This window comes from Diceros bicornis, chromosome 7 (assembly GCF_020826845.1).
Source record: "Diceros bicornis minor isolate mBicDic1 chromosome 7, mDicBic1.mat.cur, whole genome shotgun sequence".
Lineage (NCBI taxonomy): Eukaryota > Metazoa > Chordata > Mammalia > Perissodactyla > Rhinocerotidae > Diceros > Diceros bicornis.
Window position 1 is genome coordinate 55,818,339 of NC_080746.1, and position 125,256 is coordinate 55,943,594.

The following is a 125,256-nucleotide window of genomic DNA, read 5'->3' on the forward strand; positions in this document are numbered from 1 at the left end:
TAGCATAATGTTTTTGAAGATCATCCACGTCATAACATGTATCAATATTTAGTTTCTTTTAATTGCTGCATAGTAGCCCTTTATATGGATATACCTCATTTTGTCTATCCAAACAATGTAAAACCAGATTTAGATTGTTTCCAATTGTTGGCTATTGGGTCTATTTTATTTCACCTTTAATCTTGGGCCAAAATCCTTACTCTTGGAACACAGTCTTTATTGTTAAAGTATGGCACTTCTGAGGTTTCATTGGAAAACCCAAGGTGTTTGCTAAGTTGCTGTAACTTGGGGAGACTCAAACCTATCTCCCCTGTGTTAAACATCTGAAATGGAAACGTCCATGTGGTGGGAAACATCTGAAATCTCTGCTCAGTTCTTTCGGCTTTCTAACTACTGCTTTCCCCTGGGAGTCAGCCCTGTGTATATACAGTTAGGAGTCAGCCAAGGACCCGAGGACAGTCTATATGCAGATTTAGAATCTTAACCCCTCTATGGCTCCCTCCTTCCCAGGATCCCCGCCTTCAATTTCTAGCCATTCTAGCAGCCCCCAAATTCCTTCCTCTAATACCTCAAGCAGCTTTCTGCTCCCTCCAGTTTTCTTCTTGAGTTCTTGAGTTCTAGCTTCCCTACACTGCCCAGACTGAGGAGTGCCCTCAGGGGAAAGCATATAAAAGTAGATTTCACCCAGTGTGGTTCCCATCTTTCAAGAGTGAAGTCCCCTCCAGTTTTGGACTCTTTTTGTTTGCTCTCCAGTGCCTTCAAATCCTTGTTTTTATATTTCATCCAAAGTTTATATTGTTATCTGCGGGAGGGTTAGTCTGATACAAAATACTTGACCATTACTAGAATCAGAACCACTGTATCTCTTTTCTAGAAAGCTAACAATACTAAGACAACCTGGCAAAGGCCTCTCTGTTAGCAAGGGCATCTGTCATCTCCTGGCTCTGAGCTGTTATTGTAACTCACTTAGCTGCATTTCACAGTGAAGTGGATATTTGTATTTTGTGGCTACACAACCTCTAAACTCCCTACTTATGTCTGGGGAATCCTCCACCCTATGAATCTTGGAGTAAGTTAAAGCCTGCCTCCCAATATGGAAATCACAAATGCCAACAACACAGTTCCTCAGTGTCCTTGCAGCAAGGGCAAGATCATGTGACTAGGGCAAGGGCACATGACTAGGCTCAGCCAGTCAGATGCAGGGGGGCCTTTGACTCAAAGATGTTGGGTCAGCGAAGAATCCATTCTGGTGACAGAAGTGGCAGTGGCCATATCTATTTTCTGGGGCCTCAAAAGGGCTAGGTTTGGTGCTATCAACAGTGGGGATATGAGTTGTGATGTTTGCTGTTCAGCAGTTGCAGCTACCTGAATATGCTGCCAATAAATTCTTTGTATGTTTAAGTCAGCCAGAATTGGTTTTGTTGATTACAAATGAGACCCTCGAATTGTCCATCTAGTGATAGTTAAATACGAATAATCCCACCATGACGAAATTTTATTAGGCAAACTGGAGATCTTGTTAGACAAACCTAAAACAGCCCCTGCCATAAAGGGGGGCTGACCTGTCTGTGAGCCTGCTTCCTCAGGATATGGCCTCCATCCTACTTTCCAGCCCTGCCCTGCCCTCTCTGTGCTTTGGCCACAGATCCATCTGAATTCTTCCAAAGTGTCGTGCCCTTTCCTTCCTCCCTGGCTTTGCAGCTGTTGAATGTCCTCTCCCTGGAATGCAATTATCATCTCTTGCCTTAACTGCGACACCACCTCCTAACTGGCCTCCCCCTCTGCATCCCCTCTGGCCCATGTCCAGTCCATTCTTCAAACAACAGCCAGAGCCATTCTCAAAACGCATGTCTGAGCATGTCACCGCTCTGCTTAAAATCTTTTAAAGCTTCTTCATTGATCTTTGGATAAAGACCAAATTCCTTAACACGGCCCTCCAGGCCCAGCGTGGTCTGGCTCCTACCTACCTCTCCAGCTTTACTTGGAGACACTTAGGAAGTAGATGTCCTGGACTGGCTTGATTTGGATTGAGTGGGGCAAAGGAGGAGTCAAGGATGACACCCAGATTTCTGGTTGGGGCCGAGGTAGGGAAGCTGCTTAGTTTATTACCCTTTAACATCTCAAAGGCATGCATCAGTCAGCCTCACATCCTTTGTTGAACGGGGAGCTGAAGACTCATACCCCCGCCACCCAGCCACCCGCGCACTCGCACTGCAGTCTGACATTCAGCTACCCCACCAGCTGGGCAGAGACTTCAGGTTTGAGCCACAGCTCTACATTTTATTTGCTCTGTCCTTGGCTTCGCCACTTTCCCTCTAGAGCCTTTGTTTTCTTATCTATAAAGCAAGAAAAATACTTCCTTTCTCTCTCTCTCTTTTTTGGTACGGAATTATTATTGTGAGTGGTAAATTTCAGGCATGGAACTGGCCCAAGTTGGGACATAGTTGAGGATGACCATCTCCTATGAGCCTCAGTAGTAGAATCTATTTGCCTTTTAGAAAAATCATTCTGATTTTCAGGTGGCGGATGTATTACAAATGAGTTGAGACAGGAAGGAAGGCGCCTCCAGTTCTCCCAACCATCAGTGCCCTTGGAGAAATGTGTGGGGAGGTGACCTGCGTGGAGGGTGGAACAAAAAGACCTGTCCCAAACCTCAGAGTAATCCTGGATCCTCCAGTGTCCACAGTTGCGAGCACCGCGTTGGCTCTACCTCCAAATATACATGAACCCCTTTACTTCTCATTTCTGCTGCCACCACCCTAGTCCAAACCACCATCTGCTCTCTCTTGTCTACTGCAATAATGGGATGCCCTGTCTCTGCTTTTGTCTCGCTCCAAGACATCTCCATCCAACAGCCAGCGTGACCTTTAAAAATGGAAAGCAGGTACTGTTACTCATCTCCTAAACCCTCCACTGGCTCCCCAAACTCCTCAGCCCCGACCACAAGCCCTGCACGATCTGCACCACTCCTTCCCTGTTCACCCAAACCCAGGCGCCCTGTCCTTGTTCCCGGCTTCAGAAAGGCCCCGCTTCTGTACTTGCTGCTCCTTCACAGGGTCAGCTCCTCCCCTGGCTCTCCCCGCACACCACGTATCACTGGGTCCTCACCTGCAGGTCTCAGCCAGAGGTCATCTCCTGGAAGAGCCTTTGTCTAAGTACTTGTGCCCCCCATCACTCTTTGCTTCATCACTGTTTTATTTCCCTCATAACAATTATTACTGCCTGAAATTAGATTGTTTATATTTATAGAGGTCTCCTCAGCATGACTACTTTTACATTTTTATTAATTTTAATTATACTGGGAATACATAACTACGTTGTCTGAAGAGCCTGACAAGTAAAGCAAAAATATTAACTCCTCTTCCCCCATCCTAGATCCCTCACTGGAATGACAGTTCTGTTTGTCCTATTGATCACTGATTTGTAAGTTCCTGGAACCATGCATGGCACATTCAACAAACAGTTATTGAATGAAGTGAATCAATGGCCAAGTTCTGCCTCTACTATGTATTAGCTTCCCTTTGGGGAGGACCCGAGGAAGGGAGGTCAGAGTCAAGGTCCAGAGGAGGCTACAGATTTGGGCAAACTACTTACCTTCTCTTACTATCAGTTTGCTCATTTATAAAAAAGGGAAAAGAGCATTTATCTCATAGAATTGTGAGCCTCAAGTAGTGCCAGGCACACCATACACCCCCTCATGAAGTTTATAGGCTAGTGGGGATGTACTTGAAATCTCGCATGTTGACTCCACAGCCTACCATCTGCTCAGTGTCCCTAGAATGTTAGAGCCGTGCTTTCCAAACTGGGCTGGGAAGAGCTGTGTGGGGCAGGGGTTACCTGAAACCATCTGATGCATCTTCCTAGACTGTTTGTGTTACTTGAAAGTAATTTACAACATTATGTTTTATAGTAAACTAAACACAAGTATTTATTGAGCCAAATGAAGAATTTGCTGAATTTTTAAATCCAGGTGCTTTGGGCATCATCACAAGGAAAGCCGCTGGAGATCATGTGGTTGGGTTGAACCTGTGTTTTCTAGGTGGGGAAATTGATGCAGAGAGTGGTGGGACCTGGCCTCTCCATCCTGGTTAGGGTCCTCTCTGGTTCACACAGTGAGCCTCCTGTCATGGTGCAGGACTCTGGTGTGCTCCTCTCAAGACCCCTGACCTCAGCAGAAACAGCAGGTGGCTTCTTCTCCTTCCCCTATGGGAGTGAGGGTGAAGCGGAGAGGCCAAGACCAGGAGGAAGGTTCTGGGCCCTAATCCACACTCTCCTAATTCCTAACATTGCTCAGAGCCTGGACCACCCTGCTTGCCCGTTGGCACCTCCCCTCCTCCACCACCCGCCCATCTGGACATAATTATGTAATTATACTGAGATATTGTTACCCAACTATATATAACCAGCATAGGTAACTGCTTCTGAGCATAATTACAGGAGATGTTTACAGACCCACAATCACATCAGAGTAAATGATAGCTTCCTTTCCTCCCATTAATATGCCAATATTAGGGACCTATCAGGGCCAATTAGCCAAATCCCAGCAGTGAGGGAGTAGGAAAGACCTCACGCTCTCCCACTATCTGCAAGACAGGAAGGGATCTCAGACAAAGCAGAGTTCCAGGATTTTGAGGACACCAAGAGGGTTGCGGAGGAATGGGCTAACATCTACTGGGTCCCTACTGTGTGTCAGGCACTCAGGGGAGGCCAGCAAACACCTAAGAACAATTCTGCAAGCCGGTGTTAGCATCCCACTTTACTCGTTCGGAGATTGGTTCTGAGAGGGCTGGCGTCCAGGGTCATTTACAGCAGGCGGTGGAGCTGGGCCCTGACACTTCCCCTTTTATGCTACCCGGCCAGGCCAAGACTCCCAGACCGCAGCAGGCCGGCTCTATGCCCCCTTCCTTATCTCTTCTCACTGCTTCCTCTTCCCGGCAGCCACCGCTGCCCCTGCTGGCCTCCGGTCCCCCTCCCACCCTCTCCAGTTCCCCAGCTTTGGCGCTGCCTTCTCCTGCCCCCTCCGCCCCTTCTTCCTGTCCCTGTTGGGTTGTTGGGTGTTTTCTCTCCAGAAGGGCGAGCAGTTGGGGCGGGGGAGGGCGACGCACAGGGCGAAGGCCACGCCAGACACCCGGACGGACCCCCACCCCCACCCCACCCCACCCCACCAAGGGCGCCACCAGGAGCTCGGCCTTGGGCGGGCAGACCGTGAGCTTCCACCCTCCCTCACACACAAAGGCTGCCTGCCCCCAGCGTGCGTGGGGGAGCAGGCTTGCACACACGCACAACTGCATAAAGACGTGCACACGGCTCATCCACACAAATACACTCCCACCGCACACAAGCCGTGCACACACACCCGCACCGGCACACTCGTGTGCACACACGCGCACGTATGTGTACCCCAGCGTGGCCCTCACGTACACCACACACACACACACACACACACACACACACAGCTGGGCACGCGCGCGCGTGGACCCCCAAATGCCGACCTCCGGGCCCTGACGCGCCCCTCCGCCCTGCCCTCGCGGCTCGCTGGGCGGCGCGCGCACAGACACGCGCGCACACTCCCCGCCCGGCTCCACGCCCCTGGCCCAGCCTGGGCGCTGTGCGGCGCGGCGGGCGGCGGGCGGGGACGGGGCGGGGGCGGCGGCGGCGGCGGCCGGAGCTCGGAGGAGGCGGAGCAGGGAGCCGGGAGCCGGCTGGCCCGCGCTCCTCCTGCCGCCCGGGGATTTTCCAGCCCGGGAGCTGACGCCGCGCACCTCCGTGCGGCCGCCGCGGACCATGGGCGACAAAGGGACACGGTGAGTGCGAGCGGCGGCCCGGCCCGGTGCGCGTGGGGGCGACCTGGGCGAGGGCACGGGCGGGGGTTCGAGTCTGCGTCCTGGCTCTGCGTTCACGGTCCCCCCAGGACCGCCGACGCCTGGCTCCGCGGCGCTCAGCTCTCCCGCCCGAGGTCTCCAGGGCGGTCGCTGGCAGGGCCGTGGCGGGAGTACCGAGGGGAGAGGACAGGACCACATCTGGCTTGCGGCTCGTCGCCGCCGCCGCAGAGACCCACTCACACACAGTCGCTCGCTGACACCCAGCACTGGCCAGCAGAAGCAGAGACACACGGGGGCAGGTTGACAGACAATGATACACTTGCTCATGTGGACACACGGGCACACTCATTCATGGAAACGCTCATGCTGGCACATACACTGTTATACAGTGCCACACATTCATCACATACAGTGACACACTGTCGCACACTTACTGGCACACACTCATCAACACATTCTTGCTGACAGTCTTTTTGGCATATATATACACAGGTCACACTCCAACACACACCAGCTCTAACACACCTTCATGCCAGCACACACATGTTGGCCTATGCTGATACACACATACGCTGTCACTTGCACTCACTGTAACAAACACTGTTCCTGGCACACACACATTGTCACCCTTCTGTCGTGAACGCTTGTGCTGGCACATATCTCACCAACACAGTGTCCACAAGACCACAGCAACACGGACCCCCGCAAACACACATCAAACTAATGCTGGTGCAGCCTGGAACCTCATGGTCACAAGCCAACAGACCCTGGGGCTGTTGACACACTGACTCCAGTCCCCACATGGCGAGAAGTGGAAACACACACACATCGTGCAGGGTGGGGGGGTCCCCCCTGGAGCCTGGGAAAAATGCATCGCATCCACTCTGTTTCCTTTCCCTCTGACCTCAAGGCCTGGGGGGCTGGCCAGGATCTGTTTGGAGCTAGGGGTGGGGAGAGGGGGTCCTGTCTTCTTAGGAGTCTGCTCTGCCTCAGAGAGGGAGAGGCGATGCCTCTGAAATGGGAACTGGGACAAAAGGGGGAGGCGGTTGGGGCCCAAGACAAGCTCTGGCCAGGCGCTCAGCTCGGTCTCCCTGCTTCTGCCCCTTCTCTCTGCCTACTTCCTAAGTTCTGATAGAAGCTTCTCCCTCATCTCCTCCCTGCACTCCTTCTGCAACTCCTCTTTTTCATTTTTTTCTTTCTTGACCCTCGTCTATCATTGCTTCCTCCTCTCTTCCCTCTCTCTCCATTCTTCCTCTCTCTCTCCTTGCTTCCAATAACTATTTATTGAACACCTGCTGTGTACTAGGCATAGTGTGAGGATCAAAAATGTGCAATACCCGTTCCCTCCCTGGAGGAGCTAACAGACTAGGGAGAAACAGCCCAGTGGTCATCACGTTTCGGGACCACTGACAAAGCAATTTCACACCCATTGCCATCTGACACTCTCTCAACAGCAGAAGAAAGGTCCTCCAGAGATTATTTCCATTTTCCAGAAGAAGAAATTGAGGCTCAGAGATAACTTGAGCTTCTGAGGTTTACAAACTGCTTCCCAGCCATCCTCCTGACAGTTCTTCAAGGAGGTGAATTTTCCTCTTCTTGTTTTCCAGAAGAGGAACCAGAACTCAGAGAGGTTATCTGACTTGCTGAAGGTCAAGAGGGGTCAGAGGCAGGGGAGAGGCTGGAGCCCACCTGGTCCGTTTCTCTGCGGCTCGCCCTCAGGCACTGCCAGCCCTGCTCTGTGTGTGCGTGGAGGCCCAGGCTGGTGGGGAAGGCTGCAGAAAATCGGGAGGCGTCTGCCTTCACCTCGATGGCTAGTCCCCATTGAGGCTGGCTGGCCAGCACCGTGACCCAGGTCTGTGTCTTCAGCAGGAGGATGTGTGAGTTTCTCCTCCAACACGTACAGCCGTGTCCCCCAAAGCCAAGATCCTCCTGACTAGTGGGGTTAGACTTTTCTCCCTGCAGAGAGTCAAGAGTCTGTTCCTCTCCTTCGTTCTCCTGTGCTGCTTCGCCATCAGGGTGACTCAGCTCCTCTTGGGCTTTGGTTTGCTTCTGTGTTTTGGGGAGGAGTGTCACTGCTCCCCTGCTGGAATAGGGTGTCAGCAGGATAGGGACACCACGAGCAGCCAGGCAGCTGTTGGGGACCCTATCTTTGGGGCCAGGGCCTTTTCTGTGACTCCCCCTGCTTTGCCTCTAACTCACTGGGGGAACTTCGGGACCTTGGGCATTGTCTTCACCTTTCTGGACCCTAGTTTTCCCACCTCTAAATTGGAGCTATCAATACTAATGAAAATTTGGGGCTGTCTTCGCGTTTACTGAACTCACTGGGCAAGGCAGGAGGTGCTGGCTGAAGCCTGGAGCCCAGGTCTGGCTAAACTCCATTCGATGGTGGCCCTGCTCTCCCTCTCGGTCTCTCCTGTAGCCCCAAAAGGCCTCCCTCTCCCTTCCAGACAGGTTTCCTGAATAATTTGGAAGAGAAGAACAAAATCAATATTGGGCCGTACCTTGCCTTGTTCCGTAAGCCGTGGGGTTTCACTTTATCTCTGACTTAGAAGAGGAAACTGCAGATATCCAGTACTCTGAGGATTGGGAGTCATCGCAAATGTCCCGGTGCCTGAATTTGCACCCGCCATATGAAAGTGACAGTGAGAATTACTCAGAAACTGCCACTGCCCTCTAGGAACTCCCAGAATCAAGGGGGAGAGAGGGGAGGAGATAGAGACCTGGATGGGCCTAGTTACATGGCGGGTAGATGATGAACTCTCCAACAAGGCGCTCTGGGAGCCATCACACATCCAGTCAACAAATGCAGCCTGAGTGCCAGGGGCTGGGGCTTCAGAGGGGAAGAGCTTTCCTGTGTCCCCAGAGGATTTGGAACAGAACAGGTGACTATAATGCAGGGTGACATGTGCTGTGGGAGGCTTAAGGAGGAGTCCCCAACCCAGTCCCAGTGGGGGCCATGGTGAGGGAAGCTTTCTGGGAAGGAGGTGGCATTGGAGCTACTGAGCTTCATCTAGAAGGATGAAGAGGCCAAGGGGATGGGATTGGGGTCGTCATTCCCAGCCGAGGGTACAGAATGTGCGAAGGTTGGAGGCATGAAGCAACACGTGCGGCCTGCGGGTTGGGCTGGGGCGGAGAGGTGAGACTAAGAGGGTAAATCCCGGCCAGTCATCCACAGCCTGGCATGTCAAGCTAAGGAGAGGATTTTCTCCTGAAGTCGATGGTGATTCAGAGAGGAGTGCGAGGAGGGGAGAATGGGAGCAGGTTTTCATTTCAGAGGGGTGGCTTTGGCAGTGGCGAGGAGGGTGGATGGGAGCAGCAGGCCTGGAAGCAGGGAGACCGATGAGGAGGCTGAGGAGGAGCCTGAGAGAAGGTGAGATCTGAACCAAGGCTGTGGAGAGGATGGAACTGAGAAATAGGAATACGGAGGTAGAGTCCAGCAGTCTTACTGGTTGGGTGTCTGGAATGTGTCAGGAGATTTACATGCATGATCTCACTTGGTTTTCCCAATGATCCTATTAATGGAGAGATTGTTGTTCCCATTTTACAGATGAGAAGACAGAGTAGGAGAGATTAAGTAATTTGTCCATTGCCATTCAGCCTATGAGCTTCTGGACCCAGGCCTGTCTGCCCACAAAGCCCCTCTGCTGCTCCGTGCATTCCCCCAGAGGGAGGGGGCTTCTCTGGCTCATACTTGGCCTCTTTGACCTCCCTGGTGGCCCCATCCTCAAACTGTGCATCCCTTCTGGTTCTTGCTGTTTCCGTTAACTTAATTGGTAACAGGAAGGATCAGAGTTACATGACAGGAGGGACTTCCTGAGAGGCAGTGGGATGGAATGGACTTTCCTTTCCTACAGATGTTTATGAACTCTTCTTTTTTGACAGGGGAGGCGGGGGGTGTGATGGGGACACGTAATCACCAGCTCTCTGTGAACCTTGGCTGTCGTCTTTCTTGGTGGTTAAGCTCTGTGTGACCCATCTTGGCTGGAACATGGGGAAGTCCTGTGGCTTTGGCCAGGGCCGCTTGTGGGGCTTCTGGGAGCAGAAGTGTTGAACCTGACCCACCGTCTCTGATCCTTGATTCGAGGACAGCCTCTGGGCTTCAGACTTCTCCGCAGCTCTCTTCTTCCAACCTCTTGCTTGAGGTTGAAGCCTCCTATTGACATGAGTTCAGGGGTTCTGAGTTGTGGGCTTGACACACCTCGGGGCTGCGGCAATGGAAGAACAATAGGCTGGGTGTCAGCATGCCCTGAGTGGCCTCCTGGCCTCTGTCAGGCCATCCTCCACTGCTACCAGACCATGCTGACCGTCTCACTGAGGCCTGCAGTGGGGAGCAGCTTAGCAGGGAGCATACTAGAAGTTAAGGAAGATGTAGTGAGACTTCTGCATAGATGGGTCAGGATCTCGGGGTAGAGATGGAGGTGATGAGTCTGCATCTCAGGCTAGGGATGGAGGTGATCGGTGTAGATCTCAGGGTCGGGATGGAGGTGATGGGTGTGGATCTCAGGATAGGGATGGAGGTGGTGGGTGTGGATCTCAGGGTAGGGATGGAGGTGATGGGTGTGGATCTCAGGGTAGGGATGGAGGTGGTGGGTGTGGATCTCAGGGTAGGGATGAAGGTGATGTTTGTGGATCTCAGGGTAGGGATGAAGGTGATGGTTGTGGATCTCAGGGTAGGGATGGAGGTGATGGGTGTGGATCTCAGAGTAGGGATGAAGGTGATGTTTGTGGATCTCAGGGTAGGGATGAAGGTGATGGTTGTGGATCTCAGGGTAGGGATGGAGGTGGTGGGTGTGGATCTCAGGGTAGGGATGAAGGTGATGGTTGTGGATCTCAGGGTAGGGATGGAGGTGGTGGGTGTGGATCTCAGGGTAGGGATGAAGGTGATGGTTGTGGATCTCAGGGTAGGGATGGAGGTGATGGGTGTGGATCTCAGAGTAGGGATGAAGGTGATGTTTGTGGATCTCAGGGTAGGGATGGAGGTGGTGGGTGTGGATCTCAGGGTAGGGATGAAGGTGATGTTTGTGGATCTCAGGGTAGGGATGAAGGTGATGGTTGTGGATCTCAGGGTAGGGATGGAGGTGGTGGGTGTGGATCTCAGGGTAGGGATGAAGGTGATGGTTGTGGATCTCGGGGTAGGGATGGAGGCGGTGGGTGTGGATCTCAGGGGGGATGGAAGTGGTGGGTGTGGATCTTGGGTTAGGGATGGAGGCGGTGGGTGTGGATCTCGGGGTAGGGATGGAGGCGGTGGGTGTGGATCTCAGGGTAGGGATGGAGGCGGTGGGTGTGGATCTCAGGGTAGGGATGGAGGTGGTGGGTGTGGATCTTGGGTTAGGGATGGAGGTGGTGGGACTGGATCTCAGGGTAGAGATGGACGTGGGAGGCGGGATTTGAAAGTCTTCAGTTTAGAGATGGTAGTTGACTTGGGGAGTGTGGGTAACATGGTTCAGGGAGAAGGCATGGCATATGAAGAGAGGATGGTTAGGGACAGCTGGGGCCTTGGAAAGCACCAGTGCCTGGGAGTAGAGACAGGAGGGAGGAAACAGGGGTGGCTGTGTCCTGGGAGCCAAAGAAGCAGGGAAGGACCAGAGGGTGAGCTTGGGGAAGATCCCTGGAATTTAGCCAGAAGGCAGTGGCTGGTAACCTGGTGAGAGGAATTTTAGTGGATTGATGAGGGCAAAGCTGGGCTACAGCAGGCAGAGGAGAGAGGAGGAGGGACTGCTTTTCTCTGTGCCTGGAGCTAGGGTGAGCCTCTGGAGGAAGGGTATAAGGCCCTGGGCTGGGGGTGGTGGGGGCTGTGGGTTTGGGAACCTGGGGGGTCAGGCTCAGCTTGGGGGTGGAAGGGACATTGTGGAAATATGAGCTGGTTACAGGGGAGCCACGTCTGTGTTGGCTTCTGGAAGAGGGGCATCTGACTCAGTCTGGGTTTTGGGGAAGGCTTCCTGGAGGAGGTGCCCTCTGAGCTGGGTCCTGGGGCTTGAGGAAGGCTTAGGTGTTCTAGACAGAAGGAAGAGCCTGTGCCAAGGTGCAGATGGTGGGTGCAGGTACGGGAGAGTGAAGAGTTGAGGCTGTAGAGGAAGATGGCAGCCCTGGCGAGCAGGCCTTCGATGCTGGGGTGGGTGGGTTTCATGGCACCGTCTCACTCATTTACTCATACCCCAGGTGGCTTTTTTCCCCAGTTGGTGAGCCCAATTGGTTTGGGGTTATTTCTGTTTCCTGTTTGCTGGTCCATTCTCCACCTCTGGGTCTGTTTATAGGAGTTGCCTGGCAGGGATTTGTCGACTGCGCTGAGCTGTCTCCTCCCTTCTTGCCTCTGCTCTCAGCTCAGGGGCTCCCTAAGTGCTGAAATTAGGTCTTTCCCATCAGGGAATTCTGAGGGTGGAAGCCATGTTTCCCACATTAGACTTCGTGCTGCGGTCTCCTCCATCAGATTGGGAAGTCCTGAAGGAGGGGGTTGGGCCACCCCTATCAGAAGGGCGTCCTGCGAGTGGAGCCTGTTTCTCCCCCAGCAGACAGGCTTCTGCAGGTGAGGGCCATGTCTCCTACATCAGACTGGAGGCTTCTGAGGAGAGAATGGCTCCCCCGTTCTCCTGTCTACCCCCTGACTATAGGGCATGTCTCTAGTGTGAGCCCCAGGACTAGAGTAGGTATCATCTCTGATGGCTCCTGGGCACCCTCACTCCCTCTTATGTGCAGGATGGATCCTGCCCCAGGGATGGCTTGAGTCCTAGTAGGGGGGTGTAGAACAGGGGGGTGGGCAGGATGGAGTGGCAGCTTTTGAGAGGGGAACAAAGGACTCTGTTGTCCCAGCCCCCTCCCGCCCTCCCCAAGGGGCCCTGGCAGGGTCGTCTCTTCGGAGACGCGCCTCCTCCTTCCTGGGACTGGCCCCATCTTTAGTCCCACTTTAGAAGAACTGCTTGTTCCTTCCCAGGAGACCTCGTGCCAGACGAGGTCCCCAGGAGGCCGGGCCCCAGGGACTGGACCAGAGAGTTCCTTGAGTTCTGTGTGACTGAAGTCACCACAGCCACTGCGCAGCTTTCCCTCTGCCTAGGGCTGGGCTGGCCTGGGTGAGACCACAGCTGGCCCTGTGGGTCCTCCTGTACCTGGAGAGAGATCTGTCCATTGGTCTGAAGAGCCTGGAGCAAGGCTGGGTGCTGGCTGATGTCAGGCCAGCGGGAGGCAGGACTCCTCACTCAAGGTCTGAGCTGTTCAGTGGCTGTGCAGGGTGCAGCCTGTCTCTCCAGGGTGCACCCAGAGCCCCGAAACTGAACGGGTGTGCGCCAGGATTAGGCAGGAGCTGCCTCCAACACTGGCCCTACAACTCATCCTCTTGGTCATTTTGCAGCTTCATCCCCTTCCCCAAGCCCATGCAGTCAATGGGCATGGATGCATTTTGGCAAAGGGCCAGGGGAGGGGGTAGGGAGTGGACTGCTGGGATGTGCCATCTCAGGAGGGTCCCAGAGGTATGCTGTACTTACTCATTGCTGTATGACCTTGGGCCTGACAGTCACCCTCTCTGGTCTTAGTGTCCCTATGGGAGTCAAATCAGCCAGCATGTGAAAAGCCTTTCTCCCTGAGTCATCTCTTTCCTATGTTCTGCTAGCAGGTTTGGGGATGACCTTTATTCTGGGGGGCCAGAAGTGGGGGATTGGACAGCTCAGGCCTCTGCCACAGGCCAGTGGGACTGAGACTGCTGGGGAGCTGGGCCTGGTGGGTGTGGGTTGTGCCCGTGGGCTCAAGTGCTCGCCCCAGCAGCCCCCTGCCTCTCAAAGCACCTGTGGTCCCCGGCAGCTCCTGGACGGTTGCTTTCTCTCCACCTGGGCTGTTCCCTCCTCATGGACATGCTCCTCTGGGTGCCCACACCCCCTCCGTGGTCTGATCAGCCTGGACTAGAGGCTGATTAGCATCGTGGGAGGGCTCTAGGAAGAACCAGATTTCCTAGTTTCAAATGCCAGCTCTGCCACTTGCCAGCTAGGTGACCTCCCCGCGATTCTTTAGCCCTTTCTCTGCTGCAGCTCCCTCATCTGTGAAATGGGGCAGTAACAGTGCCTGCACTGTAGGTTGTCGCGAGGATTAAATGAGTTAAGATAGATAAAGCTCAGAGACTGGCATAGGGCAGTGCTATGTGAGGTTAGCTCCTAGAGGATCTCTCACTGGGTCTGCCTCCCTCCCCAGGCTGTGAGCTCCCCCAGGGAGAGACCCTGTTTGATTCACTTTTGAGGCCCCAAAAGGTTCAGCACAAGCCTGCTTTATAGTTGGCCCTCAGTACACAGGTGGTGGCCTGACCCCACACAATGCCCTTCCTGTTCTTCAAGGACTGGATCACATGTGGCCTCCTCTTCCAGGAAGCCCTCACTGACCTCCAAATGCCTGGTGCCCTTTTTTTGCCATCTTCTCTCTCTGCACTCGTCCCTCGCCCTCTGCATAGGTCCTGGTTATTTGCGCACTTGTGATATCTTGTGTGAGGCTGAGGGCACCTGGCCTGAGTCTGTTGTCCTTAGCACCTGTGCAGGCCGGGCACGGCACTGAGCTCCATAAATATTTGTTCAACGAAAGAGGCTGAATATAGGTGTTTCACTGGGAAAAGATATACTTGGAGAGTGGACAGTGTGGTTAGTGAGGACAATGGGACATCATTGCTGATTTTGAAGTATCTAAAGGTGGCCCAGAGCCACAGGCCTAAGATTTTTCTTTGTGACCCAAAGGGCGGAGGTCACTGGATGATCGGCTTTACCTTGCTGTAAACCAGAGCCACCTGGCAAGGGGTCGGGTGGCTCATTCTAGCGTCCATGCCTTTACTTCTGCTCCTCCTCCGTCTAGAATGCCATCCTTGCTTCCCTCTGCTTGTCCAAATCCTGCTTTGTAAATAAGCGTCCCAGCCATGGAGCCATCCCTTCCTGGCCCCTAGAAGGTGGCTTCCATTCACCACCCGCATCCTCAGACGTTTACTGAGCCTTTCCTGCATCTGGGCAGTGGCCTGGGAGAGTAGGGAGTCCCCCTTTGGGATGGACGTCTGCATCTGGCTACAGCATATCCAGTGTGGTTTGACCTGGCCTGAGGTGGGGACCATGGCTTCCAATGACCCACCGGTGATCAACGAGCTCTTTATGCAGCTGGAGAGCCCTCCCTCAGCCGGCTGGCGGAGCACAGAACTCCCCATCAGCTTCCCACTGGGCTAGTACTCAGAACCCATCTAATTACTGAGGACAGGGTTCTGGGTGCTGGATCCAGCAGGATGCGGTCATAAGCAGCTAATTAAACCTCCCAAGAATTGCTCCTTGGCCCAGAGGAGTGGAGGGAAGGGGGTAGTGAGGCTCAGAAGAGATGTGAGAAGGAGAGGGATGCTCTGCAGGGAGGGTTCAGATACTGGGCCTGCTGAGCCGAGCTGGGAAAGGGAAGCAGGAAGCGGGGAGAGAGGGTGGGGGAGCAGGGAGAGAGACAGGCAGACAGACAGATGAGAGAGGGTGCTATCTGGGGACAGCACCCACATGAGATGAATCAAGGGCAGGGGCTCTGGTCTGGGAGACAGGGACCCCACTTGTTCACTGTCCCTGTGATAGCATGGATGAGTGTTTTCCTCTTTGGGCCTCAGTTTCTCCATGTGTCAAGCAGGAAGTAGCAGAGGCATTGGCCTGGAAGGTCTCTAGGACCCCTTCCTTCCCAGTTCTACAGCTGGAAGGGGAGAGGACGGACACAGCAGGCTGTGTTCTCTGCTGGATAGTGTGGCCTCACAGCCCTGTCTTCTGGCAGGGGTGGGTGTGTGCGGGTCTGATCCAGCCGAAGATTGAGTGGCTGGAAGTTAATCAGAATGGAAGGCTGTTGGTGGCAGCAGGCAAGCCCTTGGCCCCTCTCCTGCCTTATCCGTGCCCTGTCCTCATGACTGTCCTAAGGGCCGCTAACTAGTGTCCTCAGTGAGTGACCATTTAAGGCTGAGCAATGTCTTTTCCATCAGTCTAGGAATTTCCCAGGTGGCACTCCCAGGTAGGGCTCCCTGAAAGTAGAGCCACGAAGTTTGGAGTGTGGATTTCAGAGTCAGACAGACGAAGCTTTTCTGTCCAGCAGTGTTGCTCACCCTCTCCATGACCTTGGGTGAGGGTCTTAAACGCTCTGGGTGTCAATTTTCTCGTTTGTGACGTAGGTGGAATAGTGTCACTCCTGCATGAGGCTGCTGTGGGCAGAGAGGGTAAGGACTTGATGAAAAGTCACTGTTATTATTCAGGACCCAGAGTGGATCTCAGCTTTTCTGTCTCTGCCCGCCCCACTCCCGCGTACCCTCTCTCCTCCTGGCCTGTCCAGGGATGTGCGCACAGCTGGGTCTGCGGGGGCGGGGGCTGCCCTGGGCCCCAGGAGAAGCTCAGATGATGGCAGGAAAGGGAAGTGAGATTGCCCAGGACAGGGAGGGGCAGCCTGGGCCCCTTCCCTTTTGGCCCCTCACCCATGGTGGATTCTCTAGGAGGAAGTGGGGAGAATTTGGGGGACAGGAAGCCGGGGGTGGGGTTGGGCTTTGTGGAGGGCCCCAGGCCTCTCTCCCTTAGCCCCGCCCACAGGTGCTGGTGCAGAGCCCAGAGCCTGGTTTTCTGCCAGGGAAGCCAGCAGGCCAGTGTTTCACACACTCAGACAGCAACAGCCCTTCCTGGTTCCCAACCCCTAGCGGGAGGTGCCTGCTTGGAGCTGGGGCACTCGGAGAGCAGCGCCCGCCACAGAGGTCTGCCAGGTCTGGAGGAGAGGCAGCAAAGGAGGGGAAGAGAGCCGCCTCCCCTCCCCAGTCCCTCCCCACAGTGTTGGGCTGTGACTTGCCAGGGACTCTGACTCCAAGGAAGCTGGTTACATAACTCAGTACAACTCCCTGCTTCTTTCTTGCATTCCTCCCCAGAGGGGCTGCGGAGGAGGAGACGCTGCTTGGCTCAGGATTCCTGGGCCGAGAGGTCACTGTGACCATTCCCTGCGTGGCGCGGTGGTACGCGCTGCTCACAAACATCTCAGGAGGAGAGCTGTGTGTGCTGCCTTACTGCAGGCCGCTGGGGTCGGCTGTGTCCACTGCCCCTTCCCACACTCGTGGGGGCAGCGCTGCAAAGAGGAGAAGCCTCGTTAGAGGAAACAGGCAGTGTCCTGAGATAATTTGCCTGCAAATTGCCCTGAGAGGGGAGATGGCCTCTCTGCAGCCAGAGGAACAAACAGCCAGCATTTTTCAGCTTGTTCCACTCAATTTCACAAACATTTTTCCGGCACTTGCTGGGTGCCAGGCCCAGACCTCCATTCAAGGGATGTCCCCCGAAGCCGCCTGGCCCACCCCAGTGGCCTGTCTCTCAGCTAGTGGGAAGCTGCTTTTAGGAGCAGCTCTACTCCTGTGTCCCACCTGCGACCATGAGCTTTCCGGGGCCTGGCCCTGCTGGGTTCTGGGTGGCAGGAACATCACGATGAGGCTAGGCGCTCTGGGCTAGGCGTTCCCAGGGTTGGCTTATACCCTTTCTGTTCGGCCACCCCTGCCATCCCGAGGAGGTTCCCGTGAACAAATACGTCTGTGAGTATCTGCCACATTGCAGGCCCTGTGCCGGTCACCTGAGGATGAAGAGGAAACAGACAAGTCTCCTCCCTTGTGCTGCCTATATCTTTTGGGGGAGAGGAAATAGATCATCACACCACGCTCTAAGATGGGGTAATGGGGATTAATTTACACTGTGGGCAGAGCAAGCCCAGCGGTTAAGGGTCAGAGAAGACACTGGAGCAGGCTCTGGAGGGTGAGTCTGAGGTGAGCCGGGGGTGACGCTCATCTTGGCAGTCTCTGTGACAGGTGTTTTCAGCTGAGACTGTCTTCCTTCATCAGAGACTTGAGAACTCCCCATGTGCCAGGCATGGGATCACACATCTGCTGTCAGTAAGGGCTGTCCTGGGACTGCAGACTGCTCGAGGACAAAAAAATCTAGGGTGAAAAGTGAAAGTTCTGCCGCGTGGTGTCACAGTGAGTGTTTGGGCCCGGGGAAAAGGAAATGGGCAGGCATATGAGGAGACACGGGGCTCAGCAAACCTGCCAATGGAAACTAGGGTCTGCCCAGGGTCTCCTCGGGTGGAGTGCACGGGCGGCAAAGGCTTCCCTCAGGCCCAGGAGACCCTGTGGAGGTCTGACAACTGTTCCCTTCTAAGGGACATGAAATAGTTGGGAGACAGAGAAATGCTTCTTTTTTTTTTTTTTGTGAGGAAGATCATCCCTGAGCTAACATCCATGCTAATCCTCTACTTTTTGCTGAGGAAGACCGGCTCTGAGCTAACATCTATTGCCAATCCTCCTCCTTTTTTTTCCCCAAAGCCCCAGTAGATAGTTGTACGTCATAATTGCACATCCTTCCAGTTGCCGTACGTGGGACGCGGCCTCAGCGTGGCCGAAGAAGCAGTGTGTCGGTGTGCGCCCGGGATCCGAATCCGGGCCGCCAGTAGTGGAGCGCGCGCACTTAACCACTAAGCCACAGCCGGCCAGGAGAAATGCTTCTTATGAGAAATGCTGTAGGCTTCGGGGCTGGGGGCGGTGGGTAGCTGGGGGCCACGTGGGCACGTGGGCTGTCCCTGCAGCTCTGAGGGCCGGTGGCGGTGGCGTGGAGGAGAGCGACAACCGGATGGGTCTCTCACCTCCCCTCTACCAGTAGCTTTGTGTCTATGGACAACTTTTTCAGCCCCTGGGCATAACATTTCCGTCCTTTCTGTTATATCTGTGCTAATGAAAACAACCAGTGCGTTAGCAGGTCTCACCGAATGGGTGATTTTATTATGGGTCTGCATAGCCCCAGTGCAGTGGGAGAAACCTGGAAGCATTTTTAAACTCAGTATGGAGAACGTTTTTTTTTGCAACAGATTTTTTTTTTAATATTCTAAAAATGACAAAGATGATCACTTGGCATAATCGAGTGGTTAATATGCACATATTCATTTCTCATATTATTTAGAGTGCTGACTTCAGCAGCAGCGACTCAGTATGCATACTTGAAACGATCCAGCCATCTCTGATGTTCACCATTTTGCAGAGTCAACTTTGCAAAAAGAAAAGAGTAGAGTTTTTCAGTTGGAAGAACTTTCAAACAAAGAACCATGACCCAGTCCCAGACTGAGCCCTGATCCAGGCCACAGCCCAGCCTGGCTGGTTGGAGTGTAGAGCCGGGGTGGGGCGGGGGCCAATGTGCAGCAAGCTCTGTGGAGAAAAGAAACCCTACCCCTCTGGCACCCAACCTCATGGTGGTGGATACCTGTCCCCATCACCGAAGTGCCTTTCTTCTCCTGCTTCCACTGCCACCAGCTTAGTCCAAGCCCCACTTCTGGCCTGGACTGGTGCCATAGTCTTTTGGCTGCTGTCCCTCTGCTCAGTCTAACCCCCCCAAACCCTCCTCTTATTCTGAAATTCACATCTGGCCCTGTCCTTCCGCAGCTTAAAACTGATCAGTGGCTCCCCATTTCCTAAAGGACTGTCCACATTCTTCACTGGAGGCCCTTTGTGGTCTGTGCCAAACTTTCTTCCCACACTTCTTTCCCAGCTCTCCCCACCACACAGCCAATACTCTGGCTACGATGACTTTTTTGGATATTCTTCCACAGTCTTTGTACTTCCACACCTCTGTGCCTTTCTTCAAGCTGATCTCTTTGTCTGGAATGCCGTCCTGCTCTGACTGGTGAAAGCTCCCTTATATTTTAAGGTTGAAACTAACCTTAACGCAGTTCAGTTGAATACGTTGCGCTGGGCCCCTGCTGCGTGCTTGGGCATGAAGCCTTCCCTTGCCTCCGTGCTCTCCGCCCAGGCAATCAGTGCCCTCCTTCGTCCTCCCTTAGCGCCTTACAGGCTTCCGTGACAGCATGTTCTGTCGTGGTTGGCTGCTGATAAGTCAGTTTCCTGTGCTAGAGGGCAAACGTGTGTCTGATAGCTCTTGGACCTCCAGTTCCTGAAAGGGGCTGGCACAGCCGGGCAAGGTCCGGGTTTGCAGAAGTGCAAGCGCCACATGCACACACACGCACACACAGAGACACACACAGCTCAGACAAGTGGGGGCCAGAACTGGGTGGGGGAATGAGTCAGGGAAGACTCCCTGGAGGAAGTGAACCCTGAGCAGCTGATCCAAAGGAGAAGTACTCTTTCCCTCTTCTCACTTCCTGCCTGGCCCTGGTGCTGAAAGAAAACAGCTGAAACTGATTTTGAAAAGGGAAATGTATGTATTTTAAATTAGGAGTTGGGCTGTTCTAGCCTGGAGATGATTAAGCACAGCCCTCCTTCCTGCCTTCCTCCCTCCCTTCCTTCCACACACATTTTCTGAACCTCTGGGACATGGCTACAAAAATGAATTAAATAAAACATGTCTTTATGTTTTTGTATCTTCTTAATGTTCATGCTGGAACCTGCTGTTTCCTTTATGTGTCTCATTGGATCTGAGTCTTGGCGTGTCACTTATAGCTCTGTGACTCTGGGCATTCCTGTCACCTTTCTGAGCCTTAGTTTTCTTATGTGCACCATGGAGGTGATAATACCCTCCTCGTAGGTTGCAGCTGATAATGTGTGTGAGGTGCTGAGCAGGTGCCTCGACAGTGGTTCCTCATTAAGTGGGAGCCACCCTCAGACTGGAAGCTTCCTGAGGGCAGTGACCATGTCCAGTGTGTCCTCGGTGCCCAGTGCAGGACCAGGCACACAGTATGTTAGGGTGATCAGTCATCCCAGTTTTCCTGGGACTATCTCAGTGTTGCACCTTGGGAAACCCCTCAGTCCTGAGCGAATGGGGACACTTGGTCACCGTAGGCTACATTCTCCGTAAGGGTTTGTAGAATGGATACATGAACGAATGAATCATGAGGAAGGACAGAGGTGGTTCTCGGACAAGCAAGAGCAAGTGCTGGGCGGCTGGCTTGTGGGGTGAGAAGTGGTATTATGAAGGGTCTGGAAGGCCCAGCAAGTGCAGGTGGGAGGTGTAGGAGGATACAAGGCCCTGAGTCTGTAAGGCTATTGCTTTCAAGCAGATTTCAGACTTCCAGGGTCCATGCATTCTTCCTCTGATGCATCCAGAGAGAATGAAATTGATTTCCACTTTTCCGGAAGGGCCTATAATGAGCCCCCAGCTGCTCCTCTGCCTCAGAAGCTGGAGAGAGGACTATTGCTCCTCGACCCACTGTGTTCTGGCGTGTCTGCCCACTGCCTTCTGACCTGTCCACTCCAGACTGAGACAAGGCTGGGCGGAGGCCTGGGCTGGGAGGTGGGAGAGCAGGGCTGCAGCCCTATTCTCAGGCCTGTGCCCAGAGACTGAATGAGGCCTCAGTTTCCCTACCTGCTCCAAGGGGATACAGCCCTTCCTGCCAGGGCGTCTGTCACTTGTGGAAGGCCCCTTGGCGTGTGTAGCACATAGTGGGTGCACAATAAGTATCATTTGTTGTCCCCTTCTGTAAATGAGGACAATAAAACTTGCTCTGCATACCTCCCAGGGCTGTTGTGTGGGCCAAATGGGATGTGGGATGTGGGAGCACTTGTAAACCGTGTCATACCCTTCAAATATTTGGAGGTGGGGTCCTCAGTAGGGCTGCTTCTGCGGGCCCAGGGTTCCAGGCGCAGGTGGGGGCTGACCCTGCAGGCCCAGACATGGCAGGATCCTCCTGGGGATGTGCTCCAAGATCACAGGGAAATCCAGCGGTGCCGTCCGTGTGAGCACACACACTTTAGGCAGGTCTAGCGCTCCGATGAGCTCTGCTCCTTCTGAAACTGTGGCCAGAGAGACGGACAGCCTTGGACCAACTGCAGGGGAGGGTTTGGGAGCAGCGTGACAAGAAGAAGGAATGTCGTCCGGAGCCCCGGAGCCTCGTCTGTCTGTTGGGCTGGAGGCAGGGCCTTTGTGAAGGCGAGTTGCGCTAGGGTCGCCTCTGGGCCCTTCCTCCAGCCCAGAGGCAGCTTCACCATGAGGCTGGTCAGCTTCAGTGTCAGGCCCTTCACGCTTCAGGGCCCTTTCCAAGGCCTAGCAACGTGTCCACGTGCTCAGGGATTTTGTCAGACGTGCACAAGGAAGATATTTTTGTGTTCTCTTTTTTTTTTTATTATTTTTTTTTTTTTGAAGAGGGCTTCCAAACTCTGTGAGCTTCAGGTCTGTTCAAGCCTGGGTCTGCCCTGCTCTGGCCGGGTGGTCCTTAATGCTGGGGTGTTAGTGCCACATTGGCTGCGTGTCCTCAGGGAGGTCTCATCCCACCATGTGGACCTGGTCGCTAGTTAGAGCCCTCCCTGCTGACGCAGGACCTGAAGGCATCTAGGGGAGGTAGCTTTGGGCCAGGCTGACCGTAAATAAGAGACTGGAAAGGCCTCTCTGCTCTCAGTCTTACTCATCTGCAAAATGGACATAACACCTACCTGAAAAGGCTGTGGAAAGGTTTAAATTATGTACCACAGATGAAACTGCCTGGTATAGTCCCAGGCTTGTGGTGGGAGCTCAGTACATGTTGGTGGAAGCTGGATGGAGAGGGCTCCGGGAAGCCCTCTCCTTCCATTGAGATAGAGCCAGTTCTGCTGTCTGTCAGAGTCACCTGCGCTGTGCTGGGCCTGGTGCTGGGCGCTGGGGATGCTGGGGTGGGGTGTGGTGGTCAGATGAGCTAAGAGGGTGAAAGTGTTGATAAGCTGTGGAGTACAGCTCCCTGGGAAGGGCCTGTTGTCAACTGAGTGGACCTTTTGTGGGGGAGGGGCAGGTTGGAAGTCTGGACTGGCCTTTCTTGCTCCCGGGGTGGGGGGTGGAGTAAGGAGTGTGACCGGTTTTGTGTCAGAGAGAAGTTCCCCGAGCAGGCTGTGCTGACCTTTCCTGCTCAGAAAGGAAGCCAGGCCAGCGGGGTGTGCTGCTTCCCCCTGCAATATTGGGGAAGGGTAGCTTAGTAGTGGTTGCCTCCTGTCACTCCCAACTTCAGTGCCCACTTCAGGGAGGGGAGAGAGGAGGAGACTGGGGGTGGTCTCAGGAGAGAACATGGGCTTTGGTGTCAGGCCAGGTTTCAAATCCCACCTCTACTGCTTGTTAAGTCTGTGACCTTGAGATAGTTACATAATCTCTCTCAACCTCAGTTTTCTCATCTTGAAAATGGGGATGATAATATCCTCCCCACCCCCAGGGTTGTGGTAAAGCTTAAACGAGATAATGTAGGGCTTAGCACAGTGCCTGGCACACAGTCAGTGCTCAATAAATGCTGATTGTCCCTCTTTCCTGCCCCATGACCCTTGTTAACGTGTCTTGCACTCTCCCCCTTCACCCCTTTGTCTGTGCCCCCCGTTGGACTGTGGGCTCCCTGGGGCCCACAGGGGCTGTGTTGTTTGTCCATCATTACGTCCTAGCCCTGGCACAGTACCTTCGAGACACCTTGATTTGGTGGGCAAGAAGCTACACTGGCCCAAAGAAAAGAGCCCTAAGTTTTAGCTAGAAACTCACCGCAAACCCGCTATGTGCTCCTGCCAGAGGGCCACTGTGTGCTCTCTGCCCTGCAGAGCTCAGGCAGCTACTTGTAACTTGTGACCCTCTGAACCAGCCGCTTTGTTTTCTTTTCTTCTGAGCACTCAGCACCCCTGTAATCAAATCATTGTTTGGTCAGCATTCAAGATCTGCCTCTCCCCACTGGAATGCAAGGGCCACAGGAGCCGTGTCCCCAGGTCCCAGTGCCTGGCACAGGGGGCACGTGTACATTTTTGTTGGATGCATGGCTGTTCTTTCTTTCCCTCATCTGCAGTCAGGCCTCGTGCGCCTCCCAGCCTAGCTGCTCTCTAGGTAGTGCAGGTCACCCTGCCTCTCTCAGCTTCAGTTTCCTCCTTAAAATGGAGGAAGTAGTCATCCCAGATACGCCAAGTGCTCAGCTCCGCCTGGAAGAAGGTAAGCCCCCAGTACTGTCAGCTGCTATTTTTCAAAGGATCTCCAAGGGTCCTTCCAGTTCTGATCTTCAGTGACCTCTCGCCTCTGGCTGGGAGGAGACTGGGGAGAACATTCCATTCCTCGCAGACCCTCTCTCCTGGCCTCACAATGGATTCGGAGCTCTGTGCAAACTGTTTATGTTTCCCGGCAGAGTTTATTACCCAGCCGGGCCTTCTGCAATTAATTACCAGCAGAGCAAATAACTTGTCCCTGGGAGGCTGGGCTTGGCATAAACATTTACATCCAGCCAGGGGCCGGCCCAGGGGCTGGGCTCTTCTCTCCAGCCTGTGGAACAGAGAGGGATTAGCGGATTAGGGCTGGGAGGGATGGGATGGGGTGGGGTAGGGTGCCAAAGAGAAACAGTTTTCCTTCAACAACTTTTCCTGGACTCCTCCTTGGCCCTGGAGGTGCTGCCGCATGCTTTCTCTTTAACCTTCCTGATTACCCCAGAAGTAGAGTCCATGTGTGCAGATGACGAAATTGAGGCTCTGCTAAATTAAGCAATTTGCACAAGGCCACACTGCTTGCAGGGGTGGCAGGATTTAAAGGTTCACATGGCAGCTGTGTAGAAAATAGACTAGAAAAAGAGAGGCTAGAAGTTGGGAAATCAGTGAGGGGTTGTTCGTTCGTTCATTCACCACATGTTTGTCGGGCCTCTGTCAAGTGTGAAGTGGGCCTGAGGTGGCAGTTGTGACTTAGTGACTGGGCTGTTGGCTCCCACACTGAATGCCAGAAACTCCCCCAGGATGGTCCTGAACAGGCTGACGTGGCAGAAGGTGGTTTCTCGGAGGGCCGGGAAGGGGATGGCCTCCATGGGTCTCTACTGGGCATAGCCACACCATCTTACACAGAGTCGGCTTACATGGGAATATCTTCAACAGGAAGGGCCCTCTAAGGTCAACCTACTCCTCCCGACCGAAAGTCTGGAATTCCAGTTCCTCTAGCCCCTGCCTTTGGGCAGAGACATCTTAGAGAAGGTTTTGCTCAAGGTAACCCTGCAGGAAGGCATAGTGGGGATTCCTGGCCAAGGGCTTTTCTGATGCATTTATGTCTGAGAGGTGAAATGACTAATTGGCAGGGCAAACCCTCACTGGCTGTCCTGATCCCACTCCCCCTCCCCACTCCTGGGCCATGAGTTCTGTGTTGTCTGAAGCCCCTTCCAGCTCATTCCTGCTCCATTCGACAGTCCTGCTGTGCAGATCTCTGGAGCCTCCTGCTGGGGGCCATCCTCCCCCTTTGTAGGGAGGAAAGCTGAGACCCAGGAGGAAGAGGGGCAGGGCACTCCTGCCTCTGTAGTCATTTTGGACATGGTGTGCTGCCTGGATGCTGGAGCCCCTGGGCTGGGCAGGAGCCCATCCCACCAATTTCAGGCCATGGTGGAGACTGGGGCTCAGCCTGAGCCGTCCACTCCATGTCACCAGCACCCAGCCCAGAGCCTGGCACGTGGTAACTGATGCCCAGGAAAGGTGTTACTTGCAGGGTGAGTGAATGGCTGGTGGATGTAGGGAAGGACACTCTAGTTTGGGAGTCAGGGGGCTTCAGTCCAAGTCACTGTCTCTACCATGAATGAACCTCAATGTTGCCTTCTGGGAAACAAGACAGAACAATAGTCCTCACTCACAGGGTCATGGTGAGGATCAAAAGGCAGCAGTGACTATTCACAATAGTCAAAAAGTAGAAACAAATGGCTCAAATGTCCATCAGTGGATGAATGGATAAACAAATTGTGGTCTATCCATACCATGGAATATTATTCAGTCATAAAAAGGAATGAGGTACTGATCCCTGCTACGACACAGATGAACCTAGAAAACGTTGCATTGTGTTAAGTGAAAGAAGCCAGTCACAAAGGTCACTTCTTATATAATCCCATTTATATGAAATGTCCAGAATAGATACATTCAAAGACACAGAAAGCCGACGTTGGTGGTTGCCAGGGGCTGGGGGGAGGGTAGGATGGGGAGAAGAAACTACTTATGGGTGAGGGATTTTACTGTGGAGCGATGGAAATGTTTTGGAACTAGGTAGAGGTAGTGGTTTTGCACAATATTGCAAGTGTACGTAATGCCACTAATTGTTTACTTTAAAATGGTAAATTTTATTTTATGTGAATTTCACCTTAATAAATTATTTTTAAAAATTGCTAATCAAAAAAAAAAAAACCAGGCAGCATCTGTTAGAGGAGATCCTGGAGATGGACGTGGGTGTTGGGGAGAGGCTACTGGAGAAAGATGGTGTGGGAGTGAGCGGCCGTGATGGAGTAAAGGTGTCGAGTGGGAGGCAGTTTGGCAGACTGGTTAAGACCAGGGCTTCTAGAACAAGCCGGCCTGGGTTCAAAGCTGTGTGGCCTTGGGCAGCTTATTAGCCCCTGTTTGTTTCCGTTTCCCTATCTATAAAACAGGAATAATAAAGTTTTTATTATGGGAATCTTCATCTTTTATTATGGAATTCTTAAATTGTTCGGAAGGATTCAGTGAGTTAATATCTGTGAAGTGTTTGGTGCTTGGCACAAAGTAAGAACTGCATAAGTGTCAGCTACCGTTGTTATCACTCGTTCACATTTTTATTTCTTTGTTCATTTGCTGAGCACCCCTGCGGAGCCAGGCCGTGGGCTGCATTTGGGGACACAGCTGTGTGCATAACTCAGGCCTGCTCTCAGGAGCTCCCTCACGTCCTGGTGCAGGAGTCAGACCCCCGGCCCCCTCCTCCCCAGCCGCGCTGGCAGCTTCAGCTGTTAATGAAAAGTGTCCATCACCTCCTGCTTCTCCAGAGCCGCCTGAGCAGATGGCCCGTAGTCTCCCCAGTCCTCCTCCATGGGTTTTGAAACTGCCCTGGGCTTGGGGGCTGGTGCCTTGGGCTTGTGGGGACCTTAGCAAGTCCCTGGGTCTTAGTTTCGCTACCTGTCACAGGAGAGGTCTGGCTGGCTGCGCTCTGGGGTTCTTCTCAGTGTTTTCTGACCTCCAGATCTCTGAGCTGCATAGTTCACTAGCCTGTGTTTGGCATGGGCCTCTTTATTCAATTTGTAAAAAGTGGACAGGCTTTTTTGGGCTGGCATTCTGGGCAGAAGGGTAGGGGTAAGGTGGGGTTGGGGGGTCTTGCCCGAGCTCCAGCCTTCAGAGGACTGGACTTCTGCCTCCCTTTGGGCATGGTCGGCCCCTGCCCGCCTCCCCCACCCCTCCATGGTCATTCAGGCTCAGAGCTCTCCTGACCGCAGCTCTCCTGGACTGCAATAATTTGATTCTAGCTGCTCCCCTCCCGCTCTGTCAACCCCTTCATGTTGGCATCTCTCCCACTGCCATGCTCAGTCTGTTACCCCAGTGAGGTCACGTGCCCCACCCCCTCAGTGTGACAGCTAACACACTGTCACCTAGCCACTTTCATTCCCATTCCCTCTCAGCTCTTGTACCCCCTTCTACCCAGCACTGCCCTAACACCTGTATCCCCCCACCTCACACTCCAGCTGCCTGCCCTCCTCCCCCCACCCAAAGCTCCATGTCCACCTGCTGGCTTCCCTCCCAGATGCTTGTCACAGAGGTTGTCCCAGGGCAGAGGGGGGTCAGAAAAGTCACTCCAGGAAGGAGCTTGCTCCCTCTCTTCTCCTTTTAAAAACAAAGCTTGAGTGAAGACACAGCAGTTCAGGCTTTCGAGAACTTCTCCCTGGTGGTGTGAGGAGGAACCAAAGTCGCAGCTGACCGGGGAGGGCCTGAGGAGGAAGGTAGAGCCAGTCAGGCTGGGCCCAGCTCTCTGGGTTCTCAGAAAGCCCCGATATATTTATATCTCCCCTCCTCTCTCCCAGACACAGGCACCACACTCTTACACATGGCCCCTGGTCCTCGAGGGCTCTGGACGCTGTGATCAGGGAGGGTCTCATTGGGTAGAATATTCATTTATTCAGCCCTTCATTCATCCACAGGCCTTTGCTTGGTGCCAGGCCCTGTGCTGAACCCTGGGGACAAAGAATGGGGCCAGACCTTGTCCCTGCCTGAGGGCTGATGAGGGAGGCTGCTGTGCACTCAGAGGGATGCAGTGCACTTGATAAGTGCTATTCATTCATTCATTCACTCGTTGAACAAATGCTCCGTGAGCACCTGCCATGAGCCAGGCGCCGTTCTAGCATTGGGGCACCAGCTGTGCACAAAGCAGGCAAGAGTCCTTACTCTCACCAGGCTAACACTCTGGTGTGTGTTATCCGAGAAACAAGAGTGACCAGAGTGCTGAGGGACATTTAAAAGAACTAACAGTTATCTTTCAATAATTATTTAAAAAAACACAAAAACCTTCACATTTGGACAAGGAGAAGGTAGCAATCATCCATAATCCCATCACTTAGAAGGAACATTAACAAATTTTTTTTTGGTGTTTGCCCTCCTTGCTGTGTATGTGTGTGCATGCACGTGCCTGTGTACTCAGACACGGTTGTGCTTAAACTGTCTGTGACACTTGGGTTACTGCTTTTTTTCCTTCTGCATTTCCCATGCAGTTAACTCATATTTGTTAATGACACATAAGAGTTCCTCATGTGAATGCTCCACAGTTTATTGAACCATCCCCTTATTTGGCATTTACATTATTTCCAGTTTTATGGTATTGTAAATAATGCTGAAATGATTAGCTTTGACTCTGTGCGATCACTTCCTGAGGGCAGCATCCTGGAGTGCCAGAGGTCCCAGGCTCGGGGGCTGCCCCTCCTCCCTCCCCCTGCACATCTTTCTTGCTCCCAAGGTGCAGCTTCCTGCCTGTGGGGGAGAGGAGGTTCCCTCCAGGTAAATCTCAATTGTAGTTGTTCCATTTATCTTTTACTGCATAACCCTTCACCCACTAACTTAGTAGCTCAAAACGACAACATTCATCTTTTTATCTCGTCCGGTTTCTGTGGGTCAGGACTGTGGGAAGAGCTCAGCTGGGCGGCTCTGGCTCAGGGTCTCTCCGCGGTTGCAGCTGGCACGGGGGCTAGAGCGGCTGGGTGCTTGTCCCAGGACCTGGTGATATTGTCCCTGGAATCTGGCCACGTCTCGCTCTCTCATTGCTGCCTCTCTAATCCGGGCCACCTTCGTTTCCCACCTGGATGAATAATACCAGCTAAACACACAGCACTCGCTACAGGCCAGGTGTTGTTCCAGGTTCTTTACATACGTCAAGTGGCTCATTTAATCCTCACAACAAGCCAAGGAGGCAGATGCTGTTGTGATCTCTCTTCCGGCGAATGAATGGCAGATCCTAGATTTGAACCCAGAGCAGCCTTGTTGTTGATCCTGCCAGCTAGCTGGTCTCCCTGTGTCTGCTCTACCCTCTCTGCCCTTCCATTCTCCACCAGCGGCCAAAGTGAGCCTATTAAAGTGTAACTACATCTCGTCCATTCCCTGCTGAAACCCTGCCGTCGTCTTGTCTTGGTGACAGTAAAATCCTGACTTGTGACCAGGCCCCACTGCCCTGCCCTGCTGGCCTCGTCTACCCATCTCCCTCCGTGCCTGCAGTGAGTCTCGCTCCTTCCCCCGGAGCCTGCCCACTGCAGGATTTGCTTTGATTTGTGTCGATGCAACATCCCCGCCCCTGCTTCTTTCAGAGTTGTTGCGGCTTCTTCTTCAGCTCCTAGCTCAGATGTCACCTCTCGGGGAAGCCTCCTGGACTTCTCAGGCTGGTCAGGCGCCCAGCCTGAACTCCCTGAGCACGGCACTTGACGGCACTTACCGTGAGCATCACCGAGTACGGCTGGTTTGCTCGTCGGATGTCTGTCTTGCAGACCGTTGTGTTACACACTTGCAGCGGACGCGGTTGGCATTGTGGTCTGTGCTGTGGCGCCCCCTAGAGTTGTGCAGTGCGGGGCCCTGCTGGCTTCCCTTCCAGAAGGGAAGCTTTGAGTAGACAGGGTCCACTGCATGAATCTGCCCTTGTCACCGTATGTCCCTGCTGGCCAACAGTCTGACATGCAAAAGGTGCTCAATAAATATTTGTTGAATATTATTAATAATAAGAGTTAATATGTATTACTGGGTGCCGGGCACTACTCTCATTTAATCCTCAGAACAACCCTATGGGGTAGGCCCTATGGTCGTCTCCTCTTTTTAGATGAGGAAACACACTGAGGGAGGGGAAGTCACTTGACTGATGTCTCTAGCAAGCGGTGGTTTTGACCAAGGCAGACTGGTTCACTACGATAAAAAAGTGAAGGAAAGAAAGAGCCCTAAATTCCAGCAGTTTAGAGCCAGTCAGATGAGGGAAAGCCCAGACGCAAGTCATCGCAGTGAAGCCTCTCTAATAGCAGTGAGGATGGGTGTGGGGAGGGTGGTTTTCCTCCCTTTGGGGGAGAGGAAGGAGGGAAAAGGCCCCTGGACAGAAAGCAGATTTGCTTTGGGGCTACTCTCTCCCTTGGGGGCCGGGCCTGGCTGCCCGCTCTCCTGACCACGCCCCTGTGTCCCAGGCTGCTGGATGGCAATGGAGGCCTGAGGAAAGAGGGTGCAGGGCAGGGATGGGGCGGGAGTAGGGATGGGAGTCTCTCTCACGTGCTGAAGTCATCCCAGAGGCCTGTCCTGCCAACCTCGTGCCTCCCATGAGAGGAAGGGGGGACAGGAGAACCCCACTGTACAGGTGAGGGAATAGAGAGACCCGGAGAAGTCGAGGGATTTGTCTAGGTCCCCGAGCCAGGACTAGAACCCAGGTCCCTGGAAGCTCCTCAGCCCCCAGCACTGAGAGTGTGTGTGTGTGTGTGTGTGTGTGTGTGTGTGGTGGTGGTGGTGGTGGTGGTGGGGGCAAGGATGATGTCTCCTTCTTCCTCAGTCCCGTGGCCTGCTGACTCCTTATCCAGGCAGCGTGTGCTACCAGAGGAAGAGGGCTCCACTGAGGCTTTGTGGACTGGCCCAAAGTGCCTGCCGGTCCCTGGCTGTCTAGAGTTCAGAGCCACCTCCACGCCTACGCTCCCTGCTTTGAATTCCTTGGGTTTCTCCCCAGACTGTGGGCTTTCTAAGGGCTGGGCCTTGACTGCCCCATCAGATCAGTTTTGCTGCACAGTATTTCCTTAGTTTGTGCTAATTCCTCTGCTGGCACCCAGCCCAGCCCAGAGGTTGGGTCGGGGGGTTTTGGGAAAAGTTGGTACCCGAGTGGGTCTTTTTTTTTTTTTTTTTTGGTGAGGAAGATTGGCCCTGAGCTAACATCTGTTGCCAATCTTCTTTTTGCTGGGGAAGACTGGCTCTGAGCTAACATCTGTGCCACTCTTCCTCTACTTTTTGTACATGGGATGCCGCCACAGCATGGCTTGATGAGCAGTGCGTCAGTCAGCGCCTGGGATTTGAACGTGCGAACCCCAGGCCGCCAAAGTGGAGCGTGTGAACTTAACCACTATGCCACCGGGCCAGCCCCCCTGAGCGGGTCTTAAAGGAGCAGTAGGAGCAACCAGGTGGAGTCCACATTCCCTTCCTCCCTGAGCCTCGGCCCCTGTGGGTACAGCAGGGCAGGCCCTGGTGATTGATGGGGCCTCCCCACACCCCCCATCCCTGGCAGGGCTACTCAGCCCCTGAAGCTTCCAGAGGCTCCCAGCCACCCACTCCTCTGAGGCCCAGCTTCTTTCACAGTCTCCTTCCTCGCAGGTCTCCGTCTGCTGGGGATTCTGTTTTGGTTGGAAAGAGGAGGCAGAGGTGTTTGCGTGTCTGGCTCTTTCCTCCTTTCTCATTCCTCCTCCCTTCCTCCCTCTTGCCTCTCAAGATGTTTCCTCTGCCAGCCTGGCTCCACTCCAGCCTCTCCCTCCCCTCCTCGGCCAGCAGCAGCCATCCTCTCTTGCCTGGGGCTTCTGTGGGCTGTGGCTTTCCAGAGTGCGCCCTTAAACCCTTCTGCCCCAGAGGAGGGGTCCCCAGGGCACTCCTTCAGGGTGGGGGCACACTGCCGCCTCCTTCCTCTGCTGTTTAAAACCCACATCTTCTGGGAGGGGAGGCTGCCGGCCCACCCCAGGGCTGCCTCCTGCTCTGGGTGGGACTTTGGGCTCTTCCTTTTCCCTCTCTGGGCCTCAGTTTCCCGGGGAGCCTATGGCCAATGCGGCCCTCGGTACCAAGGCACATAGCATGCCTTGTGTTCATTGGGTAGTACTTTTGTGCTGCTTTGCCCAAGATCTTTACTCCTGGTGTGGGGGCACTGGGGAGCTGCTCCCCACAACTTGGCAGTGGCCTGGAATGTAGACTTTGCACTGCTTTCCCCTCCCCACCGCTTTTTCAAACCCCCAGCTGAGGTCCCATCACTCCCTGGGGACACTCACCGGCCCCCGGTCTGTCTGCCCCACCTGGCAGAGGTTCACAGGCTGAAGCAGACCCATACCCTGGTCTGACAGAGCTCAATCTGGGCCTTGCATCCTCAGCACCTTGCACTGTGCCTGCAGCAGGGCAGATGCTCAGTGATATCTGTAAAATGAGTTGTTGGAGGAGCAGCTGGGGAAGCAGAGTGGCGTGATGGAGTGGTGAGGATGGGCAAGGTGCTGAGGGAGCACTTTCCAGAGGAGGTAGAGCTGACCTGGGGTTTTGAAGGATGGGTAAGAGTTGGATAGATAGGTAGGATGGGAAGGTCATTCCAGGCTGAAGGAACAGCCTGTGCAAACTCTAAAACAGATGGTGTGTAATCTGGGGCTTAGGGTATGTGTGAGTAAGTGGTCAGAGGGGAGGCTGGAGAGAAGGGCCTGGATGTAGGAGGAACCTCCAATCTGGGAGTGGACACCCTGGCCTGCTGGAATTAGCCCCCTCCTCTGGGTCCCAGGTCTTTGTGCCATAGGCCTGAGCTTGGAGGGCAGGCAGGACGTGGAGGGGGAGGGCCCTGGGGGCTTGCCAGGGCTTGGGACCGTGTGAATCCAACTCATAGCTCCTGGCTCTGCTCCCCTGCGCCGAGCAGGTCGTGGGATTAGAACCCATCAGGGCCAGCTGGTTGAAGCAGGCTTTGTTGATAACACGTAAAATAGAACGAGGTTCATTTGTGGTCTCCATAATTTCCTGGCTGTGACCCTGGGCAAATTATTGACTTCTCTATGCTGCAGTTTCCTCTACAATAAAGATAATAGAAGCTACCTCTCAAGATTGTTACAAAAATTAGACAAGGTAACTTGTGTAAAATTTTCCTTTTTCCTCCCGGCTTCTCCCCTTCCTCACCTACACTTCTCTCTTTAGCAGGGCTGGTCCCTTTGGACTAAGGCCTGAGTATGATTTGAAGGACGCTGTACATACTTAGCCCTGATAGCTCTCTCCTTCCACGAGGCCCCAGCTTCCGGAATGCCCTGTTAAATATGCGTTCCTTAGGGCAGTGGTTCTCCCTGTCTCAGGGCCACAGCATCAGCATCGCCTTTAGAAATGCAACAGTTAGAAACGCAAATTCTCAGGCCCACCTCACGCCTACTGAGTGGGAACTCTGGGGGTGGGGCCCAGCAAGCTGGGTTTTAAGCAGCCTCCCAGCTGATTCTGACCCATGCTCAAGCGTGAGAACCACCGCCTTAGGGGATGATGCCCAAGGGCTCTCATGGAGTCAGAACACAGGGGTGCCTAGGGGTGCAGCTTCAGTGGTGTGCGACCTGTGCAGTTACACAGGGCCCAGAGCTCAGAAGGGACTCTCTTTTGGTTTAATGCTCTTCTGTCTCCGTCTTGAAATCTGAACAAGGGGCCCTGTGTTTTCATTGTGCACTGGGCCCATAATTATGCAGCCGGTCCTGGGTGCTGGTCCCGGCCGTGTTCCAGGTTAGCTGGGTATCCTTGGGGAAGTCACTTTCTCTCTCTGAATCTCACTCTCCTTATCTGTCCGGGGGGGTGATGATCCCCACCTCCCAGAGTAATCGTGAGGGTTAAATGTGATGCTAGGTCCTGCAGTTGGCACGGTGCCTGGCCCAGGCAGTGCAGAGTGGCTTCCTGAGTGCCAGCGCTGGGCGCACCTCTGGGGATACCGTGGCAGCAAACAGACACCGTCCTTGGCTTTAATGGGGTTTATGGTCTGGAGCAGGGAGACGGATGACGAAAGTACACACTGAGAAGTGCTCTGAGTGCCTAATGGGGGGATCTGACCCGGTTGGGGGTCACCGAAGGCTTTCTAAGTCCCAAGTGAGCAAAAATCTGAGATGAAGTGGATGTGAACTTGGCGTGGAGGTGGACAGCATTGTCCAGATGGAGGCAACAGCATTACGATGTGTTATTTTCATAGTTATTAATAACAGATTTCTGGAGGAGGCTGAGTCGAGGAGAGAAGGCCTGGAGGGAGGAGAGGGCCACAGGGGCCGCAAGCGGGTCAGGAGGCGGCCCCGGGGCCTCATCACCTGGTCTGGGTTCCTTCCCTTCAAAAAGGCCCTAAACCGCAAAGCTTTAGAATGGGAACAGGCCCTTGCGCGGAGGCCTCCTAGAGCCGTGTAGGAATGTGGCTTTGCTAGCTGGTGCTGCAGACAAGTTATTTCCCCTCCGGAAACCTCAGCTTCCTCTTCAGCAAAATGGGCTCCCGATCCCCTCTCGGTGGGTGGGGGTGAGGTTTAGGTGAGAGGATTGCACTGGGGCCCCAGCACAGCGCCCCCTGCAGGATGTGCTTGGTATGTAGTTGATTCCCTCCATCAGGGTGGAAGTGGGGAGCCCAGGTTTTGATCAGGAGCCCCTCTAGCCCAGGCTTGCTCACTTGGTGGAGTCCTTTCTTTCACTCTAAGGAGAATGAGCCTGATAATCCCTTTTCTAGACATAATCAGCTGAGATTAAGGACTAACCAGCTTTGGGGGCCTAGAAGCAGTGGCTTTGGAGACACTGAGTACCCACCTCTCTGGATGTTCTCCCCTTTGGGGTTCATTCTGGGGGTTAAATTAAACCCACCAGCTATTTCACAGAGAGGAGGTGAGCCCCTGAATCCGGTGTTCTGAGTCCAGGCCCAGCTCTCTCAATGGTGAGGGCAGCTTTCATTTATCTCGGGCTTCAGGGCACCAGGTACTCCCATGCATTCATCAAGAAAGGCACTGTTACTGTTCCCATTTCAGAGGTAAGGATCAGAGAGATTTGCTCCTTGCCCAAGGTCACCCAGCTAGCGAGTGGCAGACTCCAAGGCCTTAACCACTACCCCAGACTGACCCCCACAGTGACACACTGTGGGACTGGGGCAAGTCCTGCCCTTCTCCAGGCCTCAGTGTCACCATGTGTACCCTGAGGGGTAGGACCCGATGTTCTTCGAGGCCTCTTCAGCTCCAGTGTCCTGGGGTCTGCATTTCTGGAGGGCCTGTCCCCCCAGGGAGTTCTGCCACCACACCCCGTCCCATATCCAGGCTGCTGTTGCCTTTACTGTGTAGGAAAGGACCGGCTTACTCGGGCCCTCTCAGCTCCAACCTCCCAGGCCTCCAGCCACCCCTGGCCCTACTCCCTCCCCGTTACCCACAAGGAGGAGCAGGAGTGGCCAGGACCTGTGGTTTCTCCACTGTGAGTGCGTGTGGCCCTAGGCTGGTGGGGCTGAGCCCTGCGGGAGATCCCAAAGTGGGGAAGAGTTTGGTGGCTCCGGGGGACTGACCAATGTTGGCTGGAGGGTACGGGGGACAGGAGAGTGTGGTGGGAGGGGAGGGTGGAGAGGTGGGCAGGGGCCAGATTGCAAAGGGCTTGTGGGAGCAGTTAAGGGGTTTGAGACAGAGGAGGGAGGCATCTGGAATGACTGAGAAGATGCCGGCGACAGCACAGTGTCGGGCACACTCGTGCAGTGGCCGTTAGTCGTGGTTGTGGTGCTTTTCGTTGTGTCCATCGTGAACACCCAGATTCCACTTCCCACTAGCCGTGAGAACTTGGGCCAGTCACTATCCCTCGGGACCTCATTTTTCTCACCAGTAATGCAAGAAGAAGGATAAGGAGCCTTCCTCCGGGGGATTTTATCAGAATCAAAGAGAGATAATGGGGGATTTCATTTAATCTTGGTTAATCCTGCAAACACTCGGCCCCCTGAGCCCAGCTGCCTGCTTCACAGTTTGGGGCAGAGTAGGACTCAGTCGCTGGCTCCCGAAGGCTCCAGCTGTGACACAACCCTTTGCAGGCAGAGCTTTACCTTCCCCAGATCGCTTCTCTGTCCTCAACCTCATCCTTGCAACTGGAGACCCCTGCCTCCCCCTCAGACTCTCCCCAGCCTTAAAGCCCTGGCGGAGGGGCTCCCAGCCTTAAGAGCCCATGGAGATTCCCAGTAAGCCAGTGTACTGTGGAGGGGAGTGTACAGGACCTGAGGAAGTCATGTTCCTTCTCTGAGCCTCAATTTCTTCATCTGCAAAATGGGAATACCTACTTTATTAGCCTCCTATTGCTCCTGTAACAAATTACCACAAATGTAGTGGCCTAAAACACACATTTATTCACTGACAGTTCTGGAGGTCAGAAGTCCTAAAATAGGTTGGCAGGGCTGCGTTCCTTCTGGAGGCTCTAGGGGAGAATTCATTGCTTTTCCTTTTCTAGCTTGTAGAAGCTGCCTGCATCCCTTGGCTCCCGGCCCCATCTTCCATTTTAAAGCCGGCAGTGTAGCGTCTTCCAATTTTTCTCTCAATGCTTCTGTCATCATCACATTGTGTTTTCTCTCTCTGACCCTCCTGCTTTCCTTTTATAGGGACCTTTGTGATTACACTGGGTCCACTCAGATAATGCAGGGTAATCTCCCCATCTCCAAATCCTTAACTAAATCACCTCTGCAAAGTCCCTTTAACATGTAAAGTAACATATTCACAATTCCAGGGATTAGGATGTGGGCATTTTAGGGGGCCGTTATTCAGCCTACCACACATACCTTGCAGGGTAGTTGTGAGGGTTAAATGAGACAAGAAATGTGAAAGTCTCGACCAGTGCCTGGGACCTGGCAGTCAGTCCCCCGATGCACTTTCTTTCCCTCCTCTCTCTTGGCCTCTGTCTCCCCATCGGTAAAAAGAGGCCCACTTCAGCTCCAGCAGGAGGATCCCACCTTATGTAGAGTGTGTAGCATGGGCAGGCAGACTCTGCCCTTAGCCCAGCCTGGGATTCATAGGAAGCAGCAGAATTGAGCCCTGCCTCCAGGACACCCCCAGGACGCCCCCAGCGGCCCTCAGAAAAGCCCCCCTTCTCCTTCTCCTTCTACCTCTCTGGGGCAAGCCTCCTCTCTGTTCCTGGCCTGCCGTGCATTTCCCATCATTCCCAGGGATGGCTGATGGGAAAGGCTGAGCTCATTGCTCCCTGGGGAGGGCGAGGGGTGGAGGGAGGAGAGGGAGAGGCTGGCGGCAGCTGCTGCGAGAGAGGAGAGAGCTAAGGAGAGAGGAGAGGCCAGGAGAGGAGATTTACGGTGGGAGGTCGAAGTTATCAATGCCTAGGACAAGTGGCGGGGCGGAGGAGGGCAGGGCCTCCAAACTGGCCCTTAGAGAATGGTCAGCTCTTCCTCTGCCTCCTCGGCCTGGCCCTGGCCACGCTGCTCTGTCGCTCTGCCAACGGCCCTTCTGAGAGGCCCTGGGTCTGGAGGAGTGTGTATGTATGTTGGGGATGGGAGGAGGGTGTCACAGACCAGCAGGGGCCAGAAGTGAGGGATTGCTGCCTGACAGCAGTACCCCCACCCTTCATGAGAAGAGGGCCATCTCAGCCAGCGGCCACCCCCACCCTTTCCCTCTGCCCAGAAATTAGTCACCATTTGCTCTTGGGCTCATCATCTGCCTTCACTGGATCTCACTTTTCTTATTTGCATGTACGTGTGTGTTTGAGTTGGGGGGAGAGGCAGGAAATAACATCATTATGGAGTTTGAGAGAATCAAATGAGATAGTGATTTTGAAATGGCCACTCTGCTGTATAAGGATGTGTAATGCCATGCATACACGTCACTTTGATGTTCTCTCTTCAGCATCTTGAAAACCTGGCAAAATCTTAACCATCCTTCAAGTCCCAGCTCAGATGTTACCTGCTCTCTGTAACTTCCTCAGCAGCCCCCTGTCTGTCCAGGGAGGAATCAAGCCACTCCCTCCCCAGAGTTACTGTCACCGTCTTTATGACCCTCTCTCATGGTGTCTTCTGCAGGATAGTTGTTGGGTTGTGCATCTGTCTCCCCCACCATATGTGGGCAGTGTGTTCACCACAGACCCCTCTGCTTCTCAAGGCTGCTGTAGTTGTGATAGAGCAGAGGAAGTATGGCGAAGGCATTGGGGGCTGGCCTCCCAGGGGCTGGCCTGGGCAAGGTCCCCAGGTGGCGGTCCAGCCCTAAGCATTGAGCAGGCCCGCAGGATTGACTCAGTCAGACTCACAGAAACCCAACTAAAAGCAGGTGGTCATCCAGGGACAAGGGCCCTTTACTTTCCGTGGTGTGAGTGCTCGTGCCCCCTGCCCAGGACCTCCTGTGATAATCAGGACACCAAGGGGGCCATGCTGGTCGTGAGGTTTCCTGGTGAGGTTGCAACCTGAGCCAAGGGAGGGGAAGCGTGTTTCAGGAGATGCTGTCAGGCCTTAAGGAGCGTGTTCCATAGGCTGATCCACCATACTCTACGCGCCCCCAGGAGGCTCATGTCCCAGCGCCCAGGGCCCACTAGATGCACAGAGAGTGCCAAATAAACGTGGGGAGAGGCGGCAGGGTGGTCAAAAGCTCCTCCAACTCCTGGCTATGTGTTCTTGCATGTGATTATGTAAATCTTTTTCCCCCACTGGACTTTAAGCCCCACCGAGGCAGGCCCTGGATAGCCTTGTTCATCTTGGCACTTCCGGTGCCTCTCAGTGCCCTAATCCTACCATGAATCAGACTTGGATTATGTGCCAGGCTCGGCAGACGTATTTTCCACGTCCGTCACCGTTTGCGTGGCCTCCCTGGGGTTTGGAGAAAGACGGCCTGAGCCTCTAGGTTTGGGGCAGGTGGAACTGGTCCTGAAGTTGTCACTCCCGGCAGGTTGGTGGCTAAGAAAGGGGCCAGCACTGTTCCTCCTGGGGGCCTTTTTATACTCGTCCCCCGCCTCCTCCCCTGGGACAAAGGAAGGGAACTGGTGTGAGGAGCAGCTAGAGGGTTTGGGGTGGGTGTAGGTGGTGTTTATCACCAAGTCCCAGGGTGTGGTTTGGGGAGAGGTTTGGAGACGCCCCAGAATGCTCCTCCCTGCTCACCGAGGACAGCTGTGCTTGGCTGGCTTCGCTGTGGCACTCCTCTGCGGGCCTGTGTGTTCTTGGAAGGAATGGAAATGCATTTCTTAAAAATGCTCGATAATTCAGCCTTGTCCTAATAACAGGCCTTTGTCTCTGCTCAGCACTCTGGCCTCCCAGGAACTCCTCATACCCATTATCTTGTCTCAGCTGCCCAGGCCCCTAGGAGGTAACGTGACCCCCACTGAGAGCTGGTGAGCCAGCTGAAGCCACGATGGACAGGGACCTGCCCCAGGCCGCCCAGCCAGTCTGTGATTGCGGTGGTGGGTAGTATCTTCACCCCTACAGAGCTCTAACTAGGTGCCTTGTGTAACACTCTAGACAGCAACCGGCCTGTCTAATCCCAAGCCCTTAACTCCCTTCTGACACACCTGCTCTGTGCCAAGCACAGTCCCTGCCCTGGAGCAGCGCCCATCCTGGGGGGCAACACCGCCAAACACCTGGGGGGCAGACACCCAGGAGGTGGGTGAGAGAGGCTCTCAGCCTGGAGGCGCAGTGAAGCCCCCTCGAGGGAATAATGCCTTTTTTTTTTTGAGTTGTCCTCAAGATTAAACATGATAAATATGTAAAGTACCTAGCACATGACAAATAAATAAATCTTAAAATAATTGTTATTGTAGTTTTATTTGTTTTCTAAATTTTAGTAAAACTACTCAGTTAAAAGTTTCAAAAGAAGGATGACTATGATTTTGAGATGACCGATAAGCACGTGTTTTATGTTAGTAAGACTACTTCTTTATAGAACCTCTTACATCCTAACTGTACCGCAGGATGTCCAGTAATGAATGTATTCGGTTTGGAACACGCTTAGGATAAACTGTATCTTTCAAAAGTATCTAATTCTTTTCAAATTTAGAGGCATGGGGGGCCTGCCCCGTGGCTTAACGGTTAAGTGCGTGCGCTCCGCTACTGGCGGCCCGGGTTCGGATCCCGGGCGTGCACTGATGCACTGCTTCTCCAGCCATGCTGAGGCCGTGTCCCACATACAGCAACTAGAAGGATGTGCAACTATGGCATACAACTATCTACTGGGGCTTTGAGGAAAACAAAAAAAAATTTAGAGGCATGGTTATCATATTTTTACTTCTTTTTTTTTTTTTGAGTGAGAAAGATCAGCCCTGAGCTAACATCCATGCCAATCCTCCTCTTTTTTGGCTGAGGAAGACTGGCCCTGGGCTAAGATACGTGCCCATCTTCCTCCACTTTATATGGGATGCCGCCACGGCATGGCCTGACAAGGGGTGTGTTGGTGCGCGCCTGGGATCCGAACCTGGGCCGCCAGCAGCAGAGTGCGTGCACTTAACTGCTACGCCACGGGGCCGGCCCCATCTTTTTACTTCTTAATTTATCAAACAGATGGTTTGAGCTGTTTACATTTCTTATTTTCTGCTCTGTGACTTTGTGCAAGTTACTTAACCTCTCTATGTCTGTTTGCTCATATGTAGAGTGGGGATGATAAGAGTATCTACCATATTGGGTTCTTGTGAGGATTAAATGAGTTCATATAGTGTTTAGAATAGTGCCTGGCTTGATTTACACACTTAATAACCATCAGTTGTACTAAAAATTATTATTATCATTTCATAGTAAGAAAATACACCCAGATTAATTTACCAGATCCAGTCAGGTTGCTTTTCAGCGAGCACACATTCAGGTAACATTTGCTGAGTGCTGGCCCTGGGCTTGTCTGGGCCTTGGTCTTGGGGCTCAGCTGCTCCCTCGCTCTGCCCAGTGGCCTGGGCTCCTGGCTTGGTTTCCACCTCTTGTTCCTAGCCCCCAGGGCCCCGGGTGAGGCTGAGCTCGTAAAACGCGTCAGCAGAGCACTTTGTGGATCGATGCTAACTAATAGCAGCTCCCTGGAGCTGGCACATGGAGGGACTATGATTGTGGAGGCGCCTTGGACCAGGCTTAGGGACGGCACCCCGGGAAGGCCAGTGGTGTCCTCAAGGAGGAACCTGCAAAGGGCCCCACTGTTTCTCCTCCCTGACGCCTGCTGCCACTTTAGCCAGCGGTGGGTGCTGACAGTTTGGAGATGCGGCTGGGGGGGTGTTAGTGGCTACAGGGGGAAGAGGTTTGCCTGTTGGTGGCAGAACCAGGAGCAGAGACCCATTCAGCCCACACAACTGGTCATATCAGGCCAGAGCTGAGTGCCAGCCAGTCCTGGGCATCCTCTTGTCAGGGCTCTCCCAGTTGCCCCTTTGGGCATCTCTTCAAGTCGATGTTCCTGGCCGGGACAGATGGCCGCTGGCCTCTGTCCAGACATATGGCTATCTTAAGTATGGCAAGGCAGCTTCAGTTCAGCTGAGGGCATGAATGGAAAGTTGGCATGGGACCCTGTGCAAGGGAGGATTGGGCAAGACTCCCCCCAGTTCTGCCCCAGAGAGAAGCCCTTCTCTGGGTCTTAGACTGAGCTGAAGTCTGTTCTGGGGCCTGCCGAGAGGGCAGCAGATGGGGATGTGCCCTCTGGGAGCTCCTAGTCTGATGGAGGAGGCATGGTCCTGTCCTCCAGAAGAGACTCCTGTCTGAGGGGGGGAAGGTGGCTCCTGTTCCCCGGGACTCCCTATCTAATGGAGGGGACATAGCCCTCTTGTCCTCTGGCAGCTCCTTGTCCGAGGAAGGAGGCATGACCTTTGTCCTACAGGAGCCTCCTATGATGGAGGAGTCATGGCCACTTTTCCTCAGGGAAATCCTTATCTGGTAGAACAGATCTGCCCTCTGCCCTCAGGAAGGACCCCTTTCTGATGGAGGAGGCTCATCTTGTCCTCTCACTCAAGAAGCCCCATTTGATGGCCTCCACCTTGCCCCCCTCCTCCCTGCCTCCTGCTGCCTGCCTGATTCAGGGGGATCCCAGGTCTACAGGCAATAGCCACAGAAACCTGGGCAGAGTAAGGGGCTTGGCTGCCATGGGGCAGGGAGAAAGGGAAGAAGGGGCCTGTAGGGGGACCCCATAGCAAGTAAAGGTGACATGGAAGGCTTCCCAGTGGAGGTGCCTTTATGGGACAGTCTGATGGACAGGAGGTGCCTGGCTGTGATGAGTATCCACTGGCGATAAGAGTGAAGGCTCCCCTAGGCTGGGAAGGGACACTTGAGGGGTCACTGCAGGGAGCCGCTGTCTCTATGCAGGTGTCAGGGAGGAAATGTTTCTCCTCTACCCTTCTAAGTTCTTCTGTCTGGTCTAAGAATCAAATTGACATGAGACATTAAGAGGAGAAAATCAAATTTAATTTTGTACGTACAGGAACCCCAAAGATATGAGGTTTCCCCAACAATCAGGCAATTGAGGCTTATATGCCATCCTGGGCTAAGGAGAAGGGGGCAAGAGTCTGGGATTCAAAGGGAAGGAAGGCAATTCACAGGGAGAATGAAAAGATTAAATGCTTAGTAAACAATGGCAATGTCCAGAAACAATGGGACACAGAGACTTTGATCAAACGGGCCTTGTTAATTTTCCCCAGTCTACCACACCTAGCTCATATGCTTCGTAGATATCTCTGGTGATAGCTCTTCTTCCTGGAACAGACCCTTTATCTAACTTCCTTTAGGCAGTCAAGGGGGAAGTAAAAAAAAAAAAAACTTCCTCATGCCAAAGAGACACATTTTGGGGTGGCAAATTTTGCTCTTCTACACAGGCCACACTGCTGGGATGGAAAGGGCCCCGGGGAGACCGTCACCCTCCGCCTGTCTGTGCACAGGTCCAGTGCTGCCAGCCCAGGCACATCCGCCCTCCAAGGCCTGAGCAGCCCAGAGGAGGAGAGGAAACAGGACACGTATCAGGAACGCCTTTTCCTTTTCTTTGTAGCTAACCTCTCACTTGGGGCTGGGAAGTGCCGAGCCTGCAGGGCCTGCCCTGGCCTGGCTGCTGCTGCCTGCAGCCCCCAGCTCTGGGTCTCACACGGCCTCCCTCCACCCCACGCAGCCCCCTGCCTCAGCTGCTGCTCCTGGGCTGGTCCCTTAACTTCACCGAAACTCAGGGCTCTCATCTGTAAGATGGGGTAAGACTTCCTATCTGCCTCATAAAGAAGTTTGTTTTTTCCTCTCTTTATAGGATTTACAGAATTTATTCCTTACCCATGGGATGTACATTGAGCGCTTCCTGTGTGCCGACCTCTGGGTGGACAGGGGCAGAGAGCATAGGTAAGGGACAGGTGTGGGCAGAGAGGAGGTCTCTTTGAGACTTGTCTGAGGAGTCTGGGGACATCTGAGTAGAGATATCCCAAGGCTGGTGGGTGTGGGGTCAGAGAGAGTCTGGCTGGAGATGGAGGTTTGGACTTAGCAGCATCTGGTGGCAGCCAAGTGGCTGGGTGGGTGGAGTCACCCAGGGAACTGCTTGTCATGGACTCTGGGAAGGGTGGAGGCCAGACCCTGGAGGCCACGGCCAGCCAGGCTCAGCTCTGGAGCCTACAGAGAGCTGGGCACAGAGCAGGGATGGGGGACCACTTGGCCAGGGCCACAGTGGCCAAGAGGCACTGAGATGGGGTCACTGGATGGTGCTCCTGGGGGTGTTGAGACCTTCACCTTAGCAGGCCAGGTGTGGGGGTATTTGGGAATGGGTGGGCCACAGAGGATGATGGGGGAGGAAAGGTAAAGGTGCTCAGACATTAAGAATGTGGTCAGCCAGACTGGCATTCTTTATTGTTCTCATTATTGAAGTTGGTCCTCTGCTGGCTAGAGGGCTGCTTACATGTGTATTTGTGTGGTGTGTGTATGGTGTATGTGGGGGGTTGTATGTGAGATGGGGGTGTGTGTGATGCAGATGTGCACATGGGTGTGCTTATATTTATGTGTGTGGTCTGTGTAAGTGTGTGTGGTGTACATGTGTGAGGTGTGAAACATATGGTGTGTGTGTGGTCTAGGTATATGTGGCAAGTGTGCACAATGTGTCTGTGGTGTGGTGTGTTTCTACATGTGTGGTGTCTGTAGGTATGTGTGTAGGGTGTGTGGCGTATGCGTGGTGTGTGCTATGTGTATATGTGGTGTCTGTGTGTGTATGTATAGTGGGTACAGTGTGTCGAGTCTGTGGCCACATTCAGAGTCTCGTTCCACACTGCATACAGTAGGCTGGTGCTGAGCCGTCTGCCTGGGCTGGAAACTTAGACGCATCCACCAGGCTTGTGAATTTCCCTTCTCTACTTAGGGTTACACCCAACGGAGCACTGGTAACAAGTGGCCGCCCAGAAAAGAAAGGTGTGGGGTTGTAGCGTTTGCTAATTTCTGTGGTGTAAATTCTCTGGCCAAGGATTTCACACTGCTAACGTGATGTCATTGAAGATGGAGTTGGGAAGAGGTGCACAGTAGGACACCGTCGCATCGCATTCCCACCATATAGATCTAGTAGACATAAATAACCTCAAGGGCATTATGGTGAAATTTAGTAAAATAGTAAGTGATGGGTTTTGGATATGTATTCCCTTTGTTCTTAATATAATTTATTTAGATGTAAGTTTAGATCAGGATTTCTCACCCTCAGTACTGTGAACATTTGGGCCTGGGAATCTTTGTTGGGGGCAGGGAGGGGCTGACCTGTGCATTGTGCAGGCGGCGTCGCTGACCTCTACCCACTAGATGCCAGCAGCACCCCTCCCTCAAGTTGTGACCACCCCAGATGTCTCCAGACATTGCCAAATGTCCCCTAGGGGGCAAACTCATCCCAGTAGAGAGCCATCGACGAAGGCTGTGTTTAACAGCTAGCTCATAAAATTCCTACAAATGTGACAGTTGGCTTTCATGAGCCAGTACAAGCCAGCTCCAGCAAGCACATCATGGGCGCCGTATCTGGCTAAATATAAGCCATGGGGTTTTCTCCCCAAAATTCTTTCTCAGGAAAGAGCCACCACCTTAGCCCATAGCTTTCATTCCGGACATAGCCCCTGACCACAGAAGGCTCTCAGCCCCTGATTGGCCCCCTGAGTGGTTGACACAGAGTTGGAGATGCGCCACCATACTGATCTGTTCCGATGTTTCATGAAATGTGAGGTTAGGGAAAAAGGAATGTTTCTGAATTAATATCTCATTTTAATATAATATGTTATTCCGTTTCCCTAAAAGTTTGTGTGTGCCAATTGGCAAAAAAAAAAAAAACAAAAAAACCCAACCAATAAAACTTTAAATACAGTCTTCCTGCTGGACAGTCACAGGCTGCCGTGTGTCTGGGACCACCCTGTATGTAACAGGCTCCTGCTGAGGCCGCACACGCCCTGTCTCATCCTGGTGGCGAGGCTGCCCACCTCTGATTCGCCAGCACTGGGCCCAGGTCCTATTTTTCCCCAGTTTTAAGCACAGAGTTTGGCTCTCGTTTATTCATTTATTCATTCATTCAAAATATTTATTAAGCACCAACTATGTACCAAGGAAAATGAATGACTGAAGGAAGAGGTGGTTCCTGCTCTCTGGTTTGTCGTGTTTCAGTTCCGTGGCCGTCCACAGAGGAGCAGAGAGGTACGGGCCCGTGTGGGTGCTGAGGGGACATGGGGGCAGGATGGAGGAAGTGAGGGAGAGGTGAGTATGTGTGGAGTGGCTGTTGTGTGCCTGGAGCTGAGCTGGGCACATTGTACTCATCTCATTCTGCCCTCCCGCTGTGCTTGGGAGGGAGGGTTTGTTTATTTGTGGAGCATCTGTGTCCCTGCTCCAGAGTGTAGGTGTCCTGGGGACAGGTACAGGGGCCTGTTTCTCCTGGAGGTAAGAACAGTGCCAGGCGCAGACATTGGAAAAATAAAAGGAAGAAAAGAAAAACGGGAAGTAGGAAAGATGGATGGAAAGAGAGAAGAAGGGAAGTAGGGAGGGAGGAGGAGCCAGCCAAGTCCCATGGGGGATCAGAGGGTAGGGGCACTTTAAGCTGACACAGTCAGGGAGGGCTTCTTGGACGAGGTGACGTTGGGAAGGATGGAAGGACTGCAGTTGGGAGAATTGATGGAAAGGCTAGTACAGAGAGAGGGAATAACAGGGCATGTCCCTGGAGATTTCTGGAATGTGACGGTCTAAAACTGGGAAGAGAATATCATAACTTGTTATTTTCCATCCAAGACTGGGAAGGGGACAGACAACTAAAAACACTTCCTTGTTGGGGCCGGCCCCATGGCCTAGTGGTTAAGTTTGTCACGCTCTGCTTTGGAAGCCTGGGTTTGGATCCCAGGCGCAGACCTACACCGCTCGTCAGTGGCCATGCTGTGGCGGCATCCCACATACAAAATAGAGGAGGATTGGCACAGATGTTGGCTCAGGGAAGATCTTCCTCAGCAAAAACATAAAAAAAACTTCCCTGTCCCCAGCTGGGGTAACATAACCATCTCCTCTCACCCTCAAAGCCTTCTCACCTGAGGGACATTTGGGCAAGAACCCTCCCCGGGCACTGGAAGGGAGGGCAGAGTATTGGCCAGGGGAATGAGGATAATAAAAATAATAATTATAGTACCAACAATGTCAGCTCCCCTTTGTCATTCCCTACTAGGTACCAAGGCTTTGTATATACCTTTAGCTACGGGGTAGATATCGCCCCCATTTTCCAGACAAGGGAAAATATGCCTCAGAAAGGATATGAAACTCGCCCGAGGTCACACACACTCCGGCAAGGTCAGCTTGTTTCAGTGTGTGCGCTGTTTCCTCTGCCAGCACCCTTCCCTTCCTGCCTCCTGACTCTTGAGAAGGCTGGAGAGCATTCAGGTGTGGTCTGTGGGCTCTTTGGGCTCCAGCTGCCAGCCTGCTTGGTGAAATTTTTATTAGCCTTTGATTTTCAGATCTCCAGTTTCATGCGTGACCAGAAAATGGGCCATGCACCTTTAAGAAACTCTCCCCTCTGTCCATGGCCACCTGGTGTCTCCCCTTCTTCCTCCCTCTGCACCGCCCCCTGAAAATCTTCACAAATATGGACCGAGGCCAGAAAAGTGAACACGTGAACTCATGGCAGGAGGCTGGAGGAATTGCTGTCTGCCTAGAAGCCAGACCCTCCATCCACCACTCCTGGCCCCTCGGGCCTATCAGATACCACCCTGTGCCCAGCGAGCCTTGTGGAGGCCCAAGGGAGCCATGTGGCATTCTGAGCAGGGATGTGATGGGGCGCCAGAAGCCTGGGCCTCTCCTCCCCATCTGACTCCGGGCACACCAGCGAGTCTCTCTGGGCCTGAGTTTCCCAGTCCCGGGCAAGATTCTTCTCTCCCCTGGGCTTTGGTGTCTTCATCTGGGAAGTAAAGCAGGTTGCACTGTGATCCCTCAGGCTCCCCAGATCTGTGAAATGGGGGTGATGTTTCCTGTCTTCCTGCCTCCTTCCCACCCCCGGGCTGTCCTGAGAGGCAGGTGCGCTCATGGTGGGTAAACAGGCAGGCAGTGTTCTCACACAGGCAGGGCCGTGCAGTTCTGGCAGAGCAGACAAGCCTGTACACAAATAACTCTGCTACCAGGGAGTGTGACAAGGGCCCTAGAAACCTCTTTGCTGCCACCGCCACCTGCTCCTCACGCCTTCCTGCTCCCTGATGGCTGTTCTCACACCTAGGAAAGTGGGTCAGAATGTAGGGCGGCTGTTCCGAGAGTGAATGCCCTCTTGCCTGGTCCCCACCCTGCCCAGCTGAGCCATGACTGCTGTCAGGGCAGGGGTAGGGGAGAGTTCTGGGGCTAGGGGCATCTCTGTGTCCAAAATAGAGTCCCAGCCAGCCATTGTCCCTCCCTCCAAGTGCCCATGGCTCTCATTGCCTCCTGGATCTGGTCCGAGTTCCTCAGCCTGGCCTTTTAAGACCCTGCAGACCTAGTCCAGGGCTGGCATGTGGCGGTGCTCCGTGACTATCTGGACCATGAGTGGACCCTTCTCTGGCCCCTCCTCCTCCCTGGTGCTCCTCCTAGGCACTCGGGACACACTTCAGCCCCACCAGGCTGCCCACTATCTCCCAAGCGCCCAATGGATTCAGTGGCCCTCTCCAGGCCTCCAGCTGCCATGCTGTGACCTCTTCTGTGCCTCTGTGTGTTCTTCAAGATTTCCCTCATTGCCACCTTCTCCCTTGAAGCCTTCCCTGACTCTCCAGGCAGAACCACACAATCCCGCCTATAAGGTAGTATTGTGAGCAGTTAAAAGTGTGGTCTCTGGAGCCACACTGCCTGGGCTCCAGAGTCTAGCTCTGCCCTTACTAGCTGTGTGACCCTGGGCAAATTACTTAGACTCTCTGTGCCTCAGTATCCTCATCTGTGACATGGAGATGATAGTAGAACCCCCTTTATGTTGTTGGAGGAGCAAATGAGTTAATATTTATGACACACTTAGAGCATTAACTGGCACCTGGTTTCTCTCCTGGATGAGTTTTCTGATGTTGACTGAGATTAATATCTGAAGAACTTCCCACGTTCGCTGTTTTCATAGCATTTTTCTCTAATGTGAATTTTCTGATGCTCGCAAAGGAAGGAGTTGCTACCACTGCTCTCTCAGTTCACTGGTAGTGAATCTGCGTTCATGGATAGTCTCCAGGATGAGTTTTCTGGTGTGGAGTAAGACGCGTTTTCTCTAAATGATTTCCCATAGGTGGCCCATTCATGGAGTTTCTCTTCTGTATGGGTTTTCTGATGCTGGCTTTGTGACTTTGGATAAGTTATTTAGGGTCTCTGAGTCTTTGGTTCCTCCTTTGAAAAATGGGAATATTTAGATGGAAAAATATAATATCTTAACAGGTGTGAAGTTCTTAGCACCTGGCTTATAGGGAGAACTTAATGCACGGTGGTCATCATGCTTGGTGGGTTTCTGTAACTCAGCTATGCCATGGTCTTTTGTCAGCAGGGACCATGAATTGTTCATCTTAGTGCCCCTAGAGCCTGGCAGTGGTAGGGCTGTGTGACTGTTTAATGGGTAAGTGAATGATAAATAGGAGAGTCATTGGTCAAAGCTGAGCTTTGGATGTATATGTTGTATTCCTGGCTCATCCTGATGGCGGCTGGGACCCTGCCCCTATGAAGCATTTTCTAGCCCAATGCCCGTTGATCCTGACAGCCAAAGAGAGGTATATGGAAGAAATCCCTGGAGTCCACTCACCCAGGGAAAAGGATCATCATCACCATCTTTTTAAACTTCATCCATCCTCACTCTTGACTAATTCTCTCTTAGAGCATTCATTCAACTGCATTCTACCTGTGTTTATTTATTGAGCACCTACTGTGGCCCAGGCACCATGCTATGCCCCAGGGACCCAGAGTCAATAACACAAATAACATTTCCACTCTCATTTAAGTTATATGAGTGAAGCAGAGGGTGAGTAAACAGACGATTATGAAGTGTGATAAATGCTGTGACTAGGGACACACTGGGTGTGGGCATTGGGGGGCATCTAATCCAGATTTAGGGGGAATCAGGGAAGGCTTCCTGGAGGAAGAGATAGCTGAGCAGAAGACATAGCACCACAGGTCTAGTAGCTGACACGGCAGGCCTGGGGAGGGATCTGAGGAATCTGAGAGATGTGGGCTCTGGATTGTAAATGGCAGAACCAGAGACTCTAATATCAAAGGATTCAGAGTCGTAGGATCTATATTTTCTCTACTTCACTTACAATATTTTCTCCCAGACTCGCTTTTCACTGTATCTTGTTAGGGAAGCCCTGGCATCTTTATAAAGTAATTTATGCTCATTGTACAACACGGAAAAATAAGAGCTATAAAGAAGTGAGTAGGTGGGTGGATGGAGTCTCTTTCAACCCCCGTTAACAGTTAGGCACAGTTCCTTTCCTTTCATTTATTTTTTTGCTTTGTTTTTAGTTTATTTTTAAAAATTGAGATATAATTTATATACCATAATATTCAGTTTTAGTGTAAAATTTAGTGGTTTTTAGTATATTCACACAGTTGTATAACCATCACCACTATCTAATTCCAGAACATTTTCATCACCCCATAAAGAAACTCCTACCCATTGGCAATCACTTCCTATTTCCCTCTCCCACCAGCCCCTGGCAACCACTAATCTACTTTCTGTCTCTCTGTAGTTGCCTATTCTGGATATTTCATGTAAATGGAATCAAACAGTATATAGTCTTTTGTGTCTGGCTTCTTTCACTTAGCATAATGTTTTCAAGGTTCATCCATGTTGTAACATGAATCAGTACTTCGTCCCTTTTTACAGCTGAGTAATATTCCATGGTATGAATATGCCACATTTGAAAAAACACATTCATCAGTTGATAGACATTTGGGTTTTTTTTCACTTTTTATGACTGTTATGAGTAATGCTGCTATGAGCAGTTCTGTACAAGTTTTTGTGTGGACATCGTTTTCAGTTCTCTTGGATATACGCTTAGGAATGGAATTGCTGGGTCATATGTTAACTCTATATTTAACTTTTGGATGAACTATCAAACGGTTTTCCCAAGTGACTGCACTGCTTTACCTTCCCACTGGCAAGGTATGAGGGTTCCTGTTTCTCCACATCCTTGGCAACACTTGTTATTGTCTTTTTTGACCATAGCCATCCTAGTGAGTGTGAAGTATCTCCTTGTGGCTTTATTTTGCATTTCCCCAGTGACTAATGATGTTGAACATCTTTTCATGTGCTTATTGGTCACTTGTAGATCTTCTTTGGAGAAATGTCTATTCAAATCCATTGTCCATTTTTAATTGAGTTATTTACCTGTTTATTGTTGAATCATAATAGGGTCTTTATATATCCTGGGTACTAGGCCCTCTTCAAATATTTTCAAATATTTGAAAATAGTTTCTCCATTCTGTGGGTTGTTTTTTCACTTTCTTGACAGTGACCTTTGAAGCTCCAAAGTTTTTAATTTTGATGAAGTCCAATTTATCTACTTTTTTCTTTAATTGCCTGTGTTTTCGGTGTCATAGCTAAGAAACCATTGCCTTATCCAAGATCATGTCAATGTATACTTATGTTTTCTTCTAAGAGTTTTATAGTTGTAGCTCTTACATTTAGATCTTTGATCGATTTTGAGTTAATTTTTGTATATGGTGTGAGGTAGGGGGTCCAACTTCATTCTTTTGCATGTGGATATCCAGTTGTCCAAGCATCATTTGTTGAAAAGACTGTTTTATCCCCATTGACTTCTCTTGGCTCCCTTGTCAAAAGTCAATTGACCATAAATATATTCATTTATTTCTGGACTCTCAATTCTGTTCCATTGATCTACATGTCTGTCTTTATGCCAGTATCACATGGCAGTCTTGATTACTATAGCTTTGTAGTAAGTTTTGAATTTGGAAAGTCTGAGTCCTCCAACTTTGTTCTGTTTTTTTTCAGATTGTTTTGGCTATTCTGGGTACTTTGTGTTTCCATGTGAATTTTGGGATCAGCCTGTCAATTTCTGCAAAAAACTCAGCTGGGATTTTGGTGAGAATTTCATTGAAACCATAGATCAGTTTGAGGAGTATTGCCATCTTAGTGCTAAGTCTTCTCATTCTTTCTTTTGGGTATTTATTGAGTATAAAGTTGAGTTCATGCCAAATATACTGTTTTGATTCCTGAATTATTCTGCTTAATATTCTGTCATGGGCATTTCCCTGTGTTACGAAAGATGCAAGCATAATTTCAATCCTATGTACTATTCCATTGTTTGGCTGTACTATACAGAACTATAAACTCTTGGTTGTTGGGGATCTGTCTTGGAAGGTACTTTGTTCTGGGTCCGTTATGGTGCAGACCACCTTCTACAGGCACAAATGAACATTGGGAGGACTGGCGGCTCCCAGAAGAGCAGCAGAATATTAATGTCAAAGTTGACCAACAGGTAGCCCATGCTGCAGGTGGGGAATGGGCTCACTAGAGAAGCCAACATTCTGGTTCATGGAGACCTGACCTGCCAGCCCACCTGGCAGCACCACCCTGATGGAGTGGAATCAGAACACAGGATCCAACAGGCTGCATAGACACTGATAGAGCATGTTTATTTTAGGCATGTTTCTCTAGAACAGTGGATTTTTTTTTTTAATATCTCACCTCTTTATTTTTTTATTTATTTTTTATTGATGTCATAATGGTTTATAACATTGTGAAATTTCAGTTGTACATTATTATTTGTCAGTCACCGTATATATGTGCCCCTTTACCCCTTATGCCCTCCCGCCAACCCCCTTACCTGGTGGTAACCATTAATCTGTTCTCTTTGTCCATGTATTTGTTTATCTTCCACACATGAGTGAAATCATATGGTGGTTGTCTTTCTCTGTCTGGCTTATCTCACTTAACATAATACTCTTAAGTTCCATCTATGTTGTTGCAAATGGGATGATTTTGTCTTCTTTTATGGCTGAGTAGTATTCCAGTGTATATATATACCACATCTTCTTTATCCATTCATCAGTCGATGGGCACTTGTGTTGCTTCCAAGTCTTGGCTATTGTGAATAATGCTGCAATGAACACAGGGGTGCATAAGCCTCTTTGAATTGTTGATTTCAAGTTCTTTGTATAAATACCCAGTAGTGGAATAGCTAGGTCACATGGTATTTCAATTTTTAATTTTTTGAGAAATCTCCATACAGATTTCCATAGTGGCTGTACCAGTTTGCATTCCTGCCAACAGTGCATGAGGGTTTCCTTTTCTAGAACAGTGGATTTTAAACATTTAAAAATTTGCAGCATGACATTTATTTTACATTGTAACTCATTTCACCTGAAACAAAATTTTCACTAAATAATACTTACTTTTTGTATCAGGCAGGAGAAGCTGGTCTGCTGCACTAACAAACAACCCCCAAATCTTAGTGGCTCGAGAGCTTTCTTTCTCTCTCATGCTACATGTCTATCACCTAGCAGGAGAGCCCTGGGATTCAGGTTGCTGGAGGCTTCCCCATCCCGATCATTGCTGGTTTCAGTGGCAGAGGAAAGAGGGTGTGGTAGGTGGAAGAATGGCCCCCCAAAGATGTCTGCCTCCTAACCCTTGGAACCTTTGAATACATTATATTACATGGCAAAAGGGAATTACAGTTGCAGATTGAATTAAGGTTGCTAATCAGTTGATCTTAAAATAGGCAGCTGAATGTATCCTGAAGGGTCTTTAAAACTGGAAGAGGGAGGCAGAAGAGGAGGTAAGAGTGATGCAATGTGATAAGAACTCAACCTGCTGTTGCTGGCTTTGAAGATGGAGGAAGAGGCTATGAGACAAGGAATGTGAGTGGCCTCTAGAAGCTGGAGAGGGCAAGGAAACAGATTTGCCCCAGAGCCTCCAGAAGGGAGTATAGCCCAGCCAACATCTTGATTTTAACCTAGTGAGGTATATTTTGAACTTCTGAACTGCAGAATTGCAAGATAATAAGTTTATGTTGTTTTAAGCCACTAAGTTTGTGATCATTTGTTATAGCCTCCATAGAAAACTAATACAAAGGGCCTAGGGAATCATGCACCAGCCCTTAAATGCTTCTGCCTGGAAGTGACATGTGGCACTTCTATTCATATTTCGTTGGCCAGAGCGAGCCACATAGGTATGTCTAACTTCATAGGACTGGAGAAATTTGATCCACTCATATGTCCAGCCTTGGAGGAGAATAGAATATTGGTAAATATCGTAATATCTACCATACCCTTGCCATCTGCACCTCATGCTTATATCTTCTATTCTATTGCAAACAACAACAAGAACAAAGTGCTGGTGGCAATTCTTGAAGTTGACTTCATTATCAACTAATGGGTTATAACCCCTGGTTTGAAAAACACTGCTTTACAGACCCTCTTCTGCCCATGCCTCATGGACCACATGACACCTCCAAGGCATAGCTGATTGGTCCAGGCGTGGGACACCTGACCAAAGCTGGCCAATCAAATTCCTCTCCTGGGATTTGGAATTGGGCCATTCAGCCAGTTAACAGTGGGGAGCTGAGTGAGAGGCAGAGTGGAAACAAGGTCGGAGTGAGAGCCACATGAAGCCAAGATGATGGAGGAGTGGAAAAGCACTGAGTAAGCAGAGGGAGTTGGTCCACAGAGACAATGGAGCAGCCGCACAGAGAGCCGTGCAGCCGGGAAGACATGCAGCCCCTGAGGGAGAGGTGGAGAGAGACAGCAACCACCTGAGAGGCTGATGGCTTCCCCGTTCCTGGCTCCAGCCCCCATGCGTCCTGCCTGCGCGTCCTTCCCGTGAGATTTTTGCCTCCTTGTCATACCCCCTCCTCCTTTTCTTGAGCTACCCTTGGTGGGCTTCTTCCGTCTCTCCGGTGAGCCTTCATCAGCTAGAATGCCACCGGTATTTCCCTTATGGGGCCCAGCTTTGGCTCTGAGGATCAGGCTCGTGGGGCATAGATGGGACTCTGGGGTGAACCAACCGCACCGTCCCACAGTCTGGAAGCTTGGCTTTGACCACAGTCTTGCATGTTTGTGCTTGCTCCTCAAAGTGGACAGGCAGAGGCTATCTGTGTGGCACTGCACGTGTAGGGGGCCGGGGAACCGGAAGCACCCCCCAGGTGCCTTTTGTCTGACAGCCCTGGGGTCAGGAAGCCAGTGGAGTTGCTTCAGGGAGGGCTTGGCTGTGCGACAGAGTGGAAACCACATGGGCTCTGGAGACAGGCAGCCACAGTTTCCCTCTCTGAGCCTCAGTTTCCTCATCTCTGACATGGGATTGTTGAAGCATCAGCAACGTTCTGGGAAAAACACTTAGAGACCTGACTAGGGCGGAACACGCTCTCAGCGGCCTGGGCAGCTGCTCTGGTTGTTTGAGGAAGCCATCAGCATCCTGGCTTCCTGAGGAGGTGGCCCTGGGGGCTGGTGGAGTTAGCGACAGGATGTTCCCCATGGCTCGCCATGCTTCCTGCCCCTTGTCACCCTCCTCTCCTTCTCACCCCTTAGCCGCCCTTTCATTTCTTCCTCCTCCCCTCCCCTCTCCTGTCCTCATTTCCCCTCTTTTCTGTTATCCTGATGTTGATAAAAACACCTGCTTTAGGACAGCAGCAGGATCGGATATAAAGACCCAGCCTCTGGAGGCAGACAGAAAAAATTGGGTCTGAATCCCGACTTAGCCTCTGTTTGCTGTGTTCCTGGGCAAATTACTACATCTCGCTGAACCTCAGGTTCATTATCTATAAAGTGGGGGTTATAATGCCCACTCCACAGTGCTGTTGGGAGAGTAATTAAATAGGCACTCAGCAAATGCTGTGTCCTTCTTACCTCCCGCCCTCCTTCCTTGATTATCACTCCTCCTAGCCTGGCCCTGGCCCCCTCCTGTGTTCCTCTCAAGGATCACTGGAATGGCTTTCCCTGACTCGGTTATTTGTGGCTTCAGGCATTTGTGTCCCCTCCTCTCCCTCAGACCCAGGCCTCCCGAGGGTAGACTGACGCTTCTGGAAGCAGCTGGGGTCCCTGTGGCCTGTGCCACTTTTCTGGTCTCCTCTGTAGGCCCAGCCCTAGCGGGGGAGCTGCTGATTCAAACTGTGTGATCTGTATTTTTTCTCACTTTCGCAATTATTACACCCCAGCCGACTGTGGCATCTTCACACTGCGAACACTGATAAATATTTATGAGGAGGAGAGAAGCCCAGAACTCCTAGGGGAGGTTGGGGAGGGCAGTGCCAGGCCCTTCTTTGCAAGCCAAGCTCAGACCCATCCGTGGTCCTTTGGGCCCCATAAATAAGGGGGTGGTGTGGGCGGGGGTGGGCTATGGAGGCAGCACAGAGCCACCACCCACTCGCCTCCTTGGAGGAGCGACTGTCACTGTGACACTGTGGCCTCACCCTGCCTTGCCCTGGACGCCTGCTGGACCTCCTGCTCCTGGGAAGGATTTGGGCTGCGTGGATTCCTCTCAGCTACGTGTGGGCCTGCTCCATGCTCTGTCTGCTGCATCTCCCTCACCCTCTCTTGTTGTTTGTTTGTTTGTTTTTTCATCTGTTGTCACACCTCCAGGGCCTGCATCCCTGTCCTCTCCTCCCTTCCCTCCCTCCTCTAACACCTTCTCTTATCCTCAGGGTCTCTGTCGCTGTCTTTCGCTTTTCTTCTCTCCCTCCCAACATTACCCTGAGCAATTCTGGGGCTAGATGATGGGCGCTAGGTGAGGGGGTCTCAGGCTCCCACACCCAGCTGGAGGAGGCTGCACTGTGCTCTGGAAGGCAGGGAGCGCTTGGCGGGAGTGGGGACCATGCCTCTGCCTGACCCCATGTCCAGTGCTCTGCTGTGGCCACGGGCAATCCCTTCCCTTTCCTGGGCCTCAGTTTCTCAGTTGATTCCTTCACTCATTCATTCATTCACTCGCTCAACTAATATTTATTGAGTGCTTGCTCCCTACCATTCATTAACACGTCTTTGTTAAACACCCACTAGGTGTGCCCTTCTAGGGCTTGGGACACGTCAGTGAACGAAAGAGACAGGATCCCTGCCCTCAGAGCTGACACGTTAGCAGTGGATAGGCGTGAATGTGGTCAGCAAGCCCCTCATGTAGTAGGTTAGACAGTGGTGGGCACTGTGGGAAAAGGAAAAGTGGAGCGAGGGCAGGAGTGGGAGTGGGGAGTAGGCACAGGGCGAGGCCTCATCATGTAAGGGTGGGGGGGGCTGGCAAGCAGAGCTGTTGGGGAGGGACTGCTCAAGCAAAGGCCCTGAGGCAGGAACCGACCTGGTGTGTTGGAGGAACCCCAGCAAGCTGCCATGTGGCTGGAGGAGTGAGGGAGAACAGCGGGAGGTGATGCGGGAGGGAAAGGAGGCAAGGCAACCTCCAGACCTTACAGGCACTCCAGGCTTTTCCCTGCGCCAGCCAGGAGGAGTTTGGGTGGCGGAGTACGACTGACATCCTGACAGCCTCTCTCCACCTGCTGGGAAGAACAGACTGAGGGGCCGTGGCCGGAGCCCAGGAGACCTATAATGGCGACAGTGCGGCTTGGGTGGGGGCAGCGGCGAAGATGGTGAGATCTGATTATGCCGGCACTGTTGCTGCTCTCAACGCTTGGTTGGTGCCTGAAAGTCACTCTGGGCCCCTTGTCCTGGGTCCTGCAGAGGGATGGCCCGCAGGAGCCTTCCCCTGGGCGAGATGTGCTAACCCTGGCCTTCCCTCTTTCTCTCTGCAGGGTGTTCAAGAAGGCGAGCCCCAATGGAAAGGTGAGTCTCCATCAACAGCCCCCCGGCTCCTCCCTGACCCCAGACTCGTCCTGTCTTGGGCATCTCTCCTGACCTTGCGGGACCCTGCACAGCCCTGTCTGCAGGGGAGCCCCAGCTCTCAACCACAGGGGAGGGGCCCTCAGGAAGCTTTCTGTCTGAGGGGGCAGTACGACTCCCTTGGACTTTAAGGAGTCCTTGCTCTGGTGTGAGGAGATGGGGCCTGTCATAGAGAGACTTCAGTGTGAGGGCAATAATTAGAGTAAGTGCCAGGGGCCTCAGGGGGCCTGATTCCCTGGTGGGAGATGCCCCTGCAGCCTTTACTGGCCCCCGGGGGCGCCTGTTATCGGGGCAGCTCCCAGGGCCTGTCCTGCCTGCCTTCTTCCCACAGGCCCCAGGCTCCATCCCGCTTCCTTTCAGTTTAGCAGATAGATATACCAACATCATCATTCCATGTCAGGTCGGGCCGAGCCCGTGGGGACTGGGGTAGGCTGTACCGAGACAGATAAGGCACAGCCTGTGCCACTCACAGCCGGAGGCAGGAGGCCGACACAGAAACTGATCATTTCAATGTAAAGGGGCAGGTGTGAGATAAAGGGATGCCTGGGGCTGCGGGACCCAGCCTGGGTGGTCAGGGGTGGCCTCCCCTAGGAGGGATGCATTTCCAGGCAAGGTGGGGTGAAAGCCTCGTTCTAGACATGCACATAAATCGTAAGGAGTGTGGGGATCACAGCAGTTGCATCTGAGTGCCAACAGGGAGGCAGAGGGAGCCGGAGCTGAGCGGGGAGGTTGCAGGGCTGGGTCCTGGGGAGTCTCGGGGCTGGGCTTAGGTGCGTGGACTCCTGGCCTGGGCTGGCAGATAGCGCCACGTGTGCTGCCACGTCTCCCTTCTGTGCCCACTGCAGACGTCACCTGTCACAGTTCACGCTTTCCTGCTGAGCCAAGATCCATCCTAGATTCCTTCTCAGCCCACAGCCCCAGGCAGCCCCTACCAATTGATCAGAATTGGCATTTGGAATGAAACCCATTTGTCATCTTACCTCTGGGCACTGAGGAACCATTAAAGGTTTTTCAGACCAGAGTAGCATCATTAGATTTGCATTTTAGGATGACCAGTCTGGCTAAGGAGGGGAGAATGGCCCAGAGTGCATGAGGCTGCAGACAGCTGACCATGGCGGGTGGGGGGCTGCTGGTGTATAGTCCAGGCGAGAGTGGTTGTCGGGGGGGAGTGGATTGAGAAATATGATGGCGGGAGACTCATCGGGATTTAGGGATTGTGGAGGAGCAGGAAGCATCTTGGATGACTCTGGATTCTGGCTCAGGAGTTCTTCCCTGAATGCCGGCTCTTAAGTGGGGCACCGGCTCCCAGTTCCTCACTGCCTTGGAAAACAAGTCCTGCTCTGAGTGGGTCCCTGCCAGCTGCACAGGGACGAGGAGCAACGGAGAGACAGAGCTCAGTGTTCAGAGCACCCGCAACTCTCGGCACCCCTGGCCCCGCTCTGGGTTTCTCAGAGATGTGCCCAGTGCTCCCGCTCAGCGGGCTTCTTTGCTGCTGCTGCTCCACCCTCAGTGGTGCTCGATGTGAAGCTCTCTCCGGGCCTCAGTGTCTTCATCTGTAAAATGGGAACAGTAACTTCTTCATAGGGGTTTGGGATGAACAGGTGCTTTCAAAACTGTGTAAGGTTTGTTATTCTTAGTATTAGGGCTGGAGCTCAGGTCCAAGTCCAGTTAGGATTTCGATCAGGGTTAAGGATGGGTCTAGGGGTTTCAGGGGCAGCTCCCAGGGTGTCCTCCAGGGCAGGGGCCTGCAGCTTTTCAGGGAGGTGTCCTCCAGGCCCACAGCTGCTAACGTCCCTGTGCGTCTCCTCCCCAGCTCACCGTCTATTTGGGAAAGCGGGACTTTGTGGACCACATCGACCTCGTGGACCCTGTGGGTGAGTCCCTGAGGCCAGGGAGGAAAGCGAGGGGGGAGACGGGGCTGGCCAGGACCCTTCCAGAGACGGGTGTGTTGAAACTCCCAGTAGCAGCCCTCAGGTCTCTGGAGGAGCCGGGTGCCAAGAAGGGGGTGTGAGTGGCTTCCTGCTTCAGTCAGCAAACGTTTACCGAGCAGCTGCTTTCCCCTTCGACAGAGGGCCACGTGAGAGGAAATTGTGTGGAGGGGTGAGGTGAGAAGCAGGGAAGGCGTCCTGATGGGAATGAGGAGGATAAGGATGACGACAGCAGCCACCGCTTACTGTGAGGCTGATGAGGTGCCAGGCACTGGGGATAGCTACTATTATTGTCTCTGCTTCACAGATGAGGAGAAGGAGGCCCAGAGAGGTTGACTGACTTGCTCTGGGTCACAAAGCTAGTAGGTCGAGGAGCCTGGATTCAAACCCGGGCAGCCTGGCTCCACCTTTGTTCTGCTGCCTCCAGATGGCAAAGGGTGGGAGATGGAATGAAAACCTTGGGGCTTGTGAAATGGAGGCTGTCCTCACCGATATGGGGGTCTTGCCGGAGGCTGGGCTGCAGCTGAAGGCACATTCCAAGGTCTTAGTCTAGTTCAGGGTTTCTGAGCCTCAGCACTCTTGACACTTTGGGTTGATAGTTCTTTGCTGGTGGGGGCTGTCCTGTGCATTATAGGATGTTTAACAGCACCCCTGGCCTCTGCCCAGTAGACACCAGGAGTGCCCCCATCCCAATATGACAATCAAACATGTTTTTAGATTGTGCCCCTTGGGGCGCACGATCACCCCTGGTTAGGATTCTGAGAACCATAGCTCTCATTAGAAGAGCCTCAATCCTTTGCCTCTTCTGTTGGAGGAGAGAGGCCCAGAGTTATCCCTATTTTACATGTGGGGACGGTGAGACCCAGAGAGGTTAAATGGTTTTTTAAAGAGGGACATGAACAGAGAAGGTGGCCGGTGGGGAGGATGGGCACTGGAAACTGCCTGAGGCCAAGTCCAGGTGAAGAAGCTGGAATGTGTTGCCTGGGGGAAGTCAGAGAGAATGTGGCCTCTGTCATCACATCCCTGGGGGCTGTCCTGGGGCCGGGAGGGCAGGAGTGACGTGCTGTTCCAGAACCTAAGCGGGAGCCGAGAGCACAGCGGCAGGTTTCAGCTCGCCGGGAGGAAGACCTTTGTGAAGTTGGGGCAGGAGACCTGGGGGGTCCCTGAGTCCCCGTGTGGGTGGGATGTGAGCAGGGCCGGGAGGCTGCGGAGAGGTCAGCTCCCCGCCAGGCCGCTCCCTTCCTGCCCAGAGCAGGACCACCCCACTTTTCCTCCTGCCCTGCCTGGGGACTCTGTTCGCTGTCCTCCGAGCTCACTGTCCCTGCTGCCGTTTGCATCTCCCCCCTGAGCGGGCCCCTTGGAGGCAGTGAGGAAGCATCCCGGTGTTCGCCTGTGGCCTGCTTCATGGTGCAACTTCCAGTGGGCCGGCTGAGGCCACGGCTGTCCACCTGGCCTATTAGGGACAGCAGCAGGGTGGCACAGAGGCCGGGGGAGGGCAGGAGCGGGAGGAGCTGGCTCCCCAGCACACAGCGGCACCCTGAGAGCTGTGCAGCAGGGGTTCACTGAGCACCTGCTGCGTGCCAGGCCCTGGGGATCCCGGAGAGCGCTGGGGCACTGTCCGGACCTAACCGAATGACCCACATGAGAAATACTTTTCCATCACGACACTGAGAGGATTATGTCTTCCGGATGCTTAACTATCCCCCGTGGTTCCCCTTCAAACTCAGGGGCAAGTCCAAGCCCCTCGGCCTCACAGATGACATTTAAGGTCAGGCCTGGCCCCCCTTCCTCCACTGGCTCTGGGGTCTGCTCTCGCAAGCCGCGGAGCCCTGCTCCTCCCACTGCCTGCCTAGCGCTGTCCCTTGGTCGTCTAATTGACGACCCTTACTTGCCCTTTAAGACCTGGCTCCAGCTTCCCTCCCCCAGGGAGCCCCGCCTGACACCCTTGGTTGGGGGGAGTACCCCCTCTGGGATGCCCTTTCCACCGAGTTTTCCACGGAGCCCTGGTGCCCCGGCGCAGAGGAAACGCCCACAGTAAAAGGAGGGACGATGCACGGCAGGCTCTGGGGACAGGTGGGCACTCCCCTGACCAGCTGTCCTTGGACCTGCCCAGGACTGGGATAGGACCAGGTGTCCTCTGGGAACTCACTTCCAGGTGTGGCCTCTGAGATTCCTTGAGGGGTCGGCTGTGGGGGGCAGTGTAGGGTGAGGGGGCAGTGGGTTAGACTGGGGATGTCAGCAAGGGGGTGACCCCTGAGTCAGTGTTTCTGGCCTCCTGGGGTTCTGGGTCGTTTGTGTCCAGCTGGACTCTGCACTCCCAAGGCCAGGCATTGGGACGTCCTCCATGGTGTCACATGTGCCAGGCACCATCTAACGCTACACGCATTAACTCATTGAGTCCTCACAGGAGCCCTATGAGGGAGGAACTACAGGGTCACAACCCCTGATCTGCAAATCCCAAATCCAGCAGGCTCTGAAAGCCTAAAATTGTGCCTAAGTTTGATGCAGAATTCATTTAGTAGCAAAACCTGACCTGAACCAACAGGAGGCTCTTTATGCCTCATTTAGCCTCTTAGTGAGAATATTCACATTTCCCTGCCGAGGTATGAATGGGTTTGATCCTGCAGAGGGTGTCACAGAATATAAGGAAGATGTACCATATGGCCTTTCTACAATTCAAAACTTCTAAATTCCAGGGCCCGGTGGCGCAGCGGTTAAGTGCGCGCGCTCCGCTGCGGCGGCTGGGGCTCGCGGGTTTGAATCCCGGGCGCGCACCGACGCACCGCTTGTCAAGCCGTGCTGTGACGGCGTCCCATATAAAGTGGAGGAAGATGGGCACAGAGGTTAGCCCAGGGCCAATCTTCCTCAGCAAAAAAGAGGAGGATTGACAACGGATGTTAGCTCAGGGCTGATCTTCCTCACCAAAAAAAAAAAAAAAAAAAAAACCACAAAAAAACTTCTAAATTCCAAAGTATACCTGATCATAGGGGTTTTGGATCCATGTTATTATTCTTACTAATAGAGGAAAAAACAGAGAAGTTAAGGAACCTTCCCAAAGTCACCAGCTGGGTCTGTAAGGCCAGCCTGGGGGAGATGGTGGGGAAGGGCGGTAACATCCCCTGGGTGCTGGCCTTCTCCTTTCTCTCATGATGTGTTTGGACAGATGGTTGGGTTTGGGTTTGGCTTGGTGTTTGGGGCTCAGGAGTTTGAGAGGTCAAGTCGGGAAGGTCTGTTCACTCTCTGTCCTTCTCCAGATGGTGTGGTCCTGGTGGATCCTGAGTATCTCAAGGAGAGGAGAGGTGAGACTGGGGACCCACCCGCAGCTAGTCAAGGGGCCTCCTCTTCCCTCACCAACCTCCAGCCCAGGGCCTCCCTGACTCCCAGGCAGGACGTCGGCTAATCTTATTGCCTCTCCCTGCCCATTCCTACCAGTTCTTCCCTTGACAGTGCCAACGAACATCAGAGCAGGGGCCCTCGCCTCCTCCGGCCTGGGAGAACATTTTCAATGCCCTGAGTGAGCACTTTCACATCAGTATATCACGACTGTCCCAAGGCTGGGGATGCGAACAGGCAGGAGTTAGGGTCTCATTTTACAGAAGAGAAAGTTGGTTCCCAGGGAGGTGGAGGGATGGTCCAAGGTCAGCAGGAAGACAGGAGCGGGGGTTGGGCTGGGAGACCCCAGGCCTTCCGGACACCACCCAGCGCTTGTTCCCCCTCCCTCTGCTCTTTCCAACCTTACTCCTTCCCCAGGCCCCACCCCTGTCCTGCCCGCCTACTCCAGCCCCACCAACCCTGTCAGAGCATCTCCTGTGCCCCTCCCTCTGCACGTCCCCTGGGCTGGCTGGGGGTGGAGAAGAACTGAACTGACCCAGCAGTCAGCTGTCCCCTCCTCCCAGGGACCAGGTGTGGGTGGCTCCTCCAGGTACCCAAGCCCACCATCCCAAGGGCAGTGCCACCCTCCCCCCGGGAGCTTTGGGACAGACCTGTGGCCTCCAGTTGGGCCGACCCAGGGCTGCAGCTGGCGCTCTGGGGGGGCTCATCTGCTGCCCTCCCAGGCACCCCTCAGTGCCCCCTGCTCCCACAGTCTATGTGACACTGACCTGCGCCTTCCGCTATGGCCGTGAGGACCTGGATGTCCTGGGCCTGACCTTTCGCAAGGACCTGTTTGTGGCCAACGTGCAGTCCTTCCCGCCGTCCCCCGAGGACAAGAAGCCTCTGACGCGGCTGCAGGAGCGCCTCATCAAGAAGCTGGGCGAGCACGCCTACCCCTTCACCTTTGAGGTCAGGGACCGCCAGCCCCGGGGGCCCCATTCCAGACGCGCTACCTCTAGGAGGCCCTCTGGGCGGGCACATGGGGGCAGCTGGGGCAGCAGCTCCCCGTCACCCCGTTTCCCAGGGCATGCTGGGACCGGGGGCACTGTCCCTTAGGCTGCCTGGTAAGTGTCTCTTCTCTGGCCACTGCCGGGGTGTCACCCTTACGTCTGGGCTACTCGACCCCTCCTGAGTCCAGGTCATTGGTGGGAGAAAGGGGGTGGGGGGGCTGCAGAGAAAGAAGGAAGCCTTCCTCCCCCTCGGGGTCACTGCAAGGCTGTCTCCTCCCTCAGACCATGTTCATGGCCCCGGCCCAGCCCACAAACTGGGGACAGCAAGGAGTGATGTCCCTGTGCTGCCACCTTTCCATCCCCAGACTCCAAGATTCTGGATTTAAAAATTTCCTGTCATGGGGCCGGCCCGGTGGCGTAGTGGTTAAGTTTGCACACTCCGCTTTGGTGGTCCAGGGTTCGCAGGTTCAGATCCCAGGCGCGGACCTATACACCACTCATCAAGCCATGCTGTGGTGGCGTCTCACATATAAAGTAGGGGAAGATGGGCACAGATGTTAGCTTAGGGACAATCTTCCTCGGCAAAAAGAGGCCGATTGGTAACAGATGTTAGCTCGGGGCCAATCTTCCTCACACACACACACAAAGTTTCCTGTTTTCAGACTTTGGTTCAGTGAAATCCTCTTGCTTTTGGCGAGGGTTAGAGAAGGAGAGGAGCCGAGTCATCCTCTCCACTGTGGATGTGTTGGTTTCCTGTGGCTGCTGTAACAAACCACCACGAACCTGGGAGTAATGAAACCTGCCAATTAAAACACAAATTGATTATCTTAAACTTCTGGAGGTCAGACGTCAAAAATGGGTCTCACTGGACTAAAATGAAGGCCTTGGCAGGACTGCATTCCTTCTAGAAACTCTAGGAGATAATCTGTTTCCTTGCCTTTTCCACCTTCTAGAGACCACTCACAGGCCTTGGCACGTAGCCTACCCCCATCTTCAAAGCCAGCGTGGCCAGCGGAGCCTCTCTCCCCTCCCCTCACTCTGACACTGACTCGTCTACTTCCTGCTTCCCGTGATTACGTCGGGCCCATCCAGCATAATCCCCCCACTCAAGATCCTTAATCACGCCTGTAAAGTCCCTTTTGCCCTGTAAGGTAACAGTTGGCAGGTGTTGGGGATTAGGACGTGGACATCTTTGGGAGGCTGTTATTCTGCCTACCACACTAGACAGCATGGAAGGACATTTTTCAACTGTGGTTCTGAGAACTGGGCCGGGCTAAATCTTTACATAAAGAAAACCCTCAAATCCTTGTCTTTACTGGAGGGGCCTCTGGCCCAGCGTGGGCCATGGCTTGGCATGGTCTGATGGAGGAGACGTAGCCTGTCCTCGGGGGCCCCTGGTCTGGTGAATGTGTGTGGAGGTGGCGGGTCGGGGGAGACACGGGGAGGTCAGTGGTGAACATGACAGTGGCTCATTCTGTCTGTCCTCCTAACAGATCCCTCCAAACCTCCCATGCTCTGTGACGCTGCAGCCAGGGCCTGAAGATACCGGGAAGGTGGGTCACCCCCAAGGGAGCATCTCTCTGGGTGCGGGACACTTGTGTCTCCAGGCCCCTGGCTTTCTCTCTGGGTGGTGCTGGAGCCCTCCCCGTGGAAGCCTCTTTGTGTCTAGGCCAGGCCTATCCTGCCTCAGATAAGCAGTCTCTTCAGACAGGGCAGCAGATCAGGTCTCCCCAGCCCCACATTCGGTTCTGTGCTCAGAGGCTCTCCTGTGTCACTCTCCCTGGCCTCAGTGTTGGCTGCACCAGGACCAAAGTGTTCTCTGGACCACCACTGGGCCTCACAACCTCATATGGCGGTGCAATCATTGCCATTTCATGGGTGGGGAAACTGAGGCTCAGAGGGAAGTGACACCACTGGTGTCACAGGCCCCAGATCTCTGAGCCCCAGTTTCCTCATCTGTGAAATGGGGACAATAGGACGTGCCTCCTGTTGTTGAGACGGTCGAGTGAGACGCTGAAGCAACACACCAGGGCAAGGTCTGCACCCAGGAGGTGCTCCCAGAACAGGGCTGCCGAGGCGCCTGCTGTTATTTCCGGGCAGCTGCCTTGATGAGGAGGGCCACCCACACAAGGCAGGAGTCTGGGGGGTGGAGCCCAGTTAGGGGGTTTGGGGACGTCCTGTGTTGGGGGAGCCGGGGAGCAGTGGTGTGAAGGTCAGATGGGGGAGGCAGCCACAGAGGGAGGCAGCATAGCGCTGGGGCTGAGCACAGGGCTTCCGGGTCAGACGCAGGGGTGCTGGGGCTGCGGGAGCTTGGTGTCTCCATCCAGCATCCTCGTTTGTAAAATGAGAGGGTGGGCTGGCCGTGCTCTCGGGCCCCTGCCCTCTCCAAGGGCCTGTGATCAGCGACCCCTTCCCTATAGGCCTGTGGCGTGGACTATGAAGTCAAAGCCTTCTGTGCAGAGAACCTGGAGGAGAAGATCCACAAGCGGTGAGAAGGGCGCAGCTTCAGCTCCCGGCCTGGGTGTGGGCTGCATGCTGGCAGAGGGAGGGACACGGGCTGTGCAAAGTCCGAAGAAGAGATAACTAACAATACCTGGAAGTGTGCGAGGAGGGGCAGCATATTCCAGCCTTGGGAGCTCTGAGAAGGGCACTCTGGAAGGCTGGCGGGTCATGGAGGGCTTCCTGGGGGAGGTGGCTCAATTGCCCTGACTCAGGCCTCAGCATTTTTTCTTTGCACCACCATACCTGCTTCCTTCATCTCCCTGCCTCTAGTCTTATCCCCTCCAGACTGCATGTCTTTTTATTTTGTTTTGGAAAAAAAATCGAAATTCATAATGTTTTAACCAGTGAGCAAGATGATTCCTGGCTAGCCTGGACCCCCATTCCCCAGTCCTCCTGGGAGGCAGGCCTCAGCAGGAGGTGGGTGGGGGAGGGTGTCGATGGAGGCTTCTAAGACAGGGAGGGAAGTGGGGAAAGTGAACCCACCCCGGGGAGAGGGAGAAGGAGGTCAGTGCGTGTCTCAGAGAGGGGAAGCATTCTCCTGAAGAGGCACAGCCCTGGGCAGACAGAAAACCCAGGCTGGCAGCCGGAATCAGCTGGCCCTGCCTTCTGGGGTGGGCTGCCCAGCTCCGCTCTCATGCCTGCTCCTCCTGGGGTCAGGTCCTGCCCTGCCTCCGGAGGGACGGTTCCTGCAGGAGGCTGGCTGAGGCCTTGCAAGCGCTGAGGGAGTGGGCTGTGTTTGCCACCTGGTGGCTATGTGATGTATTGCAGGCATCTCCATCTCCAGCCTGGGCGCCTCGTGTATAGGGAGATAGGACCCTTCTCTCTTGCCTCTCTGTCGCCCTTTTCTTCTTAAGACCTGAGACCAGGGGAAAGGAAGGGGCTTGTGGGTTGTGGGAGAGGCCTGGCCAGAGCAGGGAAGAGGAGGCACTATTAACAGCCACCACCCTCACCCCACCAGTGGGACATTTAAGTCCCCACCAGAGTTACTACTAATAATGATATAGCAACTATCATTCATCAAGGGCTCATTAGGTGCCAGACGCTGCTCTGAGTGATGGATATGTGTGAACTCATTTACGCCTGACAGCAGCCGTAAGAGAGCTATTATGTGAAATGCTCTTACCATTTTATAGATGAGGAAACTGAGGCACAGAGGTTCATTTATTCAGGGTCATATAGTTAGTGAGGGGAGGGCCAGGACTTTAACCCTGACTCTCCGGTTCCAGGGAATGGACGTGGCTTGTCTGAGAAATGGGGGCGCCAGCATGCCCAGCATGCCACAGAGACTGCTCACTGAGTCCCCTCCCCTCACCACGGCCTCCTGTTCTTGTGTCCTCCTGAGCGAGCCCCTGTCACCTTCATTGAGCCCATCTCATCTCTGGGCCTCCGTCCTCTCACTGAGTCTTTATCCTCTTCACTGGCCTGCAACCGCCTGACTGAATCTGCACCCCTCCACGGAACCCGTCCCCTCTCCGAGCCCCCATTTCTTCATGACGCCCCTGTCCCCCTCTGCATATCTTTATTTAACAGATATTTAACAGGCATTTAGTATATGGCAGGCAGATCAAGATGCTGAGAATACAGCAATGAACCATTTAGATAGAAATTTCTGTTCTTAAGGAGCTTACTCTACTGGGTGACATAAGGGATGCAGGAAGTGTAGACATAGTCCCTTTCTTACCGTCCTGCTGGGCACCAACACACAGACCCACGGGAAGCGCTGCCACGGAGTGGTTCAGCCTCTGATGTTGTGGGGGTTCAGAGCAGGAGAGGATCAGAGTGGGTGGATCCAGGCGGGTTTCCCGGAAGAGGAGGTATTTAGCTGGGCCTTGAAGAAGGAAGCAAATGAGGGCAGAAGTGGGAAGAGGGTGTAATAGGTGAGGGGCGCAGTGCAAGCGAAGCTTCAGATAAGACTAGATAGGCCATCAAGCATGACAGTGAGGAAGTGGGGTGGCTGGGGACAGAATGGGGAGGATGGAGTGGTGCCAGATGGTGACAAGGCCCCTCTGGCAGCCTCTGCAGTTTAGACTGGATTCTAAGGCCATGGGGAGCCATGGCAGTTTCTTGAGCAGGAGAGATGTGAGAGTTGCACGGAAAGGGGATGGAGGCAAGTGACTCTGGTCATCTTCCGCTCTGCCCATCTCCATTAGGAATTCTGTGCGCCTGGTCATCAGGAAGGTTCAGTATGCCCCAGAGAGGCCTGGCCCCCAACCCACAGCGGAGACCACCAGGCAGTTCCTCATGTCGGACAAGCCCTTGCACCTCGAGGCCTCCCTGGATAAGGAGGTAAGAGGCTCAGACTTGGTGGGGGGTGGAAGCTGCTCTACAGAGCTGGGACCTCTGACCCCAGCTCTCTCATGGCCCCTGGGACCCCTCGGGTAGGAGCTTCTGCCCCTGGCCCAAGGACCAACCGGCTTGGCAGAGGGGGTGCGAACCCCCTGCTCTAACCCTGCCAGACCTGAGCTCTAAGACAGCAAACCCTGCTGCAGGAAGGCACGGGGGCTTTCTGCCACCACCCCCATCTTCAGGCTGGCCCCTCCTCGAAGTGTGGGCACCTGTCTCCCTCTCCGGGGCAGCTGAAGGCAAGTGCTTGGAGCGAGACGCAAGTTGAGGCCCCTCAGTGAGGATTCAGAGTTGGGTCCCTCAGTGAGGGGGGCAGCCCTTCCCCACCTTCCTCCTGCTTCCAGACCCTCCTGTGTCTAAATTTCTAGGCAGCCAGAGCCGGCAGGGACTTGATACCTCACCTAGTCTAACCCCTCCGTTGTGCAGATGGGGAAACTAAGACTTAGATAACCTGTTCAAGGTCACACTGCCCTCATCCTCGCTATTGTGGTTATTGTTATTGTTATCACTATTTCTGGTGGCCAAGCTAGGACTAGAGCCCAGGAATATCACCTTCTAATTCAGTTATCTCTCAAGGTCCCACAAAGGAACTAAAGTCTAACATGCCCGGTGGCTGAGCATGGGTGGGAAGTGGCTGATGAACTTGGGGCCGGTGTCAGAGGGGCCGAGGTCTGGGGAGCCCAGGAGATGCGGGTGGAGCCTCTTCTCCCTCCCCCTTACCTGGATCTTTGAGACCCTCTGATCCAACCCTTGTCCCTTCTTATGCCCCCCAGATCTATTACCACGGAGAACCCATTAGTGTCAACGTCCACGTCACCAACAACACCAACAAGACAGTGAAGAAGATCAAGATCTCGGGTATCCCGGGCAGAGGGCCAGCCCAGGGGCGGGCAAGAGGCAGTCCTCCCAAGGGCTGGGGTAGCTGGAGGCTCTCCTCTGTCCACAGCCTTGTGAATAACTACTGCTCTAAGCTGAAGGGTAAGGCTTTTGAGGCTGGTAACACAGGCTGCTTATCGGCCAGGTAATAAGTTTACTGTTTAAGCCGCCTCTTCTCTTAGGTCCCCTGGGTTCTGGACAGAGCTGTCCTTGAGGGGAAGATTTTTGGTTATGAAAGGGAATGGGTGTGTTTGGGACTGCCCTTTGGGTGGAGGATGGGGACTGATTCCTGCAGAAGCCCCTGAAGACTCTGGCCATTGCCTGGGGCTGAACATCCCCAACTCAGGGGAACCTGGGATGCCTGGGAGCTGCACCCTGGCTCACATCACCTTGGTTCCCTCTTCCTCCCCAGTGCGCCAGTATGCGGACATCTGCCTTTTCAACACAGCCCAGTACAAGTGCCCCGTGGCCATGGAGGAGGCTGAGTAAGTGAGCACAAGCCCGGCCTTGGATGCGTGGGATTGGGTGGGGAAAAGAGAAGCCCTGGGTCAGGCCCGGATGGCTCTTCTCCACCTGGCAGTGGGCTGAGCCTCAGAATTCCTTGCCACTCAGAGTAGCTGATCCTCAACAGTGTTTTAGAAGCCATCCACTTGATTTAGCTACAAGGAAATGCATGCTATGGTCAGGGAAAAGACCCACTAAAACTAGAATGACAAAATAAGAGCTAATGAATCTAAGGGGACTAGGGTCACAGAGAGAAAAGAATAATTACATTGTATCAGAAGCCTAGATTGAAGGGAGATACTTTGCTCTGAGCTTCCTGGCAGTCCAAGGCAAAGAGGGAAAGACACCAGATACGCAGCTTTTCTTGTCTGATAAAGGAATAATCCAGTTCATTGGGTAGAAGAGGTGTGTGTGGGAGGGTAGATAATAATTATATATAAAAAAAAGTCTGGGTTTGAGAAGAGCTACTATGGTTTAGCATGGAACTTTGTCCCAAACTTGTCAGCAGCTAAGGCAAGAGGAACAATCAAGTGAAACATCTCTTCTCACCTAGAGGAAGTAGATGCTCCCACTGGAAAACACACCTGTTTTTTCTCCCGGCCCTGCAAATAATTTTCGGGGGGCAATTGCACTTCATGTAATTTTTCATATATGTGTGTATTAATTTACATATAATAGCAATCGGTATTTTTGCAACTTAGCATTTTTTAAATGTTACCATGTGGTCTTTGAGATCGTTTTTAATGCCTAAAGGTAAACAGGCTATGACTGGATCAAACATTTCCCTATTGTTGGATGTCCACTCTTGGTTTAAAAAAAATCAAAGCCACGAGGCATAGATTCCTGTTGAGGGGTGGGGGGTACAATGAAGTGCCTCTAGAGCCAGGGTAACATATCGTCCCCAAAGAGTGGAAAATCCAGAGTCCTCCGATGGCCCCGCATGTAACAGACATCAGCCTGGATGGGGGAGGTGTTCACACTCAGGGTCCTGCTTAGTCCTCACGAAGGCCTGGGTGCCTGCACCCAGCATGTAGAGGAGGAAGTGGAGCCAGAGAGGTGGCATTTGCTCGGTCTCACAGAGCCAGCAAGTGGCAGAGCTGGGGCTCGAACCAAGGCCGGCTGACTCCAAGTGTCGGCTGGGCTGCGTGCCGGCTCTCTCACTGTTGCTCAGGGGCCTGGAGAACAAGAGCAAGTAAAAACAGAGCAGTCAGAACACTGGACACTCGAAGGACAGATCTGAGCTCAAGCGAGTAGGGTTTTCATCGTGGAACCCAGGTGGTGGCGTATGGGTGTTCACCGCACAATTCTTTCAACTTTTCTAGATGTTTAAAATTTTTTTGTAATAAAATATTAGAAAACTAAAGTCCATGCTCTCTCCACTAAAACATCCGCATCAAGCAGCAGTACATTGAATTTTTCAAAACTTGCAGCTACTTACAAACCATGAATGAAGTTGTTGGATCATCCCAGAGTCACTGGTGTTTGCGTGTGGCGCAGACATGTGCCTCTGTTGGGTGGCAGTGTCTTTCTGCCGGAGCTGGGCCTGGCCCTGTGGCCCCTGCCGGGGAGGGAGGCTTGGAGCAGGGCCAGGCTCGATGTCCTGGCTGGGCTAGGGGTGAGGGCTGGGGTTGGCTCTGGGGGAGGGGGTTGCGTCTCCACACCTGCCTTCCTTCTTCCCAGCGACACAGTGGCGCCCAGCTCGACGTTCTGCAAGGTCTACACGCTGACCCCCTTTCTGGCCAACAACAGAGAGAAGCGGGGCCTTGCCCTGGATGGGAAGCTCAAGCATGAAGACACGAACCTGGCCTCCAGCACCCTGTGAGGACCTGCCCCTGGATGCCCCCCCTCCCCAAAGGGGCCACACCCACCATGGTCCCAGCAGGCCCAGCCCAGGCTCGGGCCACCCTCTCCCCAGGCATTGTCCAGGGCCCATCCTCAGGAGCTTGACCTGCCAGGGAAGCTGTCCCACTGCCCCAACCCTATCCAGGGGTGACCCAGAGAACAAGATGGACCCCTAGACCCAGCTCCCTTGGTCAGTGCTGGGCTCTGCTGGCTTGCCTAGGGGAGGGCAACCTGGAGGGACTTCCTGCAGGAGGCAGCAGCTCCTGACCTAGTGTCTTCAGTCAGATGGGGGTGTCCCTGGGGCAGAGCAAGGCTGGGAGGAAGGGAGTGTCTCCTGGAAGGATCCTAGCAGGAGAGGATGAATCAGGAGGGCCTGGGGAGTCTGGAGAGATGAGGGAAGTGAGCTGGGCTGGACCAGATCTGGGGGTGCCCCTCAAAGGCAGGGATTCCAGGGCCGTGTGGTCACTCCTCCCTCTGGTCATCACTGACCCTCTGAGGCCACCCTGCTCTAGCGGAGCCCAGGGGGTGTGGGAAACCCATCTTACCCTACCCGCGAAGTCTGGCCCTTCAATGAGGCGTTGGCCTCCTCTGCAGCACCCCTGCCTCCACTCTCCACACGGGCCGTGTGCTCCAGCCCAAACGGTCTCTCACCAGCCCCTGCACAGGCTGCCTGCTCACTTCAGGGCGTCTGACCTCTTCTTCCACGCTGGCTCAAGTCCTCCCTGCCTTCAAAGCCCACTTGAGGCTCCACCTCCTCCAGGGTCCTCCCTGATACCCTTTCCTCTCCTCCGCCAACTCCTCGCTGAACTCCCAGCCCAGCCCCTTGTAACCCACGGGCTGCTGAGCAGGGAGAGAAGCAGAATCCATCCACTGAGAGCAGGAAGGGGCTGCCGCTCCCTGCACCACTGGGACACAGGCCCTGGGGGAAAGGGGCCGATGGGGCGCACAGCCAGATATGGAATGCCACTCCCAAGGCCCGCTCCCTGAGGGCAGAGCTCACCTTTCTCACATGCTGGGCTCTGCTTGCACATGGTGGTTGAGTGGCCCAGGAGAGGGATGGATGGCTGCTGCCCCCCACTGCGCCCCACTCCCGCCATGTCTCGTCCACCCATGAACCGGCTTCCCTATGTCGCCGTGCAGGTTGAGGGAAGGAGCCAACAGGGAGATCCTGGGCATCATTGTTTCCTACAAAGTGAAAGTGAAGCTGGTGGTGTCGCGGGGTGGGTAAGTACTCTAGCCCAGCCCAAGACCCTTGAGTACAGAGGGTCATGTCCCTGACGACCCGCAGCCCCACACCCCCACAGCTCCACAGCCCGCTGCTCCATTCTGCCTGGTTGCCAGATCTTCTAACTGCATCCGCCTTGAGGGTGAGCTGGGCTTGAGGACTTCCTGTTCCTTCTCTTCCTCTGCCCCTTTTCCCCTCCCCCTCAGAGGCCTTCAGCCCCTCCCTTGCCCCCCATCTTTCTCTCCTCCTCCTCCTCTTCCCTATCCCGTGTCTGGGGGCCTGAGGGGGACGTGTCTGTGCTGTGGGCTCTCCAGGGGGTGCTGTGCCCCTCCTCATGTCTCGGGGCACAGCACTCACCCCAACTCATGCCCGGGCTGATCTGCTGGGGAAATGGCTACAGGGGCTCAGAGTGCCGGAGCTGGGTCGGGTATATTCCAACTCCCCCATTTTACAGATGGGGAAACAGGTCCAAAAAGTTCCCCAAACATTTCCTGAAGTCTCCTTCCTTAATTTCAGGTCATGGGCTCGGTGCTGGGGTCCCGGCAGCGGACCAGACATAGGGCCTGCCTGGTGCAGAGTCTGCTGGAGGCTCAGAAAGAACTCTCACTTTTCCCCATATATTGGGTCTACATCTTGTTATAAACCTAGAATTAGGATTTCTAATTTGTCAGAGGATTTTTTTTTTTCTAATTCTTAAATTTCTATGAAAAGGTTGAAAAGCTAAATAGCATTAGACAGAGTCCCCTTTATTATTAGAATAATGCCTCGTGCAGGTGGCAGTGTGTAGGCCTGAGCACATAGTATAGGATCCCAGGGCTGTGACTCCTGCAGGACCCACAGTCTGCCTTCAGGTCCTTCTCTGAGGGATCCTCGGTGAATCCGAAGTGCCTCCTTCTGCCGTGAGAGAGTCCCGGCCTCCCCCGGCAGGCGGCACAGGGCCTAGTCTCCTTCACAGATGAGGATCCTGGGGCTCAGTACTGCTTGGCGGGGGGTTTGCTGAGCAGGACCTGGATCTCAGTTCCCCCAGCAGGGGCAGGGCTAATGCTATGTCTGTGTGTCCCCCAGTGAGAGGTTACAGCCGTGCAGGGGGCGGTGGGAGTGTGTCTCAGGGTCTTCTCCACCCCAGCGGGCAGTAGAGGTGGTGAATGAACGTGCTTTCTGTTTTCTTCCTCTCTGAACTCTCCTGACCACTTCTCCCGCCTCCTCTGACCCACCCAGCCTGTTGGGAGATCTTGCGTCCAGGTAAAGTCCCTCCCTTTGACCTGATCAACCCATCTTCCTGGAGGGCCCGGAGACTATTGGTCTGACCGTCCAGAACCACAGGGCGCCGGGTTGGAAGGATTCTTAGTGGTCACTTTCGATTGCCAGACTCAGGCATGTGCTCAGACTAGAACCCTCTCCAGAGGGACAGAGGAGATGTAGTTTCTCCTTTAAAAACCTCGCCCTGCTCTTCTATCCCACACAAGTGACAAGGACCTTTGTGGACAGCAAAGCCCGGCTTCATTGATCAGGGAGTGGCCCCCAGTTAGTCAGAATTACAGGATATTTTAGAGAAACGCAGGCTTCATGGCTTTCAAACTTCTACATTAATGAGAATTAACTGCGGGCCGAGTGTTGCTAAGGAGAGGTCCTGAGGAGATATGCTTTTGTAGACAAGATTCCTTGGACAAGAAGAAGCTTGTAGACAAGAAGCCAGCTGGATCCATGTACATTCCAAAAATGCATGTGCCCCAAATGCAGTGGTTTTGCCTGCTCCTGTCACAAGATGGCAGTATTGTTCATCCCAAGAAATCTTAGTCCATTTGGAGAAGTGAAATCAATTCAGTTCAGTTCAGTTCAATATAATTCAGTAAAGATTTCCTGAACCCGGGCTTTTGCTCAGCCTTGTGCTGGGTGCCTAGGTCCCAGAGAGGAATCAGACACGCCCCCTGCCCTTGATGGCTGATGGCTTGGTAGAAGGTTAAGGTCCTGATTCTTCCATCCATGTCTTGTATGGCTTTAATGAAAGTTGGCAAACTCCATCTTCCACTAGCTTCCATTCTGATAGCTCACTCTTCCAAATGAACCTGGAGAAGCAATCCTCTTTGGAAGCAAAAATAAAGCCAAATTGTTTCAACAGCCTTAGAAACCCCCACATTCCTATCGAGGGGAAGTAATGATTCTGGCAGGCACAGCTTCACAGTTTAACCCTGTCTTTTTCTTACATCATCTCCCAGAAGTGGTTCTAGAAGGTGGGTATTGTTGTCTCCATTTTCCAGATGGGCTCAGTGAGACTTGAAGATGTAAAGTATCCCCTAGGGAGTGGTGGGGCTGGTGGAACAGACCTTTCTGGTTGCACAGCTTGTGTCCTTGACTGCTCTGTTCCCTTGTCCCTTCCCCCCCAGCTGGGCCCTGGGCAGCAAGATCAATAAGATAAGGCTGTTTCTGGAGTCGTTCACAGTTGACAGGGCCTCCTAGGATGACACCACCCCAAGCTGAGAGGAGGAGCTTTCAGGGCTCCTTTTGTCAGAGTAGAGAGCCAAGGGTGGCTGGGAATCACCATCTCAGTGCTGAGCTGTTATGACACAGTGGTTAAGGGTGTGAATTATGGAGTCAGAATCCTGTCTTTCACTTCCCAATAATAGCTGTGTGGCCTTGGGCAAGATACTTCTTCTCCTTCTGCCTCAGTTCCCCAGTCTGTACATTGGGTGTAATAATAGGGTGTTGTAAAGATTAAGAGTTACTCTAGAATAGTCCTTGGCACAGAGTCAACATCATGTAAGCGTCTGTTCTTGTTATTATTCTGTCCGTCAGGGCCAAGGGGAGAGCAGGCCCAGGCAGAAGCACTGGCTGGTGGCAGCACCTCCCCCGTTCTTCCCCGCCATCCCCACCCTTGGTCCCCACATGGCCTCGAGGCTCCATGCACAATGTAGACGGTCCTGCGGACTAGGTCCCATCCAACTTGAATTTGATTAAACTGACCTCTGCCGTGTGTCTTCCAGATGGCAGGGGGCTAGGGCCACCTGAGCACTTTTACAGGAGCCTCCTGGAGATGTTGGGAAATGGGATGGAGTGAGAGTGAGGGGAGTTCCAACCAGGAAGTTGGGATGGGCAGTGTCAGAGAGGGCTGGGCTGGCTGCGGTGTTTTGAGGTTGCCAGGGTCCCGGGGCACCTCTGGCGCCACCAGTGACCAAGGTGCGCACTGTCCTGGGCAATTTTTTTCCCATCCCTATGCCTCCTCCCAGCTCGTGGGAATCCAGGGATCCTTCTCAGGAAAGAGGAGGTTTCCTTTTCTTTTTGGAACCAGGAGAAGAGGTCTCCTCCTTCAACTCCCAGAGATACTGAGGCTCAGAGAATGGCAGACCTGGGGCTTGAAGCCTGATTTCCTACCCCTCAGCCCAGAGCTACCTCCTCAGACCATGAAACCCTCCCAGTCCTCAGACTGACAGGGCATTGAGTCTCACAGCCTGAGATTCACTCGCGGCTCACTGGGTCTGGGTCTCTGTTTCAGCGATGTGGCCGTGGAACTGCCCTTCACCCTAATGCATCCCAAGCCCAAAGAGGAGCCCCCACATCGGGAAGGTGAGCAGGATCTGTGGGTCACTGGGGAGGGGGTTTCCAGACAGCTGACCCAGCTGCCATGTTTCCCTGTCACACCACCTCCCTCTGGGTCAGCCTTTAGCACGGGGTCACCCCTCTCCCCCAGCTCCGCAGGATCTTTTGTGATTTGCATCCACCTCCCCTGGGAGACAGAGGGTCTGGCTCTGTTCTCCATGGGGTGGGGAGGCTGGGAGTGGACATGGGGGCACTGGCCATGTTTGGAGCCCCCTTGTCTTGCATCCAGGTGTGGGAGAAGGGGCTGCATGGATAAGACAGCCCCTGGACACACCATCCCCATCATTTTTCCAAGATTTTCCTTAAATCTACGTTTCATTTGGAAGAGGCAACATCATAGTATGTACCACAAAAAAAGAAAACGTTCCCTCAATTAAACTATGTAATGCCATTGATTGTAAAACATAACCCAAGTTCAGAGATGAGAAAATGTGAAAAATGTCTTAGAGTTAGTGAAAGTCATGCAGGCAAGAAATGAATCGAAGTCATGTTGGCGACATGCCAGAAGGAGCAGGGCCCAGAGGTGTATCTGTCCTCCTGGGGCTGTGCTGGGTCTCCGGGGTCCTTCCTGGACTCTCCTCCCTGCCTTTAGGATGATTTGGGGTGTTTCCAGACCAGGGACCAGCCCTCTTTCCCCACTCCCCGTCTTCCTTTGCCCTCCCCATCTTAGCCTAGATGTCCCGGGGTGGGGACCTGTACCCACCTGCCCCCACACCTGCCCACTCTCCACTAACCCATGGACGCCTGCCTGCCCTGTGTTTAGTTCCAGAGAACGAGGCGCCAGTAGATACCAATCTCATAGAACTTGACACAAAGTAAGCCAAACCCTGCCTGCAGACGTCTGGGGGGCGGGCCTCGGGCGGTGGGCGGGGCGACGGGTCATTTGCATATATGCCTATTAACCCTGAGGAGCAGCTGGTCTAACCCCGTCTGCTGAGAGCCGCCTCTGCTCGCCTCTTCAGCAACCCGCTTGCCTGCATGTGACTTGAAGGACCCTCCGTGCCTGTTCCTCTTCCTCCTGCCTTGGTGGGGTCTGTCTTCCTCCCTCGTCCTTGCACGTCCGTCCGTCAGTCCGTTCGTCCATCCACAGCGCCTGCTCGGCTCACACAGGGCTGGTTCGTGGCCCTGGGCTGGGGCTCTCCTGCCCCGCCTGCGCCCAGCGGTGGAATCAGGCTGTGGGGTGGGGAAGGTTCTGGTGATCTTGTTGCTTCTGACTCCTGAGGACTGATGTGGATCTCCCTGTGGTCAAAGGCCATCGTGTCACCGGACAGTGGCCAGGGGGGGAGGACCTGGGCCCACATCATGAACCACCTCCAGGGCCAAGCAGCTTTCTCACTCCAGCTCCAAATCCACCCTTCCCTTGTCACCTGGGAGATATTTGGGATTGGGGTCTTAAGTCACCCCATGAGGACCCCCCATGCGGCTGGCTGAATTCTGTGGGGCAGGGGACTCGGTGGGCCTGAGTGGATATGTTTTATGAAGGGAACTCACTTTTCTTAGAAGCAGTCTTTAGTCTCGAAACCCCACTCAGGCACCCTCTTCCCCACCCACCCTTCCTCTGTTCCTCTATTTAGATATGCAGTCCCCCCCCCACCCCCCATCAAAGATCCCTCAGGGTGGAATGTGAGCTGCCACTTCCTCAGAGAAAAAGCCTTCAAGGTTTTCTCTTCCAGTAAGCCAAGCCCACTCCTTCCTGTGCAGAAACAGAAGTGCTTCCTGAGGGTTGTTCTTTGGGTGGGTAGGGGGGTGGGGTTACTTGGGCTTGCTCTTGTGGGATTCAGAATGTGCTGTGAAACTGCTGGTGGCCTGGCCTCTCACAGTGGGAATGTGTTCTTCCTCTGGCCCCAGCCCAGCCACACTGCCCCCCATATGATTTGCCCCCTCCAACCCTTCAAGAACTGGCTCACTTTCTAGCCCTTAGGCATGGAAGTGAAACTTGTGCCTCCCTCTCGTATTTCCACAACTGGCTGGAGTCCAGATGTGACCAGTCTCACTATCACTGGTGGGCATTTCTGCCCAAGGCCAGCCCCAGAGGCCAGCCTTTGACCGCTCTGGACAAGCCTCCTTTCCCTGCCCTGCAAACACGGCCCGTTTTCCTTATTTCTCCCACCAGCGATGACGACATTGTGTTTGAGGACTTTGCCCGCCAGAGACTGAAGGGCATGAAGGACGACAAGGAGGAGGAGGAGGATGGTACCGGCTCTCCACAGCTCAACGATAGATAGATGGGGCCGGCCTCGCGCGGGCAGCCCCAGGTCCACTCTCACGCACTAGGATACTTACTTATCTTCTTCCTGTGCCCATCCCACTCCCCTTTGTTCTTCCCCTTTCTACCAGGGGCCCCAGCGGTCTTCCAGGTTACCGTGGGGAGCCTCTGGCCTCAGGCCCACATCACCATGCCAACAGGGCCACATGCATCCCTTTCACCCCCTCACTGCAGTCACTTCTCCATCCCCCCTCTTTTCCTTCTGACCTCCAGAAAGGCCACCACGGCTCTGGCCTTGGAACCTGACTTGGGATGGGGAGGATGGGGCACGAGGGCTTGGGGGGGGGGGAGGGGATGAGGGCTCAAGACACGTGAGAGGGTGTCCACAGTCCCAGGTGGTTAACACAGTTCTGGCAGCTAAATAAGACGACCACATTGAAGGCCACCCTCTTCTGGCTGGGAGGGGCAGACCTGTGGATAGATTCTCAATGCCTTTTTGCAGTTCGGACCCACCAAACACCTCCCTTTCCACCCCCGTCCCTGCCCCGTGTCCCTCTGTGTCTGACAGTGACACTGGTTTGTAGACCCCAGGAGTGGAGAAAAGCAACTGCACTGACTTTCTTACCAGCAGTTACCTAGTCTAAAGCAAGCAGTGGGAACGAGCCCAAGTCTGTTTCAGTAACTTCAGGATGTAACATCCTAGCTACCTTGTATCCTATGTGTGTGTCCTATTTATCAATACGCACAGAGAGAGAGAGAGAGAAGGGAGGGGTCTTCAGAACGCACGGACCCCCAGCAGAGTGAGCTGAAGCTCCTGAGGAGGTTTCCTGAGGGTGGCTCTGAGAGATGGGGGCAGGGGCAGGACGATGAGAATCTGTCCTGTTCCCTCTCTTTGTAGACTTGAGAGCAGTCAGTGATTCTGCAGGAAGCAAGGCTGGAGATCCAGAGGGGGCCAGGGCCACTGGTATCCTCCGGCATCTCCTTGCAGTTCTGGGCCCGCAGGCTGAGAGCGCCTGAGGCCACTGTGCGCACAGTCAAGGGGGTCCTTCTCAGAAGGTGGTAGGGTCCCTCGAGATGCCCTCACCCAAAAGGAAGGGGACTGCAGGGTAGCAAGGAACCCTTTGTTTCCTGGGGGAGGTGATGACCCTCCAGTAGTTCCCAGTGTCATGGGTATTCAGGACCCATTGGCTGGTATTGGTGTGATCGGGACCTGGGACGTTTCCAGGGCAACAGGGCGGGCAGATGATGAGGTAGAAAGTCTTACAAGGTGTCTGTTCTTGTCTGGCCTTTTGATGCTCACTTACTGTGTGACCTTGGGCAAGTTCTTTTCCCTCTCTGGGTCTCAGTTCTTCGCCTAGAAAAGGGGTGAAAAACCAAGGGGTTTGACCAAATGATCACAAAGGGCCGTCCCATCTCTGGCCTCTAAGAATTTGTGAACATTAGAGCTTCTGGTCTGGTGAGCGAAGCCAGAGCTGCTGACTGTTCTGTCTGCCTCCAGAGGGGATTCACTGGACCCCACAGGTGGCAGGGCCATAGAGAGCTCCTAGCCCACCACACATGCCCCCCTCCTCTTGCCACCCAGGCCTGGGAAGGGCCCTTCTTGGGCCCCTGGGGAGTTGCCTGTGGCCAGCGCTAGCAGGACTTTCGGCCCTAGGGCCCGAGTGTTACAGATGGACAGAGCTTATATTTGCTGAGGCTTGGTCGGGGGTGTTGTGATAGGGCCTCCAGTACCTTGCAGGCCCCTGTGGATGCAGACTCCCTGACGTTTACTTTCTACCCAAGCAAATATGGGGATCTCTCTTCAATGCCTGCTCCCTTCTATGTCTATCCCACACTCACCTGAAAAGAGTGACAACAAATGTTATACAAATTTGATCTCAACCCTTTTCAGCCCAGCCCCTCCAGGGGTGGACTGTGAAACCATTTCCCATGGTGATATTACCCACTGCTCAGGCCTGGCACTGCACCCAGCCTTCCCTTCTGAATCTCATGAAGACTCAGCCCAGGTCAGAACCAAGTCAGCTCAGGGCAGCCACACTCCCCGGGCCAGTCGTGGAGTCATAGCTGCAGGTGCCCCAGGCATCCAGCCCCTATGAAAGCTTGCCAGGCAGTTTGCGCCTCCTTTGGGCAGCTATAGAGTTGATGAGATGCTGAAACAACACATGGCAAGTATATGTTCTCCAGTGTTGTCCTCTGGAACCTTTGGGGCTGGTACAAGACCCTTTAGGATTTGGGGTGATCACTCCCTTAGAAACCTCTTCCCCCATCCCTAACCTGTGCACACAAAAGATTTGTGGGATTGGTTTCCTGAGCTTCCTCCATCTCACTCACCCTTTTGGGTTTATCCCTGTGTTTCCCTGAAATTTCTCCAGTTGCAGGAAGCATCATAGCCCCCTCCAGCCTTTCACTCTTTGGACACAGGAGTACAGAGGGGCAGTGGTCAAGTTCATTTGAATTCAGCTTCTCTGCTCAGTGCCAAGCACTGGAGACACAGAGATGGGTCAGTGCCAGCCCCCGTCCTCAGGAAGCTCATGGTCAGGGGAAAGTATGGGGAGAGTAATGGAGCCATTGCCTTCAGGCTACATGGCTGCTGGTAGTCTGTATAGTACCTTGACGTAAATTGGAAATGGTGCCCCTTCCGGGTGGATTCAGCCCACATTAGAATGTGCAGCTTTGTGAGTGGCCCTCAGGCTGGAGGTTAGCCCCACCTGCCCCTGGGCCGGGCGCCCTCCTGCACAGCCGTGCACTACAGCCCAGTGGTGGGACCCTTGGGCTGGAGTGTTTTCTTCAGCCTCTTCCTGAGAGCAAAGTGCAGATCATCTTTCCAAGCTTCTGGTCGGCTCCAGACCCCACTCCTCCTGCAGCGCGCAAACATGACTGAGTCCTTCTCTGCAGGGCCCCTCTCCATCCAGACTCAGCCCTGGAGTCTCATTCTGGAGTCAAGTGAGGCCTTGAAGTGAAACTGGGGGTGGGGGAGCCCCGCTGGGCCCCAGGCACCAGCCCACAGTGTGGGCTCTTTCTTGCACACATTTGGAGCCTGTGCTGACTACACAGCTCCACCCAGGGACTTTCCAGTGGGCCGTGGGGGTGGCATGTAGGTAGCAGTCTGGGCAGGAAGGAAGAGCGTGGCCCTGGTGAAAACCCCCAGGCAGAGGGCCAGCTGGACTTCCTCAGCTTTCCAACCTCCAGAAGAGTTCAGTCCCTGCGAGGATAGGGACTGGTTTATTTGGCTGGACTCCACGGGCCTCCTCAGTCTTAAAGCCCAGACATGTGAGAGTGGGATCCCTTGGGGTGTTGCTTCAGCTGGGGAGTTGCTGACAAGCTGCTTCCCACATGGTGCAGTGAAGAGCGTGCTGGCCTGGAACTGCACAGCGCCTCTCAGTCCTGGCTGTCACCAACCGGCGGAGTAGCCTTGAGCAAGTCACTCAACCTCTTGGGTTTGATTTCCCTAACTGTAAAATGGGACGGTAATCTCTTTCCCACCTGACTCAAGGAATTGTGAGGCCCAGATGAGATGAAAGGCAGTGGAGATGAAGGTTAGCTCTGTAAGTTGCAAATGGCTGCACAGGCCATGGCGCTGCCACTGCAGGGGAGTCACCCAGGGTCACACAAGAAGTTGGCTGTGGCCAAGCCCTCCTCCCACCCGTCTTCATCTCTTGCCCCTTCTCATGTAGGCGGATGTCAGCCAGAATCAGATGCAGCCAGTTTGGCTTTGGTGGCCCAGCCTAGAGGGAAATCCAGATACATTCAGGAATGCTGTGCCCACAGAGAGTGGTCCCAGCAACCAGGACAGAGAGACAAGACATGGATATTGCCAGTGATTGGGATGGGGGCATCTTGGACCCTCCCAGGCCTGGTGTCACCCACATCTCCCATCTCTCAGACCCCACAGAGGCCAGGAAGCCTTGGCTCTGATCTCAGGTTAGGAAGAGCCACCAGCCCCCAGGCCCCGGAAGGACTGGAGCACTCCTCCATTGAAGAACCCCAAAGGTGAGGTGGAAGAGAAATTGCCTACCCCTTCCCTTCCCAGTCGAAGGTCCCCTCCAGGATCTACTGGAGCCTCCAATGCTTCTGGGTGACACTGGGAGGGATTCGGGCCAGGGAGAACCCAGGCCTCCTCCCCTGAGAGCTGAGCCCCAGCTGACCTGTTGCCCAGTGGATTCGGCAGCCCGCAAAGGCAGTGTCTCTCCTGCCAAGCACTGGGGACTGGACGTTCTCCACCCATCCCAGAGGGCAGCAGTAGGCCCCAATCTTGAACTCTTATAGGGTCTCATGGACATAGGCCTATAGCTGTTCTGATGTTTTTCTTTTTAAAGTGAACAAGGACCAAAACAAACTGCCCCCACCCTTGTTCATAAGCCTGCATTGGGCCTGGCATTTTGCCATCCAGGGCCAGGCAGCTGCATCACTTTGTCCTCCCTCCAGGATTGAAATGGCCTACCTGTGGGGCAGGATCCCCACCTCTGCCACTCCCCTGCAGGGTCACTGCACAGGGGCTTCAAAGAGAGGCCTGTTGAAGGGGGAGCATCCTCCCCCATCACTGTCACCCCACTCCTCACCCCAAAAGGGAAGTCAAAGCACAGGTCCCCAGGACCCATGATCTGAAGACACTCTGACACAGTGGTTTTCAAACCAAGTGCTCTGGAACCCCTGGGGTTCCACAGAGCTTTGTCAGGAGCTGCTAAGGTGGGAAGGTGGGGGTGGAGGCAAAGGCTACGTCTCCAGTCCCACCCCTACTCCCACTTCCACCAGAACAACTCTGCTTTTATCTGTCTTGCCTGTTGAGGTTTCTCCTTCAAACTTTCTTTTGAAGAAAAACTTCAAACTACCATCCTGAGGTTTGATCTTAGACCAGCAAGCACAGGTTCTATTCTTGCTTTTCATGTTGGAATGGCTCCAGCATCCCAATACAAAGTATCTTTGTATTGGAACCTGGGTCACAGTCCCAGGCCCAAGCATTTGCTTATTCACCTGCGCGTACACACACGTGTACCCATTTGATGGCTTTGTGGCCCGCTCACCCTGAAGCTCTGGCCTGGCTTTGATTTGGGCAGGGGCCTGGTGCTCAGTGAGGATGGGTCTTGACCCTGATACTGGCCCATGCAGCGTGGGGGACGTGAAGCAAGGAACCAGTCCCAGCCCCACCCCAGGACTCGTGTCTGTACCCCAATGTGACACCCCGCATCCCTGGCCCAGGCCCACAGGAGAAGAGATGGAGCAGTGTGAGGGGAGAAAGAGAAACTAGAGTCAGGAGCTTCTATACATACAGCCACGTGGATGGAAGTCCGGGGTTTCATAAAAGAAACACTGTGGGAGGACCTTATGACAAAAGTGCCTCCTGTGAGGGCAGGATCTCTCCAGAGACCTTTTAGGCAGTGAGTTTCCCTCGAGTGATTCTAGTAGGATTCCACTCCCACATCTGTGGACAACCAAGTATGGGGGCAACAGGAGGATGCCTGAAGAGAGGCTGGTCCCCTACCTGCAGTTCCCCAAATTCTCTCCTTGCTGGCCTGCCCCTCTGCCGAGGCCCCTCACCGGGGATGACTAATGGAGTGGGCACTTTGGGAGACCTGGACTAGCCCTTGGTTCAGAATCTTGCCTGGGCCCCCCACCCAGGCATTCTAGGTGAAACGTGAGGCTCGGGGCACAGCAAGCCATGTGGCATGGGAGAAAGAGTGCCAACTCATGTTCTCCGTTCAGTCTGAGTGTGCCCTTGGGAACCTGACCTCAGTTTCTCCATATGTAATTTGGGGCCAGTGCCAGGCTCTGCCAACATCACAGGGATTACTGCAAAGGCGGGGGGGTTAGAGGAGGGGTGGGGAGCCTCACACACTTGGGGCACAGTCCTGGCCTGCACTGCAGATCATGAGTCCTCGGGGGAATGAGTGTAGGATGCGCTGTCTTCCTGGGGCATCTGCTCAGTGTTAAGGTCTAGCCACACTATGAGGGGCCTGCCTCTTCCTACCTAACGGGAGCCAGCGCTCAGCAGGGCACAGTGACTGTGTGGATACCAGGCGTGAGCAGTGACAGGTGGCTGGGACAGGTGTCCAGGTCTGTAGCCCTTGTGTTAAGTGATTATTTTGTGACACCCTCATGCCTGGGCCATCTGCCAGGTGTATCTGTTGTACCTGTGGCATTCCTTATTGTGTCAGATAAGTTATTACAGTTTATTCAACTCTAACAGGACAAATGAACAAAAGAACCATACATAGGAGACCATTAAAGGTCTTTTGTGACAGACGCCTCTGCTTTTATTTCTGTCTCATAAGCTCATGGCAGGACATAGACCAGCAAATGCTGTCCCTGCTGCCTGGGACTGGCGGACGGCTCCGTGGCTGGCTCAGGGGTTTTCTTCCCTTGTCTGTGGCTCTAACTCCAATCTGGTCCCTGCACCCCTTTCTGGAGACTGCCAAGTCTCCCCACTCTGCTATTTACCTTATGGCCTCAGGGAAGTTGCCAAACCTCTGATCCCTCTCAGACACCACTGGATCCCGTGACCCCTGGTCTGCTCCTGGGGTGAAGCCTTCCCATGTTTCCTTTGGCACTACAGACCACTTCAGCTGGAGTCCTGCCTCAGCCCTGGTTCTTATTCAGTTCTCATCTCCTGCTCTGCTGGGTCCCCTGAAGTCACTTCAGTTTTCTATGACTGACTGACTTACTGTTCCAAAAGAACACACAGGAGGAGTGGGGATATAGGTGAGGAAGATGCAAAGTTCTCAATGATAATGTACTATGTTAAGACAAAAGGAAGATACCAATGAATGTAAGAGGACTTCCCTAGAAAATTGATTATATATGAAAAACATTTTTTTTTTTTTACAACCCTGTAAAGTAATGTGCAACTTAGATAAAAGCATTGCCCTCCTGGTTGGCCAGAAGGTGGTCTGTTTCCCCTGATGCTCTCTTCCAGCAGAGAAGGGTGGTGGGAAGACATTGACATTTGAATCAAGAGACTTGAACTAGAGCTTTCATTCTGCCCTCCCATGTGGACTGTATCCATTTGAGTCCAGATAAACAGAGCCTATGCCAGTATTTCAGAAGCAGGAATTCAACAGAAGAAACTGGTTATAAAAATGTTGCAAGAGTTGAAAGGGCAAATGGGATGTGAGGCAACCCAGAGATCAGGTACAAGAGGAAACCACTACCACTGGTAGGGTGGGAGGACAGGGAGAGGAGGTGGCGTTACGGAGGAGGAACCAGGGCAGCCCAGCAGGGACATTGAGGGAGAGGGTATCTGAGGAATCCAGACCACAGAAGAAACACAGCTGTGCTGGGGACGCTGCCAGAGCAGAGAGAGTGGGAGAAATACTCTGGTTTCTCCTCTCCTCCCACCCTCCAATTTCATGCCCGTGCCTCCTGTTGGCAGAATCTAATTAAAAGCTGATTTTCACGGAATCTTGGGAAATGTAGTTGGCAATGGTCAGTGCCCTGTGATACAGAGAAAGAGGTTAGGGGATTATATCTGAGACCAAATAGGCAAATCACCAACTTTCCCTTAATCTTCTCATCCAAAAAATAGAAATAATCACATTGGCCTGGATACTACAATTTAGGAGTGCCCTGGCATCTAAACAGGGCTCTAAACATGGGGGAGGCATTTGTTGTTGCCTCTTAAGCTCTGGGCTTTTCTCCTGCTGTCACTGCCTTCGTCGTGCTTTGGGACTTCATTTCTCTTAGCTTTTTTAAACTCCAGAAAACTAAAATAAACTGGACAGGAGTTTCAAATTCTGGCCAAGACAGAGTAAGTCCACTTCAGCCTATCTCTCCTACTGATTACATAAAAACTCTGGACAAAAATACAAAACATAACTACCTAATGACTCTGAAAATTAAACAAAAGCAGATGGTACAGGGGAGTCAAAATTTGGAGAAGTAATCTGCATGGGGTGAATTTCCCCTTTTTTCCCTCTTTTCTCTTGTGGATTTGTGCTGAGATTAGAACTATCACCAACAATCCAGAGTCTACACAATATAACATTCACAATGTCCAGGATACAATCTGAAATTATGCAACATACAAAGAAGTAGGGGGAAAAAAAAAAAGACCAATTCTCAAGGGAAAATACAATCAACATATGCTGACTCTACGATGACTTAGATATTGGAATTATTAGAAAAGATTTTGAAGTAGCTCTTATAACTTGAAATGGATGGAAAAATAGTTGTTTTCAGCAGAGATATAGAAACTAGAAAATGAGCCAAATGGAAATTGTAGAACTGAAAAATACAATATCTGAAATAAAAAATTTACTAGTTAAGCTCAATAGCAGAATGGAGGTGACAGACAATTGAAGATAGATCAATAGAAATTATTCAATCTGAAAAGCAGAGGAAAAAAGATTGAAAAACTTAACAGAGCCTCAGGGACCTGTGGAATAATATCACAGGGTTTAAGATTCATGTCATTGGACTCCCAGAAGAGAGGAGAAAGAGACTGGTGCAGAAAAAAAGATTTGTATGAAAGGCATAAATTGACAGATTCAAGAAGCTGAGCAAACCCCAAACATGTTAAACTCAAAGAAAACCACACATAGACACATATAACCCAACTGCTGAAAACCAAAAATAAATTTTAAAGTCTTGAAAGCAGCTAGAGAAAATGACATATCTTTGTATATTCTTCCATGCAAAGAATGATGATTTCATGCTGCTTTCTCAACAGAAAATATGGAGGCCAGAAAAGAGTGGAACAACATCTTTAAAGTGCTAAAAGAAAAGAATTGTCAACCCAGAATTCTGTGTCCAGTGAAAATATACTTTAAGAATGGTACAAAGTAAAGAGATTCTCAGATAAAGGGAAATTAATAGAATTTGCCACCAGTAGACCTGCTCAAAAAAAAAAAAAAAAGCTAAAAGAAGTTATTTAGGTTGAAGGGAAATGATGCCAGAGATAAACCTACATCTTCAGGAATTAAGAGAAAGAGAAATGGTAATTATTTGGGTAAATATAAAAGGGTACGTTGGTCTTCTTAAGTTCTTTAAAATATGTGTGACTGTTGAAAGAAAAAATTATAAATTGTCTAGTAGGGTTATCAGTGTATATAGATGAAATACATATGACAACTATAATGTAAATATTGGGGTAGTGGGGGGAGATAAAGGAGCCTATTTGTAAGGATTCTGTATTACACTTGAAGTGATACAATATTAACCCTAAGTATACTGTGAAAGGTTATGTATGTATATTGTGATTCTTAGAGCAACAACTAAAATAGATCCAAAAATATAGAGAAATTAAAATAGCATACTAAAAAGTATTCAAATATTCCAAAAGAAGGCAGGAAAGTTAGAACAAAAGAGTAAAAAACAGAAGGGACAAACAAAAAAATAAAAGTGGTAGACCTAAATCCAACCATATCAGTAAATATATTAAATGTAAATGGCCTAAACCTAACAATTAAAAGACAGAGATTGTCAGACCAGATTAAAGAAACAAGATCCAACTATATGCTGTCTACAAGAAACCCACTTTAAATATAAAGACAAAGATGAATTAGAAGTAAAAGGATGGAAAAGGTAACCATGCAAATGATAATGAAAAGAGAGCTGAAGTGGTTATATTAATATCAGACAAAGTAGACTTCAGAACAAGGAATGTTACCAGGGATAAAGAGGGACATAATATAAAAAATAAAAATGTTAGGGGCCGGCCTGGTGGCACAAGCAGTTAAGTGTGCGTGCTCCGTTGCAGTGGCCTGGGGTTTGCCGGTTCGGATCCCAGGTGCGCACCGACGCACTGCTTGGTAAGCCATGCTGTGGCGGCGTCCCATATAAAGTAGAGGAAGATGGGCATGGATGTTAGCTCAGGGCCAGTCTTCCTAAGCAAAAAATGAGGAGGATTGGCAGATGTTAGCAGAGGGCTGATCTCCTCACCAAAAAAAAAAAAAAGTTAACTTACCAAGAAGACATAAGAATCCTAAATGTATATATATCTAATAATGGTGTTCCCAAATACATGAAGCAAAACCTGATAGAACTAAAAGAAGAAACATACAAATCCACAACACTCCTCTCTCAGTGATCAACAGAGCAAGAAGACAGAACATTAGTAAGGATATAGAAGACCTGAACAACACTATCAATTAACTTGACCTAGTTAACATTAATAGAACATTTTACTTCAAAACAATAAAATATGCATTCTTTTCAAGTGCACATGGAACATTCACCAAGAAAGACCATTTTCTGGGCCTAAAAGAAAACCTCAATAAATTTAAAAGAATTTAAATTGTAAAAAATGTTTTCTGACCATAACAGAATTAAACTAGAAATTAATAACAGAAAAGTACCTTGAAAATTCACAAATACTTGGAACTTAAGCAACACATTTCTAAATGGGGCAAAGACAAAATCACAAAGAAAATTAGAAAATATTGTGAATTAATGAAAATGAAAACACAAATAACTAAATTTATGGGATGCAACTAAATTATTTTGATAGATACAGAAATGGTGTTTTACAAAATTCAATATCCATTCATGTTAAAACAAAAAAAAAACTAACTCTCAGTAAACTTCCTTACTCTGATAAAGGGAATCTACAAAAAACCTACAGCTAACACTGCATTTAATGGTGAAAGACTGAATTTTTTTCCTCTAAAACTGGGAATAAGGCAAGGATGACTGTTCTTACCACTCCTATTTAACATCCTACTGAAGATCCTAGTCAGTGCAATAAGGCAAGAAAAAGATATAAAAGGCCTACTGATTGTAAGGGAAGACATAAAACCGTCTCTATTCACAGACAGTATAATTATTTACATAGAAAATCCCAAGAAATCTACAAGAAAGCTACTAGAGCTAATAAATGAGTTAATATAGGTTGCAGGATACATGCTAAACATACAAAAATCAATTTTATTTCTGTACAGTAACACCAAACAGTTGGAAATTGAAATTAAAAGGACAATGCCAAATAAAAAATACCATCTACAATAGCATCAACATGAAAATACTTGGTATAAATATAACAAAATATCTGAATACTCCCTATGCACATCTCTAAAGCACAAAATATTGATGAAAGAAATCAAAGAAGACCTAAACAAATCAAGATATGTACTATGTTCATGGATTGGAGGATTCAATATTGCTAAGATAGCAATTCTCTCCAAACCAACTATAGATTCAATGCAATCTAAGTCAAGATCTCTACAGGAGTTTTTGTGTGTAGATATAGACAAGCTGATTCTAAAATTTATATGGTAAGGTAAAGGAACTGGAATAGCCAAGCAATTTTTAAAAGGAAGAACAAAGTTGGAGCTCTCCGCTACCTGATCTCAAGACTTACTATGAAGCTACAGTAATCAAGACAGTGTGGTAGTGGTGAAAGAACAGACACCTACACGGATGGAATGGAACCCAGAATCCAGAAATAGACATGCACAGATACTGTCAACTGATTTTCCAAAAAGGCGCAAAGGCAATCCAATTGTTGTCTTTTCAATAAATAGTGCTGGTTAGGATGTGGCAGAACTGGAACCCTCGTACACTGCCTGTGGGAGTGCAAAGTGGTGCAGACACTTTTGAGAACAGTTTAGCAGTTTCTTATAAATTTAAGCATACTTACCATAAGACTTAGCAGTTCCATTTCCAAAAGAAATGAAAAGTTGCATTCCCACAAAAACCTGAACATGAACTTTAATCATGGCTGTATTCATAACTCTTAAAAACTGGAAACAACCCAAATGTTCTTGAATTAGTCTGAATGGATAAACTATTGTACCGCCATACAACGGAATACTACTCAGCAATAAAAATGAGCAAACCAGCAATACCTGCAATAGCATGGATGAATCTCAAATGCATTATGTTAAGTGAAAGAAGCCAGACTTAAAAGGACAGATATGCATAATCCTATTTATATAACATTCTGGAAAAGGCAAAACTATGGGGATAGAAAACAGACCACTAGTTGCCAGTGGCTGAGGTTAAGGAAAGGTTGGCTACAAAGGGGCAGCGGGGGGGGATTTTGGGGCGTGATGGCACTGTACACCAAAAAGAGTGGATCTTACTCTATGCAAATATGTATTTCAGTAAAAAAGAAAAAAAACAAAAAACCTAAACAATTTGTAGCTCACAAACAGCAAATAATATTTACTGGGCAGGTACCATTTGCTGGGGTTTATGCCGGGCCCTGAGGATACAGAGATAAATAAGACAATCCCTTCCTTTAAGGAGATTGTATATTCATAGGAGGATAAGGCATGACAACAAAGGTTTGGAATTGCAGTTGAGGGATGTTGGAGATGGGGGCTGACATGTACTCACAGCATGCCATGAGAGCACTAAGGAGGGGCCATCGCGTTCAGCCGGGGCGGTTGAGATGGGGAGTAAGGCAGGCTTTCTAGAGGAGGAGTTGCTTCAACTGAGTTTTGAAGGATGAGAAGGAGTTAGGCAGGTAAGGAGAGAAGAAGGGATGGCACATAGGAAGCCTCAGGGGTGACAACTTGGTACCTTCAAAGAATTATAAGGACTCTGGTGTGGCTGGGCTGAAGGGAACCAGAAGAGCTGGCAGGAGATGGGACCAGACCATGCCATGGGGAGGGAGGTTACAGATAATCAGTCCAAAGAGCTTGGTTTTCATCCAGAAGACAGTGGGTCAGGTTTTAAGCAGGTCAGAGAGAGGGATCAGATTCATGCATTTCTAGTATCACTCCCACTGCATTGTGGAGGATGCACCAGAGGGGGAGGCTGGAGGCAGGAATCCAGCTGAGAGGTATAGAGGCTGGGATCAGGAGGGGAAGCAGCAGGACAGATTGGAGAGGTATTCAGGGGTAGAATGGCCAGAACTGGACTCCATCTGATATTTGAATACTCAGTCTCAGCATCTTTGCACTCACTGTTTCTCCCTGGAGCGATCTTTCCCAGGCTCTTTACAAAGCTTATTCCTTCTCCTTCTTCAGAGTGAGCCACTTTCTCAGAGGGGTCTGCCTGATGACCTCATTCAAAGGACACCCTTCCCCATCGCTCTCACATCTCTCTACTTCCCTCATAAGAAGTATCTTGCTTGTTTATTTACTTGTCTACCGTCTAAGCACATGGGCTCTGGATTCTAAGCCTAATTTGGCCCCTTATTAGCAGTGTGACCTTGAGCAAATTCATCTTTATGTGCCTTAGTTTCTTCATTTGTAAAATAGGAATAACAATAATACTTACTTCATAGAATTGTCATCAGGATAAAATGGGTTAATATACGTAAACTGCCTAGAATAGCCCCCAGCTTCTTCCTAGCACAGTGCTTGGCACATACTAGGCACTTTTTATAAAATACTTGAATGGATTGTGACTAAATGAAAGAAGGAACTTTCCCATGTTCACCAGCAGATGGCACACGTAGGCAAAGAAAAGTTAAAACTGGTTCCGCTCTGACACAAATGGGCCAACAGATGTCGCTGCAGTTCCCTAGGTCAAGGAATCAAGACCTGTGACAGGCTGAGCTGGTGGCCAACGTTGCCCAGATAGGACGCTGGAGAAGTATTCCAAACGGAGGGCTAGAAAGCTCTAATTGTGTTAAAAAGTCAAAGTCGAGACGCTAAGGCTAAATTATGTTTTACATGATTACATATTCTAAAGCTGCGTTTTCTTTCTGTTTTGTCACTTTATTGGACAGTAACAAGGATCTGGCCATGCAGGCATCTTATGTGACTGCCACTTCAGTTCCGGGAGGTGGGGGGTGTGGGCATCAAAGGGAGTGGGCATCTGAGTGAGGCCTCTTCCCCTGGGCTTTGGACAAATCTCTGCACAAGGACTGGGGACCCAAAGGGAACTGGGCCGGCCCCTGGGGGGAGCTTCTGGTGTGGTGTGGACAATGGGCCAGAAAACCAATCAGGACAAGTAAAGGTCTGAGGGTACAGCGACAGAAGGAAGAGGGGAGTCAGGAAAGCAGAGGGACGTCACCTGAGCGGTCCTGATGCTCTCTGTGTGGGGACGGCGTCCCAGGCAGAGCGCATGTGTGAGCAAAGGTACAGGGCCTGGAATAGCGGGGCTCGGTTACTAGGATCTGAGTAGCTTGGTGTGGCTGGAGAATAGAGTTCAGGGAGTTGTTCAGCGTGGCTGGAGGACAAGGCCAAGGACGGGGGTGTATTCGTTATCCAGTGCTGGTAGATGAGCTAGTCTAGCACTTTTTCTCTTCCCCTCCAGGTCTTGTCAAAAGTCACTGGAGCCCAGCTCCCATCAGCCTGGTCCAGTCCTAGCTTATGCTTGTCCCAGTGTAATTATTAACAGTGGCCCCTTTCACTCCCCAAAGTTTCCTCGTTTGGATGGTCACCTTAGTTAGGGGCCCCCCGTGCTTCCATATCACAGTGACCCCATCTCTACTGAGGATAGAGCAGGATCTGGTCCAGCTCAGCAGGTGCCCAGCAGAGAGCAGAGGCTCAGGAAGAATGAGTTTCATGCCTGGAAACCTCACAGCTTGGGGTTCCAGAACAAACCCCTTTCACCTCGTAGGGAGGGGTAGAGATGCCCCTTCCATCAGGAAGGACCCCCCAGCAGGGTTTCTGCCTGCAGGAGGCTGCAGCGGGTTTCTGAGGCCTGTGGGAAGCTGCCCACGGAAGCTGAAGAGTCCTTGCCACCCCTTCCTTGTTCACCTTCCCATCTGCAGGCCACCAAGGCCGGGGTCTGGCTGCAGGAGGCAATGACCACAGGGGTGCAGACACAGAGTTAGGAGGTGGGGCAGCCCTGCCAGATACTCAGACCCAGAGCAGGGCAGGGACAGCCCTGGGGGCATCCTGGCTCTGGATCTGCTCTGCTCCTGACACCGTGTGTGACCTGGATGGGCTCCTGCACTCCCTGGGCCTCAGTTTCCCCACCAGTACAATGAAGGGTTAGTTGGGGTGGTCTGCATGGGACTGGCCAGCCCTGGGGTAAGCTGCCCTGAGGCAGCACTGAGGGAAGGGGTGCAGTGAGGGAGGGGTGAGGGGGTGGAGGAGGGGACTCTGAAGGTGGCCAAGCGCATTACCATGGGAATATTAACTGCCCCGTCACTTCTCCCAGTCCAGGGAAGGCCATGCCCATAAGTTAGGGCTGAGAGTCTGCCAGGCAGAGACTTAATGAAGAAGGAGATGGACTTCAGTGAGAGCAGGCAGTGCCTCTGGAGGTCACAAGTGCAGCCCCAGCCTGGACAGAAGGATCCTGGAGCCAGGCAGGGCAGGGGTGCCCAAGGCCAGGGTCGGACTGGCCCAGGATGGCAGGAACGGGCTCTGCCGTGCTCACTGCTGAAGCCCCAGCACCCAGCGCACAGTGGGGTCTCAACTAGCGTTTCTGACTAAGGACCAAACGACATGGCAAATTGTGCTGAGCCCAGATTGAAACCCAGTCTTCTAGACTCTAGCTCTGGGGGCGTGGGTGGGAAGGCAGCGTGGAAGTAAAGGCTTCTCAAGGAGATGGTGGCCATGGCTTCCCTCTGCTGTTGAGAGGAAATTTCAGTTTTTACAGGGTCACAGAACCCCAGGAAGTCTGACACGTTTCCCAAAGTGTGGCACTGGATTCGTGTCTGTCACATTTCTGACAGTTACACACCTTCTCTCTCCCTCTCCTGCTCTCTCCTGTGCCTGCTCTTTAAGGGGGCATCCTGGCCGAGTTTTCCCCTTGGCCCTTGGCCTCTGCAGGCCTCTGCCCACCTCCGACTTCCAGCAGCATTCACAGCGTGTGATCACGGGGGAGGCTGGGCTTGGCACTGGTGAGGGTGGGTCTGGAGAGGGTGGGTGGCATCAGGGTGTCAGGGCAGGGCCCTCTATCTCACCTTTTCCTACAAGGTCTCTTCTGGGCTCCTACAATGTCCCCTTCCCTTATCCCCCTGCCCATTGGCACAGCTCGGGTCTGATTCCTCTCTGTCTCCAGTGCCCAGCCTGAGGCACAAAAAGGGCCGGCAAAAGGATGAAACAAGTAAGAGGCTCGGTCTAGCTCTCCCGCCCACATATCACACCTCTCCACTTCCCTGACTCCTCCTCCGAGGGCGGAGGTCCCTCTAGTGCCTCCCAGTGGAGAATGCTGGGAATGCAGATCTGTCTTACCCACACACCCCCCCCACCTATCCCCAGCCATTAATGGTCTTCTCCAATTCTCAGGCTAACAAGATCCTCCTGCCTCCAGGCCTTTGCACAAGCCAATGCTTCTGCTCTTTCTCTGTTCTGCAAACTCTTAGTCATCCTTCATAACCCCGTTCAAATGTGACTTCCTCTAAGAAGTCGTCTCCCTAGGCTGGGTCAGGGGCCCTTACCCTGAGCTCTCATGGTTTCCTGGGACTTGTTTTCTCTAGACCTTGATTAAATATGTTTTTCTCCTGAGTCAGCTTCTCTAGGACTGGTAACCATGTGTTTAGTAGAGGCTGAATGAATGGCTGGATTTGCAGAGGAGTCAAGGCTGGGGGCCCTGGGGACCTGTTGATACTCCCAGTAAGGCCAAAGGCTACTGACAGGCTGCAAAAGGGGTGGCAGCCCAGAGATGACATTTAACAGGAATCAGTGAATGGCACTGAAGTTTAATATCAACTGGCATACATTAGGCACTGAATTCGTTGATTTTTGACAACTATTGATTCGATACTTAGCTTAGCAGCAGCTCTCATATAAAACCCTCAAAGATTTTTGCTGACAGTGAACCCACAGCTAATAGCATGTTTTATTTGCCAGGACTTATCGCAGTCTTAGGCTACATTACCAGAGGGCACGTCTTTGGAACTGGGGAGGTGACCTGTTACAGACACAGTTCTCTCACCTGTGTTGGAGAGACCATCACTATTTCATCCTGGAGGATCGGCAGAGCACCCTTTGAAGGTCACTGACAGATGGGAATGCTTCAAGAGAATCTAACCCCTTCTCATGAGGAATGAGTAGCAGAAGGGGTAGGGAATTTGCTGGGAGAAGATAAGGAGACTCTTGCGCTGTCTCTGACTCTGTGAAGAGCAGTCCTGGGCTGGGGTGCGCTCCTGGCCCCAAGGCAAAGTTGGGACCGTCAGGAAGTCCCAGGCACATTCCTTTAGCCCTGAAAGGGATGCTCCCAGGAGGGGAGGGAGTGAGCTCCTTGTCGAGAGAGAGCGCTCCTTGTTGGGACGGCTTAGAGGCTTCCCACATTACCTCTAAGCTCCTTTTCAATCCTTAGAAGACAAATTCTAGAGTTATGTGGCCCTAAAATTCTAAAATGCCACAATTCTAGACTTCTGCCATGTGGTTCTAGGGCTCTGAGACACTGAGTGCAAAATAATCCAGCCTGGGGACCTCAAGCAGGAGCTAAGCCTCTTACCCTGGCCCTGCTGGCCCAGAACCCACCTGTCTCCTTGCGCCACCATCTCAAGGTGTCATTTATCCACACCCCCCACCTCCAGGCAGCTTCTCCTCTCAGCCTCTCACATACTCAAGATGCAGTTCTCACCCCTGTGGCCAGGAGAGCGTGGAGGGATGCGGGACATAAGGGAGTGTCGAGTAATTCATCAGAGGGGATGATGCCAAAGCAGCAACATAACGATCCCTCCTCTTTCCTGTCTGAATTAACTGCTCTGATCCTCTGTAGGAGGATCCCCTCCCTGATGGCCTCGCCTGATGCTACTGTCTGTCAGTCCAACTACGTCTCCCCCACAACCCCCACCCCCACTGCGCTGATGAGGAGAGGACGGGGAAGAGGATGTAGAGGAGGCACAGGATCCCATCCTGGCTGTGGATAACCCTATCTCAGAGGATCAAAAGCAGACTGGCTTGGAGAGCAATGCCATCCCAATGGGAAGTCCCTCCATGTGTCTAGCCTCGATCCTGCTACGTGCAGTCAGAGCCCATTTCTACTCCCATAGTCCGGGGGAAGATACCAAGGGTCACGCCTCACCTCAGGGAGGTCCAAAGTGCCCTCCCAAGTGTCCCCTCCTGCCCCCCCTTCAATGCCCCAAGGTCAGCAGGAATGACACGGCATCACTTACACGATGAGAGTATCCGAGATTATTGCAGACTTTATAGAAAACTGCCCAAGGGAGATCCAGATGTCTTGGGTGGGGTTGGGAAGGCAGGCCTCAAGCCAGCACGTTGAAGGAGGGTGACTTCCTGTGTGCAGAGCAGCACAGGCCAGCCGTTCTGCCTGACCTAGGGGGTGGGAGTCAGGGAGAGGCAGCCCCCTCCCCACTCACCAATTGTGCTTTGGGATCATGCAGAAGGCAGGGCGCTGCGGCTTAGACCCTGAACAGGAGGGCTTGTGCCTGAGACAGGAGGCAAGACCCCCTTCGTCTTCCAGAAGTCATATGGGGAAAGGGGGTGCACAGCAGCAAGGAATCCCCAGAGGAGGAGTCACGTGGGTGGGAAAGGGCATGTGGGCAGCAGCTCCCAGCCCTTCAGAGCTCCCTCCCCAACCCATCTGAGGCCACAATGGACGGGCGACCCTGGTTCTGAGGCCCGGCCATCTACTGTGCACCCCTAGTACTCTCTCCTTCCCCATAGGGATCTGCTAGATGGTTGGGGTGTACCTACACCTGTCTTGCAAGGTTGGATAGCTCATCCTAGGAGGACAGGGGCATGGGCACATCCCATGAATGGAGTCCTCACCAGCCCTGACCCAGTGAGCAGCAGGGGCAGGTACTGAGTGCAAGTGATGGGTGTGGGGGAACGGAGAGCCTAAGACTCTGGCAGGGGGATGAAACTCAGATCTGGGTGAAGAGCTGAGAGTCTGGGGACAAGCACTGAGTATGGGGGGGTCTGGCCAAGGGTCAGCTCCATACTAAGGCTATAATGGGGTGTGCCAGTCCCTGGGATGGGAGAGACAGATGGGAGCTGAGCCCCAAGCCTGGGCCAAGGAAAGGAGGGACCTGAGCCAGAGCTGGGGTGATAGGTGGTATGAAATACCTCCTCAGATTGGGGGAGGGTGCCCAGCCTTCAGAGCCAGTGTATGTGGGTCTCTACACAGCTTGGAGGGCTCAGAGCTCCAGAATGAGAAAAAAGGCTCCAAGTCCATAAACACTTTCCGGTGGGGGTGCTCTGCTTCTGAGACCAGAATGGGACGTGAGGGCCCCTGAGCCCTGGGAAGCGAGCTGAGGGCTGCAAGCTGGAGATGGGGGTCAGCGAAGTTTGGGGTGGTATTTCTCGCTGAGAGGTCTGGGCTCGAAGCACAGGTGGTGGAGGTAGTCTCGGGGTATCGGGTTGAAGGGCAGGGTCTCTGGGTGAGGCTTGAAACGGGGAGGGGTCTTTCGGTGGTTCAAGAGGGATGTGTCCGAGTCCGGGATGGGCGGCTAGGGTTTCTAGAATCAGAAGGGGTTGTCTCTGGGCTTTTGAGGCTGAAGAGCTCTCAGAGGCTGGGGAGAGGGGGTACAGCTTGGGGCCGCCGGGGGCGGGGGTGCCGTCATCCAAAGGTCTCAGGCCCATCAGGGGCAGGTTTCAAAGCCCCAAGCTCGCGGGTGTCTCATACCCACGGCTTCAGCCAGGCAGCCCCAATAAGGTCATCAGCTGGCAGGGGCAGCTCCCAACCCCCACCCGGCGAAGCTCAGAGGCCCGAGCCCGGGGAGGTGGCGCTGGAGCCGGCGGGGACGGCCGGGGCGGGCGCGCGGCGCGGGTCGGCGTCCTGCTCGTAGCGGTAGTGGTAGCCCTCCATCTGGTCCCGGCAGGCCTCGCGCAAGTTGCGCATCCAGCGCTGGATGCCGCGGCGGTTTAGGTAGAGCACCATTAGGAAGATGAGGCCGATGAGCGCCAGCACCAGCCCGAAGAAGACGTAGGAGGCTTCCAGCTCCGGGCCGGCGAGTTCCACTTCTTCCCCGCGACCCTCGGCGGCGCCGTCGGCGCAGCGCAGCCGCGCCTCGTCCAGGTCCAGGAACGGCCGGTCGTGCAGGGCGCGCGGGGCGGCGCAGCGCAGGCGCCGCGCGTCGGGTACGCGCTCCGTGGCGTTGCGCAGCCAGGCCAGCAGGGGGCGCGCGGCACAGCTGCAGCGCAGGGGGTTGTCGGCGAGCAGCAGGCGCGGCGCGGGGAGGTCGCCATCGCGCTCGAGCGCGCGCAGCTCGTCGGGGCCCAGGCCGGCCAGCGCGTTGAGGCGCGCGTCCAGCTGCTCGAGGCGCGGCCGGCGCAGCGCGGCGGGCGGCAGGCGGCTCAGCGCGTTGCCCGCCAGGCCCAGCAGGCGCAGCTCGTCCAGCGGGGCGAGCGCGGCGTCCAGCGCGGACAGGAGCGCGGGGCCGCCCCGCGCCAGCGCGTGGTTGAGCTGCAGCGAGCGCAGCGCGGGCAGCCCGCGGAAGGCGCCGGCGCCCAGGGCGCGCAGCGGGTTGTGGCTCAGGTCGAGCGCCGCCAGGCTGGGTAGCCCGTCGAAGGCGCCGTCCTCCACCACCTCGATGTTGTTGTGCGTGAGGCGCAGCGCGGTCAGGAGCGGTAGGCGCACGCCGCCCGCCGCCGCCTCCTCCCCGTCCGCGTCCCCGCCGGCGAAGGCGGCCGCGCGCAGCACCGTCAGGTTGGCGCCCACGATGGTGAGGTTGCGCGCGTCGGGCGGCACGTCCCGCGGCGGCTGCCGGAGCTCCGCGCCCGACGCGCAGCGCAACAGCAGCTTGGGGCCGCCGAAGCAGTAGCACTGGAAGGGACAGGGCGCGGCGGGCCGGCTCAGCGCCGCCGCCACGAGCAGCAGCCTCGGCAGCAGCGGCCCCCTTTGCTCCGGCTGTCCCGCGCGCAGGGCCATCGCGGCTGCCCCCGCATCCAGCGCCAAGGCCGCCGCGCTCACCAGTGAGTTCGGAGCGCCTGGGGGGCGGGGAGGGGGGCGGGTGGGGCGAGTCCTTGGCTCGGAGCGGCTGGCAGTCACTGTCGGTCCGTCCGCTGGCTCTGAAGTCCGAGGATCCTTCACTTTCCTGGCTGGGGCGAGAGGGGTCAGGAGCCCCCCGCCCCCGGTGCCCTCCTCGCCCTGCGCGCCGGCCTCCGACTTCCGCGGCCGTTCCGGGCTCGGAGCCGAGTGGGCAGGGTTTGCCTCCCCCCTCCCCGCCTCCCGGCCTCCTCCTCCGCCCCCCCGGAGTCTCCGAGCCCTCCTCGCCGAGAGGCGGGGTGGGAGGCTCCCGAGAATCAGGGCTTTCGGCTGCTGCGCTTTCTCTTCTCCCCTCCCCGCTCCGGCGCTGCTGAGAAGTTGGGCTCTCCGAGGTTCTGACTTGCTGCCCTCTCGTCTCCCCCCATCCCCTACGTTTAAGCTGGTTCCTTCCTTCGCCCTCTCTGGCACGTGTGGGGCGGGGCCGGGCCCGGGACAGCAGGCAGGTGGGTCAGCACCAAGGAGCGAGAATTTGGGTAGAGGACTTGCGAGTTCCCCCTACAAGCGCAGGCAGGGGTGAGAGGTGGGCTGAGAAAGGTACTCATTTTTCAGCCTCTTGCTAATTTCTGTGATCAAGGAGAGGGCTGTGCGAGGAGAGGCTGGAAAATCCCCAGCCTCGGCCCCCTCCTCCGCGACCCCAGTTACATTAGGCCTGGCTGGGTCACCACCCCTGCAAGTCCTGTGGAACCAGCGTTTTCTCGACCCCTTCTCATCCCCTCCTCCCCCTGGGGGGAGTCAACGACACCGCCGCCTCCTTTCTCTCGTCTCCTCCCCACAACTCACGCAGAGGACTTCTTCCGTCTGCTTTCCTCCCCCAGGCTGGACCCCTCCCTGAGCGCTCTGGAAGGCCCTGGGACCCGGTGGGTGTGGTGATGCAGCTCTTTGCCATCTCCTCCCTGCCCCAGCACCCGGGCACCCCACTAGACTCTTCTATTGGGTCTCAGGACTTTGGGGTTGTTGGACACCAATCCACCACCCGTCTTCCCCTCCAGGGTTCCCCACCTGTAAATGTGAATGGGGGGAAGGGTTTGGGGTTCTAGAGGTTGGGAGAACAGGAGCAGATTTTGTAGCTTGGAGTGGGGGGGGTCTCAGAAGGACCAAGGCTGAGCTGTTTATAGGTTTGTTTTGTTCTGGATTTTTTTTTTTTTTTTGCAGAACTGGGAAGCTCCAGACCTGATTTAAAGAGACAGGCTCCTGGGAAGGGAGCAGTCCTGGCCTTGGCATGAATTATTCAGGCTGGAGAGGCTGACACTTGATCCGCAGGCCATTCTGGTATCAGCAGAGCTGGTTGGGATAGAGGGTCCTCCACCCACGAATCAGTCAGTCTCTTTCTCCTGAATTAGGGGGGTTGTTGGGTTGACTCTTTGGCTGAGATTATGTTTAACAGATCGACCAACAGATCAATACCACTTAAGGGGGAGAGCAGACCCAGTGGTGGCCTGGGTCTTGGGCAAGGACCAATGTTAAAGACCAGGGCTGTTGATGCTGGTGGAGCGCCGGCCCTCCTCTCCAGCTTCCCCTTTTCTCCCCTGTCCCCATCATCACTCCCAGGTATTGGCAGATGAGAACAGTAACTTGCACATACAGGGTTGGACATGTCTGTACAGATGTACATGTGAGGCTGTACACACACATGTACTTGTACATGCAGAGGCAAGCTTGACTCATAAACAGACCTAGGTGTGTCCACCTGTGAGCACACACAGACTCATGCTCACTTTAGTGTGCATATACACACATAGGAAAGCTTGCACAAGCTTGTGCACAGTTCCAGGCAGGCTCGGATGTGCCTCATGCAAGTGTATGCAGGCTCATTCATATGTGTGCACACGTGAGCATAGATTTGAGTGCGTCCTGCTGCATCCTTGGCATGCGTCCATAGACTCATAAGCACATATATACTTGAACATTCATGCTTCTGGGCCCGTGCAGGTTCCTGGGTGCATTCTCAGGGGGGCAAGCTTGCAGACCCATGCATGCAAGTGCATACATCCAGAGATTGGCCGACATACTCTGAGCCACTCCTGTCCTCCACCATGCCCTGGGTCTGTGGAGCTAACAGGCCGTGGTATCTTTTCTCATATAGGCACGAGTGCTCAAATAGATGCCGCTGGGGCTGGGCCCAGGCCCTAAGCTGTTGCACTCCCCCAGCCCTGGCCTGTGTCAGCTCCAAACCCCAGCTCAGACATCTCCCCCAGTGGGGGGCACTGGCTCTTCTTCGCTGTTGTGTTTCCAGTACAGGGATTAACACAAGAGAGTGGGCAGTAAATGTTTGTAGGCGAATGAATGAATGAATGAATGGAAAGGTCTCTGATTCCGGAGTGATTCCAGCCTCTGAGGAATCACAGACCAATTGCTAAGGCCAGAGTCCCCTCTCCAGGCCCCCATGGTGGCTGGTTCCTGATTGGCTGATGGCCCCCTCAGAAAGGGCTGCAGGACAGCTGGCGGCTGAGATTGGGGGAGTGCTAGACACCTCAATTGGGGAAAGGAGGCCCAGAGAGAGCCTAGAAGTGTCAGGTGCCAGAGAACAAGGCAATGACTGTGTTTTTAAAAATGGGGAAACTGAGGCAGAGGACCAGGGACTTGCCCCAAAGCCAGTGGTTGTCAGGGCTTTGTCTGGAACCCTGGCCCCAGGGCCCTTGCCCAGGGCTTTGTCCAAGGTATGGCTGCGTCTGAGAGGAACCAGCGCAACAGGGCAATCCCGTCCTGACCCCGGAAGCTGAGGCCAGGAGCAGATGCCAGGGTGGGTCTGGTGTGACCTTGGATCTCTCTCCACCTCTGGGCTGTCAGCTCCTCCTTCTGGAAAGTGGGTGGGCTTCTGAATTCTTTTCCTTCCCAGTCCTCTCAGAGCTGTTGTGATCAAGTGAATGGAAAGTGCTTTGAAGCAAGAAAAACCATGTCACCTAGGGGTTGGGGGCCTGGTCCCCGTCTGCCACACTTTCGCCTTGTGGCTCTGGACGAGGCATTGTCCTTTCCTGGGACTGATTATCTCCCGTGTCATTGTGCCCTGTTCAGTCTTCCTCCCTCCCCCAGCACATCAAATTCATGGGAGGTGATGTAAGGAATGCATTTCCGCTTGCTGTCCCCGTGTCTGCCTCTACCAGCAGCCTCTCCGTCCTCCCTCTATGTGCAGGTGCTCCCTTTCTCTGTCCCGGTTCCCCTGGAAACAAGTCTGTGAGCCATTTGGAGGCCTCTCTTCTCTGGAGGAACAGCCCTCTCCATCTTGGGGTTGTCAGTGTTTGTCATGCAGTAGGTGTTCAATAAATGTATGTCCGATTGCATCTGTTTATTGTGTGTTTATTCTTTGATCATCCAGTGGAAGTATCTTTGTGCAGGCTGTTTGCCCCACCTGGGGTGCTCTCTTCCCTCAACTCTGTTTCTCCAGTCCAGTCCACTGTCCCTCAGGGCTTAGCCTGAGTTCTGCCCCCTCCAGGAAGCCCTCATGGCTTCCTTACCTCTCCTTTGAACTTCACTTAGTGATCAGAGGGCTAGAGCTCCCCTGGGCCCCCTGACTGTCAACAGCTGGGGCTCAGGACTGCTGTGATTTCCTGTGCTGTCAGTACACAGCTCAGAGCTCAGCAGGGAGAAGGCACCAGGGAATGTTTATTGAATGAAATAATGGTTTAAAAATCTCTGGCTCCATCCTCCCATCCCTGTGAGGCAGGCTAGGTGAGGACCCTCCATCTACACTTTACACCAGGAGACAACCGCCCAGAAAGGTTAAGTTCTTTCCCCGAGGTTGCACAGCTGACTGGGGCTGGAATCTGACAGGAGCTCAGGTTTCCTGCTTATCTCCTTTGCCGCAGCCCTCCCCATCCTAGGCTGTCTCTCTGGGGAGTGTGACTGGGTCAGATCCCAGGGGAGCCTGGGGGAAAGAGCTCCTGCCCTCAGGATTTCCTTAGGACTCAGCAAGCCGGTCACCCCAGCGCCACCCAAGCAGAGTGATCATCTGCCCTGTGCTGGGTTGAGAATCCCCCATGTCAGCCACACTGGACCCCAATTCTTGAATTTATTATCCCACTAGGCTGCAGAGCCCCTCCCTGAGCCTTCCAAGGCGCTGTCCCTCCCCGAAACTCCTTCACTGGCTCCTCTTCTCCCCCAAAGGCCCTGCCCTCTGTAAGCTCCGCTGAGACTTGGCAGGGAGCTGGAGAGGTTTGGTCACCCAGCAGGTAGCCCCTTCCCCGTCGCCTGCAGCTCCATTTTCACTAATGTCCATGGGCGAGTCTGCCTTTCCAGGTCTCGGTTTCCCTGTCTGCAAAGGTGTGTGTGAGATGGGTGATCTTGGGGGCTTTCGAGTCCTGTGCCCCTTGGCCTTTTAGGGATGGGGGTTATGGGAGGGAAGGTGAAACTGTGATTTGCCCATCTTGGTGCCCCCACCTTCTCAATGTGTGACCTTGAACTTGGCCCCACCCCAACTGTAAAGTGGTGGTAGGATGGTTCGGGGGTCCTCCTAAGTCTGATCTGTGGCAGCCTGCGATCCAGCGTCCCTTTATGCTGGTGCCCGCCCTCTCCCTCTGCTCCTGTTCCTCTGAGGGAAGTGGGGGAGCAGCAGGGCAGGGCTGACATGACGAAGCTGAGCCATTAGGTAGTGGGGAGGCCCCGGGTTCTCTCCTCTTGTGTGGCTTCTGCACTGGCGGGGAGGGGAGTGCTCCACTGCCCGCTTTACTGTTCCCATTTCTCACTCCCCCCTTCCCCCACCACCTTGAAACACGGGAAAATCCATAGGCCCAAATTCATTTTCTCTATTGAGACAGCAGAGGCCACGCTCCCCTTCTGAGGGGCCGGTGACTGGCTTTTAAATAACTCTCCGATATTTAATACCCTCCTCCTCCACTCTGCGGCCTGAGCCTCTGGGGAAAGGCTGCAATAAATGAGCTGGATGAGTCCTCTAAAAGTGTAAGTGTTCCTACCCCCACCTCAACCCACCCTCTCCCGCCCAGACTCCCAGGCCGGCAGGAAAAGCCCATTCCTTCCTTACTACCTTTGCACCACGCTTGACCATTTCTATGTGGTGCCCCAGGCTGGGTTTGTTATGCCCAGTTTAGAATCGGAAACTGAGATTTGGAAAAAGGTAGTGACCCCATCTGGCTTTTGGTATTGGTCTACTGCTGGCTGGCTGTGTGACTGTGAGTAGATCCCTGTCCCTCTCTGGGCTTCTAGTTCCTCACCTGTGCTCCACGGTGGTTCAGCCAGTGGGTTGCCACTGGTCCCTCTAGCTGTAAAATTTCATGAGTTTTGCTTTGGTCTAGATCTCCTCTCATGGAGTACTTTTTGCCTCCACACTCCTCCTCCTGGAGAAGCTAAAGGGCACAGCAGACTGAGGCTCAAGGCCAGGAAGGGTCTGGCCCCAGGATTCCAGTGTAAACTCTGTGGAGTTGGGCAGGAGTGGGGAGAGGGAGGAGCAGAGTTGGACTCTTTCCCTCTCCTCCCCTCCCCTCCTTCCTTCCTTTTGCAGGTAGAGGTCAGGACAGACCAAGGGTAGTAACCAATTTTAAATCTTGGTTTCCATAAAATTCAGAGTCTCAGCAGCTGTAGGTATGGTTTGAGGAGGGGGGAGCAAAGCCCTCTTCCTCAGCTGTGCCAGGGTCCTGATGATGGAGGTTAGCGGGCCCCGTTCTCCCAGCTTCCCCACTGTTCTGCGTCGTTTGGAAGACAGGAATTGATATCTCAGTTGTTGTCTGAGAACGTGGGGAGGTTAAGAGCTGTGCTCGGGGTCACCCCGATTAATGATGGAACAGGGCCTAGAATCTAGGTATTCTGATTCCCAACTTGGTGCTCATGCCACTGCCATGCCCCAGGCAGGAAGCTGGGGGCTGAGGAAGGGGAATGGGAGAGGCCGGTGGGTTCCTGCTTAGATCTGGGAGTGACCTTAGTTTGCTTGACTTCCTTAGCATCTTCTTGGGTCCTCATGATCCTCCTCAGCTGTGCCAAGCCTTCTACTTCTAGAATTATAGAGTCTTAGAATCAAAACATTGAATTCTAAGAAGCACAGACTCCGAGAGCCATAGAACCATGGTCTGTTTGATCAGAACATAAGACTCTTACGGTGTTGGTAATATGAATGGTGATGAATGAAGCACTTAGAGCCTGCAGTAGGTTGTTATATTAATGTTCCCCAATGACTCCTGCCCATCTGTATCCATACTTTTATGCTATCCCTTCCCACACTGACTTTGGTTTGGCAATGTGAATTCCTTTGGCTATTGAGACATCAGCAAATGTGATGCAAGCAGAGGATTACAAAGTGCTTGTGCATTGGGGCTCCCCTCTTCTTGCTCCCCTGAGATCTCAAGCAAGCCTCTTAGCGGGAGAGACCAGAAATGAGCCATGCCAGCTGAAGCCCTCTGGATCAAGCAGCTCCCAGTTGATCTTCCAGCTGATTCCAGCTCCTTGAGTGACCCCAGATAAGACCAGGAGAACTACCCAGCGGACCTAAGCCCAAACTGCTGACTCACAGAAGTGTGAACAAATAAAATGGTTGCTGTTTTAAGCCATTAAGTTGGGGGGAGGGGTTTGTTACGTAGCAGTAGATAACCGATTCAGAGCCTTACAATTAGAATTGGAGAATCTTAGTCATAGATTCCATATAGCCCTACAATCACAGTATCGTAGATTCCTGGGACCAGAAACTGGAATCTTTGATGTATCTGAGGAATGAAAGGGTCCTGAGAACTCACTTCTTAAACTCCCATCCAGTGCTAGACTCTCCTTTAATTCGCAGACCAGTTGACCCACTCACCCTTTCCCAACCTGGAGCCCTCCGTCCACCACAGTGTCCCTTATTCTTCAGTGTTCTTTCCGTTCTGTCACACGGCCTTCTCGTTTCTCCCCTCAGTGGCTTCTCAACCCTTCCTTCTGCTTTAGGAAGCCTTCCCATGTTGATCAGCTTGCTGTGTCTGGGGAGCTGAAGGTGGACTTGGTGGGAATTTGTCTTGGTATTTATCCCCGTTCCTGGCACAGTCCTGGCACAGAGTAGGGGTTAGTGAACGTATCTTGAAGAAAAGTGCCACCACCTCCACCACCGAACGCCTCACTGCTTCCTGCCCTGCTTTCTCGCTGCTGTGTTCCGTGATCTGTCCATGGTGCTGAACGTCTTTACCCTTCTTGCCTCTGTCTGCCTCAGAATGGCTACTTCCCAAGAGAGGGAATCATTCTCATGTCCTAGAATTCAATCCCTCAATCAACCTCTCTCTCTCCCCCCCATCCCATCCCCCCTCACTGTCTCATGTACGGATCTTTGGCTTGGATTGTTTAATGCAAACTAATATGTGGTGATTTATACTAATTAGGATTAGGTTCTGCTGTAAGCATCAGAATCCCCAAACAACAATCCCTTAAATGATACAGAAGTTCATTTTTTTCTCTCATAAAAGAAAGTCCATATGTAGCAGTCCAGAGTCTGAATGGTTTCTCCACAGTCAGGAGAAACCAACACTCCTTCCAGCCTCCCACTCTGCCTACCCTAGGGTGTAGTCCTCATTCTTGTGGTACCAAATGGCTGCTGCAACACCAGCCATCACATCAGGTATCAGAAGGAGGCAAAGAATAAATAAGGATGCCCCTTCCCTTCATGGGCACTTCCCATAATTTCATTCAACACTTTCGCATGGCCATGTCTGATTAGCTTCAAAGGGCCTTGGAAATATTGTCTTTTAACTGGGAGGCAATGTGCCTAGCAAAGAGTTGTCGGCCTTATTACTGAGGAAGAAGGAGAAATAGCTATTGAAATGTAACTAGAAATCTCAGACATTAGTAATGAAGCAGTGGTGTTGATGGTGACAGTGACCGTGATATACTGGTTGTGGTCTTGATGATGACAGCAATAGTAATGGCAGTGGTGATGATGTCGGTAGAGGGAGTGATAATGGTAACGGTAGTGATGATAGTAGTGATGGTGATGAAGAAGAAGGTAATGGTGAGGTAATGAGAAAGCTCTGGTCCAGGAGCACTGACTCACTCAAGCATCAGCCTGGACCAAGATAATGCCAGAAGATGAATCCAGTGACTAAAAGGTGTCTGGAGCTTGGGGTCTGCTCCAAGCCATAGAGGAGTGATTCCTGGCACCCCTGCGAGTTTGCAGTTCATCAGCCACGAACCTCCCACCTTCTTAAGTCCAAGTCACCCCCAGCAGACCATGAATCAGACTCCCCCCACTTAGGCTGGAAATAACTCTGGAATGAAAACTTAAGGCCTTAGGGAGGTGAAGCAGGAAGGGCGATATTGGACTTCCATTTATTAGACAATAAACGCTGATGGAATTTGTTGTTACAGTCAAGGAAAGCTTTGCTGTGAAATACACAGGGAAACACATGACACATAGCCTCAGAAATAGAGACAAATGGTTACAAAGACAGACTTTCAGAGGGAGTTACAGAGATGCAGAAAGAAACAGGCCCGTAGTCCTGGAGACCCACAGGCACAGACACATTTAGTCTCATAAGGAGCTGCCAGGCCAACCCCTCTCCCCAAAGAGACGCAGGCCGTCCAGCCATCTTATTCTATAGGAAAATTTTCATGTTACCCCTGGGTCTTACACACTGAAGGTACCAAGGAGCCAGAAACAACAGTGATGAGGGGCCTTAGAGCTTGTAGCCAATCAGAGAAGGAGGCAGTCTAACCTTCAATACCCTCTCAGTGCGAGATAGCACCAGTGCGCCATGGCCTGCCCTAGGCCAGCCTCCGTTCTGCATTTCTGTGGCTGAAGGTGACCAGAGGGGTGGCACTTGGGTAGGAGGGGGGTGTCCTCCAAGATGTCTCCCCCAGGGGCCCAAGGACACACCTGGAAGCCATTAGCAGAGGAGCCAACAGGCATCAGGCTCTGGCTCCAGGTGAGAAGGCGTGATGAGAACATGTGGCAGCCTCCCGCCCGCTGGAGCTGGAGCCTGGAGGACACCTTGGCCTGAGTGGGTCCAGCGTCGCTCCCCAGCACCCGCTTAGAAGGCAGAGGTAACCGCAGCACAGGCGCTGCGTGCAGGATGGTTGGTGAGCCCACCTCCAGGTCACCTCCCAAACCTTTGACACAGATTTCCTGATCTTCATGGTGAGACTCCTCTTCCAGGAGACCTTCCTGATGAGTCCCCTGCTCTTCCCTCCCCAACCCTTAGACTCTTTCTTTCTCCACTCCTGCTCAGAACTCCTATATGCCATGGCCCTGACTGTCTATCCTTTTCATTGATCTGTGCCTCTTTGTAAGTGGCAGCCCTGCCCGGCTGCAGCTGCTTTGGCCCTCCTCCTCTCTGCCAGCTGGAGCAGCTTTATTTCACTGTAGTTTCAGTCCTCTCTTGGTGACTGAAGACGTTTGGGTCCCACCTTGGGTCTCAGCGTTGACCCTGGACTCATGACTGACTCATCTCCCACCGCCGGAGTGCTGGATCTCCCAGCGCGTGAGGGAGCCCCACCCGGAGAGCCCCGCTCTTTGCAGACAGAGCATCTGTTGCCGCCAGCCTAGGCCTCAAGAGCTCGAGGTTCCCTGCCACCCCAGAGCCTCTTTTCCCTTCCCAGCCTCATGTTGGCCATTTATGATTGATGCTGATTTCCTCTAGTGGGTCTGGCTCTAGGTCCCTGGATTTCCCCAACTGTGTCCCAGGATGGTAGAGAAAGCATTCAGCCTCAGGTGCGGTTGAGCTTCCCCCACCCCAATAAGAGTGTGATATCCCTGGGGACCTCTATGAGCTCATCACTCTCTGGAGGGCTGTGAGTGGGCAGGAAGACCTTGAAGGCTGGCCAAAACATTTATTATTGGCTGCCCCACGTACTCCTGGACTTAGGAACCTCAGGCCAGATGGATGGACAGCAGCCTGACCAGTCAAGAAGCTGTTCCCTGTCAGGGCAACCCCAAACTCCGTGCCTCAGCAGCCCTCTCGGCACACCCAGGACAAACAGCTGTCACCCCCTCCTTAGCGCAGGGCTGGGCTGTAGGGGGGAGGGCCTTGCCAGTGTGTCCCCAGCCCTGCCGTGGGAAAGGAAAAAGGAAGCCCGTTGGAAGTTCAGAAAAGGAAAGGCTAAAAAGAAGCCCACAATTGGCCCTAATTAGCCACTGGGAGAGAGAAAAGGAGGTCAGAGGACCGAGTCTACTTCTGAATGAAAGCACCTGGCAGGCAGAGCCCTGGCTGGTCCGCGCCCCCACACCCCCCAGCAGGGGCCTGGCCCCACACAGGCCATCTGACCCCAGCTCTTAGGCCTCCCAGCTGGGGGAGGGCTCTACACCTGCCCACAGACCCGGATATGGCCCTCTCCTCTGAAAGAGGCAGCTACCTGTAGGGAAAGAGGGAGAGAGGGAGGGGGAGGGAGGGAGGAAAGGCAGGCCGACTTGACTGAGCGTCCCCTGTATGTATGTAGTGTGCTGAGTTGAGAGCTTTACATACACAATTGTATTTAATTCTCATAGTGGCCCTGAAATGGAGGCACTTTGGCCCTAATTTTTAAATAAAGAAGTGGACACTCAGGTTAAGTAGTTGACCCAAGATCACGCAGCTTAAAAGGGGCCGCGTGGAGGGTCCAGCTCAGGCTGTGTGCTCCATAGCCTGTGCTCTTGGTGCTATAAGATGAACGCTTGGAGGCCAGAGCCCCTGCCTGCGTCATCTCTGTGCCCCAGCGCTCAGCCTAGGGAGGGGCAGGCACATGGCAAGTGCTGGGAAGAGCTGCTGGACTCAACAGGCAGGATAAGCTGAACCAGAGAAGGCCATACAAGGAGGAGACAGATGGAGGGATGGTGGAGATGCTACAGAGGCACATCACTCCCGTCCCCTGGGACGCCATGCACGGGACCTCTGGGAGGAGATTTCCTGGGGCTGAGCACACTGCTGGACTGCACCCAGCTTTGTGCCAGCCCTGGGGGAGGCAGGGGAGGAGGAAGTGTGGGAGCAGTGCATTTCTCTCTCCTCCTTGCCACTCCTCCTACCCCCAACTCGCCCCAGATGGTTAAGCTGAAACAGAAAACAAAATGAAGAACCTTGAGCTCTTGCTGGAGCCAAGCCACCCCTGCTTGGCCTGGGAAGATCACCAGCAGGCCAGCTGGGCCAGGGCCAGGCCGTGGTCCACAGTAGGGTGGGGTCATTGGAGAGGACACACCAGGCCTCAGGGCAGGGCCACTGTGGGCACGGTGCCCCTCCACACAGGCTGGATCTTCTGGCAGGGGCTGAGTGGCCCTAAGAAAGGAGAGAGGCAGCAGGATGGGGAGGGGGAAGGGGATCCTCCTCTGGCCCTGCCTTCGTGTGTCCTAGTAGGAGAGCAGGAGAGACACATTTTGGGTCAGGCAGATGTCACAGAGCAGCTGGGTCAGTCTTCACAACCACCACCCTGAAAGGGAGTGATTCTCGGTCCTGATTTTAAAGTTGAGGAAATTGAGACACAGAGAGGGTAAGTAACTTGCCTAAGGTCACAGAATGGCTAGGAAGAGGGCTTGGATTCCACCCCTGGCCGGTTGGCTCCAGGCCTGCCCTTAATCATCATGATCTCCTGAGAGGAGCAGCACGAAGCTTGCCTGTCTGCACCCACCAGCAATTAGGGGCCCCTTGGTATTGTGAAAAATGTCGGTGGAGTGTGTCTGATTAGGCTCATCAGTGCCCAGCATGGGACACATGTGTTGTTAAGATGGATCACCATTATCTTTGGCTGAAGCATTGCGTGGGGGTTTCTAATTACAAATTATTCCTGCTGGATTTCATTATGCTCCCTCTTGTACTGGCTTTTTTGTGTTCTCAATAATCTCACAAAACTTTGAAAATCATAGTCAGCCAAGCTTATTTTCTGGGTCTTAAAATACACAGCTAAGCTTTTATTAACACACAATGTTGTTATATTTTTAACGAGTGAATGTTTGACTCAATATTACAAGAAGACGGCAATTATTTGAATTTCACCCTTCTACATTTATACTGAGTCAGAAGAGAGGACGGAAATTTACCTTCCTATAGAAAACCTTCATTCACTCAGAAAGCAGATTTCCTGCGGCAGAGGGAGGTTCTCACTTAGGTGTTTTGATTTGATTTCAGCCAACAGCCAACGATTGTAGGCAAGTAGTCTGTGTGAATTTGATCATTTCTAAGGGAAACTTTTTGCTGAAGACTGGAAAGTTCTTAAGTTTAACAGCGGTAACAAAGACAACAGAAAAAGAATGATTTATATCATCAAAAAGATGAAGAAGGGGCCAGCCTGGTGGTGTAGTGGTTAAGTTTGCACGCTCCGCTTCAGCGGTCCAGGGTTTGCGGGTTCAGATCCTGGATGTAGACCTACACAGCACTCATCAACCCGTATGGAGGTGGTGTCCCACACACAAAATAGAGAAAGATTGGCACAGGTGTTAGCTCAGGGACAATCTTCCTCAACAAAAAAAAAAAAAAACAAAGAAAGAAAAAATGAAGAAAAGGAAAATGTATTGGTCACCAGGACGCAGCGTAGATTTGATTAAAGGAAGTGAGGCTGATCTCCCATCTTTCCTCTTTTGGGAAAACTGAGTAACGGATCAGGGGTCTGTGGGAGTCCTGAGAATCTTGATTTCAAAAAGGCATTTGGAACATCCCCCAAGGTATTTTTACGGCAAGATGAGGGGCAGATCGAATAGTGATACTCCAGGGGAATGCCTAGCTGCCTGCACAGCTGGTGGAGGAGAATTGGTTAGTGGATCAATGGCCACCTGGAGGGCAGATGAGAGCCCTGCTCAGGACTCCATCCTCCATGCTGATTTGCTCAGTCTGATGTATTTTTGAAGGACTTGGATGAGGCCAAATAAAACACATGTATCAAATGTGGGCAGGATAGGCTCTGTGTCAGATGGCAGCACTGGGTTTCAAAATGATCTGGACTGACTTAACTTATAGATGACAACCATAGGCTCAAGTTCATGGAGGTAAATGCTGAGTCCCTTTCAGGACTCAAAGGTTGGGGTTGGGGAGAGGCAAAGTAATTATTGAGCACATGCTATATGCCATACCCTTTGCATAAGATAGCTCACTTAATTATGAAAATCCTCAGAAGAGGATGTTGTTCTCATTTTATAGGGGGAGAAACTGAGGCCCTGAGAAGCTGAGCATATGCTCGAGGTCACTGGTAGTAAGAGCTTGAGCCGAGATAAAAATGAGGCTGCTCAGGCTCTTAGGTCCACCTTTGCACAGAATGTGCAGGACGGAGACAGAGCTTAACAGCAGTTTATGCGAAAAGAAAATAAAAACACACATTCATGTGAGGTTAGTCCCAGATTCTAATGCCAAGCCTTTTCTGAGCCTCTCTTTTGGGACCACCCTTGGGCCAGGATCAGGGGGCAGAGACAAAAATGCACAGCCCCTGAGCACGCTGAGTTCCCGGTCTGGGAAGAGAAACCGACGCTGTAACAGGTGAGTTGACAGTGCTGAGCGCACGAATGCCACGGGAGCCCAGGGAAAACCAGGGCCTCCTGCTTCTGGAGTCCTGGCAAACTGCACAGAGGGGGCAGTGCCTGGCCCGAGGCCTGAGGATGGCTGGCTTGTCTGGGAGCCCAGGGAGCATGTGGGGTGTGGGTCCAGGGCGAGTGCACTGACCTGGGCACTTCATGTCTGCCCCTCAGCTCTGGGATCCACTATAAGGCCCAGGAAGGGTCTGGGCTGCTCAGAAAGGGGATGGGAGGTTTGCCAACCCTTCACTCCCAGCTCCCAGCCCAGAAATAGTTGAAGAGAGCAGGAGGGGAGTGGGAGTTCTGGAAGGCATCTGGGAGCTAGAGTCAAGGACGTGCCTCTGGGAACACTGGGAGGTTCTGGGACCTTGGGCTCCGAGCATGCAGGTTACTTTGTAACCGTGGGCTGTGTCCCACAGCTGTTCCTTCGAGTGAGGAGGGCCAGAGACTGGTGTTCAGGGGCAGTGAACGTGCGAACAGCTGTCCTGGGAGTCACTTGGAAGAGGAAAGGAAGGCAGCCCCAGTCTTTGTGCCCGTGGAGGGGACAGTGCAGAGAACATGTACAAAGGTCTCTGAGGTGGGGGGACAGGGCTAGGTGGGCCAAGAGATGGAGGAGGGAGTTGCTGAGATACAACTGGCGAGGTCTGCAAAGGCCAGACCGTGCTGGGGCCTGCAGGCCTTGTTCAAGATTTTAACCTTTATCACAAAGGCAAGGCGAAGCCACTGAAGGCTTTTAAGCAGAGAGGTGACAATTTTATTTGCTTTTTGGAAAGATCACTGTCGCTGCATGATTGAAGGGCCCGAGTGCAAGAGACAAATGAGGAGAGCTTGGAGGAGTACAGGTGGCAGACGGCAGTGCTCAGGCTGGGTGGTGGTGGGGAGAAGTGGTGAGTTTGTCACTCGGGGCCTGGTGACAGACTGGATATATAGGGGTAAGGGGGAGGGATGGCTCCGGGGTGTCTGGCTTGTGGATGATGGCACCGTTCACTGAGAGGGAGGACCAGGTGTGGGGTGGGTAGAGAGGGTGAACTGGGCCTTGGTCCTGATGAGTGAGAGATGCTGAGACGTCCAAGTGGAAACGTTGAGTGGGCAGTTGGATATTTAAGTCTGGAGTTCAGGAGCCGTGTCAGGGCTGGAGATGCAAAGCTGGGACTTGCCGGCATATGGGTGGTAATTGAAGCTGCCCGCTTATTCAGGGCCCCCTTGGGTCTGTCGCCTGCTCTGTGAAGCAGATCCTGACCCTCACTCTGCTCCAGTGCTGGCTCAGGGCCACCTCTGGGCTCCCGCAGCTTCCCCATTACAGTGCGTGGTCAGCGTCTGCCTCCCCCTTAGATGGCGAGCTCCTTGAGGGCAGGGACCACCTTCATCTCTGCATCCCCAGAGTCCAGCACAGGTCCCGGCACAGAGGAGACATTGGTGGCGGTTTGATAATTGATGCATGAACCAAATCCCAGTGGAATGGGCTGCAGTAGCAGGGCATGAGCTTCCTGCCCCAGAAGGCATGTGAACAGGGGCTCTTCAGCCTCTGGGGGGATGAGGTTTCTACACCCAGCAGGGACCCTCTCAGCCCTGGAGTCTAGCTTTTCAGGGCCTGAGTCACGTCCCCTAGGGAGGAGGAAGAATTGTCACTTCCTCTTATCCCTGAGTCCAGGGCTGGGGCTGGGACTCCCTGTGGCCTCGTCCTCCTGTGGAGAGGTTTCTGGAGGCTGTGCTGACCTCAGCAGATGCCGCCTCCCCCGCGAGCCTCTCAGTTCTGGAGCTGCCGCCCAAGCGTAGATGCCTTGCTGGAGTCGAGCAGAAGCTGCTGAGGCAGCTTTGGCCTGGGCTGGCGGGGCTGGCCGCCCGCCCTGCGCAGCCTCCTCCATCTCCGCCTTGGCCTCTACCCCACCGCATCCCTCACTGCAGCTGCTTGGCCACTGCAGGAGCCAAAGGGGGCCTCGGCCTGGAGATTCTAGGGGCTCGGCAGAAAGGGGGTATACCTGGAAGGGGGAGGAGAGGGAGCAGATGGGAGAGGAAGCTGGGAAGGCAGAGGGAAAGGGCAGGGTCTGGAAAGGGGCTAATGGGACACGAAGTGTCCCACTGGGTTGGAGGACCTTCAAGATTATCTAGCTCCCTCGCTTTGCCCAGAGAGAAATTGAGGAGTAGGGTGGGGGACTTGCCAGAGGATGCACAGGGCACAAGAAACCTTCCAGTGCTTGGGGAGGTGGGGGAGGGGAAGGAGCAGAGGGCCCTGGAGCCCAGAGGAGGCCATGACAGTGACTGTCCCACTTGGAGGAGGGAGAAGGGTGGTGTGGGGGTCCTGGGGGAGAGGTTCAGGAGTCACGGTTGGCTGAGACTGATTTCTTCTTGTACGAATCAGCCTGCACTCTCTCCTGTCTTGTCTCCCCATCACACTGGGAGATCCTGGAAAATAGAGGCTGCCTCCTCCATCTGATTGGGACGTTCCTCAGGCAGGAGATAGTCTGAGGTTGGAGGACTGGTTGCCCCACCAGATGGGGCCAGGACAGGACAACACCTCCATCCTTTGTCCATCCACGGCACCCAGCGTTGGGGCAGTGCAAGGAGGAGAGGGGGCTAGGGGCTTGCAACTCAGACAAGGAGATGCAGAGGGCACCTCAGAGGGTCCTAAGCTTTACATGACTGGGCAGCCCTGCCCCATTCACAGAGGAGAAGGCGAACCTCAAAGCCTGGGAAATGAGAGAGAAAGCAGCCGAGAGGAGGATTCCAGCCTCGAAGCTGGATCCTCACAGTGTAGCCTGACAACATACACGCTGTTACAAGCGGTGGGAACACTGGCTCACTCCCACCCTGGCTCACAGTGCTCAGCTTGAGATAATTGGCCACTGTAATCCATGCCAGCTGTGCCAGCTCTGGCGGCGAACTCCGCAAGGGACTGCCAGGCTGCTCCAGAAAACCCAGAACTACCTTGGCTTCCAAACCACTGTGGGACACGACTACAGGAACTTAAAAGGACCAAGACACGGCAGTATCGTCTCTTTGTTAATATCATCTTTATGCTTGGTTTTAAAATAAACGTATTTTACTTTTTTTTAGAGTGTGCTCGCTAAAGAAAATTTGAAAAATAGAAGCTGAAAGAAAAATAGACACACCCATAATCCCACTTTCCAGAGACTTCCGGTCTTTTTTTATGCATATGTCCTCCATAATTGTGTTAACACAGCTATAAGCTTTAAAACTGTTTTACTTTGTTTTTTCTTATGATTATTAAGATAAAGCATGCTCTTTGTTTAAAAAAAAGTACAGAAAAACATAAAAAAGCAGGAAAAAATTACTCATAATCCCGTTATCCCATCCACCTTTCTGTGAAGACATTGGAATATTTACTTCTAGTCATCTTTCTGTGGCCCACACTTTTTTTTTTTTAACATTAGGAACCATAAGTACAAGTGCTTTGTGTTTACAATTTGGGAGACAGCAGAACGTATTGATAACAACAAACACCCCCGACCTATGTTGGAATCCTGGCTCCATCGCTTACTGGCTGAGTGACTTTGGGCAAGTTCCCTCACTTCTAAAACCTCAATTTCCTCAGCTGTCCTTGGAATCAACCATCACCCAGTTAGGGAGTTGCTTTGCAGATTTTTGTATATAAAACTCCTGGCAATGCATCCAGCACTCAGTGAGTCCTCAATAAAGGTGTAGTGGACATTTGTCACATTTTTTGCTGCCTAAGACTAACCCATTGCTTTGTATTTTGAGTGAATCTCCCACTAGATACGTCCTTATGGAAACTAGGACACCACCTTCCACTTCAAAGCCATAGGGGGCCGGGTACTCTCCCACTGCCCCCCCCTGGCAATTTGGCCAGCTGTACCTGGCTCGGGACTTTGATGTGACAATTAGTGAGGCTGAAAGATTTGTTAGAGTCCATTTGTGCTTGCGTCATGTAGCAGTGCCACGTCTGGGTGTCAGTGCAGTGGGGGTGTTCAAAGGCCATGCTGGTGGAGGCATCAGGACCAGCTCTTTCTATGGTATGACTTGGCCGTGAATCCAGCTGCCCTACTCATTTGGTTCTCTAGCTTTCTCATCCATTCTGAGCTGCCCAGTAGAACTGCCAATAATTTTTTTCTGCTTTGCTTAGTTTGAGTCAGTTTCTGTTGCTTGCAACCACAAAGGTTAGGTCCTAAATCTTTTCAGCAGTAGAATAAATTTCAGGCACTAGCTTCAATTCCCAGCCAAAGTTTTAATGCAGACAAGTCCTGGATGTGCCAGAAGTGTTGTGCTTCATGCCGGCCTTTCGGACAAAGAACAGAGTGAACCTAGATCTGTGCCTCGCCGCTCAGCCCAGAGCCTGCCTGAAGAGAGGAGGTACTCAGAGCTGCTGAAGGAAAGAATGAAGGAAGGGAGAGAGCAAGGGAGGGATTTCCACATGCCCGCTTCCTGCAGGCAGCTGGTGTGTGGTCCACTTGAATTCCTAAGGCTCCTTGGGCCTCCACTTGATGAATCCTGTGACTTGAGCAGCCTGAGACTGTTGCAACTCATCTTCTTCCCCTCCCCACCTTACATCCTCCTGTGTTTCCCATAGGATGGCATGACCCAACATAAAAACCCTGAGTGTCTCCCAAGACCCTCCCAGTCCACCTCCTAAATGTTTCTCAGTCCATGCCTTGCCTCCATCCCCAGGACACCAGCTCGGCTTGTCACTGTCTCTCGTCTATCTGAATTTGCTCATGGGGACCTTACTTGCCACAAGACTGGACTTAGGAGCCCACTTAGGTGGCAGGAGCAGGACCCTAGAGGCCAGCTCACTCTTGACCAGCAAGACTGCTTGCCTGGGTATCTCAGTCTGCAGCCAAGGGGCTGCAGATAGACCAGTCAACAAGCAGAGCTCCAGAGACACCAGCCAGGCCTGAATCCCACCTGGAGCCGGGCTGGGACTACCCAGCTTGGCAGGGGGAAATTTTTGTGTGCCCTTCTAGAACTCCTGGAGGGCAGGGCCTGCATCTGGTTCATCTCTGGTTCCCCCACTCCCACCAGCCCCCAGTGTCAGCACAGGGCCTAGCATGCTATCACTGCTCAGAAAGTGTGGATTGATCAGAGACCCTGGGATCATTCCCTCCATCCTTTCTTGGCATGCCATCAAAAGCAAGACCTGGACCCGGCTACTTCTCCTGCCTCATCTCCCCCATTCCTACCTCACGTTCCAGGCTCCATCCACACCAACTAGTTCCCTGAATGTGTGCCAAGCTGTCTCACTGCCATGCCTTTGTACATGCTGTTCTTTCCACCCAAGGCCCTCCCCCAACCAGGTCAGCCTGATGAACTCCCACTAATTCATCCTTCTGTTAAGGTTCAGAGAGTGCAAGTCCTGCTTCCTCCGAGAAGCCTTCTGGAACTGGCCCCGAGAGGCTTCCCTCATTGTGCCCCCTCTGGGCTCTGCCCATGCAGGCCTCTGTTATACCGCTTGGCACAGAGTATTGCAGGTATGTGTGCCCCGACTAGGCAACACTTCCAAGGGAACTGGGTCTATTTCTTCCTGTACCTCCAGTGCCTCGCCAGGACAGGCACAGAGGGAAAACCAGAAAATGCTAGTTTCCTCTCTACCCACCCCATCCCTTGGAGGCAGGAGATGGGGCTGGAGGGATTGCACCACTTTGAATGCCAGGCTAAGGAGAGAGGCTTGGTCAGATTTTCATTGTTGAATGGTCCTGGTGGCTGGGACCCTCTCATTTGGAGAAAGAGGAGTGATTTTTCAATTTGGCCCTCTCCCAGCCCAGAGAACAGGGAGTTAGTTCTTAGCGGGAGGATGGAAGATGGGCCTCTTCCTGGGGTCACCGCTGCCCCCTCCTCTGGACTGCCTGTTCCCTTCTGCGTTCACTCCCAAGTCCTGAAGTCTCTCCCCAGAGGCCTGGGGTCTGAGATTTGCCCCTACTACTCAAGGGCCAACTGCAAACCTCAATCCCCTGTTATGTAAGTGAATTATCTGCTGTTCCCAACCAGCGCCAGCCAGATCGCCTCCTCCTCCTAATTGATTTAATCTTCTCATACCAGAGAGCTGGGCGGGGCTGGGGAGACAGTGTTGGTCAGAAGCCAAAACACATCAGTGACGTAGGCTCATTAATTACAGGGAATCTAGGTCATGGATTGGCTCTGAGTGGCTCTGATTCTCCCCCTCCCCAGTCATTTGGGTCTCTGAAAGGACATTTTCAGCTCCTCCTCATTCCTCAAACCCCAGTCCAACATGGAGAGAAAGTCGAGGGTTCCATAAGACCTTATCTGTCTCTCAGATGTCTCCAAACCCTCAGCTCTGGACAGAAATTCCCTGCGTTCCAATCTGAGCACTGGGCACAGCTAAACCTGATTTGTTGAGGAATGAAGAGGTGAACAGATGATTTAATTTGGGGGTGGGAAGAGACCTTAGAGTTGCCTCTATTTACTTTCCACACCAAGCAAGTCTCCACTTTGCAGCTTCTCTGATATAGGCTGTCCAGCTCCTACTTGTACACCCCCAGAGATGGGGAGCTCACTCCCCTAAGATTCTCCTTCCCTTGTATGATGGCCTTTCTCATACAGGGCTGAGACACCAGCTTTGCCTCTGGGGCCACAGGGCATGCCCCAGGACAGCCAGCCAGGTCTTGAGACATGGCGATTGTCACCCCTGACTTTCTGTTCTCCAGGCTGAACACCTCTCATTCTTTAACCAGCTTCTCATTTGGTAGACTTTACGGATAACACTTCACTGTATCTCCTGTGTGGACAAGCCATAGATGTCATCATGCCTCCAGATGCACAGAGCAGAGCACAGACTCCAGGACAATGTGAACAGATCAGGTCAGGGTAGGACCATCATCTTTTCTGATCTTGATATTAGACTTCCATTGATACAGCCTGAAATTGCCTGAGATCTTTTCGGGCCTTAGCACACTTTTGACTCAGCTTAGGCACAGAGTCAGCTAACTCCCATAGTCATTTTTCTGACATTAGCAATGGAAAGTCTCCGTGAAAATAATCTCTGTGATACTAGGAACATCTCCATGTTTCTTTCCCATAATTCTTCTTTCCATCGACCCTGACATTTATCTTTCCACAAATCATGCAGTTATCCATCTACTCATTCACCCACACAACTATTTAACTATATATTAATCCATCCATTCACTAACACCACTATCTACCCTTGCATTCAACTGTCCATAGATTCACTCATACACTCATCAACTGTCCATCCACCCACTTACCTACCAACCCATTTATCCATTTTCTATCTACCTATTTGATCATGTACTTATCTCTCCGTCCATCCATTCACCCACCATCCACCCATATACCCACTCACCCATTCACACATCCATCCCTTCATCTACTCTCTCTCCTAGTCACCCATACATCTATATTCATCTATACATCCACCCACCCAATACTTAATAGATTCTATTACATTTCAAATCTTGTGTTGAGTATTCTAAGTGATTTAAAGTTGGACAAAATACAGGTGCTCAATCTCTCTCTCTTTTCACTCTTCTTAGGGGAGGAGATGGGAGCAGATAAGGCAGATGATGCTGAGTATTATAAAACAGGAACAAAGAAAATGCTCTGGGGATTCAGAGGAAGGAGAAGTGGCATCTGGATAAGGTTATGAGAGACTTTTTGTTCGGGCCTTGATGGAACAGCAGTATTTGGACATACATAGATGCATTGGAAGTAATTCCAAGTAGAAGAAGCAGCACTTCAAAGATATAGAGAGAATTCACGTCTTATTCTTTATACCCCTGCCAAAGAGCCTTGTACAGAGCTCAGCACACTTTAGTAACCTAATACATACTTGCTGATTGATATTCTCCCTTCTCTGACAGGGGCACCCCACCGCCCAACACTTGATCGGGATAAGAGTTCACTCTTTCTCTTTAAGAGAATTCTACAGTTGCCTTGCTGGATAGCCTTAGGCAAGTCACAAAACCTTTCTGGGCTTCTCTGAGTTTGGGGTTGAATTTTTGTCTTCATCAGGTGGTCCTTTTCCCCTAATTTTAATGATTTCTACTATGCTCTCTGCAGAGACAGCAGCATTTCCACATACCTTAAATTTTATTTTCTTTTGTTGGCACCAATGAACATAATCCCACCTGTCTTCAACTTTCTCAGCCCCATCCTGGCAAGAAAATCTGTGATGTGGATGAAGGGGGAAGTTATGTGCAAGGAAAATAGCACTGAAGTAGAAGCCAGGAGTCATGAATTCAAATCCAGCTTTGCCATGAGCTTGCTATGTGACCTTGGGCAAGTCTTTCCCTCTCTGTTTTAAAGGTTCCCCCCATAGAATCTTAGCACTGAACACAGCATTTGAGATTGTCTAGTCCAATATCCTCATCTTACAAATGGAATAAAAGGCTCATAAAAGGCATGTGACTTGCTCTAGCTCTTATCTAGATTAGTGGCAAAACCAGAACTAAACTTCAAATTTCCTGACTTTCAGCTCAGGGTTTTCTTTACTCAAACACCACATTTCAGTTTTTATTCACAGCTCCTATATATCTCGGAGAGAGCTTCCTCTCCCTGCATTCCCCAGGAAGAATGTGTGAGTCTTCCAAGTATTCTGGCTGTGTGTTACTGATTCATTCCTGGATGGGGGCTGGGAAGGCAGTATTTAAGAGCAAGTATTCCCAGCCTGACGGAGTTAATTATGTTCATTAGGAAGAGAGAAGAGAAAGGAACAAGGCGCTCTGGTTATCTACTGTGCTTTAATCAAATTGAGAAACGAGGAAATCCATCACCCAGAGGCTAAGGGAGTCGGAGAGCTTTGCTTCCGCTGGCTCCGAGTACTGTTAATGGATTGGGCTCTGTCCAAGGTGCTGACATCTTCACTTACTGCTCCGAATGGCTGGGAGGAGCTGGGAGGGGCCCACTCTGGGCAGAGGGTTCGCAGCTTTTAGAAGATGAACCAGGATAGAGCAAGGAAGGGTCTGGACATGTTGGGGAGAGGCTTGAGTTCCTACTCTGCCTCGCGAATCTTCCCTTTTCCGTTCTGCTTTAGGGAAAATATCCCTTCCTACGGCCAGAGGCCTGGGCTGGGATTGAAGGACTAGAAAGAGAAGGGAGAGCCCTAGACTCTTTGCTCTCGGGGAGATGGCCTTCAGTATGAGGGTGGAAGCCCAGGCCTTAGCCTTGGGGACTTCCCCACCTTAAGGTGAGATGTGGCTTCTGCTTTTATAAAATCCTCAGTCCAATGACAGAGACATGAACTTGTCTTTGGGAATTTATTAATCTGGTGGAGGAACACGACTCTACCTTTAATTCTAACTCAAGTATGATATAAGGGAAGCATAGCCTATGTCTACATGGAGCCTCTAGTCTGATGAGGAAGACTTGGTCTTCCTCTGGAAAGCTCTCAGTCTGGTTGAGGAGACATGCTCTTGATTTAGGGGGAAACCTCAATTATAATTAGGGAGATAGGATGGACAGATAAGTTAAAATGTACACAATAACCAACCAAACGGCTCAGATCTTCACACTTGTGATTGAGGTTATTGGTGCTGGATATTTAGTGTCAATCAAGGAAGGCTTCCTGGTAGAGGTGAGTTTGAGTTGAGCTTAAAGGAAAGCAAGGAACTTGGGTCTCTAGATCTTAGGCCCCCTGAGAATCACAGCTATGCTTTCTCATTCCCCTGTATCCCCTTTGGAATAAGCAAAAGACTTGGCACAGAGAAGGCTCTTGTTTAATGAACAAGCACCAGCAGATAGACAGTGAATGTACCTACTTGGTAGGTTGAGAGACACAGAGTGGGGATGGGGTAGAGATCAGGGAGGAGGGTTGGTTGGAATGGAGAGTCTGAAGCTTGGGTGGGGGGATGGCAGTGGAGTGATAAGATGGGCAGAGGGAGTAGCCTAATGTGTGTACAGGCCACTGAAGCACAGCATGTGGAGCAACTCCCTTGTGTTTCTGGAATTGGTGAGAGACACTTTATTGAATCTTGGATCGTTAAAGCTAGACACTATTAAATTACAAAGTCATAGACTGCTCAGCTTCTAGAGCCACACAATTGTGGAAAGTTGGAATATTAAAATCATAGCATCTTAGCAAGGCAGAATCACAGTGTGTTGAAATTATAGAACTGTAGAATATTAGAGCCAAAGAGCCAAAAATCCGTAGTAGAGAATCTTAAAATCCAGGAATCTCAGTGTCAAGTGGGAAAAGAAATAACAGTTTTATTGACTCCCTCTATTTGTATCAGTTACGGTGCTGGGAGTATTCTAGGATATCATCCCATTTAATTCCTACCACAAGTTTTAAGCCGTTCAGTCTCGTTTCTACTCAGTGCAGTACTTCTCACAACGGTTTATCCAACACAGGCTTGTATGAGCTTCATGACAGAGGAGTCATTACCTGCGTGTATAACTCTACCCCCTGCTGAATGGCAGCCAGAAAGTTCTCCCTTATATAAGCTGCACTCCATCTCCCTGTGTGTCCCTACACTGGTCCAGTTCATGTCCTCTGAGCTACACTGAGTCTAATCTCCCACTCACATGACAGCTTTTCAGATGGCTAAAGACAGTCCTTGTTTCTTTCTTCTCTAGGATAAGCTGGTTTGTTCATCATGTAGCTAGAAATGGGACAGCAAATCAAAGAATATTTGAGCTGGAAAGGCCCTCAGAGGTCATCTTGTCCAGAGACTTCCTTTTACCACCAGGCAGGATAGCATTATGGTCAGGAGCCTGGGCTTAAGAGAGAGATGAGCCTGAATTCAGCTTCCAGAGATTCAGCACTAACTTGCTGTGTAACCTTGGGCAAATTACCTAATGTCTCTGGGCCTCAAGTCTCCTTATCTATAAAGTAAAGATAATAATAATATTGACATGGCAGAGTTGATGTGAGGACTGACTGAGATAATGCAAGGGAAGCTCTTAGCAGAGTGCTTGGCACACAGTAAGCAGTCAATAAATATTAGATATAATTATTGGAGGCCCAGAGGGGCAGAGACTTGCTCAAGATCACAGAGCAACTCAGAGGCAGAGCTGGGGTTAGAACAAGGACTCCTGCCTCCCAGTCCAGATCCCTTTTGTGTTCCACATTTCCACTCTACCTTCCTCTGGCAAAGGAAATAACCCCAGAGGGAACTGGAATATTTTGCTCACTGAATCAGTTAGAATGCAAGTAAGAGAAAAGCTGCTTTAGAGGGGCTTAAACCTTTTGTTTCTTTAACAAGGAGGCCAGAGGAAGGTGGATTCAGGGTTGGTCTGGTGATTCAACCCTGTCTCTGAGGACCTAGGCTTTTCATATTCTAAGCCTTGAGAGCGAGTCCTCTTGTTATTGCAAAATGGCTGATGTGGCACCAAGCACCATGTCCTCCCAAGCAGGGAGAAAGGACATGGGAGCACAAAGGGTCTTCTCCTTTCATGCCTCTTTCTATCCAGGAGGGGAGCTTTCCAAGCAGACCATCCCCTTACATCTCATTGACCAAAATGAGGTCACACGTCCACTCTTAGAGCACTCACTGGCAAAGGGAAAGGCATTTCCATGAATGGCTTGGATCATCCTTGTGACTGGGCACCTCCCACTGGAATGAGGAAAAGGGAATTGACTGTGGGAAGGCAACCAATAGTGTATGCCATACTCACCCTCTGTCTCCTCTCTGGATTGGCCTTGCCTCTCCTCTCCATCTCTGCCAGGGAGCCTCCTCTGATTTCCACGCCTTTGTCCAGCATACTGTCCTCTACCATGTAATTGAGCATGGCCCAATTCAAGTCACAGTCTACTCTGGTGAGCTCTCTCATCTTTTCATGTCCAAATCTTGTCTTCCCAGCCAGTCCATGAGCATCCCAGCCAGTCCATGAGCATTGGGAGAATAATAGCAGCTACTAATGAATAAGCACCTATTGTGTGCCAGGCACCGTTCTGGGCACTTGTAGCCAGCTTCCAGATGGCTCCCATGATCCATACCTCCTGGTATTCACACCGTTTTGTATTTCCCTCCCACATTGTACCAGGTTTAGTCTGTGTGACCAATAGAACATGGCAAAAGTTATGGTATGTGACTTCCAAGATTAGATTGTAAAAGGCACCATGGCTTCCATCTTCGTAGCACACATTCACTTTCTTGGATCATTCATTCTAGGGGAGGTTAGCCACCATGTCATGAGTAGCCTTGTGGAGAGACTTGTGTAAAAAGCTGAAACTTTTGACCAACTGCCAGCAAAGACCAGAGGCCTGACAACAACCACAGAGTGAGCTTGGAAGTGGATCCTCCAGCCCCAGGTGAGCCTTCTGATGACTGCAGCCCTGCGAGATCCTGAGCCAGAAACTCCCAGTTAATCCACTTCTGGGTTCTTGGTCCTCAAAATTGTGTGAGATAATAAATATTTGTTGTTTTAAGCTGCTAAGTTTTGGAGTAATTTGTTACTCAGCAACAGTTAACTGCTACAGTGCTATATTATCACATTACATCCTCACAACAATCCTGAGAGGTGAGTTTGTTTCTCTCATTTTTTCAGATGAGAAAACCAAGGCTGAGATGGTGCTGTGCCTTCCCACATCTGGAAAGTGGCAGAGCTGGGATTTGCCCTCATGTCTATTGGATTCCAATGCAGGGGGAGCCTGGTTCTGTTTTCTTAGCTGGAATGTCTCCAGCTCCAGGGTGAAGGCTGAGTGATTGGGAACAGGAGGAGGAGGTCTCTTTCTGTGATGTGTTTTCTCTCCCTTTTTCATTCCAATCACATTAGTTAGCAGCTGCTACATCTATTGTGTCTATGTGATTCAGGGACAAGTAGATTTATTAGAAAAAACATAGGAGTTTTCAGAGAGAGACACCTGGGCTCTTGAGTGACCTTGGACCAGTTCCTGCACTTTTCTAGGTTTCAGTTGCTTTATCCACTATTTGGGGATAATAATCCCTGTTGTGCACTCTTCACCGGGAAGCCATGAGGATCAAATGTGAAGGAACTTTGAGAAATGTGAAGTGTGTGATTGTGGGAAGGTTTGCCGTGAGTAAGGAGGGCCCCTGACAAGGGTTCTCTCAGTCTGCAAGGGAGGCAGCCCCACACAGCCACCTCTGTACGAGAG

At 52.6% G+C, this 125,256-nt stretch overlaps 2 protein-coding genes across 4 annotated transcripts; one reads left to right on the forward strand and one right to left on the reverse strand.

Annotated features, from left to right (window-relative positions):
• Positions 1–5,668: 5,668 nt before the first annotated feature.
• ARRB1 (arrestin beta 1) lies at positions 5,669–86,409 on the forward strand. Of its 3 annotated transcripts, none has more exons than XM_058545596.1 (16): positions 5,669–5,804; positions 56,716–56,746; positions 58,617–58,677; positions 61,986–62,030; positions 62,816–63,012; positions 64,547–64,606; positions 65,474–65,541; positions 67,706–67,841; positions 68,672–68,756; positions 69,187–69,259; positions 70,959–71,096; positions 72,261–72,344; positions 73,564–73,587; positions 75,836–75,906; positions 76,703–76,754; positions 78,053–86,409. In XM_058545596.1, exons 1-16 carry the CDS (start codon positions 5,785–5,787, stop codon positions 78,162–78,164), a joined length of 1,257 nt encoding a protein of 418 aa, XP_058401579.1. In that variant the 5' UTR covers positions 5,669–5,784; the 3' UTR covers positions 78,165–86,409. The 3 variants fall into 3 exon arrangements, with proteins under 3 accessions (XP_058401579.1, XP_058401580.1, XP_058401578.1); XM_058545597.1 differs by having other exon boundaries at positions 62,857–63,012; XM_058545595.1 differs by lacking the exons at positions 5,669–5,804; positions 73,564–73,587 and adding an exon at positions 53,639–53,809.
• An 8,210-nt stretch (positions 86,410–94,619) lies between these two features.
• On the reverse strand, positions 94,620–99,106 carry TPBGL (trophoblast glycoprotein like). Its single transcript, XM_058544533.1, has one exon. It carries the CDS (start codon positions 98,765–98,767, stop codon positions 97,598–97,600), a length of 1,170 nt encoding a protein of 389 aa, XP_058400516.1. The 5' UTR covers positions 98,768–99,106; the 3' UTR covers positions 94,620–97,597.
• Positions 99,107–125,256: the final 26,150 nt, after the last annotated feature.

Bases quoted from the DNA above. Each gene is read 5' to 3' on its own strand.
- TPBGL (XM_058544533.1), bottom strand. From the start codon at position 98,767: ATGGCCCTGCGCGCGGGACAGCCGGAGCAAAGGGGGCCGCTGCTGCCG.
- ARRB1 (XM_058545595.1), top strand. From the start codon at position 53,754: ATGGCTTCCCCGTTCCTGGCTCCAGCCCCCATGCGTCCTGCCTGCGCG. The intron at 63,013-64,546 runs GTCAGGGACCGC...TCCTCCTAACAG, and splicing joins CCTACCCCTTCACCTTTGAG to ATCCCTCCAAACCTCCCATG. The intron at 69,260-70,958 runs GTAAGTGAGCAC...CCTTCTTCCCAG, and splicing joins GTGGCCATGGAGGAGGCTGA to CGACACAGTGGCGCCCAGCT.